General features: G+C 41.6%; 5 protein-coding genes and 1 long non-coding RNA gene across 10 annotated transcripts; 3 read left to right on the top strand and 3 right to left on the bottom strand.

Annotated features, from left to right (window-relative positions):
* Nucleotides 1–311: 311 nt before the first annotated feature.
* nop14 (NOP14 nucleolar protein homolog (yeast)) lies at nucleotides 312–7,869 on the top strand. The gene is made up of 19 exons (XM_076087214.1): nucleotides 312–477; nucleotides 613–798; nucleotides 1,418–1,552; nucleotides 1,733–1,874; nucleotides 2,056–2,207; nucleotides 2,426–2,557; nucleotides 2,681–2,803; nucleotides 2,910–3,041; nucleotides 3,129–3,441; nucleotides 3,633–3,763; nucleotides 3,863–3,948; nucleotides 4,072–4,207; nucleotides 4,486–4,587; nucleotides 4,958–5,111; nucleotides 5,220–5,379; nucleotides 6,612–6,759; nucleotides 6,858–6,976; nucleotides 7,114–7,269; nucleotides 7,368–7,869. The coding sequence occupies exons 2-19, from the start codon at nucleotides 613–615 to the stop codon at nucleotides 7,486–7,488; spliced, it is 2,628 nt and encodes an 875-aa protein (XP_075943329.1). The 5' UTR covers nucleotides 312–477; the 3' UTR covers nucleotides 7,489–7,869.
* Nucleotides 7,870–9,448: 1,579 nt separating this feature from the next.
* LOC142946118 (gamma-synuclein-like) lies at nucleotides 9,449–16,174 on the bottom strand. Its single transcript, XM_076087226.1, has 6 exons — nucleotides 16,012–16,174; nucleotides 15,497–15,650; nucleotides 15,308–15,337; nucleotides 13,553–13,683; nucleotides 10,163–10,234; nucleotides 9,449–9,590 (listed from the first exon to the last, which is right to left on the bottom strand). The coding sequence occupies exons 2-6, from the start codon at nucleotides 15,615–15,617 to the stop codon at nucleotides 9,570–9,572; spliced, it is 375 nt and encodes a 124-aa protein (XP_075943341.1). The 5' UTR covers nucleotides 15,618–15,650; nucleotides 16,012–16,174; the 3' UTR covers nucleotides 9,449–9,569.
* Nucleotides 16,175–71,397: 55,223 nt separating this feature from the next.
* klf4 (Kruppel like factor 4) lies at nucleotides 71,398–76,262 on the top strand. Of its 3 annotated transcripts, none has more exons than XR_012956204.1 (5): nucleotides 71,398–72,389; nucleotides 73,006–73,888; nucleotides 74,538–74,708; nucleotides 75,161–75,589; nucleotides 75,696–76,262. XR_012956204.1 is itself a non-coding variant. In XM_076100573.1 (5 exons), exons 1-5 carry the CDS (start codon nucleotides 72,128–72,130, stop codon nucleotides 75,334–75,336), a joined length of 1,347 nt encoding a protein of 448 aa, XP_075956688.1. In that variant the 5' UTR covers nucleotides 71,398–72,127; the 3' UTR covers nucleotides 75,337–76,262. The 3 variants fall into 3 exon arrangements, 2 of the variants coding, with proteins under 2 accessions (XP_075956688.1, XP_075956574.1); XM_076100573.1 differs by having other exon boundaries at nucleotides 71,398–72,132; nucleotides 72,278–72,389; nucleotides 75,161–76,262; XM_076100459.1 differs by having other exon boundaries at nucleotides 75,161–76,262.
* A 1,424-nt stretch (nucleotides 76,263–77,686) lies between these two features.
* On the bottom strand, nucleotides 77,687–82,332 carry rad23b (RAD23 homolog B, nucleotide excision repair protein). Of its 2 annotated transcripts, none has more exons than XM_076087204.1 (10): nucleotides 82,131–82,332; nucleotides 81,457–81,538; nucleotides 80,273–80,352; nucleotides 79,928–80,100; nucleotides 79,762–79,817; nucleotides 79,468–79,595; nucleotides 78,956–79,088; nucleotides 78,710–78,837; nucleotides 78,397–78,585; nucleotides 77,687–78,185 (listed from the first exon to the last, which is right to left on the bottom strand). In XM_076087204.1, the coding sequence occupies exons 1-10, from the start codon at nucleotides 82,194–82,196 to the stop codon at nucleotides 78,072–78,074; spliced, it is 1,149 nt and encodes a 382-aa protein (XP_075943319.1). In that variant the 5' UTR covers nucleotides 82,197–82,332; the 3' UTR covers nucleotides 77,687–78,071. The 2 variants fall into 2 exon arrangements, with proteins under 2 accessions (XP_075943319.1, XP_075943309.1); XM_076087194.1 differs by lacking the exon at nucleotides 82,131–82,332 and adding an exon at nucleotides 82,004–82,089.
* A 3,435-nt stretch (nucleotides 82,333–85,767) lies between these two features.
* Nucleotides 85,768–131,291, bottom strand: znf462 (zinc finger protein 462). 2 transcript variants are annotated; one of them, XM_076087164.1, is made up of 13 exons: nucleotides 131,049–131,291; nucleotides 110,198–110,448; nucleotides 104,755–109,967; nucleotides 103,962–104,096; nucleotides 101,205–101,629; nucleotides 99,648–99,766; nucleotides 97,341–97,538; nucleotides 94,372–94,612; nucleotides 94,028–94,167; nucleotides 93,510–93,733; nucleotides 91,093–91,420; nucleotides 90,241–90,382; nucleotides 85,768–89,830 (listed from the first exon to the last, which is right to left on the bottom strand). In XM_076087164.1, the coding sequence occupies exons 2-13, from the start codon at nucleotides 110,406–110,408 to the stop codon at nucleotides 89,611–89,613; spliced, it is 7,596 nt and encodes a 2,531-aa protein (XP_075943279.1). In that variant the 5' UTR covers nucleotides 110,409–110,448; nucleotides 131,049–131,291; the 3' UTR covers nucleotides 85,768–89,610. The 2 variants fall into 2 exon arrangements, with proteins under 2 accessions (XP_075943279.1, XP_075943289.1); XM_076087174.1 differs by lacking the exon at nucleotides 131,049–131,291 and adding an exon at nucleotides 123,168–124,861.
* LOC142946096 (uncharacterized) lies at nucleotides 124,579–126,994 on the top strand. Its single transcript, XR_012952995.1, has 2 exons — nucleotides 124,579–125,780; nucleotides 126,396–126,994. It is a non-coding gene; the product is annotated as an uncharacterized LOC142946096 (long non-coding RNA).
* Nucleotides 131,292–144,179: the final 12,888 nt, after the last annotated feature.

The following is a 144,179-nucleotide window of genomic DNA, read 5'->3' as shown; positions in this document are numbered from 1 at the left end:
GGACAAAATTACAACTAATAAGTCAGGAGATCAAGGCTATTGCACCTCTGGGGCCCATGAATATATCAAATTTCATAGAAGTTTATGCAGATTCTGTAATAATAAAATACAATTATTTTCACGTTATTAATGGGATAAGAATCAATCATTCTCATGTATTTGTGTTGGGATTGTTGTAAACTACTCTTTATTACACCATTTTTCTCTGTGTGACCCGTGCCCTTATTTTGAAGGATGAATTTATTCTCAACGCTAGGGGCGCTGTAGGATAATCTCATACCGGAAGTAGCTCCTGTCTTCTTCTTTGTTTTGAACTTTCACCTCAGACTTGTGCACGCTGGAAAACCAAGTGAAACAACGTGGATAGTACAAATAAAACAGAGTGGTATTTATTAAATTCAGAGTTGGCAAAGCCAACGCGCCCCATGTTTCCTTCCGCCTGGATTTAATACCTCGACTCCTCAGCGCGGCTAAAAGGTAAACTCTGCCTCTGTCTGATAATGTCGGTTTGTTTACTAACTGTGGACGGCTCACAGTAAAGCTAGCTAGCTATAAAGTCGCTCCGTCTGTAATGTCAGTGATGTTCGCTCAATCAGTCCGCTAACGTTACAGATGGGGAAGGTACCGAAGAAGAAGAGGAGCCTCGCCGACAAGGTCCGCAAAACCAAGACCTCCACCGAAATCAAAAACAATCCCTTTGAGGTGAAAATCAACCGGAAGAAATTTGACATTTTGGGGAGAAAAAGCAAGCATGATGTGGGTCTCCCTGGTGTGTCTCGATCCAAAGCCATTAATAAGGTAAGTTAGAGGAAATCTCATGTCAGTTACTTTCACACTTGATCTTTAATAACTTATCTATCTGCGAGCAAGATTTCAGTAACGCATGTTATGTAATCATACTATTAACTGACATACATAAAGCAAAGGGAAATATTGATTTGTATAAACACCATCTGCATGTTAACACTGACTTTTTCCAGTTCTTCAATCTTCATCTTCTGATGATGTAGCCCAAAAAATTCTACACGTAGCACCAATTTGATGTGGTATTCAATTAATGCCATGAAATCAACTTTATTTATATATGTATTCATTGCAGTTGGTAATTATACCAAATGTAATTGTACCCAATTAACTGTAGAACATTTTTTGTTCGATGAGTAATTCTGACCGTTAAGATTTTCTGAGTTCATGCAAACAGAGAGTACTACGAACAGAACTAAGAGCAAGTTCCAGTGAGGATAAAAGAAGTATCTGTACACGTAGCATTGGATTAAACATATTAAATATTACTTCTGATGTATGATTTTTATATGTATATGTGAGATTTTTGCTGCAGATTTGATAAATCGCTCGGTGCGACATTGACGTAACTCTTGTCGTCGTCACGTGCAACTCTTTATTTTTCGCTCCGTAGAGAAAAGAAACCCTCCTGAAGGAATACAAACAAAAGGGCAAGTCCAGCAAGTTCATCGACAGACGCTTTGGGGAGTATGACACCAACATGGCGCCAGAAGACAAAATCCTGCAGAGGTTCGCCATGGAGAGACAGGTCAGTGATGTTGTTGTGATGTGTACAGGACACAGCAGGCCCCATTTGTCCCTGCTTTGACTTACTTCTGTAGTTTCGGCCTTCTGAATGATTCATTTGTTACTTAAAAATGTCAAACAACAAATCTCACTACGTATTTTTTTTTTTTAACCCTCCGCCAAACTTTGCTTTATTACTCAGCGTGTCCACGATAAGAAGGATCTGTACAACTTGAACGAGGAGGAGGAGCTGACTCATTATGGCCAGTCGCTGGCTGAGATGGAGAAGTTCAACGACAATATGAACAGCGACGATGAATCGGAAGAGAAAGGTCTTTTATCAGGTGAGTGTTGCTGGTGTCCAAACACCATTTACATATTTTGGGATTTAAACATAAATCATAAAAAAGACTCTACTTTATCGTCAATGGCTTTTCATTCCCAGCCCACAGCTGGATTTGATAAGTCGTGTTATAGGTGACAGTCTGGTACATAATAGTGACACGATTTCTCTTTCTCGTCCAGCCGAGCTGACCGCCACCCACTTTGGAGGAGGAGGTCTCCTCAGAAAGAAAACCTCAGAGGAGCAGCAGCAGGAGGGGGAAGACAACCACCACAGAGCCAAGTCCAGACAGGAGCTCATTGAAGAGCTCATCCAGAAGTCCAAGCAGGAGAAGGTGAGCCGGTAACAGTTTGAGTTAATCCCACATTACAGCATCCTGTTGCTGTAGAATGTTCTCTACCACAGCGGAAAATAGTCCCCAACAAATACACCATTTACTCCCGTTAGAGTAACTTCAGCTTAATGCTGCTCGCTGACATTATTTAAAACATGAAAGTGAGCTTATTTGTGCTCCAGATGATTAACCTCTTTCATTTATTTTGACTTTTTCAGCGGGAACGACAGGTGAGGAAAGAGGAGTCTCAGGAGCTGACTGAGAAGCTGGATCTGGAGTGGAAGAGCATCCAGGCTCTGATGGTGAAAAAGACGCCCAAAGGTGAACGCGTCGAGGAGGAGAAGCCCAAGGTAGAGTCACAGCAGTCAGCGAAATGTTGTTCCTCCTCTATGTGCGTTCATTCATCGGTTTCGGAGCCTGATATTTATTTGTTCTCTCTCTCTCTCTCTCTCTGCTTCCTCTGTGTGCTGCAGCTGGAGCAGTACGACATGATGGTCAGAGAGCTGGTCTTCGAGATGAAGGCTCAGCCGTCGGAGAAGCTGAAAACCCCAGAGGAGCTCGCCCGCGAGGAGAGGGAGAAGCTGCAGAAACTAGAGGTATGCTTACCGTGCAACGGTACCACTTTCATCTCAAAACGCAAAACAACTTCTAGTCGTTAGCACATATTTTGATGCTCTCTTTGTGCTCTGGTTTTCTTCCTAGGCGGACCGCCTGAGGAGGATGATGGGAGATGAAGTCGGGGAGAGTTCAGGGAGTCAAATCCACATCTCTGCCGATGACCTCAATGATGGCTTTATCCTGGATAAGGAGGACAAGAAGACCCTGTCCTATCAGGTGAGAGACGACGCAATACAACCGCTTTTTGTCGATTTATGTGTTAATACAGAACGTGTTAAATTCACATTTCTTTTGTGAGTCCAGGATGGAAAATGGAACATTGAAGATAAGGATGGAGAGGATGATGAAGAGGGACAGAGTGGAGAGGATGGGGAGTCAGAGGAGGAGGAGGAGGAGGAGGAAGAAGAAGAAGAAGATGGAGATGATGATGATGAGGAGGAGGAAGAGGGGCAGGAGGGCAGCAGTGAGGATGAAGATGGTCACTCTGACCTGGAGTCCGAGCAAGAAAGCGAGGATGAGGAGACCAAAGAGGACAGCACCAAACCGAGTCTGAGCGAAGAGGAGATGAAGGCCCAGCAGGAAGCGGCTAAAGCAGAGCTCCCATACACATTTACTGGTAACTACACAGTACAGTAGTACTACACAGTAGTACTACACAGTACACGTGTACAAAAACTATGCTCAAAGAAGCCTGTCTTTTCTTTTGGAGTTGATCTTTGTGTGAGACGTTGCTTCGATGAGTATCGTCAGCATTCTCCCGTTTTAATAATGTGTTTTACTTCTATGATGCGTTTCTTCTTCTCTCAGCTCCGGAGAACTACAGCGACCTGACAGACTTGCTCCATGGCCACACCCCCGACAACCAGCGCCTCATCGTGGCCAGGACTCAGAAAAGCAACCACGCTAGTTTGGCTGTAGGCAATAAGCTCAAACTGCAGGTAAACTACAGAGCAGGCGATACGTTTGTCTCTGTAGCCAGTGTTTAGGCTGCGTTCGCGACCGTAAAGGACTTAACATGTTATCTCTGTTTGTCTCAGAAACTGTTTGGCTTCTTGTTGGAGTACATCGGAGAACTGGCCACCCGGAGTCCACCTGAACTCACCACCGTAGATAAGCTCATACCGTGAGTTCACAAAGTTTCTTTCTTTCTCTAGTTTTAACCGCTGATTTAAATATGTGGTCCTCAAAACAAAACGTATCTGATCATTCCTGCACTGTTTCTCTCTCTCTCTGTATCTCTGTGTAGAGAGTTGTACACTATGTGTCAGATGTTTCCAGAAGCAGCCTGTAAGGCCATGCAGAGCATCCTCGGAGACGCTGGTCATAGCACGGAGGAGGTGCTGGAGGTCAAAGGGCACATTGCTTTCCCAACGCTAGACATGGTATGGATTATTTGATAGCGTTAACAAGTCCTCTTTGTCAAGGGTGTAGGTTTGGAGGAAAATATACTGTTCTATAATATCTATTCATATATTTACTACAAATACTGATTTATCTTTGTTTAATTCTAGTGTCTTAAATCACTTTCTTTAAAACTGAAAAACATACGGAGATGGTAAAATGATTCTTGGGATCAAACGACAGTATTTGTTCCTCATTCTCTCCGCTGTCTGTGACAAACAGCTACAGTGTGTGTGTGTGTTTGTTCTTGTGTTTGTAGCTCATCTACCTGAAGGTGACAGCCCTGCTGTTTCCTACCTCAGATTTCAGACACCCAGTTTCAACTCCGGCGCTGCTTTACATCAGCCAGGCTCTCACCAAGGTACACAGTCTGTTTACTGTCTGTGTCGTTAGAGCCGTGTCTGTATTGTTCTCTGACTGTTCTTGTCTTCCTGCCTCTCTAATGGGATTTCACAGTTTCTCATTCTGTTTGAACCCATCCCTTCTCTTCTCATTAATCACCCTTTTTTTGTGCTTATTTCCATATATACTCCTCAAACATTTTCAATTGGAAGTTTTCCAGGTTATGCAGTTGTTTTATTTCCACTGCTGCAGCTGAAGCACTCGGTGTTTACACGGCCGTTATATGAAGTGAAAAATCAATGTGGCTGGACAAATGGATGCTTTGTTTTCAGCACTAACGCCATGAATCGCACCCGTGTTTCTGTTACCTGTGATTTGTACGTCCTTAGTGTCCAGTGAGATCATTACAGGACGTGACGTCGGGCTTAGCGCTGTGCTGTCTGGGAGTGGAGTACGTCACTTTTTCAAAGCGGTTCCTGCCCGAGCTCATCAACTTCCTGTCTGGAACGCTGCATCTGGCCGTGCAGGACAAGACCTCTCTAGGTAGCCGCGCGCTCATCTGAAACGACACATTTACACAATTCTAGCGTGCTTCTTTTTGTGTGTGCCAGCATTGGTGAGGTGCAACAAGACTTTGACGTTGTGTTGCAGGTTACACTGTGGTGCCGCCCTTTAGGCCATCAGGGAAGTGCAGTGATCTGCTGGTGTTGTCGGACTCCGAGTCCTGCAAGAGCTGGACAAAGAAGAGCCTTCCATTGTCTGCGACCCAACGCCTGGAACTCAGAAATGAGCTGGACAGAGATCACCACAGGTAGGAGGGGAAGACGTTTTTTTTAATTTAAAGGAATAGTTCAACATTTTGGAAATATGCTTATTTGCTTTCTTGCTGAGAGTTGGATGAGATGAATCGACTGTCTGTCCATTTAAATATGAAGCTAAAGCAAAGAGATCATTATCTAAGCTTAGCATAGCATGAGTGGGAATAGGAAAGCAGCTAGCCGGGCTTTGTTCAAAAGTGAAAAGAAATCCACATTTGAGCACTTTTAAAGCTCATTAATGAACATGTTCTACTCTTCAGTTATTATGCTGGATAAACTAGGTAAGGTAAAGTATATTTGTACAGAGTGAGGACTGTAGGTTTTGTTCCCCATCGCTTCCATTGGAGAAACATTGTGTGTCTTCTCAGCCTGTGTGGACAGGAGGAATAATGAACCTATCCAGGCTGATCAGAAAGCTTTGGATGACAAGAACACTCTCGTCATTTCTTTATTCAATTACTGTCCTTGGTTTGTGTGTTCACTGTCCCCAAAAATGATTTCTAAATGAAAGCCTCCCCAGACGTTGTTTTGTATAGACCGCTGACCCCCAGAGACATGGCATTCAGAAGCAACGCATCTCAGGATGCCTTAATTGGCCATTCAGAGTAGAGTATGAAACAACACCATGTAATAACACCATGTCATAACAGCAGGGAACACTGGTCTGGAGACAGTTAGATGCCCAGAGAGAGAGAGAGAGAGAGAGATGAAGTGTGTGCATGTTTGTGGGCTTCCACTGTTTGTTTTATTTTCTTTAAACAATTGCTTCACAACATTATATAAAAAATGCAGTGGAATAAATGTGTGATGAGGGTCGTTGTTAATGTACGAGTATGAAAGCTATGAAGAGCCATCACACGGTGTTTACCTGCACAGAATGTGCTGCTCGGAGCTGATGCATCCACTCTTGTGACTCTGATGAGTCGCCAGTGTGCTTTCACACAGCAGCTGCTGTGTGGGCACAAAGCAGAGCTTGTAAACAGGCTTCAGTGCACGGGCGGCGAGTATATACATTTTTATTTGTACTCAACTAAAACTGATACTCATAACGTGCCATAAACCGCTCTGACCCAAAACTCGAGCACAGTTATGTTGGAGATGGTTTAATTTGATTAAATGTATTGACTATTCGTCAAAGAAAGTGAAATATACCCGTGAGTGACAAAGAACAAACCCCAATCTTAATAAATCCCAAACTATAAAGGTGAGATCTGTCTCTCCGCAGGTTGATGTGTCTGTCTACTTGCCTGGACTTGGTGAAGCGATGCTGTCTGCTCTACAAAGACCTCACGTCCTTCGCGTGCGTCTTTCAGCCAATCGGAGCGCTGCTTTCCAAACACCTCTCAGCCCAAACGTTACCAGAGCTTTTACAGGTTGGTGCCAACGAGAGTTTTTATACGGCGAGGTCTCGCTTTTTGTCGCTAGAAGTATCGGATTCTCAGTTTCTCCCTAATTGTGATATTTGTTGCAGGAGCTCCGCGGTGAGATCCTGGAGAGCATCGGCAGTGCTCCCGTGACTCGCAGTCGGCTGGTTTTAGAGAGGAGGAAGCCGATTCCTCTGAAGCTGCTCACACCCAAGATTGTTGAAGTGTAAGATGTAATCCAATGAGTCCAAAACATCTGCTAAAATGAATTTCCTCATCTGGAAACGTGAGATGAAACATGCACATTTGCATGACCGCGGCATTTGTTTTAAAGACCTCATTTGCTTCTTTAATATTTGTCAGGTTGGACTACGGAAAGAAACGTGGCAGCACCAGAGAGGAGAGAGAGAAGGAGCGACTGAAGCACAAGTACAAGAAGGAGTTTAAGGGCGCTCTGAGGGAGATCAGGAAGGACACGCGCTTCCTGGCCAGAGAGAAGCTCAATGAGGTCATGGACAGGTACGGATAACGTAGAGTGTCCATGTGGAAGAGAAACAAGAATGTTTCTGTGAGAGAGAAAAAAAAGCCTTTAACTTGTTGCGCGTTCTGTGTTTCAGAGATTCGGAGAGAAAGAGGAAAGTGAGGGAGCTCTTCGGCAGCTTGGCCACTCAGGAGGGAGAGTGGAAGGCCCTGAAGAGGAGGAAGGAGAGGGGGAAGGAGAAGGGGAAGGGGAAGTGAACACAGAATCTCACTCTTCATCTTATTTCTTTCCGTCGTCTGTTTCCTGTCAAGTGGACGTCTCTCATCCACATGTGGATAACGGTCCTGTTCAAGGTTGACATCTGTGGAACTAGGAGCCGTTTTGTACTTAGATTCTTTTTTTAATTGCGTGATGGGACAAATTCAACTTCCTTGTCGCAGCATTTTATAGTGTTTGACAAATAGCTGTCAGAAACAAACACCCCAAGTTGTCACATATTATGATGTAGGCGTTTGATGCGAATATCGGATACTGTTGTTGGAAGTGTCAGTCAACACAGCAGTTAATACTCGGTTTGCCACCAGAATCCATCACTATAATGTGCTTACAGGCAGGAAATAAATGAGTGTCTTTATGTTCTCTGCTTTCCATCCTCGTTTTTTCCAGTCAAGCTCAGTAAAGTGCAGTTTTATTCCCATCATGATAAAAATGTAAAAAGTCAAATGCTATGGTAGAGAGGATTGGTACTGTTCTATTACATAAAGCTTATGGATCGTTCAGTGGGCGTTCAGATGCTCCCATCATTTCCCAGCTGCTTCTCTCTGTCTCTATTTAACTTATTTATGTGCGATCAGGTGCAATGCCATGTTAGTGTAGTTGTAATACAGATGAGTATATTTCTCAATGATCAAAAGTGGCGATGTGAGGGGCACCAAAACTATCAGAATCATGAAATAAAGCAGAAACAGACGCCACGTTGTCACAGTAGCCGTCTCTGCGTGGAGCCGCGATGAGCAGTAACGAGGAGCCATCGGCTACTTTTCGAGTCGGCGGGGATGCTCCAGGAAACGGCTGCTGACAGGTGTGGACTATAACGAGCGAGGACGCGGACAAGTGCACGCCTCTCTGCAGGGTTCATTAGTAAGACATGGAAGGGAAAAGTAGAGAATTGGATGACTCACTGTGTTCCTGGGAGTGCTGCTCTTTAGGGAAACTTGAGGGATTCACAAAGGCTGTGTTTAGATCTGGAGGAAGTGTGGCTCTAAACATGCTCTCAAGTGGTAAAAAAAAAAAAAAAAATGTTCTGTGGTTGTAGATGGATTTGTAGTGAGCAACATGTCAAGGTACACGTGGGACATCTGTCTCTGTGTTAAATGGAGCTGAACTGTCTCGGAGGGAAAGACGCTGGAGGAGTTGTTTGCCAGGACAGACCTTTGTAAGTGCATGTGTTCTCTTTCTCTGCTGCTTACAGCACACACCCAAGGCCAACATGTTCTATTGTAATAACACTGGTTGGTTCAGTGGCTGCATGCAGGATTATCACCGCCTTTAAACCAAATGCCAAGAGACATATTTCCCCCTGATGAAAATACCAGTATATCCAATCATGAACCCTTTGATGCAAAAAAAAAAATCTTGGCAGATATTGAAATCCCTAAAACAGCAGCCTGTTATTGGTGCACATGTCCTGTTGTCCCCCAGAATGAGAAAAACTACAGCAACAACACACCTTTTCTTACTTACTTTTATTCAACACAACTCCAAATAAATTCATTTTTGCAGCGGTTAAGCCGAGTAGTTATACATGCTCTTGATTTCCAAAAGTCCATTCAGTATGAGATATATTTGTCACAGCGGTGATAAATTAAAAAATACAATATGAATGCACAAATAGTTCAGCACTTTTTTTTAGCCCACCGCGAGATACAGTGACAGTACACAGACAAAAATAGAGAATATCATTACACTTCCATTTCACACAGATCACTGTAAATTCATCATTAATATAGAGACACTTAGGTGCTTGAAGTGGTGTATTTCAATGTTTGAGCAAATGACATAGCCACACAAGTGAAGACAACACACAGACGTTTACTCACTTCAATCACAACCGGTCACTTTAAGGACTGATGTGTTAAGGCACACACACACAACTCTCATTCTGTACATTTACCCACACACTGCTGTACAGACATACGCAACAACACACACACACACACACACACACGTTGGGCACAGACTCCATAAAGGACCAAAAAACGAGGCACAGCGGGACTTGGCAGAGCGACATGGAATGTTTCGGTCGTTGATCATTGGTCTCCGATTGTCAAGCTCTCAATCAGTTGTCGTCGGTGTCGTCCTGAGAGAGAAGAGGGACAAGAGGTGGGCGCTGAGTTTGCTGTCCTTGAATGAAGCATCAGCATACAGCGGGATGATTATAGAACCAGATGAGGTGATGCTACGACACCTATTAAGATGTGTTCTTTGTCCTTAACAAGTAAGAAATGTTCATTTGTTTTTCAGCTTTGGAAGATAATTAAACAGGTTTGGGAGACAATCCTGACTAAAATGTATGCAATTATTACACATTTAGGATGACTTTATATTCCAGTTTTAGGCTGATGAGAGAAGAAGAAATCTCCTCGGGTGTATTCAGATTATAGTGGTGTGAATTTAATCATACCACTGTTTTTTTATGGGAGGAAAAACACGCAGTAAAAGAGTAATTTTTGGCATTGCATCAAACACTTGATAAACACCAAAATGTCATAAACACAGCCAAAATAATTGAAAAATGAAAATGCCAAACATGTCCCTTGTGATGCACAAGGGTTAAACAGTCCGTCTTCTCTATCACATAAACGGTTCCTTCTTTAACTTTGAAATGCGGCTTCATATTATAAATATAGACTTTTGCTCGTGGAGTCTTACCTCTGTAGCCTCAGTCGGGTCCGTATCAACCGGTGACTCTGCCATGTCCTGTGCTGCTGAGGCGTCATCACTCTGAGAAAAGACAAAAAGGAATAGCTACTTACTTTTACTCTGAATATGATTTTTGCTATATGCATGATCTCGTGGGAGTTACTGTATGTTTAATGTAAAAACATGGGGACCAATTTGGGAAGCCTGTATATGCATTTTCACATTTTTTTGAGAAAACAATCAGCAGATGAATCTAAAATGAAAACAATAATTAGTTGCAGCCCCCAGACACAAACATCTGGATCATTTATGCAACATTATATAACACAAGTTTAAGAAGGTAAACACACAGAATTCATCCAGTTCCTGCTTTGTCCCTTCATACATTAAGAGGCGCTTGCACTCATTTCATAACGATCATTATGATTGGTGGTCATTTCCAGAGAGTGGGCTGCTGAGAACGAGACATGAAGGGGAGGTGAGGGTGTGTGTGTGACGTCTCTCCTGTCCAGCAGAAAGGACGCCCTCCACACCGTGTCGCTGAACTGACCTTCCTTAATGGGGAGCGGTCACAGTGCGCTGACGTGCGCATGCGTGTATATGTGTGGGACACGCTCACCGGCGGCCGACATAACCTTAAACCACTTACTGCACCTTCTACTCCTGCTGTTGCATTTAACGCCACCCATCGAGCCTCCACCTGGTCACCCAGCAGAGCTAGAGACATGTGTGCTCATGTACACACACACACACACACAGACAAAACGCACAGCTGGACTGCCAATAGACAACACCTCGGCCAAAAGTTAAAGATTTGTTCGCTTTTCAGGACAAATCAAACCTAAAATATCTTAGTAAACCACCTTCCAAATCAAAATCAAAGTAACACCTGGCCTCCATTCTGCATTGTTTCAACGGCGAAATTGCCTCCGGGGACGTGAAAATATGGCAGCCTCTTTTATTGCATGTCGCTGAAAAGATCTGAGCAATAAGTCGAGTTGTTGTTGGCCATTTTCTATTTCCTGTCGCGTCTCCTCCTCAGGTCCCCACCACTCCACATCTCATTGTCTCTTTCCTCTCCTTCTACCTCTCTGGCTTTTGCCGTCTCCTGATATGAGTCACCAGCAGCTGATGAATCGGAGAAACAACTAGATGAGGAGATTAATCAGACTCAGCATCCCACCTTCCTCTCTGTGTCTAAGTGTGTGCGTGTGTGTGTGTGTGTCAGACACACAGGAGACCATCTTAGATATGCTCTCTCAACCTGGCATCAATTTTTTAATCAAATCAATATTTAATGGCTAATGATGGCTAAACGAGCACAAGCTGCTGCCGTCTGCGTGTCAATCTCTCGCTGGGAATACCAGGATTTTATTTTCGTGTTTATTCCTCTCGGGTTGTCCACTATATCTCCATCAGTCATGCGCACTCTGTGTCTGTTTGTCCATCTGTTTGTCTGTGCTGCCTGCCAGTTTGGCTCGTCATCCTCGTAGTGAGGCTGATCTCATTCCAGGTGGAGCTCCATCAGTGTTTTATCCCTCAGGGTGAATATTAGCCATCTAGCCGCCTTAATATCGTAAACCCCTTTGTGGGAAAATACCACAAGCATCGTTTGATCGTGAAATCAAATGCAGCAAATGTCAGCAATGAAGGATGGCACCAGTAGTGGAAAAATTATTGGACTGCTTCATTAAAAGATCTGCTTGTAGAGGAGTCAGTTGTTGCCATTGGCAGGAAAATAAGATACCAAAGAAATCATCAAGTTATCTTTTTTGTCTTGTACTTTTCACGGATCGCAGCCAATTGAAGCACAGCTGAAGACGTGTGTGCTGTTATTTCTTGGTGTCTAAAGTGTGTTAATTAAGAGGCGGGAGATCGAGCATCACAACAAACATTTCAACAAAGTGTCCAAAGGCCCAGGGAAATGTTTGATTGGCTTATCATTTGCTGCTACTCACAACGATGTCACGAGAGACGCGGGTAATTACAGGCAAATTTAGTCGTCCTCTCAGAATTGCATCCGGTTCTCACACTTTATTAATCCAGATACAAACCACAGGGTCGTGTAACTGCGATGGTTTGCGACAAAGGAAGAACAGTGCAGGAAAACCAAAGCAGAGCATGAGCATGAAGGCCATCTGCTCCCTTTTGTTGCTCTGCCTGCGCTGATAGGAGATGGTGTAAAGTAAAAGTAGTGATTAAGGGATATTTACTCAAAGCTTTTGTTTACATTCAGTGTTTCTCACCAATACCCACAGCAGGTATCCTTGAGGTCTCACAAACCTTTTGAATTCTCATTAAAAAATGTGAACCTGTTTACAACCATGTTTACTTGCAGTCTTCTTTTTGGTGAATTGATTCCCTTTTTTTTTGCACTTAACCAGTTGTTGATCAGAGTATTGTCGTGAAATGACAGAGTGCGCATTGCGTCCTTGAAATGGTAGCTATAGCCCCGACTGTATCAAAAAAATCGACATGAACAGCTGTCAAAATCTTCGCTAGAGGGCAAGAAAGAAAAGGAGAAAGGAAAATCACGCTTTGTGTTTGACTCGTGTCGCAGCAGTAAATTATTTGCTGCAGTAAACTGCCCTTACCTCCTCCTCCTCCTCCTCCTCCTTTGGACAAACGATGGCCTGAATGACAAGACGAACAATGCTGGGAAGCTAACAATGTGTAACGGCTTTCATTTCAGAGAGGAAAGACAGGCAGTAGATATGAGAAGTGATGACAAATGACTCAAGGTAAGGAGGCCATTTTGAGTTATAGCTGGCAGCCACTGTGGAGAGATGTGCTGTGCTGCAAAGATGTGTTATTGTATATTTGTATGTCTGGACAAGTGTGAGCATACTGCGAGTGTGGTCAGACGAGCACAAGTTACACTGGAATTTTAATTTTCCTTTTTGTGTAAGGAAAATATAATTGTTTCCTTATTCTGTATATATTTTTAAATATAAATATAAGAATAAAAACTGGTTTTGGACATGTTTTTTGGGAACGGTTTAAATCCCGACACGGAGTAACAGAGTACAGAATCAGTAACGTATGACGAGCTCAGATCACTAAAGCAACAGCTAACAACTCCCGCCCTGTAGCTGGTTAGCTGCTTTTGTGGCTGTTGGAATTAAAGTGATATTATGAACTATATTAAGTGCCAGGCCACAAAAATATTCACCAATCACAAATCAAATCGGACCTCAAAATTCTCACCCGCACGCGAGTGCACTACTGTAGAGGGCGCTATTATCAACAGAAAAATTGATCAAACTTATTCATTTTGGTACACATTTTAACCCAAATAAATACATGTCAAGTCAAAACAAATACAAATGATAGCCTAGATATATACTGATTTCTTAAAAATGAAAAAAAAAAAAAAACGTTGAAAAGTGTCTTCCTTACTTGTTTGGCCGGATCCTTCTTGACCAATCCAGTGGCAACGACAATGTTGCCGGCTCCCTCCACCGTTTTGTGGGCCACGGCAGTCACCCCGGTGACCATGGCTCCACCCACCTGTGACACTCCAGACACGGCTGTAGGGATGAAAAGAAGAAGAAGAAAGGCATTGGAGAAGGGTGTATCTCTATAGAAACCCAACACCAGTCTGTGAGGATTAGCATGGAGAAAAATAAGCATCTCAAAATACATGGATCCACCGTGATTAAAGGGATTTGTAGATGTTAGTGAAAGATATTGACAGGAACGTTTATGCTTAACATCATATTGATTTAATACTAACACATTGCTTCGATGGGTGTGCTAAAGGAACAACCATAAAGTCAGGAAACATAAATATTTTTGGAAATGTGCACAACCAATCCAACGCTAATCCAACAATTAGGTTGGACAAAAAGCTTGAGCTCTTTCTTCTTTCAAATAGTCTCTTGTTATAAATAGTTCTATTGCTTGAATATAGGATATTGTAACATTAAGACACATTCGGATGAAAGATGTCGAACAACATGGGGGAGGCTACATTCTGCATTACTGCACCTGGAGTAACGCTTCTAGTTGGAACGCCCTACAAAGCGGTTTAAGACCGGATCACCACCTGTCGAGTCATTTGGTTAACTGAAAAAAAACCTTGGGAACAGCCTGAGGCACTTTCCTTTCACTTCACCGGGTTTCACCCCACCTTTCACTGTCTGAGCGCTGCATTGTTGTTTAATGTGTGGTTTTGCATATCGGTATCTGATCCTATATGTGTCCTTCTTGTAACTTTTATGTAAACATGAACTGTTTTGGAAAGGCGTGTTTTAAATATACATTTAATTCAGTGAGGCGTCATTCTTCAGTTAACGGTGAAAAAGTCAATCAGTACAGATATTCTCTTGATATATCCATTCAGAACAAAGCTGCTCGATCTGCATGTGCTAAATGTATTTACACCAGCGGTTCCCTACCTGGGGATCAGGGCCCTATAACAAAGGGTTGACAAGTTCAAATTCGAGGGGATGCGAGACTATTAGCAGTATAGGACTACAGAAAAAAACAACACTTATACAACCAGTGACATGGGGTCACAAGTATAGCTTTATTTTAGGGGGCAGCAAGCCAAAAAGGTTGGGAACCGAATGCTCTGTACTGGTGGAATTTACACATAATGATTAATCACAACTAAGCTGCACTTTGATATAAGGCATCATACAAGGACCTCCTAAAAACAGATTATGCAGATCATATGGTCTAATGTAGGCTGGTATCACTGAGAAAAAAAGAAATATCCTCCCTCACTTAGTGGCTAAGACACTTTGTATAACCACATTTCCAAAAACACTCACTTTACTCGCGGCTATGTTACAACAATACAGCCATCTCCCTGGATGCCTATAACAGGAAGTCTCCCCCGGCTCCTCTGCTTGTTATGCATGAGAAATGGCAGGGCCGGGCCCATTGGGGGGGGGGGGGGGGGGGGGGGGTTGTGTGGAGTAAGACGGTGAAATATGACACCTGCAGAGTTACAGAACATCTCTCTTACTGACCACCTGTGGATCCAGTGAGATTACTCTTTCTGCTTTTATGTCAAAGATCTATTGTGTAAAAAAAAAAAAAGCAGCTGCAGTTTACAAAATGTGTAAATTAATACACTATTTTTTTTCAGACCAACAAGAGAAATGGAACAGATGCATTAAAGCCTGAATTAATAAATGATGTTACCTGTTGTGACTCCATCCTTTGTCTTGGTACCTGAAAGGATGCAGGTGAAGCTCAATTAGTCAGAAAATATGAACAAAACAAAAAATAAAAAAATAAATGCACTTATTCATTCAGGCTCAGAGTGAGTGCTGTTGCGTAATAGTAATGATTGCAACATATTCACAAATCAAATTAATTCCCAGCACTCACCGACAAACATGACCCCATCTTTCGTCATCTCAGCTGCTCCACTCACTCCCTGCTTGGTTTTCTCCGCCACCAACACGACCCCATCCCTGGCTTTGGAGAAACCCTTCTTGAACACGTCCATGGCTGCTCGATCGGCTCCCAAATTAGCACGCAGCTGTGAGGACGTCAAATAAATAAATACAATTGAGACGGCACTCCCGGATCGAAGCGTGTGACACCAAGACACTAAAACGATGCCACCGCCCTACGGTTCTCTCTGACAGGCTTCGTGGAGCCGATACCACCGTCTGAAATGTTTGAGCAGTTGATACAAGCTGCTGAAAAATCACACCTGTAACTGATTACAGCCCAGCTGAGAAACCATGAATGGATTTACTATCCATTTCAATTTGAAAGAAACGGTTACATTGCAACGCGATTAGAACATAAAATAATGATTATTCTTGAATAAAGGATGTTTAAAAAAAAGAAATGTTGTAAGAGAACAATAAATAAAAGAGCTGCGGTTTACGCACCTGTTCGCTTCAACTTCCTTTAAACCGAATGTGGTGAGTCTTCCGGGATGACAGCGGAGATTCCCCCAAAGGGCAGTGAAACCGGTTTATTCTCTCCGAACTACAACTCTCAAACACGATCTCGTGTGTGCGTGTCTGTGTGTGTGTGTGTGTCTGTGTGGTTCCTAACAGACAGACGCCTCCTACGTGATGGAGAAAGAGCGATTAAACCCCGTGATGTTGATGCGAGAGAAGAGATGCTCACACACACACACACACACACACACACACACACACACACACACACACACACACACACACACACACACACTCACACAAAGATTACGTAGCTCTTTCTGTACGTGGGTTGCCCACAGCATGTAGGTGCAGCACGGCACTTAAAATCGTCAGCTGGCTGAATGCATCTGCGGCCAAACTACTAATTAGTGACAGTATAATTATGCAAAATAACACGACTGGGCTGATGATCACTGTTTCAAATGTGAGTAAGATGTTAACTGCAGCTGCGCAGCAAGTCCCCAAAGGAATCTTTTGCATTGTAGCCTAAATCAAAAGGTCATGTTGGAATTGACTTTAAGAAGGTTACACTCATTCAAGTCCATTTTTTTCAGTTTCTACTATATTTTGGATTTAAAAAACAACGACACACCTTTTAATATTCATATAGCCAAAAGGCACATTTTAATAAATGGTTTATGAGATGTAATTAATGGATCTGGACCATTTACCTTTATTAATGCCTTATTAGACAGTTATAACCGCAGATTTGCTGGCTTAATAGAAAGTGAAAAACCCAAGAAGTATTATTTATGGATTACAAATATTTATATCTTTATTATTATCAAAAAGGAAGGATAAATACAACCTGCCAAAGCCCAATTGTTCTTATTAATGACTTATAACCAAGTTATAAAGCTTAAGTAATCAAGGCTACAGTTATAAATGTTGATAAATCATTAATAAGGGTTTTTAATAACCAAGCTGGCAGTTTTAAGTTTTAATAAGTTGGTGATTAATGAATTTTGGTCCAGATTGTCTCTTTTTTAGTATAAAAGGAGTTTTCCCAGCAGCAGCTCTGTTAGTAAATTATTTATTAACCATTAAGTTACATGTATAAGCCCTTTATAAAGGGTGCCTTATGGCAAAGTGGTACCATATGGTAAACCTATGAACATTTGTTAATGGCTTAACAACATTTGAAACTACATTATCACCAAACAATTAAGGATACATGGAGAGCATTAGCAAATAATTGCCCAACTTTTAATAAAGCCATTAGTTACAACTGATACGCTATTATAAAGCTTACCTTATTAGAAAGTGGTACCCATGTAAACGGACACGTTGCTATACCTGTACTTATATAGTTTGTTTGATGGGATGATATGAGTCAGATAATCTTTGATTTTCTTGTGACCTTTTCTTCTGGTTCACCCATGTCTCATCATCACTAAGCCTGACTTCCTGTTCAATAGTTCCTGTATATTTGAGGTTATTTGGTTGTCACATGTGTGTTTCATAAATCTAACTATCTAGGCAAACATTTATGGAAATTCATCCACAGTGGTGGTGGAACAATGTTTTTGTAGTTTATTCGTAATGTGATACACTAATTGAAAGTGCTTTGCATAATGCATTAAAAACATACAAAAGTATTTTGGCAATGTGTCCTCATTTGCATTATATACACAGAAAATACGCAAATAAATAGCATGTAAAGACACAAATAAACCAGAAACGTCCATCACTTCTTCTTCAAAGTTTTTTTATGATTAATTTCCCACAGTATGGTTCATAAACTATGGTTAACGATTCAATTCAACTCAATTCAATGTGGCTTTATTTGCATTAAAACAATGTTGCTGAAGAGTCAAAATAAAAAAGCAGACATATATGGATATTAACATCTTGAATTATTTGCATCTGTTTAGGTGGGGCAAAAATATTTCCTGTAGCATTTCACTCTCCCGAGCCCATTGTTTGGGAACTTTTACCTTTACCGGCCAGATAGTGGGGCACAGGGAGAGAAAGAGCCTTCTATGAGTCTACCAGGGCACCGCTCCCCAGCATTTTGACACCAAAATATTTCACTGCAGCCATTGTTCTGAATGCTAAGTGGTTATGTGTCCAGGCGCTGCATTGTTGTGGCAAGCAATCATTTTCTGCGGAACGTATTGGTGTTGTATATGTAAAAGGCCGTGTGCTCAAAGTGGTGTGGCACAACAGAATATGGATTAAATGAAGTATGAAATAAATAAAAAATGGTGCCAACTGAGTGCTAAATGGCATTGAAACACATACATAGCCTACTGTCCGAGAGGCATTAATGAAAATTTACATATAATGAAGATAGGGTTATTTGAATCGTCCCCCTGATAGACTCTGGGCGATATGGTGAAAGCACTAAGAAATCAATTTTCCTCCTGAATGTTGCCCATTGAAACTCAGTGTTGGAGCTGGCATCTCCTTCTTGAGAAACCAGATGGCCGCAACACTTTCCCTACCGTTCTGTATCTCTCTAGTAGCCTATTCTCTCTCTACTCAGAGCCACAGTCCTTTCCACAGTCTGTTGCTATATGTTTTCTGCCTGTGAATCATCATCCACTATGAATATCCACAGCAAATGTCGTGGACATGTGGCCAGTAGGCCTAGTCGATGAAAATACAAATCTGACAAACAGGTAGGCTAAACCTAGACTGAGTGACATGGCTCATCTTTTGGATCCAAAACCGCAAAACCCCACCTGCTGGCAGCAGCATTTTGATTGTCCAATTCTGGATATTAATGCATGACATAAAACATTATCATTGTTGTTATCTATCATACAAAATTGTGTTTTAAAAGCACTTTGCTCAGAGCCCAGTATATGTGGTGGCCGCACGCGCAATTTTCAAGTACCGGCGAGTGTGTGAAAACAACAATGCGCATGCTCAAAGCCGTGGGCAACGAAAGCGGATGTCACAGATTTTTTATTTCCAGGTGAGGTTAATTAGACCACCTGTTGCCACACTGCCATTGGATTTACTGGTTGCCAAATTCTGATGCCGTCATTTGCCCGTAGTTGTCAGTAAGAAAAATACCAACTGCTGCCAATAATATCTTCGACAGCACAAATGGGACAATCTGCGTTTTCTGATAAAAACGTGACATTAAACACCTCTCGGTGCACACCAGCCGCAGTATATTGTTATAAACCAAACCGCTGGTAAAAAACAACAATTATAACTAACATGGAGTTCAATGTTTAACTGTTTAGTTTGTCAAGGAATATTCTTTATTGGCTTCCCGTGCGTTTTATTCGGAGGAAATGGTGCCCGGTCATGAACAGACTTTCAGTATCTCAAGCATCGGTTTGAGAGGATTAACGTTACCAAACATGAAAGCAGCAGGACGAGGCGGCGGAATACGGGAATTGCGCAGCAACAAATTGAGGAGATCAGGTATGTGCTCAGTCGGATTATCACCTGTGTTAAACTGTGGGAAATGCCAAACAGCGCACCTGTCCCAGGTAGTTGTTTCTCCTCAATGTTGCACCTAAAATGCCACTGGAGATATCAAAGTTATGGAATATTGTGAAAGTGTAGAAGGCCTAGCGTGCACAGATATTGACAATAATGTATTTTGTGTCTTTGAGCTACAACACTGCAATCAAATATACATTTCTAAGAAGACAACAGTAATAACAATGTCTGTCTTTGTACTTTTAACCCTGATCGTTATATGATCTTGAACACAGCGCAGTTGATGGTTTTATTCAGGCAAACTATGGAAATTTGTCAGCACCACGGTGTACTGCACATGCGCGGCGATGCCCTTGATAAGCAGGGCTATTTTAAGAATGCTAAACATTTATTGATTTGCTGTTTGTTGGTTGGTGTGTTGCAGTGCTCCTGATGTTTTAGCATTTAAGATAACAGAGTAAAGACACACAGACGATTACCTAGACTTAGATTGTGTGCCTAAATAATGAAGCCTGAGCCAAACAGCAACCTGAATCATTATCAGAGAGAAATGCTGTCAATGACTATAGACAGATGACTAAATTACATGGATCTTGCGTAACTAACAGTGTTTTGACATTTTAACTATTTCCCACCGCTGTCTAAGCAATGTGTCTGATTTGTATGAAAACACAACGCCTGTTAATGTGTTCCCACTGTGCTGTCAATCACATGCCAGAGAGCGGGGCCATTAGGGCCCCATGTCATTTATCACCAGCTACAGGGGACGAGCCGGCTCAGTGTGTGCTGGTGAGCCCCAGGACCAGCCGCCCACTGGCTCATTTACAGGAACCTGATGGATCATAATGTCAATGTAGCATCGGCCCTTCTTCAGATTAACGCATGCAGACATCCTGTAATCCTCCCAGTGGTCTGGATGAGTGGTCAGATCACATGTGCAGGACATTTTGTGCTGGCCTTTTCTGTATATTTGTGTTTTAATTATTGTGACCGGTGGCACTGGAGGAGAGGGCTCACTCTTTTGATTTGTTTTGTGTTGATATTGATTAAATCCTGTGAGGCAGCATGTAATTCAATCTCAAAATACTCATTATTTCAATATTATTTTGTTGAAATGGATTCTGTTGTCTGTCATTTAATTTGACCATAGTAAACAAAAGAACAGCGAGGGGACGGATGGAGACAAATGGACAGACAGATAGCATTTGGGAATAGCTTGAGTAAGGTCAAACGGCTTTAAAATGAGATATAGTATTGAAGCGATTGTTGTGGAATATATATTTAAAATGAGCATAACTCACACATGATACACACACACACACATTCGTGTACTGACGCTGACAGATTGTCTCTCATCGGTGGTGATTCCAAACCTTTTTTTGTCAGACCTTCACCAACACCACTATATTTCAGTCATTTAGTCATTACTTTAAGCTGTTTATTATCCATTGTACATTTTTCCTCTGTTTACTTGCTTTTCACACACTCGTAGCTGCATCAAGGTGTTCTTACTGACGAAATATGTGCCCATTTTTTTAAATACTATTTTTATTTTTATCAAATGTATAGAGCTGCTGCATCTTTCCACGTTTATACTCCCCGGCGAACAACCAATAACCTCTGGTTGGGAATCGTCAGATCTAAATGATTCAGCCAGACAGTCGGATCTTAACTTTGGGCTCACCTTATGCATATTTGCTGCCATGGACAGTGCATATTAACTCTCGGATATCATCCATAAATGATGGGTTTCTCTGAGACGAATGACTCAGTATCCATGACCCTGAATCTGTGACTCATTTATTTTTTCTGTAGAAAGAAAAAGAATAAATACTCTTACAGATCTGATAGATCTTCAACTGAACACGTTATGCCTTTTACAAGCCCTCCGTACATGTTATAATAAGTGGCATTTCTCACAGATGCTGTTATATTTTCACCATTTTTAGGTCGGACAGGGCAGGGATCCCGATAAAAGCAATATGATTCATCTCTCTGTCAGCCGGACTGCAGATCGTTCCGGTCGACTCATTTTCTCCAACATGCCATACCGCCATAAATCATTTTGATGATACAAACAGTTTGGTTGGTTACTGTGATCATTGAGCAGTGGTCAAAGTAGTAGATCAAAGCCTTTTCATATCCACTGGACAGCTGAGAGAGAGAGGTGTGTCGTGTAAATGCAGTTTCTTTCATCAGCGGTGTCGATCAATAAGGAGCAATCCATAGCAACATGCTGCTATAGTGATAGTCACAACAAGCCCACTTGAAAAATGAATTGAAAGTTTAAATGATTGAAAACCCTGCGTCAGTTTTATTCAAAAGAAACGAGGATCGTGAACTGCAGAAAGTGACTCATTTCTTTTTTTTGTTTTTGTTCTCTCTAAATGACCACCCTCAATGAATCACCATTGAGACTGTTAACATAACATGAGTCATAGAAATTGCACCTCAAATAATATATTTGGAGAAAATTCTGAATGTTTAGCTTCATAGAAGTTGCTTTAAAGAAGGCTTTGCCATCCTTTGTACGTCTGTAATACAGTTTGAAGATTTAGGTTTTGAAATCCTCTGTCACAATTAAACAGTGCTATCAGGGCATTGCCAGTGTGTGCATAAGGAGACACAGTCTGGTGCTGCACAGTAACCAGTGAGGCACAAATAGGCTTGTATGGATAAAGACAAATCAAAACCCACATATGACTGTGCAGCTCTGCCCAGCTGTCACCACTGTTTCACACAGTAATTGGTGTTTTTCTATGGTGTGTGTGGGGGGGGGGGGGGGGTTCGGTTTTGTGAGTGTGCATGTGCATGGAGATCTGAACCAGATTGGTGTTGATGCTAAAAAAAACACAGAACCTTGCAGTGAAACTTTGATTGTTTTTCAGATCTGGCCTCATTAAAGATGGACTGACTGGGATCTAAAGTTGCACAATCATCGAAGGTGAGGGACTATCTGAAAATGATACGTATAATAAAATAAAACCAAATAATAAACCTATTTTATTATTACGACATAATGCTGATGACGGCACCAAACTACCATCATAATTCATTTTATTGTTATTTATAGTACATGCAGGTGTTGAAATATGGTTCATTATGAGTTTATTACAAGAGCCGTAGTGCCACCTACTGCTGGGTGTTTGCTATAGCTGCCCGAACCCACTGACCTGGTTGAGGGGAAAACCAGAGATATTAAAAGCCATCGATCTCTCGGATACAGAACGACGTGACTCTGACTGCATCTGAATCCCTTTTAGAAGTCGCATTGCCAGATTCACGATGGGCTCGGAGAGGTAAAGGAGGCCTTCGGAGTGCACTTCAGACCGGTGCTCTGAAGACGATCAGAAATCTGTGAATTTGATGAACATGCTTGTCATTCCTGTATCACTCCGTGTTCTCTGGCTCCACGAGCAGCGGATGAATCAACACAAACATCTGGGTGATGAGATCTCAAGGAGGTTTAGGCTGCCATGAAGAAACTAAAATCAACAGCTGCTCAGAAAACACTTTTTTTTTTGTGGCTTCAAATATGGAGTTAAGACGTCCATCGTGCATTTTCTTAGCTCCTGCGACTCAAAAACAACCATCCTAATTCCAGCACTTGTATCTAAACGCACACCACTACATTGCATTGTCCTCTTCTAGGATACCTTTTGGTCCCGTCCATTCCAATAATGGCTCACGGACTCTCACTCTCACGGCGTTTGTTTTGGACATTGTCCACGCTTTGACTCATCAGACACGTTGCAGACCGTGGAGGAGAGATGACTTGTTTGTTAGTCACTCCTTAGCTACTCCTTGGGCGTTGATAGATCTGACAGTGGGTGCAGCAATATGTGGAAAAGGGGATCATCTGTATTGTGTCTGTGCCTATCCTCGATGTAGTCTCGCTCACTACGACGGGGATGAATGCTGATTTGTATTTGTCGCCCTCCGTTACATTTAAATATGGTTTAGCACCTTGTTTTGCATTATTTAATTCTACTGCCTCAAAGTGAATTTCACAGTTTTACACCCTGCCCTACATTCTTTAACACATTGAGAACATGGTCCATAGCTGATCCATACAACCGAATTGCACTGTGCTGTATTACAAAGTCTTGCAGTTGTTCCTTATCTGAATTAATGGTCTACTGTGTACAGATGATGAAGCCCACGTTGTAATTTTAGCTATATAGATCAAATTTCCTTGACTTGATATTTTAAATGAAGTCACTGGTTTCACTAGTGAAAATCTCATGCAGTTATTCTTTAAACCAGATGGTATCGCTTTACCAGCTTCATTGTCACAGTTCCCAGGAGAAGCTGGCGTTTACCACCTGGACGTTCTCAGCCTCACAGATTTAGTCAGCTCTGTATATCGTAGCTGTGTTTTTATGGCTTTGACCCAGTTTTCCTCTTGAGATCAAATGGAAATCTCTGTGTCTTACACAAGTTTGACATTTATTTCATGATGCATTGCTTTCCTTGTAACATTGCATTATAAACTACCTGCCTACACAGAGAAATGGTCGCTAGATGGCGCCAAAAGATACTAAAACAGCAGACGGTGTCACTCCACATATGCAGACTTTAAAGTGATCTTTTGAGATGACTGTTTGACATGCACTTCCATTTAATTCAATTAAACTGACATTATTTTACAGAGCACATCATGATGATAAATGAAAACAGCAGAATAATGTTACATTCTGTCTGCAACATTCCTTTATCTGTTGAGTTGCCATAAATTGTGAGGAAAACAAGTTTTGAATCCAGTTTAAATGAAGGAAAATATTCAAGATATGAGAGTGGCGTGATGGTGGAATAAAAGCATCATTTTTCTTTTAAGCGATCGTGTGCGAGATCAGTGAATTGTGCAGCAGTGGTATCATCCTGACACAACAGATTGTTGTCCACAGTCACCCAGAGATTGTTAGCAGTCTGGTCAGGTGCTACGGTCATTGATTCTGTTGTAGCTGGCAGGAAAATAAGTCCACGCCTCAACCTGAGCAATTGCACATATCGGCTAATTGATTGATTGATGTTAAGAAAGAACAGATTGTGTGACGTGATTCGGTAGAGAGAAAAGGGGGAAGGCAGCGGAGAAGAAGCTACATGATGAACACTGAAATCTCCAAAATCTAGTTGGGAGTGAAGATGGATTACAAATGGTGGAAATCTGCTTGTTCAAGACTTAGATTCCTAACCAGGCAATCGTTAGTGAGCGTCACTTGTACCATATAAAACAATATTTATAGCCCGATTAGAAAATGTTATCTTTTCTTACCTTTCACTAACACATGGGTTACTCCACAAACACTAAAAAGATCAAACACACAGGGCTGTTTTGTCTTGATTACTCTGCTGTACATTTGGGAAATTAAAATCCAGTTCGGTGATTATTTGCAATATGCTTGTTTTGCCTCCGAGGGCTTTACCCAAATTCTCAAAATGATAGCTCGTACGCAACAACACCACATTAAGTGAAAGCATCAGCAGTGTCATGCCCACTGAGAGGCTGGTTGGTAACATTAAAAACATCTCGGTGTCCAGGTAACTACCGGAGGAGAAGTGAGAGTCTGGTTGGGATTCACGATGGAGCTTCGCCACGTAATGTGTTTAGTCCTTCCTCGGTGAGAACTTTTCAAAGTACATCTGATAAGACCGCTTCAGGGCTCGGATCAGATGTGTGGCACATGCTGGTAGCAATTTAGTGCATCTGTGGAAATCCAAACACAAAACTAGAAGAACCTGCAAAACCTCTGGGTGACTCATCTGAAACCCACCTGGAAAAACAGCGACTGCTGAAGGTCAGATTGAAGTGATAACTTTAACTCACGGTCGAGATGAAAGCAATCTGATGTGTCCTATCGCCACGAACACCAAAAGCACTTTGTGACACCAGTTGTGTCGGCCGTCCATCACCTTGATCCAGACTGAAATATCTCAGCAACTGCTGGATGGACATTCCCAAACACCCGCGTTGAAAGCTGGCGCCGCCATCGGGAGGATATTTTGAGGATGATTTTTAGTAAATTGTCTCGACAACTATTGGGTGAATTGCAACGATATTTAGTACGCACATCTCCTCTTAAGGATGCATTGTAATTTCTTTTATGATCCCTTTTTTTCATCTTTGCACCATCATGAGACACTTTGGTAAAGAAATGAGGAATTACGCACAATATCTTCATACCGTAATTTGTCTTTGAAGGTTGTCTTTATCACTTAAATTAGATATCGTGTTTTTAAAAGAAGTTCATGAATAAACCCTTCAGCATGAGAAAAGCATTCTGTTCTGCACCACATTTTGTTTTAAACTTACTTAGATTGAGAGGAAAAGAACACAACTTTGCTCCAAATAAGCTTTTGTCATTTAGTGGAGATCTTTGTTTACCAGTCGCTCCAGTTCAAAAGGCTCCAGAGACAATTTGGATGTGATTAATAATCCATATACGTATTATCTGTCTGCATGGCGGATAAGAGGACGCGGCCGACTGCGGTGACTGTCGAATGTTTTTCCTTTTCTTCGTCCACAATGACGGGTTCAAAGGGAAGTCGGGGAGTTTCAGAGGGAACTGGGAGCAGCTTGATGGATGGTTGGATGTACAGTATATACAGCTGCGATCTCGTTTCTCCTGTTTGGTGGAGCACGGCATCGTGGATCGAGAGGACAACCTCGAAGACTTAATTAGTTAAGGATGTCTTCCTGACAAACATTTCCATTCAAAATGAGAGAAGACAAAGAAAAAAAGAGGATGGTAGAAGGAGAGATCAAGTTCAAGTGACGAGTCCTTGAAAATATTTAGAAATTTCTGAAATCCAAAGCATGTGAAGTTTCCATTAACTTTAGGTGTGTGTGTGTGTGTGTGTGTGTGTGTGTGTGTGTGTGTGTGTGTGTGTGTGTGTGTGTGTGTGTGTGTGTGTGTGTGTGTGTGTGTGTGTGTGTGTGTGTGTGTGTGTGTGTGTGTGTGTGTGTGTGTGTGTGTGTGTGTGTGTGTGTGTGTGTGTGTGTTGACCGATTGAATTACCCCCACCTGGAGTTATGTTTGGCTGCAAAGTGAGCGCTCACTCACAAATTGTAACATGACATTGCACTGATTTCTTCTTATGAAATCAACATGACACTCGGTTCCAGTTAGTTACTAAACCAAACGAAACCCTTTTAAGCATGTTTGGCCTACCACCACACATACAGAAACGCATGCACGCACGCATGGTGCTGTGGGACTGGGTCTGCGTAGCGCTAGAGGAAGGCCTACATGGTCCGGTGCCATGGATCTGCGGTTTCCAATACAAATCTCTCGCAGCGAAAGAGGCATTTTCACTTTGGCATGCTGCTACACAGCGTCAGTCACTGTTTCATAACAACATGCTTCACTTGTTTTCTCAACATTACCCAGCAACAGTGAGACCAGGACCTAAGGCGCGACCAATCGAACCCCCAATCTGCGTGATGTAAAACCATTAACAACCCTGCAGGAGCTGTCATTTAATTTAATTTATGATGTTAAGTGATCAACATCTCTGAGTTTTGAAAATAAATTGTAGCCAAAAACTCATTTTTTAGGTTAACACGATATATATATATATGCAGAACATCTGCCTCGGCCCCAGATGTATACATTTACGTCGAAAGATGAGGTGCTACAACTGCTGACACCCAATTCGTGTGTGTGTGTGTGTGTGTGTGTGTGTGTGTGTGTGTGTGTGTGTGTGTGTGTGTGTGTGTGTGTGTGTGTGTGTGTGTGTGTGTGTGTGTGTGTGTGTGTGTGTGTGTGTGTGTGTGTGTGTGTGTGTGTTGCTGTTGCTGTTGCTGTTGGAGGGGATCCAGGCATGCAGATGGCCCTGGTTTGTGTTTGCACTGAACGACTGCAAGCCTCTCGCCTCCCTTGTGACCATGACAAACCATGTGCGTACACACACACACTCTGGACCACGTACACTGACTTATTAAAGGGTCAGGTTAGTAAACTCTTGTGAGCTTTCTACAGTATTTCTGTGCTGCTTTGACGCAGTTATTTTACTGACCTGAGGTCATCTCTGGACGATTTAGGCGATGAGACACTAGTTTAAATCACTATTTCAGTTTCTATTCACAAACTACACGTTCAACTCAGATACCGTGTTGGAACACCGTTAATATCTACAATACAAAACCTCATGTAATCTTTTGTGACCGGTTGTGATGTCTCTCAGGTGTGTCCTGGCCCAGGTATACAAAGACTTTGTTCTATTTCTATCCCGAGCATTAGTGGAAGGCAGCGGGTAGAGGTTGGTACGGTGTACCTGCTCTCACCTGTACACACTCGCTGGCTGCCAGCCACTACTATAGCAGCAACAACAACAACAACACGCAAGGGAAGCCTTTTTGGACTTCCTGGGAGATCCTCTGGTATGCAGGCTCAACTCCGGGCCAATGTTTGTCGACTGAGGAATGTTGCCCGGGCAACCTGGAGGCCGTGAATAGGGAAACCCCTTGTATGCTGGCGTTGTCATTCAACCGTTGTCACGGTTCAAAGGCCTCTCAGGTACAGAAACACACAGACACACACCATGAGGGTTGGTGTATATACAGTATGCGTGTCACCATGGAGACACTGTTTGGGTGGAGAGTACTCTCCCCAGGGCATGAATGGTTGCATATCTGAGAGAAGAGAAAAAGGGCGTCCCTTGGCTTTGACTCAGAGCTGGTAGATTTACACTTTCAAAAACGGGAACTCCTAAGACGTAGATTCATGAATGAGCTGAAGACCATAGGCTTGTTTATGGGAGTGTTGGATTTTCAGAATGAGCAATGTGATGGCGACAGCTTTCTCTCTGTGTTGTGTTTGTTTGGTGCTTTGTTGATCTAATGATGACTTTAGATCTGGCCTGTTTTTAAAGATTTGTTGCATAATGCAGATAAATTATGTTCAGACTTTTATAGGCTTACAATAAATCCATGTCATAATAGGGTCATCTAGAATGATATCAAGTCATGGGATGTCATGTAGTCTTTGTATAAATCTTATTTATGATAAAACACATTGTTTTGCATGTTTCTGTATTTTATTCTACTGTCTACCCGTCTATACAAACATGCGTAGCAACGTTGATATCTAATCTTTATGGACGGTATGCTTTCAGTGAAATAACACATTTACCAGATATGAAAGGCCTATACACTGGGAGCTGTACATTGCGGACAGAAAGGCATGAGAAAACTCAAAAAGCCTCATGGCTGGTTATTAAAATATGCGAAATGTATTTATTCACACATGGCAGCTGACAAAACCTGCACAGATGGTGTTGATTGTGTCGCCGCTCTGGTGGCACTTCAGTCGGTCCTGATCACAAGTGTCCTCAGTTGGCCATGTTGGCTCCATGGATCACAAACTGGAAGGTTTTTCCTCGCATTAACAGCAATTCTGTTCAGCTGGTGGGAATTGTCAAACATATGCTTATTCATTTAGCTTGATCTTCTACATCTGAGACATTTCACGATGGGAATTTCCAAGACAAGAGTGAACCAAGGCCATATTTTTGATGTGAGGACAAAGGGGCCATAGTAGCATTGTTCCGCCTCAGATTAGCAGCCAAACAGCATATGCATACACATTTAATCCAACCCAAAACAATCTCCCTTTTTGCCCAGAGATCCCTTGTCGACATAGAGGCAGAATGAGGAGTGAGCTGATAAACTTTAAACGACTCCTCTAAGTTCTCTATTTTCTTTATAAAATAATAAATAATCTTTAATGCTTGTGTTTCACCCTGTAACATCATCTCACCTCCTCCTACGTGCCAAATGGAGCATTAGACAGCAATCGTACACCACTATGTGTTCATTAAAAAACGCTGTCCCTGCCAGGATTAATAATTTAATGCTCTGTTCTCAAATTGAATCAAATGTTGTATCAACTGGAGTCAGTTGGACTTGGTGAGTGAACTTGCGTCAGCCTGCAGTCATAGAAAAGAACGGGCGAGAAGTTTTTATATTCGTTGTTTGGCTACAGCTGCCGTGTTATGTTTCCATTGTCAAAACAAGCATTTTTCTATTATCGGTGCATCAAAAATGGATTCCTGTGTTTGCCGTCATGCTACAAAGTTATGCCAAGATGTCACTAGTCTTCATGGAGACCACACAAAGACTTGAGACAATAGAAACGCACAACAATTCAGTATCTCACATCATCAATAAAACAAAATATCGAGATTTGGAAGATAAGTGAAATGACTCTACATATGATAAGACAACCGTAGCTCCCAATGAAAACAAAACCAAATTGTCACATAAATGGCATGAAAAAGAAACTTGCATTGAAAAAGGCTCCTGAACACTAATAACTAAAGTAACATCTATGTGAGATTCAGGAGGGGCTCTATGGAGAACTTACTGCACCGACAGAGCGGTGGATTAACACAGCTGCAGGGGTGAGACGGGGTGAACTATGACTCATCTAGTTCTGAACATGAATTTTATGTTTTTTTTTCGTTGATGTGATCTTTGATTTGCATGCAGCAGTTATGATGGTTTATTAACTCTTTCTTGATTTAGTTTCCGATCTTATTTGTCAGACACACTCGCACACTGATCTTTTCCGTATTGTTTCCCTGAAGAGATGTGTAAACATTTACTTATGAATCATTAGTGATGACAGACCTAAGCTAAGCTAAACCGTTAATCAATACTACACCGTGTCTTTCTATGGACTCCGCAGGAAGGGACCCTGTTGGACAGCCAAATACATCAGGTGACCTTTCCTTTGATAAACAACATTTAAGGATGCAAAGCCACTTAATCAATTTGGATAATGTTAATGTATGCGTTGAAATATTGATTAGGGATGATCTACCTCCTATGAGGAGAAGCTCGTTAAAAAACATAATCCCCCGAGCATCCAGCCAGCAGAAAAAGATCAGACGGGTGTTTATGCTGAGGTTGACCTGCTGAATTAAAGATCAACAAAAAAAAATCAAATGTACCCTTAAATGAGCATCAATGATTTAGGCCCTAAATTCAAAAACATTTACTTGTTTAATATATTTATTCTTTGTTGTCTCTCAGAGGTGTGTATTTGACAACTGTGACTGGAAATGTTCGGCATTTTCTTCCATACTTTCCTTGTTTTGAACACAATGACTCATATCACCCAATGTATTAGTTATATTGCTTTTCTTCAGCTGACAAAAAAATAGACTATCAAGATTATTTTCTGGTTGGGGAAATGAGAAAATAACCGACAGAAGAGAGAAAGTAAAAACATAAAACCATTTTTTATGCCCTGATGATGTGTGCAGATAAAAACTCTGCAGCGTTTTAAGCACTAAGGAGGACCAGCTCCTCGACGGCAGCAGTAAACAGTATGCTCCCTGGATATTAATGTCATGAACATTGTTTCTCGTGTTTGCTTAGCCGAAGGGAAAAGCAGCACATCGTGATCTCGCCTGCCGTGCAAAATGAATAGCAAGGTGTGCTGTGAAAGATGTCCTTTTAAGTTGCAATTTATTGAGAGGGAATTCTATCCAAACGGGTTCCGCTGGTTCCTCAAAGCCCCAATCCGACAATGAAACCTGTCAATATGAGCGTAAATCCTTTTCTATAGCCACGTCCACGCCCTTGTATGCTGAGGTTGTTTCTATATAGACACATTAAATAACACGCACACAATTTCACATTCGTCTGTGTGTGTGTGTGTGTCTGCAGGAGGTGATTTATGTTCCATGATGATAGTGACGGAATCCTGTTGTGCAGCTGACAAACCTTTTTACGTTTTCGTGAAACATAAAATATGATGGCACTCGCCACATGAGGAGATCAATGTCACTCGCATGTCACATGGCGCCGGTGCTATGAGGCTGTTAGCTTAGGAGAAAGGCTGGATGCAGTTTGTTTGTTTGTTTACACAAACAGACATTTAAAAATGCAAGGAGTTCACAGGGAGTTACTCAATGTAACTCTTGGCGAACAACAGTTGGGTACAGTGACTTGCCGATTAAAAAATAGCGATCGCACAAAACTCTCCATAAAACCACTAAACTTTGAACAGGGCCATGCTAGCTGTTTCCCTCTGCTTTCAGGCGCTAAGCCAATCGCCTCCTGACCTTTTGCTTAGTAAAGTTTCTAAGTAGAAGAGAAAGTGTTTTTCCCCATTCTGTATAACTATTTCACATTTATCTTTAAAGAATAATAATGTTACAAAATGTACAAATAATAGATCAGATCTAATAGGTTTATGTGAAGGTGTGAATCGGAGCAGCAGTAGTAGTATATGGCTGGGCGCTATGGCCAAAATCTTCTATCACGATACAGGTAATTTCATACCTCGATAACAATATATATATAATCGCATGTTTTCTGGCAATTCAAGAAAAAGTCCAAATGAAATAACTATGGTTTTGTATACTCTCACTTTAATTAAATACTTGACAAATAACTATATGATGCATTGTAAGATGATAAATTATCATACGGAATTATCACCGAGTATCGAAAGAACCAGGTTTTTCTGTAAATTTATGTGATGATTCAACCAGTAGAGTTGCATGTTTTTTACCAAGCTGTGGAGGAGCTCAAACTCGTTGGTTCGTGTAACATGAAAAAGAAATGGCTGAGCGCTGAAACAATCGGGTGATGTGCCTTGAGGGTGATTTTCACAGGCTTAACAGAAGACGTTGCACAACTGCTTTCACAGGCTTCGTCGTGCTCCCCATGACGAGGTGATTGACTCTGATGTGTAAAATGAAGGACTGCCCCTTTTGGAGTTGACTGAGTTGAACTTGAGCTTCACGTGACCTAACTTTGCCTCAGTAATGACCCCATTCATGTTCTCCCTCTCGCTGTACTTATAGTGTTACAGGACTTTACTAGCATTATGGTGGCTGCTCGGCCGGCCTCAGGTCACAGATGGCTGACAATTACAACTTTCATTGTGTTTCCTACAGTTACAGTATCTCCCCCCCTGGCTTTGTCCTTTCTATCCCAACTTCCCAGCCGCCTTCTGCCCCCTTAATCAAAGCGAAGTAAGATTTAGAGAGGAGGTAAACACTCTGGTTTTATGATTGGGCCCCTTCTTACAGCGTGGCCTGTGTAATTGAAAAGCCCTCAGTGACTATTTTAAGACACTAGTGGGAACAGATTCCCATGTGTGTGCCACGGCTGGGAATAGGGCTCTCTCATTTTCTCTTGCGTTCACTGATTGCTAAACAAGTACAGTGTCTTTGGCTTGTTGTCTTCTACGATTACCATCATTGTACTGAGTATAAAGAAATATCTGCTGCAGAAATATCTGCTGCCTCACCAGGGCAGTGATCTGTCACTTGCGTGACAAAATAATAAGCGTTTTTGAGAGAGGGGAAAAAAGCTGTAATGTCACAACTAGCTGTGTGTTTTTAAACAGGTTTTTTACTCAGACCATCTGTTCTTCACACTGCTCTACAATCCCCGACCGCCAACATCCCGCAAACCAAAATTAACGTTGTTTCACTGTGACTAAAAAGTTTAAACAAACTGAAATATCAACAGTCAGCGTCTTCTCTCTTCCACTGAGTCGGCCACAATAGACTCTTTGTTCAGCTGAAATTATAAACTGTTATTTTGGACGTTGTGTGCATGTGTCAACTGCTGCCTTGTGCGTCATTATAATAAACGCTTAAGGTAGAACTTCTGTAAAGTCACAAACTAAGTTTATCACACTTAAACACTGATAAATAAGGAGAGCAAAGACTCCCTTTTAAAAAAAAAAAGGCTGTGGACATCCTTGAATAGAACTCATTACATTGCCAAATTACCTTTTCAACAAGGTGAAGTGAGGCTGTCTAACCGCATGTAATGGCAGATTTATGGTCAATGCGAGCTTCCTAACCTGAAGTGCCCTGAACTTGTTACATTGGATAATGAAGGTGAGGAAATTGCATTCTAGATGCACCATGAGTTGAGACATATATTTTCCCATGTCACTAAAAATAGAACTGACCTCACTTGTCTGCCTTAAATATTGTGAATTACACAGACAGGAAGCACCTGCTGGTAAATTCCTAAACCTTCCACAGATTTCTTTAATAATAAACAAAACAGTCATTCTAGTGGCTCTATGAGGCTGTAATTCAACACAGCGGTGCGTCGAGCTAAATGCTAATGTTAGCATGCTAATAGGCTCCCAATGAGAGCGCTAAAGTGCTGATGCTTAGCAGGTGTAATGTTTCAAATGTTCAACATTTTAGTTTCGCGGGTTGGCATGGTAAATGGCACTAAAGAAACAAAAAAGTGCAGCGAAGGCTGATGGGAATGTTTTTATAGGTATTTAGTCGGAGTCAGTACCCGATGATGGCACTATATGGAGAGTAAAGAGGCCACCAAAGTCATTACAATCCAAGCTAAAGAGAACATGAATTTCACGACAGTAGTTGTTGAGACATTTTACTTAAAACAAAAATCTCAACCTCATGGTAGCGCAAGAGGAAACGTTAGGGGATCACCGAAGTCAGTAGGATTTATCCTCTGGGCACTATTAATTTGTGTACAAAATGTGAAAATCCATCTGGTAGATGTTGAGATGTTTCTCAGGTCAAGTGAAACCTTTTGACCTGCTAGTGGCACTAAAGGAAAAGTCACAAATCAGTAGTATTCATCCTCAGAGGACCATGAAAATCTGTACCCGGTTTCATTGCATCCATTGAACAGTTCAGATGTTTCACTCAATGAAATGATAATGTGGCGGTAATAAATGTCAAATGTTAAACTCACACTTTTTCCCACACCACATTAGTAATATCAGTTTATATTCATAGTTTAAATGGAGTTGTAGTAGGTTAACAGAGAAACTAAAAACTCTATATCTTCACGACAAAATGCATAGTCACATGAAGTAGTAACTCCCTTTTTATATAAAGAAATATAGTCCAATAAAGTAATTTAAGACACATGAAGGCACGGGCCTCCAACTCCTACAAATAGGCCTATTACCACATGAAACACGTGCTCTGCTCGAATTCCATTTGCCCTTATAGCCTCACATGCCTTATGTCCCAGCTTTACTGGGCATACCTCTTCAGACAGAGGCTCTGTTTATCAGCGGATCACCATATACTGTGATGGTATTTTCTAATGTTTGATGACCAGGAAAAGCACAATTAAGAAGAAGAAACCCCTCCTAACAGCAACAAAACTAAAAGTGCACACATTTAAAAATTATTTAGTGAAAAGGTAGCTCGATAAATGTGCAGCAGGTTGAAGAATAGTTCTATTACCAAACGGTAATGTTATTATGAAGTACAAATAATGCACTCCAGCAGAGGATGAAAATAGATTAGAGTAGGTATATAAGTGAGGTTGCAATCAACCTTTGAAGATTCAATCAATACATGTTACTAATGCAACAGCAGTCAAATCAAACTGTGTAACATTAATGGACACAAACAGTACATGGCTTTTCCAGGAATCTGTCATTCAACACTGCTTTCACTGTGGTCCACTAATACTCTAATGCAGTGGAGGGCTGTGATTGCGCAGGTTTCATTTCACCCGAATTCCTGCGTGATGTAGCGTCAGGGCTCGGTCACACCAGCAAGAGTATTTTTTAACTTTGGAGAAAGCCAAGTTGGATATGTTCCCTTGTGTTCAATCTTCGTGCTAAGCTAAACGCTAACCGCCTCCCAGCTCCAGCCCTTTTTGTGCAGAAATTAGATATCTCTTCATCCAACTCTTGGCAAGAAGGCGAAGTGTGTTTCCCAAAATGTCAAAGTATTCCTTTAATAACCTGGTGTAGTCACAATGAAAGACACCTGGCACCGCTGCATTAATGACAGTCAGTCAGGGGTTCATAGTACTGTTTCTCATCAAAACTATCCAGTTGTTCAAATGAATAAAACAGCAGCCTTAATGTGCCAGTGAGAACCGTGCAAAGCAGCTCGGCAACGAGACACAGCAAGTGTGTTTCCAGATTTCAAAGTCGGCCACAATCATTACATTTGATTCCAGAAAAAGATCAAAGAGAGTAGAAGGGAACCCGCACATTGCAGGAAAAGCTCCTCACCAGAGGTCTACAAAAATAGATGCTTTTTTTTGTTTTGTTTTTTACATTTCAACCGTGCTCAAAACTCAGTGCACACTTCCATCAATGGGTACTCCACAGTGCACTGTATCGTATACAATGAAAAAGATTGAGTGCGAGAGACTTTGCCACATTTGTTACATGCAGTAACTGACAAACAAAGTTAGAGAATGACTTGTTTTATGGGTGTCCGCTGTGGCAACAACCAGCATCGCCACACTGTCTCTGCACAATAAAACACAGTGGCAGTAAGTTACTTGACAGAGATTCTGGTCTCATTCATTGTTCCAAACAGGGTAAACAATGGTTATGTAGCCTGCGGAGCAATTTAAATGTTACATGTACTCATTACTGTTACTCTGTTACTTTTGAATACATTCATCTCGCTAATTTTATCCAATCCTAGCAGACATTGAGTGAAGTCAAGGAACACCCTGGACAGGTGGCCAGACTATAGCAGGGCTGATATACAGAGAAAGACAACCATTCACGCTCGCATTCACACCTACGGGCCATTTAGAGGAATCGGTTAACTTAAGCTGCATGTCTTTGGACTGTGGGAGGAAGCCGGAGAACCCGGAGGGAACCCACGCTGACATGGGGAGAAAATGCAAACTCCACTCAGAAGGGCCATCCAGCCTGGGAAGCGAACTCCGGCCCCTCTTGCTGGGAGGCGACAGTATCCAACATATATATATTTCTTAATATCTAACTCTGTATAATGGGAATCCAATTTGTTGTCCCCCCTGCTTTCAGCCCGAATGCTAATATAAGCTAAAAGAAGAGAAGTTCAGACTAAAACTTGCACAGGATGGAAAAGGAATAATTTGGTTTTGTCCCATGTGTTCTAGTAAACAAAAGGGAAAATAAGAATAATTCCCAAAATGTTGAAGTATTTCTTCAAGCTGTGCTGAGCTGTGATGTCTGCAAAAGCAAAAACAAAATGGTGCCTTTTTAAAACAAATAGTGCAAGCAAGCACTTACTCTTTCACACAGGCAATCTGGAAGAATTACTGTTGAAGAGTACACCATGATCCCAAGCTCTACTGACTCTTCATTATAGTTCATTTAAATTAACAGCCACTTCAATAACAATAAAGCAACAGTAGGCAAGCTAATGAAACACTGAGCTGTTTCCAGCGTGCGAGTCTGACCCAGACTTCACTCACACCCACCAGCATACTTTCCCCTTATATCAGCAAACAAGAAAACGGCAAAGCTTTTTATTATTCATAAAACACGATGATATAAGCCGTCACTGGCATTGCAGACAACATTGTGGAGTTTTTTTTTTAAACTGTGCATTACGCTCTCATAAAATCCCCACTTTTTATTCAATACAGCATGTCTAGACTATATTTTTATTATCATTATTGCCAGTAGCTAATTAAGATTTTATTGTGCAACTCAATTGGGGTTTTGGTGTGCCTTTGTTTTTCTAAGTTTTTGTCATTCCTTGTGTCTCTGGGGGGAATGCCAGTCGACCAGCTAGTCAGCCACCCACTCGGATTCAGAGCCGATGGAGGAACCACAAGGAACCAGAGATCGTCTGCATGTCTGCTCGAGCGTCACACGGAAATAGAAAAAGAACTGTGCTGTGTATCGCACACACACAATGAAAGGAAACTATGCAGCCAAGATGTTCACCAGCGGATATCACAGGAGAGTGTGACATTAAAATGCGGGACTACGCTCTACATGGTAAACTTTATACCTACTAAACATCAGCATGTTAGTAATGCTGCAATTCTAGAAAGATGACATGGACATGACCAGGAAACGTTTGGCTCCTTTGTACTTCGTGCAGGTTTCTTTCTTTGTACCGACATTCTCAAAGCTCTCCATTTCCTCCACCCATGTCTGATGGTGTGATGGCACTTTGGCCTCGCACACACTCTCGACCCCTAATGGATGCGGCAAGCTTAAACCAAGCTTTAGGAGCTCATCACACCAAGACCAGTCACTACAGGCGTGGCCACTTTAAAAAAAATAACGCCTCAGCAAAGCGTCAGACAAAATATTATGGTAAATTTACCTACTCATGAATTTCAATAGAAAAAAAATTGAAATGCAGATGCATTTTTTTTTTTTTGTCCATCTTTTCGAATTTCTCTCAGAAATGTAATAATTGTTTCCAATGTGCTTGAAACCTTGAGCTCATTCACTTGAATGTAGGTCTGCATTATGACACCGCTGTGTGATTGACAGATAGCTCGGGTGAAAAGGCTGCAGGAGGGAGGAATCTCTGGAGAAAAGATGAGTGAGCGTCTCACAGATGCAAAGAAAGAGAGAGAGAAAACTGAAAGCAGCCCGAACGCTATATATAGAGCAGATGTGGTGCTGGTGATGCTACTTATAATAGAGGTAGTGGTTGGTGTCACGTTATGTTCTCTCTCTCTCTCTGGCAACTTTGGTCCTGGCCTACAGCTCTTTATTCACCCCCTTTAGACCTCACAGCGCAATTACCCCTGAGGACGTCACCAGCTCGCTCTCCACTCCACAGCTGTTGGTGAGAGATGGACAGGGGGGTGGGGGGGGACTGAAGATGTTACCTACCATGTGCCGCCTTGATATTCGAGGCTTCCATCGAGGCTGTTTGTGTCCTGATGACATGTAGGTAAACAACAGGTGTTACATATGGGATGCCCGCGGTGATAATCTAAGAAGGGATTAGCTAAAATGGCATACAGTAGATTGGGTGACACAACAACAAACTTGAAGCATTGTCCGTGATGGTGGCGATGCCTAGCTGGCCCTCTGGCACACACACTACTGTAGGCTGCTTGTGTGTACTTTTACATCTCTTGTCTGTTAGTTTATTTGTTTCTTTCCGCTGGGAGGTGAAGCCCTTACACCCGCTGTCTTCATGTTCCTGTCAGTGGATGCCAGGCAGTCCATTAAAGCTTTTTTTTTTTTTTTTTTTTTTTTAAGGCTGCAGTGAACTCCACATATCTCATGATCTCTATTGAGATAATTACACAAACATATTAATATCTTTTTCATTTTGCACAGGGCTTTGACGGTTTAACCTCTCGCCCAAGCAGATCCGTACATTTCAATTTACATAACACGCGCTCAGCCAGCTGACCCCTTAAAAAAAGAGGCATTCGCTGACCACAGGGTTACAATAATGCACTACTACTACTGATATAACAAATGAACACATGAAATGATATATTGAGTTCAGTTTGCATAGATATTTGCAGATACCTACATAGATCGGTAGCTTGTCTTTGCCCTTTGGAAGCTTCTGGCAAAACCCTATCGTTCTACCACAAGTACAACATGTACTGTTTAGAAACGGTGTCGTATATTATAATGAACTGTCTAAGTCAAAGACAATTGAATACTGTAACATGCACCAAAAACATAAGAAATGGATGTACCCACGAAATCCACATATATATTTCAAAAATGAATTTGCATCAAGTTGGTAAAGTTGGTAAAGTGCATCATTTATATTCTAAATTCTATGAATTACTATTCTGTTACTGTGCCATTCCACAAGATGATGAACTTGAAATTTCTGAATATGGACTTAATATTTTCTAAAAGTATTTACTAGGATGAGAGGTTAAACCCACAGAGACTTGATAGAGAGACATTGCTGATCTCCACGAGCACTTCCACTTGCAGAGTAGTCTTGGAAATGATCTCTGCTCTTCATTTTTGTCTCTTTCTCTCTTCTTTTACTCTCATATATCTGTCTGTCTCTTACACACACACACACACACACACACACACACACACACACGCACAGCCGTGCAGCTGCATGCCAAGCACTAATCTGATGGGCAAAGCTGTACCCAGATGGTTTGATTCATATTCCTGCTGTTAGTTGCTGATGTTAAACAGGTGCTGCCTGACCTTCATTCCACCGCCGCTCCACCATATTTCCTCTGCATAAAAATCCCACTTGCATTATGTCTCTTCCCAGCCCTGCTATTTTCACTGACGGTGGTGTTAACAGTGAAGTGCTGTAATTACTGGATGGCAAATTGACTTTTAGTGACACATTGACGCCTTTTTTTATTTTGCCAATGTTCTAATCAGAAGCCAATCACTGTTTTGTATAAACTCAGCCTGAAGCCACTGGCTCTCAGACAGCATTTTGGTGCCGGCAGTTATTATGGTCTGTTATTGAGAACTTCTTTCTACTGTAATAAAAAGCACTGTTCTGTGTGGACCATTGTGGCTGTTGATGTTAATCACAACTGTTGGCAATACTAAACTTAGCTGGATTGCTGAGCATAGGCGTATCGAGGCGTGTGCCCATTTTGCCTAATGATCCATGGTGTGATGATTGTCTGTGTTTTTCTCTAAGGGAAACCATTGATTAGGCAAATATTTTTACTGGAAACAAATCTGATAAAAATTTAAAGACCATGCATTTCACACTTGATTTCTCTGAATTTCCCCGACTGTTTTGCCTGAGTTCTGTATTTTTCTTCATGCAATACAAATGAAGATGTAGCCTTATCTAACCGATGGAGCTCTAAAAAAAAAAGCCGCCTCTTTTAATTACTGGGCTTGAGGTAAAGCCGGTACCCTCTATTTATTTGGCCAAACGTTACAATTCCGTTTGGGACGGATGAAACGCACTCCTGCCACCAGTCCCCTCTTTGGTGATGCTCTGCAAAGTGTTTAATTATCGCAGAAATTTATGTTCTGAGAAAGTGGATCATTCAGATTAAGTTTGTTTCCCAGGCCAGAAGAAAAAATCCCAACATGTAAAACCTCCCCCACTCAACATGTACGTGCATGCAAACTGGTTTGTAATAGACCCAATGTTTCCCTCGTGTGAGTACAGAAGATATTACGCAGCAATGAACTGCAAACTAACTTCATAAAGTGTTTTCGAAATGTTTTAAGTCGACAAAGGTTTTAAAAGACCTTCCTGTTTTAATTCAGAGACGGTCCTAACCAGCCACTTTGGTGCCAAAAAGCCGTAAATCCCACCTCAGGGGCATTAAACAGCCTTAGTTATCTTCCTCTCCGCTGAATGGAGAGATGAACAAAGAGAAGAGCGTAAGGTGGTAACCCAAGCTTTGTGCCTCTGTCGCTGGATAGCGTGCTGACTGTGAGAGGCCTAGATTGCGTCCTGTGTTTCCCGTGGCTCGGAGAAAAGAACTCCTTGGCGGTGTCCGATGTCACTGGAACCTAGTTGCTCTGGTTACCTGTGTATAGTGGAGGAAAGCTGAGGGAAAGAGTTTTTTAAATTTAAATAGTAGTAAAATAAAAATCTACATGACAAATAGTCTGCACTACATGGACAATTCATAGCAACCTGACAACAACCTGACCTGAGTTATGAAATCTATTTTGCAAGCAAATAGCGATGATATTAGGCATTCAAACTTAAAAAAAAAAAATACATCTTAATATTATTTTTTATTATGAGTTGCCTGCTATTTTGGAGCACTTGGCAATCCTCCTGCCAGTCATCCTATACTTGTCTCTGAAGAGGCCGGGATAAGGTGTCCAGAGAGGATGTTCTGGGATAAAGTGACACAAAGCAGCAGGTGTGGGAAGAAATGGCTCTGTCTATTCTGCCCAAACTCTGGCATTTCCCAAGGTAACCATCAATAGCTTAGATTTCCAACCGTCGACTTGACCTGCGTGTGCATTGACATTGTATGACAGACAGAGAGAGAAGAACATGGGGGTAGGTAAAGGTATGGGTACACCACAAACACTGGAAACAAGCGGAAACTGCTAGAGGGTAACACAAATTTGCTCACTGATACGTCATTTCACATGTCAAATCCATACAAAAACGGTAGTGTAAAAACAAAAAGGTGTGTTTTAATTAAGAGGGGTTATGCTAAGCTAGGCTAACCATCTCCTGGCTGTATCGGCTGCAACAAGCAGATATGGGTGCTCTTCTCTCAGCAAGAAAGCAACATAGTGTATTTAAACAAAATAAATATCAAACTAATCCTTGAAGATGTAACAAAAGGAGGAAATCGTATGTCATGGCAACCCTTTCTTGTCTTTACTCTTCCTTCGTTAGACGTATTCAGGTATGGCTGTAGTGAGACATAAGCATAACTCAGATAAAGCACAAACATGTTGAAGCCTGCATACTGTGGAAGTAGTCTGACAGTCGTTATTTGGCTCACATTTCCCTTGAGCTCTCTTTACAGTATATTAGCAGCTTGTGGTTTGAGGATGCATACATTCATGAGGCTTTGAAGAGCAGAAACATTCTTTTCTCTGATGTGTGTGCGTGAGGCTGTTTGGTTCAGCTTGTACCCCCTCCGGCCTGTAATTACTCCAAATCTGGTAGAATACTCTCTGCAAAACATCGGGTCGTGCGTTTGCTGTGCGAATCCCGCTCTCATTACTCACACCGCTAACGAACCATACCTTTGTATCTGCATAAGACGGAGAAGCTGAGTGGGACATGACTAGCCTAAAACTGACGGATGACTTGTCATACGCAAGTTTGAACGCAAACCTTTTCTAAGCCTCGACTTCAGCCCCACCGCAATACACACTGAAGACGCTGCAGAGAGAAAAAGCAAATATGCTTACTCAGTTTCCCTGGATTCCCTCTGAAGTGTTTCCCGCTGTTTGCTGCCAAAAGAACAGCATGATTTTGTCATTATTTCTTATCCCCTCCTTCGTTTTTATTCTTCCCCCCCCTAACTTTATGGCAGACCGAAACCCCGGTTGCTGTGATATGCTGCTTTGTTTATGTGTCATCCAATCTTGCTAAAGTAGACGCATCATCCCTTAATGCGTTCAGCGAACCTAATGGGAAAGCCTCGTAAATGTCCCAGAAGGTGCACTGACATCGAAGACAGAGTTTATAAGAGGGTAAAGTACGTACGGTACACGGAGAAGTAGAGTGAGGCGAGAGTTTGGATGCAAAATGTCTCAAACATCTGTTCCGCGATGATGCAATTGCATCAGTTTTGCAACTCGATGTAGCAGGAGCTTTACAGCCTCACAAAAATGGACCAAACCCTTCACTTGAGGTTTGCTCGTGGAGGTCAAGTTCGGACTTGTTGTCTGCAAACCTGAATAATAGGTCATACCTTTTTTTTATGTAAAAGCTCACATGAATCATCAACAGCAAATAAGCACGCTGCTTTTACACACCCTTTCCTACGCAGTGAGGAAAGCCATTCGGTTAGTGTCATTGGTATGAAGCTCGCTGCTATGCGTTTACGCGTTTACAAAACAAGTGTGACACGGACGTCACGTGGCGTGATGCCCAGTAATTCCAGATCCTCGCTCCTCCTGCCCTGATGCCAAAAGAAGACTCCCCACGCCTTGATCCTGCCTGAGTCAGCAGAGCGGGGATGGTGCCCTGCAGATTTAGTCAATGTTTGTGTGAGCAGGGCAGGGCAGAGAAGACATGGAAGGGGGGGGGGGGGAGATGGACGACACAGACATAATTTCATACACAAGAAACGCAAGACCTGAGCTATAGCTTAGGCAACTTTAATGACATATGAACGTGTGAAAGGGAGTCAAAAGGTATTTAAGGGGTAATTACGTCATCATAGGAAAGCATGGGGTTCTGTTTTATTGTACTGCAACACAAAAGAGGTGACCTACGCTGAACCCTTATTAAGAATTCACAATCTGCTTTGTTTTGTAATGCTAAACAGAACTATGAATTCATCTCTCAGGTAAATAAGTGGTATGAAATAATAACCCTATTTTCATAGTTTTGGCAGACGAAAGAGGTTTTTATGTGTCGTTGAAAACGCTTAGCAACATCACCCGCCACAGAAAGAGTCTTGGAGCTGAATTTGATTGATTACTCCTGTTTAAATATCACACACGAGTAGGAATTTGTCTGTCACATAACAAAAGACCTCGTCTCTGACATAAGTGCTTGGATCACTCTTCTCTTCTCTCCCATTGTGGAGTTTGGAAACATTGACACTGTCATCATTTTATTACATTATTTATTGCGCCCGTTGAGACATACATTACATGTCGCCTGTGTTTTAGAGGCCGAATTTGTTACTCGGCTCCCTTTTTAAACGGCTGCTCAGGCTCTCGCGAGCAACACGAGTCTGATGTATCAAAGCATCGTTTGGAGATATGAAATTTTATATCCGTCATATTTTGGAATGGAGAATGGAAAATGACTTCTCCGTGTGTGTTATTGGGTTCATGGCTAATTTATGGACATATTGGGTGCATAACACTTCGGCCGCTCTACGTGTTTATTGACGGATTTCTGGAAGCTGATGTGTGTTTACACAGTGAGACGGCATTCAAATCTGAAACGATCTGGAACATAAATAGCTGAAAAGATACTTTTACAAGCCGTAAGCCGGCTATAGAGTCAAATTCATAACTGCTATATTACAGTGTGAGATTGGCCCAAATACAATACTGAGAAGTAATGACATGAAAGCCTTGTTGTAAATCGAGCTCATGTGTCTGAAACGTCTCATTAAAATGTTTAAGTTATGTAAATTGTAAATATGCATTAAATTGAATTAAATACAATGGCCCAATCTTTGCCTGTTAGAAATGGTCATTAAAGAAAAAGGAATAGTTCAACTTTTGGGAATTATACTCACTTTCACTGAGTGTTAGATGAAGAAGCAACAACAAGGAGACGCTTAGCTTAGCATAAAGACTGGAGGCAGGAGGAAAGGCTAATCTGGCTTTGTCCAAAAGTAACAAAATTTGCCTGCCAATATATTTAAAGCTCACTAATTAACGCGCTACTTAATTATCTTATTTATTTACTACTAAAACACTTTGTGGTTTTTATGCAGATTTGTGGTTTTATGGGAGGCCGTGTATCATAGTATTTCTTGGCCAGTCATAGTGGCTTTGCAAACTCACAGCGGCAGCCAGACTCCAGAAAGTCACAGCACCCAACCAAGACATGCTAACTGCCTCCTGGCTGTAGCTCAGATCAGAGTTGTATCAATCTTCTCACCTATTCTTGGCATATAGCTGCTTACAACTGCTTCATAGTGTGTTATAAGCTATTTATTAAATGTTTGAATACTGCTTATAATGCTAAATAATAGGGCTTAAAGCGCTCCCAACAACAAAAACATTGAAACACACCATCTGAATGGCTATAAATCTTACGCTATGTAAATAACATGGCAGTTGAAATCAAAACATTTTGTAGGGCGTCATGAAGAGTGCCTGATTGTATTAATAAACACAATATCAGCATTCGTTTAAAAAGGTGGTTTTTTTCATATTGCAACATATGAACAGAATAGTTATTTTAATTATCTGCAAATGTTTGTGACTTACTGGAGTTCGGCCACATCCCTAACCTGATATGTCATTTCGCTACATATTTTTTGTTTTATATCATGTTCCTCCTCTGTAACGTATCCAACTGTCTGAGGTCAGAGCTGTTTGTTAGTCCGCAGAGAAAGAGAGGGAGATGATTGTGAACGAGAGGAAAGAGAGAAGCAGATGCTCCCTCAGGAGGAGGGTTGAGCTGCCCACCTCCTTTCTCCCCTCCGTCCCCCTCTTTTAATTCTAACAGCATATGGACACTAAAGAAAGACCACGGGACAGGACACACGCTGGATAGGACAAATAGAGAGAAAAGCAAAGGGGGGGGTAGGAAACACAGGCTGAAAAAGAAAAAGACAAGAATGTCAGTGGAGGCAGGGAGGAAGAAGAAAAAAGTGGTAAAAGCAGAGAGAAAGGTGTGAGCGGGACCGAATGTTTTAAATAAATGTGTTTTCTTATCTGAAATTAGAGCTGGATTAAGACCGAACGATGGAAAATAGCGAGCATAGTATTGCGCACGAGGCAGCACGCCTGCTGAGGCAGGGTGCGGTGAGGATATCCTTGACTTAGTTTGCACCTTTTTCTGGCACGAATCTAATCACCGTCGAACTGTAGGAAGTCTCTGAGGCTTATCGGTTTAATAAAACCATGTGCTCCGATGGGGTGATTGGACATTTACTTCACAAATGACAGTTTTTGCTTCACCGAGAGGTTTTAAAAGTGTTTGAATTTGTGGACAAACGTTCTCGAGGCGGCATCCTAAATCTATCCAGGTCAAATTGGCTGTGCTGCGAAACTGTTATTTCCTCCAGAAAACAGATTTATTACGACCGATGGCTTGTCAGAAGGTGATTCTTCCGACATTGAGGAATAGACTCCAATTCAGAGGAATTCCACAGATTTCCAGTCCACCTAACATGTGTTTGGCTCTGCACTGTATAACCAGTGTCTGTGCAAGTCGGCTCTCAAAAATGGACATGCAACTGCAACACCTGCTGCTGCAGCTGGAGACACTGTGCAGAGGTGCTGCGTGGATTCACAAACAATTATCGAATAACTTTGGAAATGCCTCTCAAGCCACATAAATAAATAAGTTATAACAAGAGAGTATACGAGATAGTATGTCAAAGGTTTACAGTCCTTGTGCAAGGCTATGCAAACACACTTTGAGCAGCAGGCATGAAATTGTTAATGATATTCTTCACTGAACAAGACGGAAAACACTTTTATCTCATATTCCTCTCGATCCTAAATATCTCACTGCTGCGCTTAATGAAATATCTACGCTCATAAAAGAATGGCAAAACAAAAGTCAACCGCTATGTTACGTTTGTGAGGTCATTCTCCGAGTGTCATACCGGGAATTGCCCCGATGGTCAACCTTAGTTTGCAAAACTCTGCAGGAAGTCTGGACTCATAAAATCCAACTTATGGTTTATTTAATTTTATCACAATAATCAATTAAGGTTTTATTATCTGGCAGGGGAATACAAAGGAACATATATTTCTTTTAGCACCAGGATGTAATGAAAAGCATATTACAGCATAAAAGAAACACAAGCTGTATGTTTTCATTGCTTCATGGCACCATGTAAAGAAATCTATTGCTTCCTCTTTATCTCGCCGTCCATCTCCTTTTTCTTTCACACAGCAAAACGTTTGTGTACACACACACACACACACACACAAACACACACACACACACACACACACACACACACACACATTCTTAATGTTTTGTGTCAAGTCTTGACAGCAGAGAAGCAATAATTGCAGTGTCAAAAGCAAATCGGAGTCCTCTCAATTATCTTCTTAGTAAATTAATTTTGCATATTTAGTCATGAATATTTAACGCTATTTTTTTTAAGTGAAAGGACTTTCTCAATCAATAACCTTTGCGGTTGCTCATTACACCCCAGATGTTGCCTCACGTGGTACTGATGAGCTCATCGGTTAAACGACAAATCCAGCAAATACGCAGTATCTGAGGCGATCGCCTCAGGTCAGTGCACGTATTATTTGTCAGATGAGACTTTTTAACCTCTGAACTTGGCACAAAATATCCCAAGAGGAGGACGCACTCATTTCACAAGAGGTATGGCTCTTCTGAGCTGCCTCAAGGTGACGCATCGAGCCAAGAATGTGCTGATTTCAGATGTGGCGAATGGCAATGATGATTGTCAAATTGTTACAGTGTTGTTATTGAAACCATGTTTCACTCAGCAGGAGAGGCTCAACCCATTTTATTTTATTTTTTTTCCAGAAGGCCAGTGAACCACAGCAAATGTAACGGCGAATAATTGGTAAATCTGAGGGCTGATTTAAAAAGCGTGTGATGAGTCGGATCAACATTTGGATCAGGCAACAGCGGGATATGATCATAGGATGACTCCTCTGATGATTGGCTGTTGCAATTTCAGCTTCTAATCAGCTTTTTGGATTGAGACACTGCCTTTTACACTGGAACCGATCTTTTCTTCAGTGTGGCAAGTGACGTTTTCTGGAATTCACTTTTTTTTTGTCAAAATGCTGGTGTTAATCTGACGCAACTCCTGAGAAATCCAATACAACGAAGACTCACTCGCAACAAATACTCCAAATCTTTAATTCTTTTAAAGCACATAAAGACAGGGTTGAGCAATGTAAACACAAAATATGCTCCACATTAAAACATTTAAACTGTGAAACCCAGCTGAGACTTTATATTGGCTTACAATTATATTTGTGCTGTCTGAAGTTTGGTATGCAACCAGGATTAATAGCGGGAGTTTGTCAAATTCCCGCGGTTAAAGTCCCCCAGAGAAAAATCATTGTTTGCAAATGCTAATTTATAAGTAAAAGACATTAGTGTGTAGTGTAACTGGTTAAGATGGAGCGGATTGCTCTGGAATTATTGCAGCTTATTAGGAATTAGTAATGTACCCCTCGAAAGGCAATAAATCATTTTCACAATCTTATTTTATAAAAGTCACAATGAATCTTTGTTGTATCAACATTGTTGCAGGGTTACAAAGGATTCCTCGGGGAGCGGTCTGACTGGCCACCATCAATCTTTCTGTGTCGAGGGGGAAAAATTGGAGGTGGTTAGCACATTATATCATTATAGTAATCATAACTTCACTTAGGCAGAGTGTTTGTGGGTAAACTCGGTGATCCTACAAAAGCGTTTTCAACAGCCATCCTACACATAATGTGAGATAATGCTGCTGACTACAATGTTCTGCTATTATCAATTCATCATAATTACTGTTATTTCTGACAGCACATCTACGGCAAACTGCTGCGGCTCAGTATTACCCAACAGAATACACAAGTAAATACAGATATAACAATGCTGACTTCCATAATATCTTGATTTATGCATGTTTATGTAGGTGAGTGTGTGTGTGTTTAACCGTGGCAGACTAATGAAATGGTTTGATCTCATCGTGAGCTGCTGCCATCAGCGCCTAGAACATGTTTACTCGAGCAATGAGCTGCTTTTCTTCCCTGGCCTGAATCCATCTGATCATCTTTAACGTAATACCATTCTGTGTTTGTGGCGCTTCATTTTCATGATGGATAGCGACTAAAGATTGTCCCAGAAAAGTGGAGGAAACTGCAATAACAAAGTAATATAACCATATTAGAGAGGTACTGACGTGTGTGTGGTTTTTGTTTAACACACATCATAAATTTCAGCAATAGTTATTGTCAACATAACAACAATGTGTTGTCATTCTTTATACAGCAGGCAAACAAGCACTTTTCTTGCAGCTTTTGAAACATGCTCTTTCTCTCTTGATTAAATAATAATAATAAATGGGCAAGACTAAGCATCCACAGTCATGCGACACTTCAAATCTGTAATTTTAAATGGCAAAATGCTAATGGCAGCATGCTAAAATGCTCCAATGACAATGCTAACATGTTGCAGTTCAGCAGGTAGCATCCTAGTTGAGGCGTATGGGATTGGCTTTGAGGGATATTTGGTAATAAAATAAATTCAGCTAGATGCAAAGTGAAGGGATCACCACATTTGTAACAATTCATCCTGAGGGGAACATCAGTTCCCCTCAGGATTGTCCAGTTGTCCAGACATTTCACTCAAAAACCAGAATGACAACCTGCTTGTGGCGCTAGATGGAAAGTCAGGGGATCACCAGAGCCAGAAGGCGTCATCATCAGTTTAATAGAAATCCATCCAATAGTTGATGAGATATTTTGGTCTGGACCTAAGGCGGGGCTGAACGAACATCCACAGAGCTACGCTGCGATTATGGTATTTTTGTGATAGAGCTGGATAAATATTTAAGTGAAATTACTTCTGTTTGTTTGGATTCAAGATGATTAATAATACATTTTTTCTCAGATGTATTGCATAACACATAGGAAAAAAAAATACAAGTTTTTTTCTTTTTTAAATATGTAGTCGTGTAATTGAAGACATACATTCAGTGAAATTGTCTGTTCGCTGTATCCTCACTGTACTAATGATGTGCACATGATCCAACAAAGTTTGATGAACTCTTAGATTCAGATTGCATGTTGGAGACATAAATCAAAAATCAGATATATTTTTATGCTGAAAAGGATTATGGTTTGGCACGGAAAAACAATTTGGTTCAGATTATGGTTGAAATTGAGAACCTAAAGTTAGGATATGGTTTTGATAATGGTTAAGTAAGAATTGTGCGTCCTAAAAAGTGAACCTCTGATGGAAACTCCTCGGTATGAAAGACATACAAAGAGTTTTATTTATCATGAAAAGTTGACTTATGCTATCTTTGATTGCAAAATTTAACCTTCAGTCCCAACTTCTCTTCTCCGTCTCTCTGCTCCAAACAGCGCTGACAGCTTCTATCTGGCTCCTAATTAGAGCCAGATAGAAGCTGCCCAGTTCTCCTCGATGGTTAACTGAGCGCTGATTTCAGAGATGTAGCGGAGGTGAAAGTTGAAGCCAATGATTCAGTTTGCCCGTTAGACTTTGAAAAAGTTAATAGGATAATACGGCTTTAACTCTTGTTTTCGACAGTGAGCTGTACTTTGTGTTGAGTTTAAAAAGTCAGCATGAATCTATACAGCTGCTCATTCATTTAGATTCATTGTTTTGAACAGAAACATAATAGAAATCCAATTAACGTTTTGCCTTTAGTGTAACTTACTGGGTTTACATTGTGGACCAAGACGAGACATTTCGACTTTTACAACGTGTTTCTTTTATCAGCTTCTTTACATTATGGTTTGTTTATTACGAGATTTTGCATCTAGAAAAGACAGATTTAGCTTGAAGCTTCTATGAGCCTGGTGACATCAAGAAGGACGAGATAAAAGGCAGACAGAGGGGAGGTTTCACACAACTTCAGCTGATAAGCCTTCGCACAGACGCAGGGTTGTATAAAAAGCTCATCAGACGTCTATTAGTGTCGTCTTTTGCCCACACGTGGTTTAGATTTTGGAGAGGTCAGGGGGGTCATACATCAGCCAATAATAAGTATCAGCATGAACTCTCACCTCAATCATCTTTCTCCTATTGCTCTAGACGAAGGGATTGAATTTTAGAAGTTTTTCTCGTTAAATTATCTTCCATTGAAGTTTCACATTTGCGCCATCATCCCCCAGTCTGTTTTCTTTACTCGACTAAACCCAAATACGTCCCTTTAACTATGATGCTCTCTCCTATCCTGTTTAACTTCATTAAAGTTTGATACAAAAAGCTGAGGAAGATAACAAAGACACAGAAGATTTTATTTTCAGTTCTATGCCGGCTTTTTTTGTGAGAATCAAGAGGTCAAATAATAGAGGCTCACCTAAAAAATATACATATGCACAGTATGTAGTACGGAAAAAGGACCGAGCAAACGTGACACCCTCGGGAGAGACGAGGAGGACCGACCCCCCCCCCAGACGTCTGTGTGTTCAGCAAATGTGATTAGGGGTCAATTAGGGGAGGAACATTTTGACACATGTCTTATATTTGGAGTGAGAAGAATGAGATATCAGCGGTGCAGAGGAAGGTGGAGATTGTATGCTTGATATTCAATACACTGCTGATGTTAGAGAGGCCAGATGGTACTGAGGTGCATTTAAGTCTGTGGTGAATCTTAGCCTCACATTCCTACTAAAATATGACTTTGAGTGAAATTTCTGACACTGGAATAAAATTGTGTTTAACACTTTTAAACTATTTTTTCCCCACTCCCTTGCTGTTCGGAGCAAAGTTATCTCAGCAATTATGTGTTTGAGCCATTGCAGGACCAGGCTATTAATTCTCTTTTGGGAATCGGTCCACAACGTAGCACATTCTGGTGAGAAAGTACACTTACAAGGCTGACATGACCTCACACTTCTACATGCGTACATAAAGTCAGTAATATGTGGAGGTTTCCTACGTCACTGCAGCTCTATGAAACCGCTAGAGCAGAGCTGGAAGTCTTGTTTTGGTAAACACTTCTCTAGAAACCACCCCGATCAGAATGTGGCTCGGCGGCTGCAGCCAGAATTAATATGCGGTTAATGACACGGTTTGGCAACCTGCCCTGCTCTATTGATCCAATGTGGATTCTTCCAGTCCACTTTATTACCCTAATGTAAAACATACACCACTCGTGATTTCTGCTGTCCAGCTCAGCTGAATACTGTATGTAAGTGGTATTTTCCCTTCGGCAGCCACATACTTCTCTCACAGAAACTGCATATTTAAGATCATCAAATTTGCATCAGATTTACATACTTTTTTTCCCTCTACACCCTTAAGTGGGTTAAAGGCCACTCCTGCAGTTATACAGTAAGATATGCAACATCTTCACAAGTAACAAGATTTTCAGATTTCTGTTATCTGCAAAGAGACTGCAGAGAGGCATTTAAAGCAAACCGTAAAAGGCAGTTTATGTCTTACATTATGTGCCTGGCTAAAGACTATTTTGCTTTCGTCAATGTAAACTATACGTGACAACATCTGGAGGTGATCTGTGCAGCATGATGTTTGCACTAATGCTTGACAGCCAGCAGGATGGAGAGAGTGTGTCCCTAAAAGCAGCATGGGCTACTCTGAATGAAGCAATTATTCCAGCTGTACGCTTAATTTACAGAGTGAAAAGAGTTGCATTGAGAGTTGGGACGCTGTCACAGGCTCATGCATCTGTCTCTGTCTCTCTGTCTGTCTCTCATTCTCTGTCTCTCTGTCCCTGGGATGGGCTCCAGGTGTGTTGTAACAGTGTGGTTGTTTCCATGGTGTACACTCATCGCACAGGCGCCAGAGTGCTGCGGTTCCTCACACAAGATTTTATGAGCAGTTGGCTTGGATGAGCCGGAGCCACTTCCAGTGACACAAAGTCAGAGTAACACAGTCTCAGTTAACTGTCATTAAGGCTTTTTTTAGGCTTTAGCTTGTCGGACTAGTGCCGGCTAATCAGGCTCGTCAGGCTAATCAGGCTCGTCAGGCTAATCAGGCTCATCATGTTCATCAGCCCAGCCGTGGGAAATAGCGAGTGAACTTTCTATTCTATTCTGGTCACTGAATGACAGTTACATGATTTGATCAAGTATTGCCTGTTTAACTGAGATGACGCTTATGCCTTTGTGCCTTAGAGCTCCACTGTTATTAAAATAAATTACTAAAGGCACACCAATGAGCCACACCGTTGCATGGGTCACATCCTCCTTCCTTACTATGTCCATGTTCCCAACAAATGCACTATTTACTCCTGTTTGAATGACATTTTATGAAAACCACAGTGCCCAGCTGCTATATTTCTGACCGGTCCTTAAAGATAAACAAATGGGCTCAGGGCTGAGTGCAGCAGACAGCACACATTGTTGGTTGGTTTTGGTCTTTTGAAGGGATTCGTTGACGATAATAAAAATATAGAATATCGCCAGCCTTCTCATTTGTCTTTTTTCTATGTTCCTCTATTTTGGCAATTGTTCCCCAGCTTTGTAATTGTAATAAAGCTCTGTTATCAATCGTATATAATCGAATATATCTAAAAACATAAATGCAATGATACTCAAATCCACCCCTCTATTTAGTCCTTGCATCTTATTTAACCTTTCCTCTCAAACTTATTTTCCTCCTATGCCATCACCTTTTTGCACCTGTCATCATATCTTTGCACCACTTTTCCTGTCTCATCTCACCATGTGACGCCCCACCTCACCCATTCCCTGTCCTGTCCCATCCCATCCTGTCCTGGCACGCCTCGCCTTTCCTCGTTCTCCCATCCGCTCCATGCCATCTTCTTCCTTTCCCCGGACGATTGCCTCTCTTCACATGTGTCTCCCTCCCTTCTCCCCTGAACACTGCCTCTCCGCTGCCTCACATTCCTCTCTCCTTTTTCTTCTTCAATAAGTGCTGTCACTGTAATATTTACCTTGCAGTTGAAATATTGACAAACACGATGTGAATCTGACCAGAAAGCCCTTTATAAACAGGACGAAGTAGCCAAAGAAAGCCAAGCTGCGTCTGGCCCAGATTGTTTGAATTAGAGGCATTGCGTCTTTTAGCCTCCCCTCTGCTCTCTCTGTATACACACACACACACACACACACACACACACACACACACACACACACACACACACACACACACACACTGACATGTGCAAAGGGCGAAGGAATTGTTACAATCCAGCTGCCTCCCATTCGAGGCTCATCCACCACTGCCAAGGGATGATGATGCTGATGATGAAGTTGCACTGGACAGAATGCCAGCATTGGTCCCATGATGACATCACAGGCTGATGTCATTAAGTCGGGTGTGGTGATTGGACAGGGAGCTGAGAGGGGTTGTGTGTGTGTGTGTGTGTGTGTGTGCACGCATGCACGTGTTAGGGCAGGGTGAAAATATGCGGTATCCTCCGGGGCTCTCTGTAGTCATTCAGAGTTTTGGACAGACGCTCACTATTGCGTTTGCACTGAAGGAGGAAAAGATTGAAGAGGAGGAACGAAAAAAAAGCAGAAGGGAAAAGGATAAAATTAGTGATGTGAAGATGGAAATGGAAAAAAAAACTTAAGAGATAGAAGATAAGACTGCAGCATACAGCCACGCAAGCAGCTCTGTGAGGATGTACTTTGACACAGCGCTGCTTTTAGCCAAATGCTAATGTCAGCATGCTTACATGCTCAATGTGACAATGCTAACATGCTCATAATAATAATAATAAAAAAGGTGCTATATGGAAAGTAAAGGATCACTAAAGTAACATTTCATGGTGATCAATAGTTTAGTAAAGACATTTCACTCAAAGCTACAAATGTCAACCTCGTGCATGTGAAAAAGAAAAAGATCAGGGGATAAATAAAGCCATTAGGTCTCATCCTCTGGGGACCATGAATGTTTGTACCAAATGTCATGGAAATCCATCCTATAGTGGTTGAGATATTTCAGTTGATTTCAGACCAACATTAGCCATGGCGTTAGCATGGCTGAACATGAAAATAAAAATAAATATAATGCGACAGAGATCCCTCTGTAACAATTAGCTAAGTTGAGAGTAATTATACGGCAAGAGAAGAATCTCTCTGAGGTATGCAGGTCACTGGAAACCTTTGTCAGTGCTTAGGCTGAAAGGGAATCCAGAGCACCACATACCTGTGATAGCACGTTTAATCTAATCGCCTGCAGCCTCCCACCACGGACACCGGAGGAGTGGGTTTTCCTTATATTTCCGGCTCCTTAGAGGTAAAACCAGTGTCATTTCTTGGACTTTGGTTGGCCTCCTTGTGGCAGTAAATTCCATCACAAACCTCCCACGCAGTCGAGATTTGCGATAAGAGCATATCAGCAGTTGTGGCTCTTCACAATTTGATGTTGTCACAACGAGAGGAAGAGACACACAGTTATACTGTCCTGACCGCATGTAAAGTAAAGTATATTATTATAGGAATGGATAGGATTTATGGAAGAAGTAACAGTAGACAACCAGGTAGAGAAACTTGTTATCTCAAAAGAGAGGAAAGGACAATGAGCCTTTCCCAGATAGCAGGTCGACGGTGAGTCATGTGTGGGTGAAAGTAGGCCAACCTGAGAATGAGACACGCAGGTATTCAGGTATGGGATGTAACCATGGAGTTTTGCCACAGACCACAACCTCACCCTCACCAGACATTTGTTAATGTCAGGATATGTGGATGCCTGTGTGCATGATCATTTACATGCGTACAAATTTCTATAAATAGCAGAAATCAGACATCCATGCATAATATTTTAAATAAGAATTGTTGATACCAATTAGTCCAGGAGACATTTATTTAGACAACACTTTACTACGGTTACCCTGTTTTCACTGGAAGAACTAAGCTAAAACTCGCTAGCTAGCGACCAAACTGTGCACTCATTTGCCTCGATTTTATTTTTACTTGTAAAAGGTTGAAGTAAAAGTATCCGGACTATGTTGTTTGGTAGAGAGCGCTGAGACAAAGGTTAACTCACAAACCACATGCACACATGCATACATACGAGGCTCCAAGGACAGAGGACGTCGTATGTTGTATAGATTGTAAGGCCCTATGAGGCAAATCTGTGATATTTGGCTAAAATAAGATAATCCTTTATTAGTCCCGCAGTGGGGAAATTCACAGCAGCAAAGTGCACACAAGATACAGAGTAAAAAACATACAAATAAAACTAAAAAGCTAAACAGGACGGTAATTCTCATAAAATTGTCTCTATATAATGGCATCAGGACCACAATCCCGATCGGGATGATGTTTGAAACGAATGGCTAGTATTCGTATAGGTTACTGTATGAAGTGTGAGTCAATGCTCGTGTGGTGGGAGGGGCTTATGACAGAGAGGGGAGAGCTGTAGGAGGAGGGTTATATTTTCAAAATCTTTTCTTTGTTTTTTTTTACCTTTTCCAGAAAACTGCCCACCCCAGCTTTAACACACACAGCTGCTGAGCTGAGAGTACCACGGCTGTGCGTTACATAATTTAGGGTTTGTTTTGCTGCCATGACGCAACTTCAAATATGGCCCAACAAACCCCGGGAGGTTAGTTTATAGACATGTAATTTACTTTTATAAGCCCAGCTTTAGTAGTTGGGAGTCAAAGATGAAGCAAGAAAAACAACCAATGTTTGCGTGGCCCGCTTGAGCAACGCTCCACTGAAGAATGACAAAAGATCATTTGAGAAAATACGGACGCATCTCTTCAGTGTGTGACTTTGCAGTTTCAAAGTGTTTATGAATTTATTCTCGATGAGATGTACAGTATCGGCCAACACGGAAACTGATACGTTACGGTAAGCATATAGATTTACTGATACAGTGCAGTTTGTAAGTATTCGAAGAGAGTGATATGGCTTTCATTGTTTTGGCTCTACTCCAGCATTTTGGATATGAAAGGAAGACTGTGAGGTTAAAGTGCAGAATTTCAGTGTTAAGCGTGTTTACGTCCATACTCTGGTGAACCTTTACATTATTATTCTATTAAGACTCCAAATACTTGGACTAACTGTAAATACACAAATCAACGTAATTGAACACCTATGGGAGATTACATTTTTGCATTTTTAAAGCAGACTTGTTTTTAGTTCAAATAAAGAGTTGAAGTACATCTCAAATAGATGCTTGAAGTCAATAAAGAGATGGATCCACGATAACAAATGCTATGCTAATTTACTAATAACATACTACGCACACACACACACGCTGCAGACTGTTTGACCGCTACACTGACAGGCGAGGTCGACAGGTGGTGAGGTTGGCAGTGGTTGATCCCTGGCCAGCAGGGTGTGGGTTCACTTCCTCTGCCAACACTGTGTCAAAACTGTGACACGAGGCTCCACGTCCTCTGGCGGGTGGAGAGATGCCGTGTTGCCGGGAGTGCCCCGTCATTACAGATGAATGAAGGAGGGAATAATAGACGTGGAGAGGGCATGGACGTCGTTTAAGGTGTGTTTGTCAGCATCAATGGGTGTACAGACGTAGACTGATATCTAGCATGTATCAAGGTACTTGTGCTTGTATCTGTGTGCACACTGCATGGGCGTGTGTACATTCCTTGACCTGGGCTAGGCCCTTGTTGTGTGTATCCCTCCAGCTGACGGGAGCTTCCTGTTGTAGTAATTTACTTTTTATAGCCAGACTGAGGCGCCCCTCGGCCCGGGGCAGACAAGCACTTAAAAATCACCTGCTAGTGTGAGGAAGAAGCTTGCTTAAAGACGGCAAAGGAAAGTGAAAGAGATCAGACAGGACTAAGTGCTTTAAGGTGCATTTTAGGAATGTTGAAGTGTCATAAAGCGTCAACTCTCGAAATGACAGCAGCCGCTCAAGATGTAGCTTTTGCTTCATGCAGTTTCTCTTGAACTACACGTATCTTGACTCCTGTATTGTTACTGGACAGAATAAGTAACAAGATTAGACCCGGCTCAGCTTTGTGTGTGTAGTAACTCCACCTATGTGGCATTCATAACACAGGCCTTGGTCACAGTTAAGAGGGAGAAAGGATAAAATACAGCAACGGCAGCGCTCTTATCCGACGCTCCCCTCCCTTCTCTTTTCCTTCCTGAGAAACCAGATCTGAGCTCTGGCCCGTCTCTCCACCCGGCCCCCCGAGAGGGAGGCTGTCTGTCCTCAGTGCTTCCTCTCCAGCCTCGGCAAAACGGGTGGCGCTGGGTCTGTTGCATAAGCGCAGGCTGAAGGCACGATGTTATGAGGTCATCGCCCTGTGACCGACATTATGCCTGCTTACTCCTCTCCAGCCGGGCTCAAGCTCCAGCCTGTTCCTCCCTTCCTGAGTGCATCCTGTGATGTAGTAAAAGTGGGTCTGTGAGTCTGAGGAAAAGTCATGCTCCTGCTACAGCGGGCGCACGTAGAGGGGTGGAAACGATGACATTTAGGCTGCTATTATGTCATAATCCAAATATACCATGAAGTTGACCTTTTGAATCTGTCTTAACGCAGATGAAAAATGATAAGCGTCGCAAAGTTAGCATTTATTGCAGAGCTATTGAATTGGTGTTGCATTAGACGCCTAACAAGTCTATGTATGTTAGCTGTAGTGTCAATACGTTTCCAACAAAGGGTTTGTTGGATCGTCTGACAGCATCTGACACACGTTGGGAGCTACCTCTGATTTTTGTATCTAATAAAACCAACAATTGGACAAGCACGCCCACTTCATGCAGTTTTAGGTGTGCAAAGATAAGAAAGATGGCAGGATCGGAAGTTCTCTCCATTAAGTTGTTATTTCTCACAGATTTCTCGGTCTGTCAGTCAGTCAACTACTTTGAGCCTAACTGACTTTTCCTCAAGTGTCACAAGGAGTGTGACATATTTGTTTGTTGGTGAAATAATTATATGGTGGATTGCATTGAAATTCAGCACAAATATCTGTTGCTAGAAGATGAGTCCTCATTACTTTGGTAACCTCTTGAGTTGTACTTTAGCACCATCAGCAGCAAAGCACCACAGAGCAGCCAGACTCTTGTTGTTACGTCCGTCACTTAGCACGTGGTGCAGCATAACCCACATTTGTGTTGTATTTTGCGTCAAGATAACAATAAACAGACAGAAAATACAGAGTTCCTGGAGAGAGAGGGAGATCTTAGACGCAGTTTGATGCAGCCAGGATGAGGCTGAGACGGCAGGCTTTTCGCCCCGCCTTGAAGTGTGGCCTTTTGGGACGGGTATAAACATTTTTTCCTTTTAGATGTGGTGGGACGACACGTCGCACAAACTAACTCATTTCAAGCACATTGAACCCAACGGTCTACCACAGAAAGCACAATTCTCCCGTACTATTTTGAATTGGGATTAAGTCTTACTTCAACAGGCCTAGAGGAGCAAATATTACACTGTGACACCTTTCCACAACTCACCCTTTATATTACAACTTCTCCACTTTTGGATTGGCGCCTGCAATCTCTGACGATACAAAACTGTGTCTTTTGTGCTTATCAATCAAAGCATCCGTGAACTCAAACAGGAAATGTTTTTTAAATAACCACGCTGCCTCTGTACCGTAACGCTCTGCTAGCCAATTAGCTGCCAATAATTATATGCGTGTGTGTATTTTAGAAATGGACCCTGGCTCTGAGCACAGTTATTCGTTTTGTTTAGACAGAGAGGGGGGGGACAAAGTCACAAAAGGTCTCTTTGAGAAGCTCCTCAGGTGCATTTTGTCACCGCGGCCTGTGGCTTTATCTGATGAACTGTGAGATGAAGCTAGCATTCTGTGGTCCACTTTATTTCCTATTGCAAAGAAACTGGTCACGACATGGAGTGGAGACCGAGTGGCGCACAGAAATGGCGATAAGCATCAAATTGGTCCCGTCAGCAACAAGAACTCTCTCTGTTTCTCACATTTTGTGGCTCGGGCCATGGTCCCCAGAAAAAGGGTGCCTTTTAAAATGGAGCTGAATAAGAGACATTATGGCAGTAGGGAACAGAGAGAAAAGCTATCGCAGCATTTAGGTAAGGAATGACAAGTGGTCAATCCATTTAACATCTATCTTAGTATACAGGTTTAATGTGTGAGTGGCGAGTTTTTATAACTTTCGCTTGGCTTGGCTCCTTTATTTGCCATATTTTCATGCTCATAAATGAGTTTTTATAGGGATCCTAAAAATGAAGAAACTCAGAATAAGAACTCAGTAATATGTGCGCAAACGGCTAAAATCACTTCAACACCCACGGTGAAATGAGAGAAGCCCCGCAGACTCTCTAGTACGGGTGGATAATGTGGAAAATGATTAAAGCAATGTAAGTCGCATATTGCATCTTTACCATATCATCAATTCTTGATATTTTCCATATTCACTGAAGATGCTCCATCGGCATTTTGTCATTGCTCAGTGCTGCTATTTTTATATCCTGTCACTGTTACTGAGCCAGTGTGTGTACAGTTTGAGATAAAAGGCTGCTCCTATCTGTGGGCAGAGGGTGTGTACACCAGATCAGCACGCAACTGAATATTTACTCTCTGGCCCAGTTCCCTGGCTTCTCTCTCACGATGGCGTCTGACCTGGTTTCTCCTGCCTCCGTGCTCGGTGAGTGTGTCGCCACACTTTGATCCGTCAAATACCTGTTGAGTTTCGCCTCAATTTTCTAGGTTGGTGATTGTCATATGGACAAACTGATACAGTGACAGCATTGATACTCTGTGGAGCCAAGTGTAATAGTATTGCTGGCAGTGTCCACTGTGACATTATACTTTAGCTAACACCCTCATTATGGCTTAATGGGGCCGTAAGAGTGACATAATACTACAGAGACCCTCAGCTCAATGGAAAACCCCCTTCGACAATGATCTGTCCTTGACCCACAGTCGTGTTACTACGTCTCCAACACCTGCTGCTGGTCATTCTGCTGCTTTGTACACGGCACACTTCCATCGTCCACCTTTTTCCACATCCCTCTTTTCTCTTCATTGCTTTTCTGCTGCCTCTTTACTCTTTCAATGCCTGTATTTCCCCCCTTTTTCTATACGTCTGTGATTTTTTTTTAACTTTAGTTTCCCTGTTGGAGAGAAAGAAACTAAACAGATGAACATTTCCATGGCAATGCACTATCTACATTCAGATCCAAGCCTGGCTGTGCCACAGTGAGTTGCTCTCTTGTTTTTATCGACAGTCATTTACACCAGCCTGGCAAAGGGAGCTAACAGTACAGCAACAGCGACGATGAGGATGATGAAGACAATAATCGTGGTAAGAGTAATGGAATACTACTCAGGTCTGTAGCGGCTGCTTACGCACGCATCTGAATGAGTAACAGGGAGGGGAGGGTCCTCCCTCTGCAACTTTGTGGTAAAGTATTAAAATAGTGAGTACAACAAAAAACTGGTTTGACAGACAGTTACGCAATCTGGATTCTTTGTTATGGAACGAAAAGCAAGTCATGGTGGATGTGTTGATGAGGGTTATGCGTGCGCATTACTTTATCTTTGAAGAACATAAGAGGAGAAAGGGGGAAATAAAGGAAGGAAAAAGTTAAATCAATGGTATTTCAAAGAGATGAAATCTTAATCTATTCCACCCGCCATAAAATGATGTCATGTGTACTTTGCATTAAAGGGGTGTGACCATATTATAACTTTGTACTCACCAAAGTAATCACTGAGATCTGGGAGCCCTGTTGAAATCGCCACAATGAAGTCGGATGAGGCAAGAAATTGTTGGAGGATCAGACAAGACAACACCTAAGCCAAACGATCTAACCACTACTCGCAGGTAAAACACAAGCGCGCGCACGTCAGCTATTGGCAATAATCCGTCATGGCACAAGAACACTTGAGAGCGCACATGCCTAACTAAGCAGCTGTGTCATAGGTATTGTAGGTCAGTTGAAGCAGGAAGTTGGCCTGTAAACTGAGTTGGATGTTTACAAATCCTAACTCGTATTCTTTTTTCCAAAAGAGTTCGGCTGACCTGGGGGTTCATTTAAACCCATTACGCTAAGCCATTGTGTTTCTTGCCCATACAACTTTTTTTAAGTCAAGCTAGCGGCGTGGCTAGTGGCAGTTTGTCGGACTAAAATATTGACTATTGACTATCAAATAACTATTTGTTGGATTACCATGACAGTCATGGCTCCTATAGGATTACTTTGAGGATCTTCTAGTGTGTCTTACATTTGTTAATTTGTCCAGTAGTTTGGTTTATGACCAAATACCTCCAAAACGAATTACATCCCTCAGCTGTACATTGTCTCGTGCTAACTAGAAAATGTTAGCAAGGCAGACATTATACTTGCTTAACATCAGCCTGTTAGCATTGTCATTATGAATATGTTAGCATAGCTACTGCTATTATCATTTAGCCTGAGAACAGCCTCACAGAGATGATATAGCCTCACTTGATGAGTACAATCTTACCAATAGGAGTCGGCCAAAGCTACGAAAAGAAGACAAATAGATGATAAGAAACTTGTTGTCATAAACTGTATGTGTCTTTTTACTCTTTGAATAACCACACATATCTGCAAAACATCTTCCTAAAGACATTTTTTATTAATTAGTTTGTTCAAAATCCTCTGGGGTGTCCTGAATCCTCTCAAACCCAGATGGGAAACAGAGGTGAGCTGCTCTAAAAATAGCTTAACGTCGTCCCTGTGGTGGTTCCCAGCTCTGTGACACAGGAGGGAAACTAACACACTAAACTCTAATTTTCTAAGGTATACAATACACTGCTCCTCTATTCATACGTCTCTTTCAGACACACGCATGCAGAATGTGGAAATGAGGATACTCATAGCTCCTGGGTATGTGTGAGCAGGGACACACACTGTTGATTGTTCTTCTCTTCACTGTGGAGTCATGCACTTGTTTGCTCTGCGCAGGAAGGCTCTTTACTTATTTAACAAGAAAACACTACAAGGCCTAGCTGAATGAGCCCATTATTGTGAACTTGGCTGTGCTTTAAATAGCTTAATGACTTCTTCTTGCTGTATGTGAATGTGGTGACATTGGTGCCGAAGCCTCCAAGACAAACAAAAAGTTGTATTTTCCCCTCAGCATTCAGAGTGGAGGTGTGCATTAGTGTGTGCACGCATATGCTTACATGGTGTTTGCATACCCACGTCTCACTGGCTTTTTGTGATGTTCCATAGTACGTCGACATTTCAGCACAGTATCCCGAGTCACATTTTCCTTGGTATGGATGTAGCTAGCTCACGTCTGCCACGTATGTGAGCAGGCACACATACTGTAGCTTGGCATTGTGGGGCAGTGGAATAAGTCCAACCACACCTCTCACACCGTCAACAAGCTGGAGAACATCCACTCTGTAAGGTCTGTAAACCACTATGTGACACTATGTCACATAGTTAGAAACATGGCCACTCCCTGAGTCACACGGTTCTCTTAAAAAACGTCTTGTGGCTTGAGGTATCGTTGGAAAAAGCTCACAGAAACATTTATGTTGAAACAAAGTGAGAGACAGATAACTAGCTTGAAACGTATCAAACCTGTCAACTGATGAAAGCATTCATTTGAAAACAATTGCATAAGAAGCGATTCCTCCAACAGAACTGGCATCTCCTCAAGTTCCGATTTGGCGTGTTCACACAGGAAAAATGGCAACTACGCAGCAAGTTATGCTTTCAAAACTGCAGCTCGCAAACCAGCAAAATATGTCAAAATATTTCTCATTCACCATCTCACCATGGACCATCAACTGCCATTTGTCAACAATGGCGTCTGATTGCCTGTCTTTTCGTGCAAATTTTGGGGCACCAGATCCTCATTTAGTTCTTGGATTTAAGAAGATCCACAAAAAAAAAGTGTCACAGTTGAATGAGTGCCTCTGCATGATCTGATACAATTACAGCTCATAATCTCCTCCAACAGCAACACTTAACGGACATATACCACAAGTCGCAATGAGTAAATTGGCCTTTGCATGCAAATACAAAAGCAGAGAAGGAAATAAAACTGACTTAAGTCAAAGCAAAACAATTTGTGGTTTAGTAATTTAATTTGTAAATCCCTCAAAGAGTGAACTTGATTGGAGTTAATGTTGTTCAATATTTGTTAATGTTTAAAAGCTGTCTCTACCGTTATCATCCACATACAACTGTCTTCCTGTGGCAGTATCTGGAAAATAAATGAGACAGCTGATGTGACCAGGATCGAGTTGCATCACTTCCAGTGGTCTGATTGATGCTTTTTTTGAATGTTTCCAATACACTGAAGAAGAATTTAAATTGTTTATACGTCTCTTCTAGGCCATCTTTACACAATTTTTTACACAACAACTGTTTCCCACCAAAGAATATAATAAATAAAATGTGTGGGCAAGCACACTATTCAGTGTTTAAGCAGACTTACATAGATTTCCACTGGCCAAGCTTTAACGATTACCATGCTTTTGTCATGCTTATGGGCATTTATGTGAAAGGTTTTGCGAGGAGAATCCTAATTTAATTTAAATTTAAAGAACTTCTCAGGCTTGGGGGGGCAGAGAAAAAAATATTTGATTACAGTACCATATCCTACAAGCTGCGTCATGAATGTCATTAACATTTGGTGAAATCACTTTAATGCCTTCAAAGTGCAACTATTGATCGCAGTTGGTATGAAATCAGAAAGTCTCTGATGTCTTTTCAAAAATGCCTGCATATGAAAAGTGCTGTGCTGATGTGGCACGATTCCCATTTTGGTTAGAAAGAAATCCATGTGAACCTACTAATTTAGTTCACTTCCAACGGCCGTTTCCTTTTCGGTTATTAAATCCATGTGTCTAGTGAACAGTCTGTGTAGTAGCTCACACACTCTCTGTGCGAGTGTGCGCACATGTGTGTGTCATGTTAATGCTCTGTGTTGGAGTTTTACTTTGGGCTCAAAAGGATAGCTCGACATATTTGCTGGTACCACTGTACGCTAAATATGCAGCTTAGCTTAGCATAAAGACTGCTAGCCTGGCTCTGTCCAAAGATAATAAACCTGCCATCCAGCACCTCTAAAGTGCACTAATTAGATGTTCTATTTCCATAAAATAGTCTGCCACGTAGAAGGCTGTTTTCACACTCTGGTTTTTAATTAACAAGATCTAACTTGTTAATTTAGACGTGCTGGTAGCTGTAGGTGGATTGTGCTGCCCTAGAGTGCCAGGCTAGCTGTTTGCCATCTTTAGCAGCTAAGCTAACTGGCTCTAGCTACATCTTTAGCATACAATGAGGGTGGTATCAATCTTCTCCTCTAACATGAAAGCAATAAGCATATTTCACAAAATGCTGAACTATTCCCTCAAGGGGAGTCATTAGTATATCCAAAAAAAGAAAATTCTATATAATATCCATGGAGTTCAACATGCAAAGATAATGCTTTCACCACTTACTTTCCACTGCCAGCTTTAAGTATCTTTATGATAAATGGCATGGTATCAGATTTGTGCAATGAATATAAATCTGACCAAATAGGTCAGTTTTATGACATTTCATAGTAGTAAGTATTTCACTTAGCCAAAATAGCTTTAAGTGTAAGAGAGAGAGGGAGACAGTGAGTGAGAACGGGTGGAGAGAGGGGGGGTTGTTAGTTCATGAGCTGGTGGCCCATCTGGTTTGAGTTACTGAAACCCCCCCCCCCCCCCTCCTCAATTAGACTCAGCATGATGTCAATAAAACGTCAGACTGGAGAAGCTATCACCTAAATTGGGCCTGTCAAGTATTGTTCTTTCCTCAGCGTTCCAGCGGGGACGATCAGTCTTGAATGATTTGTAGTTTGATTAAGGTTACCACAATGTGCCATTTCTGATTCGATATGGACACTTGGCTTAAAAATGTTGCCATAAAAGTTGTTTGCCTATTACTGGGGATATATATATATATTGGGAGAAAATGCAGAAACGGAAATCTAATGGTATTGAGTAAGAAAAGTTAGTTTCAGCTTTGAACTGTTCTGACAATAATTTTCCATGTCTCTCCTCTTAGTCCTTCACAACATTCCGCTTTTATTTAACTATTCAAAAGTTTTGCCATCTAACCCCCAGATTTATGCCTGAATATCAAAGTTTATACCACAGGGAGGTTTGGAGAAACAGTGGTGAAACATTATGTTTCTCCTCTCTTATTGCAAAGCGAGTTTATTAGGAGTTCCCTGGTGCTCGCGGCGGGAGTTTCCCAACAAGACCGTCTCCGCTGTCCTACTAACCATGGATTATCCTGCAGCGCCTATAGGTGCTGATAGCCAGAATAATTAGCGTCATTTTAGATTTGCATCGATTGCGGGCATGTTTCCACAGAGAGTCAATCCAGGACCTGGAAAAACGGCGATCCGTGGAAAAGGTCACACATTCCCAACCGCTCCCAGTGGGAAAACAGGCGAGTCCACACCTTCTCAGGAACGCAGAGGCCTACTACCCTCAAATCTGACAACAATTACCACATGAAATTTGGCATATTTTAGTGACTCTTTTCTGCAGACCTCCACTCGACGGTGCTCAGCCAGTCTGGAGATCATGTGTAGGCCATTTGGTATTTGTAACTGTAAAAGCTATCCATTTTAAATATTTTGGCTTCAACTAAATCCGTTAGAGAGCTCAAAATTCACATTACAGATGCTTAAAATTCCAAATGCAATGTTACGCATGCTCAAAGCTCCGTAAATCACAAACTCTGTCACTGAAGCGAGCCTCTATCAACAATACATCTCGAATTCCAATGTGTCTCACGAACACAAGATTAAATCAAGTGTTGAGAAAGTGTGACAGCCAAGGTTTAGCAGCAGCACATTGAGAGCATAGACGACCCTCTAGCTGCTTCTGAATCGATGCCAGAGCGCTCTTGATGGTTGAAGAATGCTGGTGATTGCATTAATTGCTGTGCAGCAGCAGTCTGATACTCATACAGAGAAATAAAGAGGAAAACGTTCATACTCGTATGTTTCTATTGGAACCTCTCTAACATTGTAAAGATGTGGTCTTGGGTTACTGACAGCCTGTACACTCAGCTTTTATGGTACAAGCGTGACTGAAACGGTTTGTGTTAAATTAGATTGTTCTGTAGCTCATGTTCCAAAGATACAGGGGGGGGGGGGACAAAGTACTGGGAACATTTTAAGATAAATCACTTTATTGCTAACATGGCTAAAGATGTAAATCATATTAAGTCGCTGATTAGCTGAAATGTATGGAAATGTACTATAAAAGTCAGAAACATACTGTTTCCCAGTCGGTCAACTTCATCTTGTGAATGCGATGCTTGTTTTCTGTTGTAGTTCGTCTGTGTTTACCACATGTTATCATGATTTCTGAGATTTTTTTTTTTTGCACCTGCACTTTTAGGCACAGACGATTTTGCCTTCTTGGAGCACAGTTAATTGTCTCCTATTGCGTCGAAACTTTGAAAAGTCGTATCAAAGAGCTGATTGCCGGATCTCATTTATAGCCGACAGATGCTGCCGACTGATATTCAACCTTAGATGAACCGCTTTTGAAGCAGCATTTGTAAATAGTACCGCAGGAATTAAGTAATTTTCTATGTTTACATTATGTTGACTAGTACCCTGTGGATAGATAGTACACACAGTATCTCTTTCATTGAGGACACTGCCTTGTTTATGCAGACTGCTCAAGTCACTTTAAAAAAAGTATAAAGCACAAAAAATCTGATTGAAGGGTTTAGTAATTTAATGCTTAGCTTATGCATCGAAATAAATACAAGATTACCAGAATTCCCAACAAGGTTGAAGTTGTCAAAATATGTTTGTTATTAGCAAGAGTTTTACAAAAGCGTTATCTTCTAGTTTGACATCCCACGGATTCAGACATTTCCTTTGGGAATTTGCCTTGATTTGCACTTTATTTCATCATAAGGCTCAAAGATCTGAACCGGAATGTGAATCCTTCTGTTTCAATCATAGTTTACCTGAACTTTTACTTTGTGAGGATCCTAGCAATGCGCCACCATTTGAGGGTTTCAACATCCAAAATACTGCACACAAACATCCAAATTCTTCCTGTTTTGGTCAATATAGCACAGATGGGTTAACGTAACCCAGTACCCACCCATGGGTACAAAACTAAACAAGGGGGTTAGTCTTATTTTTTATGTCACGGGATTTTCCTGTAAAACTGCCACAAATGTATTCTGAGTTGTAAAAAAATAATCATTAACAAATAGTGACATTGAAGTTTTAATGAAACTTAAGTGATTTTATGTGAGTTAGACAAACGTCCAATGGTCTTATGTATATTTAATGTGTCCACTGTAGACGTGAAGCAATCAGTCAAACATTACAGTCTGTGACGTGAGGCTGGTACTGATTTAGCTGGTCGTGAGGTTGGTGCAGAATGAGACGTGAAGTTCTCCGTATGTCAACAAGGTGAGCTCATGGGAAGTCCCTGATTCTCCCATGTCAGACAGACAGAGAAACACATTTTCTCCAGCTCTGGCAGCTCAGTCACAGGCCTTTTTCTTTTTAGAGGCTTCTAATCCTGGCAGGTCCCTGTTCTGACGTCACAGGGCCCTCCTCCCACCGCTCTTGTCTGCCGATGTGCCGTACCCACACACTCATTTCCTCCTGAGCTCACGAACGCCAATCTCTGCTCTGGTCCTCTTGGCTTCTGACGTCTGAGCGTCAGATCAGAACAGACTGCCTCATCTGGCTAGCTGAGGGGGACAGGCTTTATAGAAAGGCGGTGCTAAGTGAACATGTGGGCCGGTGTGGGTATGAGGCAGCCAACCAAGAGCCCTCAACTCCCCTCGTTCGCTCTTCCCCACTTCCCCTGTCTCTGGGAGCTGCAGCATGTGACCAGGAAGTGTGGCTCCCCTCCGTTTCCCCTTCTGACAGAAAGGAAATATTGTAACAGAGGGGGGCGGCGCTGTGCTCTGTTACGTAGCTGGTTAAAAATAACTTGCATATTTAAGGCTGCGGAGGAATCCCAGGGCAGGCAAAGGCTGGACAGCCTGCCGCCCGGCAGGAGCTCTCCCTTCCCTCTCAGTCGGTTGCTCCCTCTCTCCGCTTCCTCTTCTTAGTCCAATATTAAGCCCTGAAACATGAGCACGACCACCGTCCCATACCTCAACCACATTTTTCAACGCCTGTGGAAGCCCACCACTGAATTCTATGATGTGATGAAAGCTCAGTGTTGGTCTGTTGCATCCCAGCCTGACCGCAGCCCTGTCCAGCTATAGAGGCTTGGCTGGGATCGTCCAAACAAACAACCCTCACTGACTCAGACCTCATCCATATGCATACCATCACACAGCAGAACTGTCAACCAGCCGCGTCTGTCAGCATATGGAGCCCTTTAGAAAACAAATACAGAACTGTTTTGTCATGAGCAAATTTCTTTTCACTGTGATGATTTATATACAAAGCTCCGTTTGCTGGTGGATGTCTGGACCGCAGTAACAGGTGTGGTGAACTCTTGAGGCCTAAAAACTGTGTAAAACTGAACACCGGGCCTGAATCCATCAGGTGTTTTTAGATCACAGAGCGTTTGGGATTATTGTGAATGAAAATATTACAAATAAAGATGCAGACATGAAATAAAACAAATCAGAAATCTTAGCATGTAGTAGTTTGTAGAGCTGAAACTATGACTCAGTCAATAGACACAAAATTAACTATTTTGATAATACATTTTTTTCCAAGTATTTACTGCTTCCAGTTTTTAAATGTGACAGTTTATTGATTTTGCTGTTTGGTATCAGTTTTAATTGCTTATCTTTTTGGCTTTGGGCTGTTTGTCAGACAAAACAAGCACTTTGAAGATGCCTGTCACTATGGGCTTTGAGGAATCTTGAGAGACATTGTTGCAATATTTTCTGTAGCCTAAACTATAAATCTTTAAAAAAAAACAATATCGCAGTGGAAATTTGTATCAGAATTTAAGGAATATCTGATCAACAGCATGGTGTTCATTATGAATTTGGAATGCCTGAATATTGATGTATGAGCTTTGAACAGATGTTGGTATCAAATATAAAGGCAAAAGGAGATGTTAGATAGTGGACATTAGGTGAAATGACACGTTTTATTGAAAATAATAACAGTAGTGAAGTCTTCAAACTGCTTCTGAGAGGAGGAATTATGTATGCACTAAAACAGAGGGAAATCCTATCACAATTAGGCCTGTAGTCGGTGCCTTGTTGCTGAGCTGCTCGATGGTTCTTTAGCTTTACACTGACACAAAGTTCCTACATATACAATAGCGTTCCAGTTAATGTGAGGTGGAGTGGAGGGAAACTGCAGCACAGCGAATAAAAAAAAAAAAAGCTCGACTCAGCTTTCAAGAATTAAGAAAAGAATGAAAGCTATTTTTTAATTACCGAACAGCATCTGGAAGAGAGCACTGAAAAACCTCAATATCTGGAGTTATGATCCACTGGTACTCATATTCAATTGGGTGCTTTCCAGGAGGGGGAACTTCACTGAGGGACACCAGTGGAAAACTATGTCAGTCACATACACAACAAGAGAGGGGGGGGGGGGAAGCCAAAATACTTAAAGAGCTGTGCAGTTGCTTACTACTTTACATAACATCAATATTCACACCTGTGTGACTGGATCATCAACTGTGTCTGATCTCAATTTTGAATAGTAGCTTAACCACAGATTGTCAGCTGCACAACTACTGTTTAGAAAACATTTAACGTCTCAGCAGTAGAAACTCCCACTACCCCCAAGAACGACACATGCGCTCACTTTTTAAAAAAGAAAGTGAATTATTCTGACGGTGCTTCTTCGAGTAGGTGTCATGGCATCCACATGTGATCCTCGCTAATAAGCAGAGAAACATTATCGGGACACTTGTTGAATTAATGATAGGAAAATGTGAGCTCCTGAAGTATCGAGTTAGAACTCAAAAGTTAAGCTGGTTTATACAACTACACAATTACCTCAATCGCTCCACATCCGATTCTTGCGGTTATGCCGTCAATGGCGTTGACATAATGTCAATATCTGGAACTGTGTAACACTTGAAATGATTCACCGTGGGCTGGGTATTGCAGCTTCCATATTCTCAGCACTGCTTTCAGTCAATACTGTAAATGTTGCATTAACATATCCCACACAAGGGTTTGGGTTGAGTTACCAAATTACCATGACTTCATTGTGTCAGAAAAAAACACACACAGCGGTGTCATCTTCTCTTCTTTTTATTTTTGTATCCTCTACTCCTCATCTCTCTGACATTATTGCGACGCGAAGCACCTCAGTTGTCAAAGTCAAGCTTTTGTTTTGAAGATCATTTTCAAAAACCATTGTCTCCCACCATAAAGAATATGGCTATAATGACACGGCTGCCATTGTGTTCCTGCCTGCTGTCGGAAGCAGGCCTCCAAGAACGAGACATGCAGTTCAAACATCGCAGGGTTAAAGGCACACAATTGAAGAGGCACGTTGAAGACGACACACGTATTACTGTTTGATATATTAAGAGTATCGACACTTATTCTAACCAAACAATTTATAATGAGCTGCCCAACAGGATACGCTTTCTATTTACAAAGTTCCATTGTTGTCTTTATTTTTTTCCCAGCAGTTTTTGTTTGCCAACCAAAGAAACGTGCATTCATGCAATTTAAACAGTGAATGAAGAGACCAACCAACGGTGACGGTAATTGTGTCCTGTTAAAATGTCGAAATTAAGTTTGTTGACATGCCTGACGGACAAGATCCTGATGCAGCAGGATCAGTGGCAAGCGCTTTGTTTGCTCTTGCACTGAACTCGTGAGTCAATGTGTCCAATTATGTTGGAGAGAGAGAGATTTGTGTTAGCTCGCTGAGCTCTGAGCAAACACTGCCTGAACCCAATTCAAACTGAACACTGAACACTTCTCAGCATTTCCATTTTCCCAGGTAAGGTAAGTTTTATACGATACTACTATACTGTAGTGTTGCATTAAGTCTTTTTCATAGGACTTTTTTTTTGTTATTGAGCAAGAGCTGCAAGGGTGGCCAATAAATATTGTTTAGGGCTTGATTAGGTTTGCTTTCTATAACATTTTTGCCTCAAACACCTGTGTCAAGAAACAAAACTAAAATGTAAACACACAGCAGCCAAGGTATGGATTATGATGCAGATTAGACCCACAGTTTGTCTACATCTATAGATGTATAATGTAGAAATATAGGCTTCTTGTGCTGCCTGCTAAATTCATCTTATCCCTAATTGTAAAAGTAAAAAAATATTGTAAGAATATAATTATAGAAATGTATTAAAAGATTAGTATCATGCTTTATAAGTGCATGCATGCCTTGGGTTGACTCCTACTGCAATCCAGTAATGTAATGTAAATACAACACTTTGTATAATTGCCTGTAAACTGTGGGGAAATAATTGCATTCACCTATTATCACTTGCAGACAAACAAGTGGAGCAAAGAAATGACCAGCAAAGTGTTATATTAGTATTCATTTTATTTTTTTAAGGAGCTAACTAGCCAGGTGCTTTTCATCCAGGTGATGGCCACGCCTGCACGTGAGGTGACCCTCTGTAGCGTCTCAAAGATGCGCTTCTCACCCACGTTTCTCAGGGATAACAGCAGCAATGATAGGTACCGTTGCTATGAATACAAACAAACCTCTCTCTCCCTCTTTCTCTCTCTCTCTCTTTCGCTTCCCCGCTCGCACCAGCCTCCCCCCACGTGCTCCCTCCCTCGCACCAAATGTTTTTCCGAGGTTGTTGCTGCGCAACGAGGGCGTGTCCAGCAGTTCCGAGTGCCTTAAGGATACCTCTCGCGGTTTTCTCAGTTCAGGCTGCCGGTACTCGCATGGCAACAGGCGAGAGGGGTTCCCCCGTACGTCGCCGCTCTGTCTTGCCGAAATAAAATAAAATAAAAAAATAAAAATTCAAACCTTCTGGCTGCTTCCACCCGGCGCGCCCAACAAGCGGCAGCATGTACCGGGATGTAGTATAGCGCGCGACGCGGAGCAGAAACTTTCAATCCGGGGACATTGAACCCAGCGCAGTAACGCACCCGAAGAGCGGCCGAAAGGAACTCCAGATTCTCATTGATGAGGTGTGGATCTTTTGACGAACTTTCCCACAGCAACATTTTGACTGATGCACACATCTGCTCTGTGGACTATAACAGACCGCAGTCGCTGTCCCCGGGATCACCACACGCAGGGATTTACCACCTTTTTTTTCTGTTTTAATTTCAGGCAACCTGCAAATGACGTCGAGATGGCTTTAGGTGGCACGCTTCTGCCGTCCATATCCACGTTCGCCAGCGGACCCTCTGTCAAGAGTAAATCCATTGGAAATGCCAATTTAGTGAGTAGCCCGTGGTGTCTTATTAACCGTTTTTGCATAATGCCAAATAGCCATATGGGCATCAGAAAATATGTAACCTGTGTAGTTGTTTTGTGTTATTATGGGCACAGTCGGGGCTTGACACTGTGTGCTCTTGCTGGGGCGTGCACCAGTTTACATTGACTACTCCAGCCAGTTTTTAGCGAGAATGGAGAGTGCGAAAGCGCACATGGGACACACCTCACCAGAAAACACCCCGAAGCGCACTATGATTATTAGTATTTTTATTCAGAAGGGGTTGTTCAAAAGTGTTTCTTACCCGGCCCACCACTAGTGGTTTCCAGTGCAATTTCTTTGCCAGTGAGAATAATCTGTATTCTAGGAAGTGCTTTGTGTCAAGGACACTTGCCGCACCAGACTGAGCTGTCAAAATAGTCACTCTCCATTACAGAGGCAACTCCTTTCCTCCTTCAAGCATTGACTTATATTTGTATCCGATGTCATTATGTATTCAAAGCAAGCACTCGTGTTTAGTTTAAGGACGGTGTGGCAAGTGTGATTTTTCTAAACAGTAACGTGACACAGACAAGCAGCCCATATGAGGACAGTCATTAATGCCTCTGTAACTTTCCTTTAGAGATGGAAGGAGGAGTTGTCCCTTCTTAAGAAATCCAGTGTGCCAACCGGAAGTAGGGGCACTGATCCAGACCAGCCCTCTGCCACCAGCACAACAAGCCCCAGCATGTTCAAGAAAGAGACAGAGCCGGACCTGGACTTGGACTACGACTTCATTCTTTCTAACTCAATTCTGCAGCAGCAGCAGCAGCAGCAGCAACAGCAGCAGCAACAGGAGGCGGAGGCCATGGCATGCAGCTCTGCCCAGACCTTGTCTCCTTCCCCCAGCTCCTTCTCCTCATCTTTCCCTCCCCCCTCCCCTCAGGGAACTGCCAATGAGCTCCTCTATACCATTCCAGATATCAGTGACGTCTCGCCCTCTGGAGGCTTTGTGGCAGAGCTCATGAGAGCGGAGTTGGACCCGGCATACCTCCACCCCACCAGCCTCCAAGGCAAGTTTGTAGTAAAGACAACGATGGACATGGGCGAGTACAGCCAAGGCGTGAACGTAAGCAAGATCTGCGTTACTGCCGTGTCGGAGCCGACTCCGTCACGTTCCTCGCCGGCCTTTATATGCCCCAGGATAAAGCAGGAGAACCTCGGTACCTGCAACATCTCGCAGCCCATAGACCTACACCTGGCTGGGGTGAACTCCCAGGGCAGAGGGAGCCAGCAACAGCGCCCATGCCAGCTAGAGCTACATGGCTTCCCTGGCGGAGGGAGATCCTTGACAGGCGGCAGATTATCCTCATCCTCCTCCCTCTCCCCAGACCATCCTCTGAGCCGGGAGCACCAGGTTCTGGGACACCCCCACTCTCAGATCCCTCTAACTCCCCAGGGTTACCACCATGGCTCCCCACAGGGCTACAGCTCCTACCCTCAGACACCCTCCCTGCAGTACCAAGGTTAGAGCACATCTCTTTTTCTCACAATTCCGCCCTACTTTATATTATTTCTTGAAGTTAAATGTGGGGGAAAAAAGAAGCTTAACATGGAACAGAGGAGACAACAGGAATATCAAGTCTGAAGAGTATATTTAAATGCGCTCATACGACCTTAAGGGATTTAATTACACCCCAAAACCAGCCGATCAAAAGGAGTGAAACCTACATCCAATGGCCTTGGGCAAAAAAACCTTCTTTTCATCATAAAGTTCTTTAAACCAACTGAAAAAAGATACAAGACATTACCAGATGTTTAACTAAAGTTATGTTGTTGTTTTCATCCATTAGTAGTCATTATCCATTGTTGTGAACTTTTGCGTTAACTTTTTACACGATAATACTTTTAAGTTATTTGAAAAGTTTTTATGAAGAAGCCTGATGTTTTCTTAAAGTTGATGACAGAAAAAAGTATTAAATTCTGCAACTCCTGCTGTGTCGATGCATCGGAAGTGACTAAGTTGCTCTCTTTACAATATGATCTGCTATGCAAACCAAGTTATGGGACCTGTGACCTTAATGCACTGTTATGTCTGATACATGTGTACACTGAAAATGTTCTCCCTACATGTGGCAACATGAAGATGACCATAATCCTTTGACCCCCCCACAGATCCCCATATGATCTCAAGTGGGGACTGCTTGCCGGAGGAACCAAAGCCTAAACGTGGTCGGCGCTCCTGGCCGAGGAAGAGAGTCGCCTCGCACACGTGTGACTATGCTGGCTGTGGGAAAACGTACACAAAGAGTTCCCACCTCAAAGCACATCACCGCACGCACACAGGTATGTTACTGTGTTTCAGATGTTCTTTACAGTCGTTTAGTCAGCCATTTATATGGTGCCACGTGCAGGTATCTTTCGATACTCTCACGAAGAAGCATATATTGTCTTTTTATTTAATGTTTAACAGTTTAGCACTTTCTTTTTATTACTGTTTTTATTGTTAAGAGCTAATTACAGGTCCTATCCAAAACAAGCAAGTCACAGTGAATTACAGTCCTGATGGGGGTTAGATGAGTGGGGGATGGTGAAGGGGACTTGCTAGACAGGTGCGGTGACACAGGTTTAGACTGATCCCTGTTCAAATACAAACCCCAGGCAGATTAGCTTGGTGTTCATGCACTAGCTGTTGGACAGGACGGACCTCTTTTCTCCGCAAGGTGGGGAAGGTTGGGCCAGTTTAACCTCGGGGCCGGCGCTAACTGCTCCATGTATGTATTGTGTTTCCATCAAAGGGGAGAAGCCTTACCACTGCGACTGGGACGGCTGCGGTTGGAAGTTTGCCCGCTCGGACGAGCTCACACGCCACTACAGGAAGCACACAGGCCACCGGCCATTTCAGTGTGTGAAATGTGACCGGGCCTTCTCAAGGTCAGACCACCTTGCTCTCCACATGAAGAGACACTTATGAGACTTTGTGATGGATGAAGGATCTAGAAAAAGAAAGAAAAACAACAGATGTTAGCAAGAACCCGGAACAAACTTGTGACCTACACTTTTTTTAAAACCATAATTTGCCTTCAAGCCGTTGTCAAGCAACAAGACAAGCTGTGGTGTTCGCGGCAACAACAGCATTACTCCCTCAAGAGCCTCGAATTTCTCTCAAGACTGATCCCGTCTTCGCACATTGAGCAGGCGACTTGAAAAAGACCTCAGTCAGGGTGGTAAGCTTTTTATGAAAGGGACCAAACTGGAATTTGTCTTATTTAACTGACAAAACTTGGAGGACCAGGTGCCAACAACTTTTAACTGGAAATGTGTTTCTGTCAGGGAAACCAGGAGCAACAGACAAACATCTCCAGAGGCCTTAGACCAGCAACATGCCAATATAGGCTCTGTTATCAACGACACTGTTTAGAATACTGTATTAATAAATACATCTATATTTATATACACATTTCACCTGCAATGCCATTAGTTTCAGGTACAATGTTAATTTATACAGAACGGTGCTCAGTGACTCTGAAGGTTTTTTTTTATCAAAGAAAAGGTACCAAAGATTAAGGACAATATACAAAAGGGTGAAGAATATGAAAAAGTGCCATATGGTTGTTTGTGCGTTTCTTGGAAACCCCTCTTCCACAATCTGACTTAAATCAGGTGAACACTTCACTTTATACACGGTGATGGCAATCTTCAATGCACTGCAGTCGCAAAGTGCAATAATTTATATGAGACATTCATATTTTTGTATTGAATGAGTAACTCTGAACAAATATTTTTTTGTTTATCGCCAAAATATGTAATATAATCATGAATTTTGTACATTTGTAAATAAAAATGCTTTGTTATTGTTTTGTATTTTACACTATAATAAAATGAAATGTATTTGAAAGAAGAAAACTATAATGGCCTTTATACTATATCCATATCTACATCATTATCTCATTGAAAACATCACAGATTTCCCCGCTAGTGTAATGGAGAAGCACATTTAAATGTTGCCGTTAAAAGCATTTTTTATTTATTTTAAAAAGCACTCCTACAATGTCCTGTTTCCATGGGGTTCTCTTTCAACCTGTCAGTGGGAAGAATGGGGAGGACAACCCAGTTACTGGCTGACATTCAAAGGTGACACCAGAAGCTGAAGCTCTCGGGTGCACGATATGAATAAAAGCGATAAAGATCCTACAGTGAGATAGTGTCTTCATATGTCTCTGCTACATGTATCCAGCTACATGCATTTTTTCACAAAACAAAAGTTACAAACATGAAATCGGGAGTGACTTACACATCATTGAAAGGAACCCCGTATAAAGGTGATGCTAGCGCTGTAATAATTGCATATGTTTTAATGTATGTTAAAAGAAAAGGGATTTTGTTCCACAAAATTCTTTACTGTAACTATAGTGATGTTACAAAACAGAGGACATGTTTGCCGTTTATATATTATACGGTTAATCATTTTGTAGGAAAAGGATGGCACTTATAATTGATAAGTAATGTCAGTGCTTGATCTACAAGTTATTTATTCATTTAAAAAAAACATTTGTGTCCATATAATTCTACTGTACAGTATGGCAACACAACACTCCACAAAACATGTTTACATTCATAAATAGTACAAACAAGCGACTAAAACAATATGTATTTCAACTGTTATTTCAAAAGTTGCCTTGTAAAATATGTGCAACTATTGCATTACTTGAACTGCCTGTTAAACAGTTTATATGTTGCTACATTAACGTCCTACCCAGTAAACGGCATGTCTCTGATATTCACTTATTTTGTGGTAGACAGGTCACACACATCTTGTGTAGACAGTGTTTCACTTTTGTAAATATGTTGGCCTATGTTGCCCCCTATAGGTCAATTCCACTCGGGGCTCTTGTCATTCAGCTTCTATTCCTAAATCGAGCATTATGGGGCTTTTCAGTAACAAGCCTGAGGTAGAGGACACTGATAAAGTTCACATGAAAATGAATTATTCTCTGTAGTCTTTAGTAGTAACCTGACACTTTATAAAGTAAATTACATGTGTGTATTAGACTACATGCAAGGCAAACTTGCCAATAAGTTAGAACCAGGATCAAATCATAATGTAATACCTGTAAACATTACCCCCAAAAGTTATTTGTGACCTTCAAAGTCAACATGGCAGAATAGGCAGTTTATTTATATTTATGTAAAAATGTCAAGTAATTGCAACTAAACCTTACCACGTGTTAAAATGCCTTCAAATATGATGCATTGCAGTTGAGACTTCTTTACCCAGCACCATGCAGATGAGGGATGTTGATGGAAAAAGAACCAGTGCCATACACGTTGTGCACAACTTTATTTCTTTCAAATCTCTATTACTTGTCAACTTAAAAAAAAACAGAATAAGAGTGCATGAATACTGTCGGATATATCCTGAACAAACCTCACTGATAATGTGACGTACTGCAAACCATACTAACTAAAGTATTCAAGTAAATCAATAGCACACAGGTGATTTCTGATGCAAAGTTCTAGTACTTTAATTGTTCCTCCATTTCGAACTGATCACAAACAGCTGATAATGATCCAGTGTTATTAAGAAAGGTAAATGTCAAAGTGGTGAATAAATCATTTTTGTGTGTGTTTTTGGAAATGTAAAAGGCTTGTTGTACACATATTTAGCAATCAAAAAGTAGAGGAAGAAAAAAAAGTCGAGATGAAAATTTAATCATCGTCAAAGTTCTGTTGTAAAAGGAAGTTGGCGGCCAAGTTCTCGTTCTTCTCACATGCGAAGTAGGCTTGTATAACGAGTCCCTCCGGAAATCCTAAAGCTTTTAGCTGCAATTAGAGAGAAAACAGTTGCAAATTAGCCAAACAATACTTTAATAAGCAAATAATATTTTCTGCTTCATGTTCAACAGTCTCAACACCGTGAAAGATAAAAATCGTCGTCAGAGTTGTGTATCGTATTCCAGCACATCTGGTAAAGCAGTACTGAACTTCCCGCTGAGAGGAAAGCGGTTGGTGACAGTGTGGCGCTCCCCCTCACCCTCTCAATGGCCTCTTTCTCCTGTGGCGTGACCTGGATGTAGCTCATGTGACTCCCGCCGGGTGTGTCCCCCGCTATCCCTCCGGCTCCCCCTGCTCCCCCACCTCCACTTCCTCCGCCTGCCGGCACTGCCTCTGGATTGGGTTCATTCAGCATCTGGATGAACTGCTCCTGGTGGCTGCTAATCTCCTACAGTGGTAAATGAACATTTTAGTCAAACTGAGATAATATCTTTTCAAACCTACATAGAACTACAAGTGAATGCCTAAACTATTAACTCATTCAATCAGAACTGTATCGAGGGCCCCCCCACCTGCAGCAGCTCCGGGTTCTCCCTGCCGATCTCCTGCAGCAGGGCAGGAAGCAGGGCGGCATTCTGCTGGATCAGCTGTCGCATCACGTGGAACTGCGGCTGATTTCTTAGGAAACTGAGGGGGTTGCCTGAAAGGATAAAACGATAGTCAGAAAGTTTAAGGACCAAAAAAGAAATGATGATACCAGTATCAAATGTTTGCTCATTGAGGCTGCTGAAATAGGCCGACTTCTACGGGCCGCTTACCTCCCGCAGCACTCGGGGAAGAGCCAGTGTTGGCGGGAAGGCTGATGCCACCTATGGGTGCAGCTTGAACACTCACTGGAGGCACCACCGCCTCTGGGCCCGTTGCACGGCCCGGATCTCTGCCTGGAATACCCTGAAAGAAAAGTAACAGATATAATAAACATGGTGTATGGGTCCCACAATTTGATTGAGACTCAGGATTACTTGTAGTTCACTTCAGTTTAAAGTTTGTGGGTTACATAATGCCATGCACACATTTTTGGATTAGGCAACTCAGAAGTTTTTGAGAAGTGGTTATGGGTGGAAGATTTGTATAACCATGTCATGCATGTCACTGGCGGGTAAACTAAAACCAACATAACACTTTCCAAAGGCAATGTAAATTTACAAGATCCTGAGCAGGGATACTAAGCTCTATGATTGCCCCCAAAACACAGAGGTAAAATCTATTACGTTCCAATCCAGCAATTTGCTCTACAACACATTTGGCCTCAGACTTAAGACTTTCTTACCGTGAGCAGATACTCCACGGCTCTGTCGGGGTTGTTGAAGCTCGCTCTCAGAGCTGCTACCACCTGCTCCCTCTCGTAGCCCATGAGCATCATCTCGGTCACCATGGCGTCGTATGATGGGCCCGTCACTACAGGAACACACACACCGAGACAGATCAGTGGTGGGACTAAAGAGCTTTACAGTCTGTCAACAGCATCTTGTGGATATCCACAAGCAATAAGGTGGACGAAAGTTCCTGTATCAGATTCATAATTACATTTCTGTCGGATCTACAGATTCAGAGGCAGCCTTACCTAGATTTGAAACCGCCTCATCGATCAGGTTCGTGTTCGTTGAAGCCTCCGAGCTTCTGTAAGAGAAAACAGACCTTGGGTGAGGCGTGATGTGCACGTCGCTTCTCAACAGAAGACTCGGTGAAACCAGACAGAAAGTTAAAGACAAACATCTACCCATCTTTACCTGACAGGGGTGGAAGCTGGCTCAGCAGGGGAAGACTGCGTCTCCTCTGGTTTGTCGTCTGTGGAGGCTCGCTCGGATGTGTTGTCAGAGCTGGACGATGAGGCCGGAGGGGCTGCAGTGCTGGGAGCTGAAGTGGCAGGTGAAGGCTGCGGGGCGGCCGAGGCTGCTTTAGCCTGCGAGGGAATTTTTAAAAACGTGTTACTTTTCTGATGTCACTTGATAGCGACAACGGGTCATTGTACATAAGCAGTTGGCGGTGGAGAGAGGTCACAAAACCGACTCATATTTATAACATTCATGGGCATGCTGTACTATATTTATCGAAACAATTTCTAATTCACAAACCTTTGTCACCATGACCACCACAAAGTTCTTCTCATTGATTTTGTATTCTTTGAGAGCCGTGTCATCGCTGAGGACTTTACCTGTGACGAAACAGAAAAATTAGTCACCTGGCGTGAACTCTTGAACAACACGCAGAGACAGAACAATAGATGGTATCGCATTTCATCGCTGAATAGAAGGTTGTTGAGCGGTTTATCGCCCGCTTTTATCACCACGTCTGGTTCTTTGTTATGTGTGAGAAGCCACTTTAAGTAGATCACACACAGCCCCACTGTATAAAATGCTACACAGAACCAGCAACATGTATTCAGCGTCCCTCGGCATTTGTCATGTTTGAGTGCTTTACGAAAAAAAGGACAGGGGCATAATTTAGTCTGACAAAAATCCTAATTAGTACCCGGGTTCCCCCAAGATTGACCTCCTCTTGTTTTCAAAGTCAGACGACTGCAATGAAAGTAAGCTTGTCATGAAACACTGAAACCAAGCTGCAGCCTTTGTAGTTATCTGGATAACTTTTTAATTTGTCTGACGTGTTCTTTGGCAGTTTGTACAATATTACTGAGGGCCTAAAATAACGGACACAATTAATCAAATTAAACCTCAATGCAAAAGTGTGGACATGTGCATAACAATGCAGCAGCTATGATACAAACGGATGCTTACTTGTAATTACATAAGTTCTCAAGTTGACAAAATATGGTTGAGAGGGAAGCAAAAAAAGTTGGGCAACTTCTGCCATTTAGAGGCTAAATCCTTTGTTTACATCATTTTGTAGAACGTGCAGAACAAACAGCGTTTTAACATTTAATGCTGGATTATGAAGAGAATCTTTCAAATATGGTTTAAGAGTCACTCTCCCATCTCCATGTATAGTGTACACTTTTATATTATATGTGAGAGTAAACTATTTAAGGAAAACTCAATGTAGGCCCACTAGCTTCAAGAACACTTTGAATTAAAGCTACTAGCTTTCATGATAAGTTTAGGCTTCCACTGACACTGACAGTGAAAACGTTGGATAAACCAGGTGCTTCCTGATCTGAATGAGTCTTGTGTGGTTTGCCAGGAGACCTTCCCATCACTGTGAGCTTCACTAATTAATTGCTGAACAGTGTGATGACTTGCAGCACACAATAAATAAACACAATATCACGAAATGTGAGGATTTAAAAACGGCAACATACCAGCATATATCAGTTTCAGTCCAGCAACTGAAAAATTGTCCTTTCCTTTCTCCTCTTCAATCTTCTCCTTTAATGTCTTCACCTGTGGAACAAAATGACACATTTGTGATCCATGTGTAATACTTTAATATAAAATTAGTCAGGTTTCAACGCCACCATTTTCACTCAGCCCAAACTATAGCACGAGTTAGAAAATAAAGTTCAAAGTGTGCTTCATAAAACTGGAGTTGAACAGACATACTGCTGGTGAGCTACCAGAGAAACTGTTTTAAATACATAATTCATATTACAGACTGAAAGCATAACGTCTTATTTCTAAAAACTAAGTTAACGAAACTAGAAAACTAACGTTAATTACGTTAATTACAGTGCACCCCCCCGACCCCCTCCCTTAATCTGTCCATAAGTGGGCTACGGCTAAATGCTGACAATACAAACTACTTTTTCTGACCAGTAACGTCAGTCAATAAATAACGCTAATCTGTCTCAAGCCCAGTGTCAAACACAAGACATATTAACCGGAACACTTGGTCCTTCTAAAATGTACCCGTTGTGTTAACGCTGACCCATCTATCGATCGATTTGAAATGGTCGAAAACAAAAGTCCTCCGTTCCAGGACATACCCAACTCCCACTCCACCCCCTCTTCACAAATGCATGGTTTCAACTCTCACCGTCTCCTCTTCGTCGATGTCGATTTTGAACGTCTGCTGTTGTAAGGTTTTCAAAGTTATCTGCATTTTGTCGTCGGGGTTTGTCGTTTTATTATACCCGGGAGTAGTTTAAACGTTGTAGATCCAAAGCAAGAATCTGGTCTGTTTTTGTTGGCTCATTACAAACTGTCAGCCGCCATGACTTTTCGCTTTTCTTCTTCTATGTAGGATATCTAAGCTACAGCGCTCCTACTGGACGGTTCTGAAACTGCAGCTGAAATCACCAATTTTACAGGTGTGCTTTATTTCGTATTAGTAGTTTAGTTAGTAGTAATCTTAATATATCCTTTATTCAAATAAGTCGCTATACCTCAATTTAAGACAACTCCGTGGCAAGGAAATGTCCTGCATTCAACATTGTACTTATGTCAAATTATTATCAGCAAAATGTACTTAAAGTATCAAAAGTAAAAGTAGGCTTCTCTCAGAGCGTTTTACTATTATAATGTTATTTTTATTGGATTAGTAATAGTGATTTATTAACATATAAGCAACACTTTATATACTGTTGGATAGTTAAATATTAATATAGGGCATAAGTGTTTAAATATATACACTCTGCAGTATAGTTTCTCCAGTGCACTTCCACTTAAAAAAAAGAATAAAGATAAATACCTGCAACACTACAAATACGTAAGTATTAATATTATTATTATTCATAAACAATATTATGAGTTTACTTCTTAAAAAATATTTTATTGTAAGTTATTTTCACGAAACAGTGCATGGCAAGAGAGGGTAAATTATAAAAACAGTAGAAAAGCATACAGTAATAGAGAACAATGTTATTTTACCCTACTTGTAGTATAAGAAGCAGACAAGCAACAACTCAATCCCTCAAGCAAATGCATTGCTAACTGGCTAACTGTCAGAAGAATCCTTGACAAATTTCACATTTTACGTTAACTTTAAATTAAATTAACGCATGATGAAAAAATCTTTTGCATTTTGCCTTTTGATGTATACGTGCTTTTTCATCATGTTCCTCTCAGAACTGACATTGGTGGAATAAACATGCTTCCCTTACTGAACTTGAGTTAGTATTTCAGGCTGTTATCACAATCCCAGGTCATTCAAGCAAGGAGACATTTCTTTCAATATCATCCATCCAGCACTCAGTATTCAAAGGCTTGATTGACTTCTGCCTCACATGCTGCACAGCAGAGAGGACTGATAATATGCTGGAGCTCAATGGGGTCTCTTCCCGTGGCCACTTTTCTCCTTTTTCTCATATCACTCCACCTCACTTTCTATCACTGTATGTGTGAATCTGTCAATCTCTCACTCCTGTCAACTGTCCCTCCCCGTTCTTCTAGCTCTCTTACACTTCTTCTATCCTGACTTTCTTTTCTATCACTCCACTCGCCCCCTCCCCCTTCTCTCTTGTCATCCAGTTATTACGACAGGAGCTGTGCCCTTGCCTGCCTTGGCTCAAGCGTACGCTCATCATGCATTCCTTACGTTGCTCCACTCAGCAGCAGCAGCAGCAGCAGCAGCAGCAGCAGCGTCCTCCTTTCCCCTCTCCCCACTGTGGCTGTGCCTCTTGCTCCTGTCTCCAGGGGTCGTCAGTCTGCCATCGGGCCCCCTCTGAAGTGGTTGAGCCACAGAGATTACACTCTAATCCCTGGTGACTTGGAGATATTTTTAAGAGATGATGTTAGACATGTGAAATAAAGACTCGGTCCCTTCGAAAACAGGCGGGAGAGGAAATTCACAGGACGTGTGAAATTGAGAATTTCAAAAGAAAGATACAGATAGACTCTTCCAAGTGCTGTTTTCTTTAGAGAGATACAGGGAGATGTTGAGGTAATGAAAAGACCAATCGGTGAAATATAAAGTGGAAGCATAGCCTGCTGATCTCAATGACTCGTGGTATTTAGGGCACGAGAGCTGCAGCATTTCATCCATGTGTCAGCCACACAAATAAGTACACAACACACACACACAACTGGTATTTGCAGCGCGTGCGGTTTTGGTCAGCAGAGCTCTAGCTGGGTGTGGAGTAGAGCAAAGACACACAGAGAGAGAGAGAGAGAGAGAGACAGCCAGAAGGGTGGAAGGGTGTAACACAGAGTGAAGGCCACTGAGATGCCTTCTCAGCCCGAAGCTATTTCCTGTCGACGAGCTGCTGAGAGTATTATTGGATGTTTCAAGGGCTCTGTTGAAATGTTACAGAGGAAATCATATGTCACTGAAAATATGAATTATGTTGCACAAAAGCTAGATAACCAAGACATTTGGCACATGCTTAACTTTGGTCAATCATGTAGTTGCTCACACATTTAAATTACTCCACCTCCAGAGTTTTTCCACTGAGTATCCCCAACAACACAAAGGCTCAAGTGTTGTTGGTGTCCATCCGACTTTCCTTTACCGTATTAAAAAAGATTGATATGAACAAACATAGGACACATAAGACAGAGGAAGCAGGCATTATTACATAAAACAAGTCAAAGAGTCTATGAGGCTGTATACTTTAGCAGAGTGATTCTTTGAGCTGAATGCTGACGTCAACATGGTAATATGCTCAGTGTCACCAATAACATGTTGTTTACAGGTGTGTTAGCATGCTAACATTTGCCAATTAGCTGAAAACACAAAGTGTAGCTCAAGCCGTCATCAGGTATTTGGTTATACATCAAAGTCTATTTGACCTGACGATGGCCCTAGATAAAAAAATCAGGGGATCACCAAAGTTATTACAATTCATCCTCACGGGAACATGATCCAATAGTTTTTAAGACATTTTGCTTAAAATTGCAATTGTGACCGTCATGGTGGCACTACAGGAAAGGTCATGCGATCACCAAAGTCATTAGTATTCATCCTCTGGGCACCATGAATGCCTAACAAACTTCATGGCAATCCAACCAATAGTCGTTCAGATATTTCCGTCTGTACCGAGGTCGTAGACCGACCCAGTGCCCTCCCCAGAGCCCGCATGGCTGAAAATCTATTTTTGCATTGACCTGCTCATGACTTTCTCTGTCAGGTGAATGTAGTACTACAATGTTTTCCTCTGAAGTAGAAGTACACAGTACAGTTGAGTTGCACGTTTTTAAAGTGTCGAGTGTGAAGTTGTTTGTATGCGAGCAGCAACACAACAGGCCAAGCATTCGGCCCGTTCTCAACAGGCATGTTTTGCAAGGTCACGTCACTGGTTTGATTAAACTTGGTAATGTTAGTTTCTTCAGAAAAATAAGGCATTAAGGATGATTTGATTATAAAAACGTCACTTCGCCCTTGACAGTGAAGCACTTCACTTACTTAATTCTTAATTTGCTATTCAGGAAGCTTGCTTATCAGTGAGTTTTAACAGTTTGACATCTGCGCTGATATGCATAATTCACTGATGTAGAGGGCAGCGGAAGTTATATATCACACACGAGGAAGTGTTATTATGCATGATATCAAGTGAATCAAGTTTGCAAAAAAATGTAAAAGAGTTATTTTACAAAGTAAAAGTGCAGCAGGTTCCCACAATTCTATGTTTAACCCATAACATCTGAGTGCTACTGTTAAGCAGGGAAAAGTCACACTTCAGAGCCCTGATTTAATCTATATTATGAGTCTGTGCAAAGAAGAGAGCAACAAAATGAACCGTTATCTGATAACTTTATTATCAAGTTAAAAAAAGACAATGAATTACAATATTTACAGAATATCCAGAGATAAATGGAATAAAATTGTAAACAATCATTCTAGGCAACATCACAACCCACCATCAGGTAATCAGATTTAAATGGGAAGAAAGGCAAGAAGGAGAGAGTCTAGTGTCAAACTATGGAGAAAACAGTCTGAAAAGAGAAGTTCATCGGAAACAAACTAAACATATATACAAGTATCCAGTGTGTTGTCAGCAGGGGCTAAACTTTGGGTAAACTGGGAATATTACAGTCTAGAGACTGCACACAGTGTGGGATCCATCGTCATTTTCTATTAAAATGATCACAGAACAACAAACAATTTTGGGTTGACAGCTTCATTACCCAGATTGTCCCAATTTATCATCTGGTTTACACTGGGCTTTCAAGCTGGGCAACAAGCTGCCTGAACAAAGCTTATTTCTACAACAACAGGTTTCATACAGTTTTACTTTCAAAAAAGCTACACGCTGGTCCTGAAAAACGGAAAAAAAGGGCTTTGAGGTTCAGCACCAACTCAACAGTTTTTTTTTTTTTTTTTTAAAGGTATTACAAGGACTGAGGAGCATAGTGGGGCTGCTACATTCCCACCTCTTGATGTCTGGGTAGACTACATGTAAGGGCAGGACTATTTGGAGCAAGTGAGCTGATGTCCTTACTGGTCATGGATAGAAGATACTGGAGTGTCAGATGTTGGACTGGACATGAGTCAGCTAGATCTCAGAGGGATCAATAGGTCGACTGGCCAATCCCAGAAAAGGACCAAGCAGTTTAGGTAAACGCCCCTAACAGAACAATTTTTTTTCTTGTCTTTTAAAAAAGCCCAGGCCATTAGATAATCGAGAACTGCATACTTTTCCTTCATGTGTTTAAATATTGTACAACCACACTGCTCTTCCTATCTGCTCATTCCCATTACAGTACAGAAAAGGAGATATTTTTCATTGTAACCAGACATTGTACAACAGCGTAATAATGTTGGATTGGGGATTCAAAAAGCCCCTAAGGGTTAGCTATCGCCTTTAGATTTCTTTTTTTTTCTTCTTTAAAAAAAAAAAATGAAAACACCTAAAGGAAAAAGGGTTAAAGTATCCTTTCTGAAACACCACGGTTCAAACACTTAACAAGTAGTTTTGTTTTCTATACATGGCTGCAAACGTGGTTCGCCTGGGTTACAAACCCAAATTTCCCATTTCCATCACTGGTTCAATGCTCAGGATAGACACAGCAGCAAACACAGCAGTCTTGGTAAATATTTTGGTACCAAGAACACAATTACATTAATCGTGCCCTTTTTAAAATGTTATATTAAAGTTATCAGCCATATCATTTCAGATTGTTTCATGTTGCTTATTGGTCTTATTGGAATTGGGCTTACATTTGACTTAATTGCTATTTATTATCTTATAAGGCTTTAGGGTATTCAAGCAGCAACGTTCAACAAATACAATCTCTGCCTTTTGTCAGTATCAACAATAACATGACAACTTTATCTAAAAAGAAGCACACATATCCAGGCTGTGACAGTTGTGCCAATACAGAATTTAAAGGAGTTTAAGTTGGGGGATTTTACACCTTTTTAAAAAGTCAAAATAGAGTACCAGTGGCAAATAAACTCGATTTATGTGGAAACCAACGATTTTAAGGTTTTCTGTGCTGGTTACACTTGTCTTTTCAGTGCATATCATTACTACAAAACTGGACCACAGACTGTAGAAAAGCATATCTGTGGTGTCTGTGGCATTAGCCATACGTTTCTGAAGGGATGTCTTAAAGCCAGGATTTGAGTCTTATGCTTAATGCCAGCCTGTCAGTCATTTGTAGCCTAAAAATCTGAATTTGGGTGATATGGAAGGGGGCCTGGATGGAGTTGAGGTAATCACCAGGGCTGACTGTGAAAGACAGAGACATCTGTCAATCAAGCAAACATGGCTCCAAACATAGCCGGTTTAGCATGGAATTTCATTTGTGGTGCTCACAACATTGAAAAACAACACACACTAAGCACACTTTTCCATGAACAGCTTCCCCTTTCACTCTGGATAATATAGTACAACACTCAGATCACACTATCAACAGTTTTCATAGGGACTTTTTGTTTGGTAGAAAGTAGTTCCAACAAAATCTACTCAATTGTTCTTAAATGCTGTGAGTAAAACAAATTCAATTCCACCTATTTCCCTTGAATCAGAAAAAAAATCTCAGAGACGGATATCTCAAGACTTTGTTTAAAAAAAGCAAAGCTATCTGCATAGCTAATTACCACCTGGGGTTGATGAGAATATATATATATTTGTTTTGTAATCAGGTCAAACCAACACTTCAGGCCTCAACATTGTCTTTGCTGCTGTTTTTGCACTACCTGGTTCCATGCTACAACACATTTCATTGTACTGATACTCTGTGAAATTACAATAAAATAAAATCGAATTTATTCTAATCTGATTTTATTTTAACAATGACTGTCAGAATTGCCACTGACGCACAAATTAATAGAAGTGAAATTAGCTGTTGGGGCCATAAAGTCTTGTGGAAAAGAACTCACAGAGAGATTGGGGGTGATTGCCTCGGTACTTCAAACGACCTCACTTCTTTTTAAAAAATCAATTAAAGCCATTAAGTGGCCATTAGAGGAACTGGATTCGTAAGGCACTTCAACACTCAGCCGTGGTGGTCAGCCTCGTCGAAACTTTGCATTTAATTGTCATTTTGATGCCCATACAGACCTGGATCCTGGCACATCACATTTTAAATTTTTTCACTGAAAAGACAAGTGTGATCTCTGTCTATTGATAATGACGACACATATTACGCCACTGTTATAACAACCTGTAGTTATGTTCCAGGCTAACTCTTGCGATGCTCAGTTTAACGGATACCTATATCATGGGGATGCAGTCATGACACATTAAACATATCTCTGCTGTTCTATTGATCTTCTGAATGCACAGGTTGATGTTGTTTAACCTGGACTACAAACAACATATCGTACAGGGGAAGGGAGATTTTAACTAATCCCATTATTCCATCACGTGAAATTACTGGACAATGAAACGGTACAGTCAAAATGCGAAGGGTGCCACAGGCTGAAGGCTTATACGTAGTATAATATTAAGGGACCTAAAATATAGCAATTTGCTACAAACATTGGGGAAAATTGTCAGTATTTCTACGAATGAAGAAAACAGGATTTGTGTTTTTTTTTTTTTTTACTAAAATAGATAAGGTGCGATTCTTTCTCGAGGAATACTTCTACACACTTAACACAAGGCTAAGATGAAAAAAGTCTCAAATTTCGACAAGAAACAAGAAACGGTAGCTCTACAGTGGGCCACGGTTTTAAATGCTTTCATATCGCGTTTGTTCCATTTGGGTACATTTACAGCGCCCCTGTTTTGGGGCAGCGTAAAAGGTGCTTCAAATTAAAAAATTCAAAATTTAGTTAATCATTTTGGACATCATTCTCTATAAATAGCTCAGTTTCATCAAGGTGGGATCTGTCACTGTAGATTTGACCAGAATGTCAGCAATAAAGAGTTCTGTTCACTATTGGTTACCAATATATTAAGATCTGTCCTAGGGGACTGCCCATTTAACGAGCTCAGCCGTTTTATGCAGCACAATCTAATACTTAAATATGTAACACCTAAAATCTAGTAATGCGCCAACTCATAAGAAGTCACTTTTTTTTTCAGTTTCAATCTTTTTGTTTCCTTTTTTTTTACGATTCAACTCAGTGCTGATCCTACCCATGGTGATCAGTCTCTAGCACATTATCCCAACAGGCCACAATCACTTCAACCAAACTGTTGATCCTTTTTGGTGTCGAGCATTGTTTTGCCTTCCACATACTGGCTCGGACTTCCCAGCGAGAGATCAGCGGGGTTCCCTTCCTCGTTGCCGTTGCTGGTCAGGTCCAATCCCGTGTCCATCAAGACAGAGGAGCCAGTGGAAGATGAAGCTGAGGCCTCTAATGCGGAGGTGGTGCTGGTGTCCATGTTATTGTTATTAACCACCCTAATGATGAGGGAGAGATCAAAAATAAGCGCCTTTTACATGTGAAAAAATACGATTTTTAAATATGCAGATATATACCAATAAGACAAGACCACAGCCATGCCATGCATATATGGCATTGATTTAACATTTTCATTGGTGGTAGCACAGGTGCGCCTCTGACAGGTCTGTGTGTGTATCGTTATACAAAATACATACAAAAAAAAATGATATATGCCATTAATTCCAACCATCCAGAAGACCAGTGCGCCATCAACAATTCAAAATGTTATTATTTTACTTTGTTACCATCGTCTGTAGTGGTTATTCACATAAAACACACAATCTAAATGATTAGAAAATACAATATTGTGTTTTTATTTGAATAATTGAAGATTGAGATTGAGAAATAGTTTAAAAAAAATACTAACATGCCGTGCCGAAGGACGTGCCGCTCCCACTCGAGGCTGTCGGTGAAGCAGCGGCCACAGAACTCACAGGGAAGCCGCTTCTCTGCGCTGCTGGGCGCAGAGCTGCTGCTGCTGCAGCTGCTGCTGGGAGATGCAAGGACCTCTGGGAAATAGAGTTCAAACGATTGGTCAGTCTCAGAATAGGAGCACAAGTGTTCATATTTGCTTCAATATTTGAAACCAGTTGAAATATTAGTTGCTGTAGTTTGTTTATTATCAGGTGATCAGTATTTCATACGTAGATATACATCACAAAGTGACAGCTCCTCTGTAGAACAGGGATGATCAGCATATCTTTTAGTGTGAAATCTACTTTTCCTTCAGTCAACCGATACCAGATTTGACTAAGGCTGTGGCTATTTTGGAAGAAGACTGCTCATGAGAAAAAGGCGAGCTAAAACACATTTATAAAAGCAGTGTATAGTCTGGGACTTCCAGTATTCTGGCAGTGTGATTGCTTTCTTACTTATTGGCCCATTCACTTGGCTTAAAATGAGACACAGGAGATTTTTCACCCAGATCACAATATTATGTATAATTACTGAGAACACGACAGAAAACGGCTTTTCAGCAGATACTCATTCATAGTGTAATCCCAGGAGGTTTTGTAAAGAAATGTGCTGCAGCGGTTAAATAGTCGTTCTGGTCTGTGCTGGCTGGGTGTGAGGTATATATTTGCTCTTTCAGCAAACATTAGTGGTTGTATTTGACAGTCAGAATTATATTGTCCCTTGAATATGGACCTTGTTAGAGTAAAGATGAATATGAGTAGATATCATTTAACTTAACAAAGTTTATTTCATCTGCATTTACCTTGTAGGCCGGGCTTCTCCTCCTCCAGCCCCCTGACTTCCTCTTCATCTTCTTCTTCCTCCTCCTCCTCTTCCTCTTTGAAGTGGTCCTCTATCTCTTCATCATCTATCTCTCTCTGTTCCTCCACTATGTTCTGCATAATCTCCATTCTTTCGTCGTCGTCGTCGTCGTCGTCGTCGTCGTCCTCCTGTGCAGCTATTTTTCCATCTCCAACCATCTCCATTATTTCTCTTTCTTCTTCTTCCTCCTCTGCGCTGCTCCCTTGTTCTTTTACCATCTCCAGCTGGTCCAGGTTGACGCGGCCCATCAGCTCGAAGTTCCGGATGACCTGATCAGAAACAGGAGGTCTAATCAGTTTGGTGAGGAGTGCTCTGACAAGTATTTATCTCAAAGAACTCCCTTTTTTTACGAGTTCTTTTTTCTTCAACAAGTGAAAGGGCGGACACAATAAATTACATTTATGTGTGTTTAGGTCTTCATTTTTCCTTTTTTTTAACAAAGTGAATTTCAACTAAAAAGTGAATACATTAAAACTTAACTTCGCTCAGACCAGACGTGTATTTGTTTACTGTGCAATGCAGCATAAGAGCAAAACAATTAACAAAGAAGATGAAATATTTTGGTGACAAAACCATCTCATTTCATTGCATAAAGCATCCTGTTGCAAATGATGTCACTCTTTCTGAGCAATTCCCTCCTCCCACACTCCCTGAGGACTGCAGCATCCTTCCCAGCAGAGGCAATGTCTGCTCTTTCACTCCTCTTACCATGAATAGGCTCTCTGTCTCACCCAGAAGGAGCCCTGCTCTCTTATTGTTCCTTTTAAACTGCATTTCATCAATTGACAATAAAGTTCTTCCCGGATTGAAGGAAATATTTACATAACCTTGAAAAAAAAAAAAAAAAAAAAGATTCTGCGTTAGCCTTCACTGCTTTCTGGACTGTTTTTGACCTTCAGCAACACATGAAAGAACCAAAAACTCCTGCACACTGCCAATCACTTGGACTGACTTTGTTTATGATTTTCTGGTCCACATACCTTCATTACAATTATAATAAATTCATATAGACAACAGCATTGGTTCCATATATGTAAACCTAACCAGGGAAGGAGGGTGCCAGCAGTATTGTTTACGTACCGGTGCTGTTTGTCTATTTTAATTTTATATGATGAAGGTCTGAGGATGGTAAATAAAGTGAGCACAAGTGATTGACAGTGCGGGTGATCCGTTCATTTTTGGGTTCTAATCCAACGTATCTGTCTGATGTGCAGTAACTTTGTAGTAACTGTGACCTTGATCTAGAGTACATAACATCTCAAGTAGCACCAATTATTTTTCAAAGGATGAACTGAATGAGAAAGGTATAATAGTAATAATAATATGCACGTAAAAAGATACTGCGGTTCTTCTCTTCTCAGTCCCTAGTGTAAACTAAACTAAAGCAAATTTCTTGATTTTGCAACCTCTTGACATGTGTTCTCTTTATTGTCTTTAAATGTACCATGTTAATTAGGCTATCCATCCATTAGTCCTATTTCAGATAACACAAGGGATGGACCTTATCCCAGCATGCTTTGGGTGAAATTAAGGATTTATTCATGTTAAGAAGTGAAAAACGATAGACGTGTGCCCTTTTAGTTTAACGTACTCTAAACTTGTAAAATACCATCTGCCTTCTCACATCATCTCATAAATTACCCCCATTAGGACGGACTGAGAGACAAAACCTTTTCCCTTCTGGATGTGGTAAGAATATTCTTATGTTAATATTCACTTTTAAGAATTCTAAAGCTTTGACACACTTTCACACTCCTGATTGACTTTACGGCCCACTGCTATTGGAATCTTATAATAACTTCTCTTATAATAAAGTTTTATTATACATGTTCAAGAAATGACATCACAATGAATGAAAGCTGCGATGGAATCATTGACAATGTTTTTTCTTGCCTAAATTCAAAGTGGGCTGATATGGATTTTAGTTTGAAACTGCTGCAGGGATTAGCTTACTGTATTTACATTAGTGGTTGAACAGGTTCATGCTACCTGCTGCACGCCATCACTTCAAAATGTGAAAACAAGTCATTTAGTCTCTTTTTGCATGATATCCTAACACTGTGGGAATATAGACAGTTGATTGGCACAGGCCTTACACCTTCCCATAAAACCAGCAAAGGCCATATTGAATGAATTGCACAGCTTGTGTTGAGTGTATCAGCTGTAAATATACCATGTTACAGCCATTAAGCAGACTGATTATAAAAACATGTTCTTATGAGTAAACCACATTCGATAAGACTCTCTGGAGATAAGCCAGAAAGTCTCTAAATATATTGTAGAATTCAGTTAGGTAAGGTATATGAATTTAAATGTAGCTACTCAAAGCATGTGTATCGTATATGGACACCCACTGACCTTGTGCTCAAGGCGTAGATGCTCCTCTAGCTGGCTCCGTTGACTGCTGTCGTAATAACAGAGCTGGCACTGGTAGGGTTTGATCTCGGCGTGCTTCTGCAGGTGCAGCTGCAGGTTCTGGTCACTGGAGCACGTGAAGGTGCATTTGTGGCAACGGAACACGAGGCCCTGCAGGTGGCGCGACAGCTTGGAGCGACTGACCTCCAGTGGAGCCACACGCTCCTCTGGTGGAGGAAGAGTGAAAGAGCAAACTGCTTTAATTATTCAGTAAACAAATAGCTCCACAATGTTTCTGCTGGTTGCCTGGGAACCTTGCGGTGGAGACAAGATCCCAACAACTTACTGCACTCGGCCAAAAGAATACTAGCAATACCATTTCCTGTCTTTAAACTCAATCTCTTCATCTAACTCTCAGCAAGAAAGCAAAATACTGCAGCTAATGAGTCCCCAAAATGTTGAACTACTCCTTTAAAAGTAAAGTTTTCCATGTCCCCAGTTCCACTTTGCATGATGTGTACCTCGGTGCAGGACAATGTGGTCAATCATATTGCTCTTGTGTTTGGTGTGGTAGAGGCAGAGAGGGCAGCGCAGGTCTTTAGGGAGGTTGTCAGGTGCATTGTTGTTGTGACCGGCCTCCACATGCATGGTGAAGGTATTCCTGAGATGGATTCAGAGACAGAGAGAAGGATCATTTAACTATTGAGGGAAATGTATCCATATGTTACCGTTATTTTACATTAATAAACGTACATAGTTAATACATTTTGCATAAAGTCTGCAGCATCTAAACTCACATAAACAGCCTATAGTATACAACATATCAGTCATGTTCCTATCTTTCTCTGCTGAAGTCTTTACTTACTTGTAGCAGGTGAAAAAGGAACAGTCTTTGCACTTGAAGAGCTTCTTGCCACCGTGTCGGTCCCTGTAGTGCCGACGCAGGCTCTGCATGTATCCAGAGCTGAACTCACAAAACTCACAAGTCAGGACGCTGTCTGGCCGATTGTCAGCCACTGTTGAGCCAGAAGACATCTGACTGCGGGATGCCAGCTGGTAATGACTAAGCTGCTGACGAACATCAGCTGGCTCCAGGTACGATGGATCTTAAGAGAGGGACAGAGAAATGAGAGAAACTTGTTGTCTGGAACAAACAATTTGGAATCAAGTGAAAATGGAACAGCTTCTAAAATACAATGCATTGCTTTAGATTAAACCAGTGGTTTCCAACCGTTTTTGGCTTGTGGCCTCTAATAAACAAACAGCATCTACTTGGGGCTCCTTGCCATGTTCTAAGATGTTTATAAATTGTTAGCAGTTCCACCAAAGAGACATTTCCCTCTAAACGTATCACATGGTTTCATTTAAATGGCTGTTCGAGGCCCACTAAGGTAAAACTCTAGAGATTAGAGAAAAGTCCCAGAAGTTAATGCAGATTTATGAAGCTGAACTTTCTACTTTTGTAACCCATTAATCAACTCAGGACCCCTCAAATTTATCTTTTCATCCTTTGGATCCAACCCGTAGGTTGGGAAGCGCTGGACTGAACTACCCAACTGTACATAAAGGAGAAAAACCAGCTCCACTTCCACCAGCTACAACAATAAAATAGTCATTTAAAATTGATGCAGTATTAACAATCTAATGTCACATTTAATTATACATCAGTCACAGGGGCACAGTACTTCTGATTTTTTTTCATTTTCAATGCAGGCAGTTTAACTTCCTAATGAAGTACAATACTGTTGTATTGTACTTTGACTAAAGTTTACGATCTGTGTACTTCTTCCACCTCGTGTCTGGAGATATTTCTGATGAAGAAATGTTTTCGCCTTGCACAAACATGTGTACAGGCTACCAGTAAATTTGTACGTTCTTCTTTTCATGATTATATTTTAAGACCTAGCCAGGAAGTATCACTGGAATGAAAATAATATTTTAGGATTTGGGCACTAGTTTTTCAATCCACGAGAGTCCCTGTGCATCTAAGACTCGTGTTATTCCAATGCACATTTTTGCACAGCAGGATGGAGTTTAACCTACTTTAAGTATCTTCTCTTTCATCTGCCTCATCTGTTCTATTAATGAGAGCGGTCTGATGATTTCTTTAAAAAAGAAAATGCACATTTTCTGTCCGTACACATACATATTTAATGAAAGACTATCAGTAGACAGCGGTTGATTTTTTGCTCTCTTAAGGAGATATGACTCTCACGACTCAAATGTCCCCTCCCCCTCACAGATACAGATGTATTGCTATGACTGTCATCATTTGTCCCCTACCTCTTTCCCTCCTCATTCCCTTTCTCAAGAGTCTATAATATCAGTGAGCAAGCTCATCTTCTCGCCCTACTTTGAGCCTCCAACACATCAATAAATAAACCACAGTGACACTAATAGAATATCTATCCATGTGAAAAATGCCTCATTCAGCACTCAGAGTATATGAGAGAGCATGGAAGAGAAAAAAAAGAATTGGAAAAAAAAACAACTTTTACTTTATAAAATGCTTGAGATCCAGTTTCTCACTTTTGCAGAGGAGACAAAGGAATTCACACAAATCAAACAATGCCACAGTTGATTCATGTTTTTAATATCCTCTCTGCATTGTGGAGATGTAAGGAGATGAGATAGCAGATGGAGAGAGAATTCTGTCATAAGGTGGTGATGTGTCTTGTTGAAAGGATTAAGGGCCAGAGCTGTCTATTACGTCGCATACATGAGAGGAGCAATACGTTGGAGGAGACAGGGGAGGAGAAGAGCAGCTTAAATAAATTTAAAGGCTGACCTTAAAGCACCATAAAAAAGTAAGGATGGGGTTGGAGATCAAAGAACCTGGGTCATACATTCATGGTTTTAGCGCCAATCAAATCTTAATCCTTTCAAAACAAACCCTCTATTCCACTTCAAATATCGGAATTGAAGACATTTGACTGAAGGTAGCCTGTTTGGCACGGTAGAGAGACATTCAATATGTCAGCTCTGCTCTTTCTCAATGTTTCACTTGTCTTGGTAGGGCACAGCTGACAGTGGTGGTTGGTGCATTGAGGAATGCTGCCCTGCTTCAGCTCCAGGGAAGATTCCACAGCTCCAGCAGCAAGGTGACAGCTGCTGCCAAGAACAGTCTGCAAGCTGTGCAATGCACGGCCACTAAAGCACCTAAAAACATGGCATCACATCAAGGAGATGGGTTCTGCACCAACCTACGGTGAAGGTGCCTCTTTGATAGAACATATTCCGTAAAAGAAAGGTGTCAGAATCAACATTAAAGGTGGCTTAGGCAGTAAAACTCGTCAATTCTGACATTATTTATTCAACCCGTGCACACAATACTTTCCCAAAGGCTATGCCACTTAATTATTGACCCTAACTGCTGTTTTTCCATATTCATAGGAAATGTAATGAGTTACAATTAATAGTATGAAAAACCCACCTGGGCTGTAAACATGTACTGTATGTGCTAGATCTGAAATGATTAGTCAATTAATCGACAGTAAAATGAATCAGCATCTACTGTATTGTCGTTTTTTAAACATTTGCTGGTTTCAACTTGTCAAATGTGAGGATATATATATAATGATGATGGCAAATTAAACAAGGTATTTAAATACTTTTTCTGGGCTGTGGGAAACCATAACTATTTTGGGATATTTTCTAATAGTAGATAAGATGATTTAAGCACCACACAGAGTCTTGGCTCCAAAGTAGAGAAACTCTCTTCTGTATTACAATGAATTCTGCTTTGATGCTCAATTGAGATTTTCCAGATCTGGCCTGACAAGCCCATCATATGATCATACATCTACTAAAATGACATAATGCAGGATCTCATACCATCCAGGGCCAAGGGATTCAGCTCTGCATTACTGGCCAGCCGCGAGGGCCTGAGGGCGCCATGAGCAGCCTGGGTCGCAGCCCGGAGTTTGGGGAGGGTCAGGGCCTCTCCGTGGTCTCTCAGAGAGTGCTCCTTCAGCTGGCTGATGGTCATAGAGGAGAAGGGGCAAGACAAGCACTTGTATGTGTACTGCTCACCTGGAGGGGAATCAAGAAACACAAGTCAACAACATGGCTGCTAAAGGAAATGTACTGTACAAAGGCAGTATTAGTTGAGAATCTGAAAAGACCTGTAAATGGTTTCAAGATCCTTAATAAAAACGAAAAAAACATAGTGACAATAAACACATCCTCCACCACAAACAAAGCTATTCCCCTCTAAGCCAATCTGTAACATATATGTCACTTTTAGGACTCCTCTTGGACCAATAAGCGTAATTTCGCTGGAAAAAAATATCGAGCTGCAATGTTTATTAGAAATGTCTCAAGGTATCGCACATAAACATGATCTACATTCTACTACACTGTCAAACAACTATTATTCTAGTTGACTAAGCCTTGCATGTAAACATGGATATACTCTAGTCTCACACTGCCACAGGGAGGCGAGTCTGAATGTTATTGAGGCACTTTTCCATAATTGGCAAGCTTTGTGCAGGTTGATGAGCCATCCATAAAGAACAGTATTTCATATAATGCCAACAGCTAATCTCACTCACAAATTACAGTCATATATACTAAACACTTTCTGTGATTTATGCCGTTACAATATATGACTGTACTGATGCCGCGCTGGCTACTGTGTGCGTTTCTGGCAGCTTTGGTAGAGTTTTGAATGTACCCATGGGGGATTTATAGCATCTTTCTTCCTGTAGCTGTTGAATATATTTGCTTAACAACCTAATGCAAGCAGCATCCTGAGGAGAGTAACATAATCTTACCAGAAGTGGTTTAATAAGAAAAACTACTTCCTGATAGAACTATTTCTGTTAAAAACATGTTTGGAATAAAATAGCTCTGGAATGTTCAATGCATTCTCACCCCAATCCGTCAAATAACGCAGCTTGGTCAGTGCTTCCAAATTTCAAACTATGACGCTCCACGTACCGCTCTAACATTAGTTTTGGATTTGTCAGGAATATATACGTCAATATACGCTTGTTGCATGCATAGTGTCTTTTCAAAATAAACCCACATTTTCACAGGAAGTGAGGCTCAAGCAACAAAACCACTTAGTTAGGTTTAAGAATAGAACGTCACTAAATAAAAACTTTCATCACAACCGAGTGACGAAGGACTCGCGTGACTAACGAGTGACACGACTACCAACTCATGTGACAAAATGTCAAATTTCACTTTTAGTTTTGCACGGGACATGAACAGCGGTCCCCTGGAAGAAAGTTCTGTGTTTGTTTGAACCCTCCCCCCCCAACCAAAAAGTTAGTGGCAAGCCCAGTGCGTCACATTCACGCACAAGGGTGCCCACATGCGTCGGTGTCAGACACGGAGGAGCACTGACCAAGCCGCGGTATTTGACGCACGGGGAGTGAGAACGAGTTGTACTGTGGGTGTATCAATACAAAGTATCTTAAGCTTTTTGGACTGAAAGCAAGGACACAAATGAGAGGAACTGAGCCACAAAATATTAAAAAAAATCAACGACATCACCAAACTCTACTTTTCAAATGTAATCGCAACTCAAAATTGGTTTGTGCCAATTATCCACAGCAGCTGTCAGGCTAACTGTTTTTCCTTTTTGTTGTTCTTTCCAATCAGACAGTTAGGAGCACTCTAAAGCTTTTTGATAATTGGCCTTTCTAGTTGGCCACTTTTGAGATAGTTTCTTTTGCTCATGTATTGATTTCTGAAGTGGAGCTTTTTTTTTTACATTTGCTTGAATGTCTATGACTTTGCTGTCTGGCTCCCTCAATAACAACAAAAACCCTGATCACAGGCAAAGAACCGCATCTAACTGAAGACACCTGTCAGCATTCACATGCTGAGGGTTTCATCTCCATATTCCCAAATAAACAATATTAACAATAAATTCATCTGGGCTATTTGTGCTAAAAATCCAAATATGATTCTTTTGTATGTGCTTAATTAGGTGTATCTAATGTACTCGGTGAAGCTGCTCCTCCAGCTAGTCCATTGGTTACACTGTGCAGGATGAGCTAAATCATGCACAGCATCTTTATGTGGAAGATGATAAACAGGAGGCTGCTATTCTGACCCGGGAATACCTTGTTAGTCATGGATACAGCTGTAAAATGGGATTTGATGTGTGTGTGTTTTATTGGTTTTTACCTGTGTGTGCCTTATGCAGGTGGCTCTTCAAGCGACTCACGTAGGCAGATTTAAAGGGGCAGAGTTTGCACTTGAAGGGCTTGTGGTGCCCGTGGTGAGACTGCACATGTCTGTCCAGACTGTCGATGAGACAAAATATACAACACCAAAAAAAAACAGAGGAGAGGATATGAGATAAGAGGATAAAAGATGAAAAAATTGATGGAACGAGGACAAAAGGATAGCAGATCAGGAGAGAAAGTGACAAGAATAGAGTACAGGAAAGAAAGCGAGAGAGCTCTACTCAACAGCATCCACTTTGATGATTTCAACTGCGTTGTTTTTTCTTCTTCAGCAGCATCTAAAGTGCTCAATTCTGTTTACCTCACAAACAACAGCCACACATTTCCAATGACTACAGAACAAGGAGCCGTGGGGTGGACTCATCTTCCCACAATCCCTTGGTGGGAGCGCCTGTGGGGACAACGGCTGTGTTTTTAATGCCAGCCTCCTAGGTGGCATGGGAATTTGGCTTCTTTCTGGGTCAGGGCACATACAGTACAGAGGGATTACACCTGGGAGCTCAGAGGAGATGAGGCCTCTCTCTTCCCCTCTCGCTCTGTGATGGATAAAACAAATCACACTACCAAAATGTCTGTCTCGCTGTAATGTTTGTCTTACTCTCCAAGGAGGCAGGACATCTTAGAAAAGATTGAGGATTCAAAGAGATCGTGAAGGGTAAACTGAATAAGGTGTAAAATAGTGCTCTGTACAAAATGAGTTTAACATCCAGTTGATTTGTAGAACAGCTGGTAAGGTATAGAAGGGATGGAGTTTAAAATGTCCTCCTACTGGGGCTATAGTGTTCTATTGATGCAGTTATAGTATATGTTCCATAATGACCTAACAATATAGTTGTTTGTGGCGGAGTCCGCCATTCCTGCACTGGATTTAAATTGCCTTCACATGCATGAGGGATTCAGAAGAAATGATGCATGCATGTAATCTAGCGACATGTTTGCCATATCCATATCGCAACCGTGTTAAATGACTGCTAATCCAAGATGCCCTTAGTTTCATTTTCCTCCTGTGCATTTCATTCAGTACCATGTGCATAAGTAAATATGATGCAGCAGTAAAGTTAATCTCTTTTCAACGTGTTTCTTATGCAGCCACACTGAGCTGCAGACTGCAGAGAGTGTTTTCCGACTACCAGCAGCCCTCGTCCCATGTCATGTTGCTTTTTCATACGTCACCGGACTAATTTGCTTAATCTTTGCAAGTCTTACAACCGCAATGGGAACACAGACAACAACCTTTTTTGTTCCTTGAAAAGTAGTCCCCGTACTATTGAAAGAACTTCTTGTTACCAAATCAGCAAGGACTAAAATCTTGAACTAAGCTTACTGAAAAGAACAAATGAAAGGAACTGGACAGTCAGAATAGATCAATGTTCAACAGAGGATAAATAGATCAACACATCACACAAATTACATACTAGAAATATGTGTCGAATTTACTCTGGGGACTCCACTGTAGAAACAGTGAAGACTCTTAGACTCTGCTCCTCTTACTTACTTGTGTCTGAAGGGTGAGACGAACTGGCAGTACTGGCAGCTGTATTTGTCTTCTCGGCTGAACAGCGCCATGGCTGAGTGGCTCCTCTCATGGGACCTCAGTCCCTGCATGGACATGAAGACTCTGTCGCACTGGACACACGGGTGACCCCCCGCTGCTAATCGCTGCTTCAGTTCGCCCTCTGACACCACGGCCCTCGCTGCAGCCACAAGGGCCGCTCCCCTTCCTTCAATAACAGTAGTTTCTGGTTCCAGTGTCTCTGCGGCAACAGCACCACCAGCTGAAGCTGTGGAGACCATGGGTGGACCCATCATTGTCTCCGCGGGTCTCTCGAGGCCGTCGGTTTCAGCTGCTTCATCCCCCTCGAGGTCGCCATTAGTCAGGGTCTCTGAAGGCAGGGTCAGGGGGACTTCGCTGACTTCCTGCTGCAAAACAAAGAGGAGAAGTCTCAGATGTTCAGTAGCTGTTCATTTAGTCTGTCACAGTCTTTTTGTTATGCAGATGCGCAACCCTGCAATATAAGGAGAAAGATGAAGGGTAACAATTTTATTTGGATAGTCCAATGTTGATACTCAATCAGCTACCAGATGACAAAAAATGGCTGTTCAATGAAGTATCACTTAAAGTCTGGTGCCTCTAAGTGTTTTTCCTAAATCAGGCAAATCATGTTAACAGCACATAAGCAACAGTTAAGCATCTGTCTAACACCTCTGGTTCTGCTCTGCGCTGTATCAGCGCAATCATTTTCAGTTAGTTACAGCTCTCTCAGTCATCCTCTGTATTGTCAATTGGATCCATTTGTGCTGAAGATCAACATGTGGGTATATCATTGACCTGGAAGGCTTTCTATTTAAATCATTTTCCTGAAACAGCCAAACATCTGTCCAAAATACTTTAAGCTGCAGTCAGAGCCTGCTAATGAAAGTGTTTCTGGTCCAAGAACGAATGACTGAAAAAACATGACTGTCAAGTCCAGCGTAGGCAAGCCTTAATAGAAACCTTGGGCCAACTCCAACCCTGACCTGACACTCTGTAGTCTGCCGGTATTTACTGACACACCACTTAGTTGATATTGAGTTGATTGCACCATCTAAATGGAATGTGACATGAAAATTTGAGTCCTACCCCTCGAATCGGTCCAGGAGCTTTATTACACATCATTCCCAACTCTCCTACCTTCTTTTTTAAAATATATATCTCAACCATATAACTCTAAGAAATAAATGCAATTCAATTCTTCTTAACAAAGTGAATCACACTATATATAGTCCTATGATTCATTCATAATGATTCATTGTTACTAGTTGCTGTTGATGCCTGGAAAGAAATGGGAGGATAAAAAACTAGTCAAACACCTAAAACAAAAGACCTTGCACATTCGCACGTCAACCAACTGCAAAACAAAACTCCTTCATCTGTTTCCTCTTCCGTCGTCTACTGGAGTGCTGGCTGGTTTCTGTAGTCATCACAAGCAGACAGAAAATCACCATGACTTTTTTATTGCCTCGAGGAAGCTCGTTCTTTCTGTGGAAGGACCTGACCCTGCACTTTATGCAGCCATAAATAAGATGTGGCATCCACAGACCCAACCTTGCCATCCAGTCTGCCCTGACTGCACTGTCAGCCTGTTTTTTTTTTTTTCCATCCACCTCTATTAGAACCATTGCAGTTCTAGAGTTGAAACTGTATTCAAGATACTATAAAAAGCAACGTTTATTTTTACCTTCTGCAATGTGTAAAACATACAATAAATTCCATCTGCTAGAGGTGTTATAGGCCATGAATGCTTGCAGTTAATTAACCCATAACCCTGGCATGTGCCATTAGCTTCAAAGGCTAACATTTGAGCCTATATAGTGAACATACCTAAAAGTCAACGTGGCAACAGAAATACCCAATTTTTTTGTAGACCTCAGTTGCCGAAGTATGCAGTACATCTTAAATACATAAAAGACAGACCGAGTGTCTGACGGACGAACCAGGTCTCCGTTTGGGTGAGGCGTTGGATCCTTAGGCCTGTTCCCCTCACTGGCAGGCTCAGTGGAATACTAATGTATGAATGGTTACCCGCCGCTGCCCTACAAGTTATGGCGCACCACTCTGTACCCCCAACCTCCACCCCCTTCCGCTGCAATGGGGCAGCTTTGCTTGTTTTCTCTGGAGGAAGCTGACAGACTGTCTACCCAGAAGCCACTATCAGTTATAAACAAAAACAGAATCCAAGTCCAGTAAAACAGATCGCTGCAGAGGAAAATGAGTATTGTAAGTAAAATATTACATTGATGTAAGTAAATAAAGCATACTATACATTTGCGTGATCTGTGAAGTAGTAGCTGCATGATTAATTGCCATTTTGGGAAATACGTTTATTCACTTTCTTGCAGAGATACCGAGATTGATACTACTTTAAAATGTGTACACCAAATATGAAACTACAGCTGTATGCTAAGCTAAGCTACCCAGCTGCTGGCTGTTGCTTTATATTGATGTAACGGATATGAAGAATCTTCTCATCCAACTCTCGGCAAGAAAGTATTCCTTTGATGCATTTCACAAACCAACATATGCCATTTTTAATTTTGCCATAGATAAATATAAAATAGAAATGTGTATTTATTGTTTACATTAACCTCTTATTTTATAAAAATATGTTTAACATAGACATGTGTGCAGTTGACATGGAAACATTTCAGAGTTAATGTAACAAATCCCCAGTTAAATAAGACACTATAACAGCATAAAAGAAACTCTATTTACCTTGACATGTCCCTCTTTGACCTCTCCGTACTGGACGTGCTTCCTCAGGTGGTTGCAGATGGCACGGAGGGTGGGGTGCATCTCTATGCAGAAGTTACACCTGAATCCTATGGGAGCGTTATTTACAGGGTTTTCCTGTTAACAGAAATAGAAAAAAAGATAAAAAGAACATTTTTTATTCAGTTTTCATTTTCTTTTGACATATTTTAAAAGGATTTTTATTATATTATATTTATATATTATTTAACCTTTTAAGAAGAATAACAGTCTATAATCTAAACCAACTGATCTATTTTGCCACAGTCAGAAGATACTGCTATTTCTTCTCTGTGAGCTTTACCCTTTCTCCATGAAGTTAGAGACAATCACTCTTCTTAAATAAACATTAAGGATGAATGGTATTTTTCATCATGAAACTAACTAATCACACTTATGATCACTGCTATATATTCCCGATGACATACGTAATTGTTTATTTTAATTCTGTTTGGAAAAATATGACTACTTTGAGTACAATTGCAATCGTTTTGGGCTTATAAAGTCTTGTTAAGATAAATTAACAATACTCTTAGTGAGACTTTATGTCTCTTTAGAGCTGTTTTCCAAAACAATGGGAGCCCATTACTCAAAGGACTCAAAGAACAGCTGTACCATGACAGCTGTAGTATCTTAAAGCATCAGAAGAGTTATAGTAGAGTTATTGTATCCTGTCAGATATTAATGGTAAAAAGGAAAATTAAATAATGCCCGTCTTATTCTTTCATATTCTTTCAAGACTCGTATCTCTGCTCACCTTCTCAGGTTTGGTCTCTGGAAGTTCTGCGGCTTTCTGTTTGCTGAGCAGCTGCCTCCTCCTCTCCTGCCTCATGGCCCTCTTCTGAAACTCCTCATTGTGGTTCAACAGATGTTTCGCCAGAATTGGGAGAGCCAGGAACTTCAGCTCACAGTGAGTACACTTGTACAACTCGGAGTCCTCCTCCTCAGGTCCGGGCGCTACCACGAAGTCTCTCTTCAAGTCATTGCTGTGGTGATCGTTGTAGTGCATAGAGAGCAGCTCGCCTGTGCTGAAGGACAACTGGAAGCATTTTAGACACTTAAATGGCAGCCATTCGACCTTTCTGTCCGGCTCGGGTTCAAGCTGAACCTCCAACACTTCCTTGTCATCCTCTGCCATTGTACTGACAGCAATCTTTTCAGGTTCTTTGGCATAGACGACGGTAAAGTAGCGACCAAGCTTGCTACCGTGCTGCTTCTTGGGGAAGACACCTGGGTGGCGTTTGATGTAGTGTGACACAATGCTCTTCCTGCTGAAGGCCTGGAAGGCGCAAAGAGAACACCTTCGTCTCTCCACAGCCAAACGCAAGTCTTCGCTCATTTCTGAATTTTCCCCTTCTGGCGGCGGGGGTGCTATCACTTTGGCAGGCGTTTCGGTCATAGTCTTGGAAGCAGCCAGACAATGGGTGTAATAGGCATCAATATCATGCCGCTTCTGGTAGTGCGCTGCCAGACCTTTGCGTATAGGGTTTGTGTATGCACACAGAGCACATTTGAAGACATTGTTTTTACCCTCTGGCTGAGCACGGACGTTGTTGTGCTTGATACGGTAGTGACGAGCGATGCCTTTCCTGGTGGAGCAGAAGTATTTGCAGAGCTGACAATTGAATATAGCATGTTTCTCAGTCTTATTGATAGGTAACTGGGAGAGGGCAAGGTCCAATTCACTGACCTCCATGACTTTTGCTGAGCTTGATATATTACCAGCACTGCATTCAGCTACTGGCTCTGATTCTTTACCGGTGGAGAAATATGTCAGAGAGGGAGCGAACATTTCAGAGGCCGACTGATTGTGATATTTCTCGTAATGGATTTTGAGTTTCTCCAGTGTCCCATGCGTGTAGGGGCAGATTTTGCATCTGTATGCGCCGTAGCCTTGCCTTTGAGTTTTGCACTTGTCATCTCCTTCATTTGGGTCAGGGATTTGCTCGATGTCATCTGCAAAGTCTTCTGCAGTGACTTTCACTAATGGGTGTCTCTTCTGATAGTGAGTTAGGACACCGTGGATTCGGGAGTTTACATACGGACAGTGACGACATTTATACACAGAACTGGGGTTGATGTCTGCCTCCTGTGCAAAATCTGCAGCTTTTACTTTCATACCCGGGTGCTTCTTTCCATAGTGGGTGAGGAGGCCATGGAGACTGTTGTACTCTGACAGACATACAGTGCACTGATAGGGATTGTTTGAGATGGAAAGACGTGGGTGGGTAGGATGGGGATTGCTTTCTTGAGGTATGGTGACCATGACCTGTGCTCCATCATCTTCAACAGATTGGCAATTGAAAGACACATGTTCTTTGGCAACCGCCTGGTGTATATTTTCAGGTGGGCCATTTCCTTTGATAATATCCAAAAGCACAGATTCATCCCCTTTAATGGCCCATGGGTGCACTACCTGATAGTGACTAGTGATGTCCCATATTGTACAGGCCTCAAAGGCACAGTCTCTGCATTTGTAATGTTTAGTTTCCATATTGCCCCCTTGTTGAGTAGTCTCCGGTCCAGCCCATAGCTTGCTGGCCATGTATGTGTAATCAACATTGTGTTCAGGGTGACGTCTTTGGTAATGGAGCAGCAGGCCTTGGGGTTCAGAGTGGGAGTAAATACACCACTCACAGTGGTAGCCAGCCTCCAGAATGCCATCTTGGTAAGCCCAGTGTAAAATGGTCATGGCTGTGGCTTTCACAGTGGGGTGCTCTTTCTTCAGATGCTTCTTTAGGGCATAGACGTAGGGGGATATGTATGAACAGTGTCTGCACTTCAGTGAGCGCAAAGGTGTAGTGTTTTCAGGGTCTGGAGGAGCTGGGATCAAGGCAGAAGAGACACTGCTCGACTGAACCATCTGTGCACGCTCGCGCTGACTCCGGACAACTGCAGTGTGACGACGTACAAGGTCAGCGTTGGCCTTGGTTTCCTTGTGCTTCTTCTGGTAATGAATAAGCACTCCTTTTACAGTGCGATTGCCATAATCACAGTGCTGACAAAAAAACAGCTCATCCTCTCCTTTATCGCCACCTCCAGGTTTAGGGCTCGTGTTGTTAGATCCATCGTGACCGTTATTTTGAAACTGCTTCAAAAACTGTTTGGGAGCCGCAATTTGCAATTCATCCATTAATTTCATCAAACCGGGAGTGGGAGCGCCATGTTTGATATATTTTGCCGTCACTTTTACTTCCGGGTGTCTCTTTTGATAATGGACTAACACACCAACAACAGATCTGTTGCTGTACACGCAATGTTTACAGTAGTACATTTCTTCATCTGATCCATACAGTGCTGCGCTTGGTTGTTTTGGAGGCGTAGCCATGTTGAGATTATACGAAGAGTTTGCAACAGGCTGCGATTGATCCACCGAGATGACCTTCATGGTTTTCTGTATACGGAAATAAGACGCCTTTTGCTCTGGATGTTTCTTCTGATAGTGGACCAACACAGAGTGCATGTTGGGGCTAGCAAAAGAACACACATCGCAATCATACACAACAACATTGCTACCCATAGGTTCTTTGAGAGGGTCTGCCTCAGCACTGGCTTCAGGGGTCTTGGAGACCGTTTTCGGCACTGGGCTGGAGGAGGACCTTGGGGTTGACGTGGCTGAGTTCAAATTCTTGGGGCCAGAGTTTAATATTTCCCTCAGGGTTTGCGATTCACCCGTTTTGTGGGACTGCTCCACTACATAGCTGGAGAAGATCATTGCATTGTTGATTTTCACTGTTGGGTGCATTCTTTGGTAGTGGGGCATTAGGCTCCTGACATTGGGGCTTGTGTATGAACAAAAGCGGCACATGTACACCAGATCTGGTTGGTTGAAGTTGAGCACATTGCTTGCTTCAGGGTGGTGATCCATGTAGTGTTGATGCAAATCATTGTAATTTGTGTATTCAATGTAACACTCTAAGCAGCGGAAGACCGCACTCTGGTCCTCGGAGTCCAGGATGTACTTAAAGCTGAACTTGATGTAAGGGTGCATCCTCTGGTAATGGGTGCTGACGCTACGAGCTGATTTGTTGTGGTAATCACAGTGTTTGCAGTAGAATCGTGTAGTTCCTGGATCCTCTGAATAATCAGCATTCTCTTGGATAGCACCGTCACTGGGGTCAGCAGAGATGTTTTCGCTATCATCTGAGAGAGTCATTGATATAGGAATGTTTCTAGGTTTTGACTTAGGGTTGCTTTTTCTTTTCCCTATTCGGCCTTCCTTGTTAGAGATCATTGAATCACTTGCATGAAGCTGTTGTGTGTTATAAGTGAAGACAGGGTTTTTATTGTCATGGTTTCTACCCTCTTTATCAGCACTGGTGTGATTTTCTCCTGCATCTACATCATCCATGTCATCTAGGTTTATGATCATGTCCTGTTGGCTTTGGCTTATCTTACTTTGAAGGTTACTGGCAATTTCATCAATTCTAGTTCTCTTCTTAACCGAGGACAAATCCAAAGGCAAGTCATTAATGGACTTCCTGGCTCTTTTCCCTGTTACTAAGGGCTTTTTGGTGGCAAGTCCTAAAATCGAGGTCTGGGTTTTTTGTAGAAAGATTGGAGAAGCGTCCGCTTCAGAGTCCGGCTGGTCAGTCTGCTGGCTTTCAAAGACAGTGGGATCTAGGTCATCACAGTAGGAATGCTTATGCTGCTGGTGAACCCTCAGACCTTTCAGAGTGGTGGTAGAGAAGCTGCAAAGTGTGCAGCGATGAGGGTTTTGCTGGTCGTTCGGTGTGCTGGTTATCTTTTTTCCATTGACTTTGGAACTTACATTAACTGGCTCTGCAGCATTGTCATTGTGAGAGTCTAGACTATCACTTGTTAGGTCCATGGTGTCTAAATCTGAAGATATGTGGCTCTGTTTGTGCGTGCCTAGTTTAAGAGGGCTGGTGCAAATAAACGGGCATTCATCACATTTATACACTGTAGTTTTACCAGAAAGGTGAATGTTTTCAATGTGCCGGGAGATGCTTCGCCTGTGCATGGTGAGGAAGGAGCAGAAAGGGCACTGAAAACGGTTCATGTACTTTCTAAATGGTATTCCTTTAGTCTCCAGTAATTTATTGTCCTCATCAGTTAAAAGCTGCTTTGCATCTGCTGACAGGGTCCCAGTATAGCTGGGATCATCTATATCGCCCAAGTCTTCTTCATCATCATTCTCTAAGCTGCTCTTAGAGTCTTCTTCATTGAGTAAGTTGGCATCCGCCTCTACGACACTTTTGGAGACGTCAGATGACGCAAACCTCTTGGACAAAATGGAGGAACCTGTGCTGTTGGGTGTTACTGCATACTGAAAGGACGTCATGTCTGGGACTGACTCCTCGGACGTGTTTTCTACTGTTTTTCCTTCTGGCTCTTCCTTTCCTTGAACCTCAGTGAAACCCATCTTTGATCTATTCTGGCTTCGGGAAGAGGAGGGAGAATCTGGTTTGGGTGAGCTTGCATTTGCCTCTCCTTCCAGCTCCTCAATGCAGGAAACTATCTTGACCTTGTCACTGTGTTCCTTCACTACGTGATTAGTCCAGCTGTCCTTCTGGTCAGTCTGATAGTCACACCATTCACAGGCAAATGTTCCCTTCATGAGTCCACCGGCTGAGTCCGATTCCTCTCCGGTCTCATCGTATTCTGAAGGATCTCCAGCGCTCTCTGCGGGAACCTTACTGTGATACATTAGTTGGTGTTTCAATATTCTTGCTTTGCGTGGAGACTTGTACGTGCAATACTGACAGGAATACACTTTTGAATTGTCACTGTGCATAATAATGGTGTAGCTGGGCTGCTCGGCGCTCTGCGAGGAGATACTTGCATCAGAATCTTCCTCCTCAGCATCATGCACTTTTTTGGTGTGGTTTCTTAAGAATGACTTCGATCTGAAGTAACGGACACAGAACTTGCACTGGTAAAACGGCAGGAGGCTTTCAGCTGTCTGCTTTTGTGGTGTTTGCTTGGAATTGTCAGTAGTATTGGGGCCTAAAATAGATGAGAAAGTAGGTGAGATGTCTGATGGAAAGTAAATGAGTAACATTTTGTTATTATTTTAACATTCTGTTGTTTCAGTCAGTAAAACCAGCATCAACTCATACATGTTATGCTCCTCAATAAAACATAAAATCATCCTACTATGAAGAGTTATATGAAACAAACAGAAATAATCCTCCACAAATTAAACTGTAACATCCGATTTGATGTGGTGGACATACTTATTCCAGCTTTAGGAGTTGAATAATCCCGGTCATCCGTGTCATCGTATTCCTCCGCTTCCTCCTCATCTTCGTCCTCATCTTTCAGAGAGTCAGACTCATCTGCATCTGCAGGCTGCAGGAAAACCGTGTGCACTTCCTGAATGTGGGTCTTCAAGTCATCATATGACTCGGCACGGAAGTCACAGCCGTCACACTGCAATACCTCCATCACTGAAAAAAGGGAGCACTCCCTGGAAAATCAGGGAAACCTGCAAAGAAAAATAAAGAGAAAAACTCATGAGGACATGCAGTATTTCCCAATGAGTACACAGCAGAATACATGTCTAATTAAGGGAGTGGGATTGAAAATAAAAGTAATTTATGTTAAAATATTCATAGGAGCCATTTACAGTGCACGTAAAGGGGTATTTACTTTGCTATGGAGACTCATATGTACAGAGCTATTACAAAGCAGGAATAATACTTTTCCGTAATGCTTCAATATTTCGGGTAGCGAACATATCCTTCCATAAAAATGAGCTTGGTGATGATCTAAGATGATTACCAATGGCAATTCCTGCTGTGAGCAAATAATAATCAAGTGCAGGATGTAAGATGCACGTTTTCCACATAACAAGTAAGACAATGGCAGGCAAAACATACAACGCTTTTAAATGATCATGTGTTCAAAATACAGCCTTCTGATCTGCTAGATTCATAGAAGCTCTTTAAGTTGTATTTCTAAGAATTTGTGACAAAGTGAAGCACGTTATCGGAACTTTTCCACTGGAGGGACACATGTTTTTTCACTGTCTGTAATTTCAATTAGGATAATAAAAAAATAAAAAATAATAATAATATGCGGGAGTGGTGAGATGGTAAGATAAAAGCTGAAATTCTAATAAACCATTATGATCCTTCAAGTCTACATGAAATATGCCACTGAAGTACTGCAAAAACTAATAGTCTCAAAAATGTAATAAAGAAGACACATTTGTTCATTTATGCAAAACAGCAAAACATTCTGTTGTGTTTTATAAAGACAAAACCACACGGATACAGAGTCACAAATTCATATAAAAATGAAATCATTTTCAATCTCTTAAACGACTGAAGCTGTCCACAAAAGGTGATAGAAAGCCTCACAAAACATGACAAAGAGGAGAAATCAGCAGATGCTGATGTTACTCGGAATACTAAGAAGGTCCCATTTTTGAGCATAGCATCATTCTAAGAACAATAGAGGGACTGAGGAGGGATTATGGGCTGATTTGTCCCATTTTTATTACCTTGGGATAAGCAACAGCTGGAGAGCAGCTCCACAGCTCAGTATTTAGAGCAGACTATTCCATCAGATTGTATCAACTGCTCTGAAATAAGATTGAATGAATCAACGGAGAGATGAAGGCTTTATGTCTTTGGGCTTCTCTGCCGTTCGGACTTGGACAGAAAAATGGAAATTGATGATGTGGCCATCATTTCACAGCTGTTTCATCAATGCTTTCTATTGTAATATTGTCACGCAAACCATATAATATCACAAATAGCATTTGTAGCTCACACAGGTTCTGAGATAAGTAGTTAAAGGGTACACTTTACCATTTTTTACTATGTTACTAATTTCGGTGAACACATTATGTTTGCCTAACACAGTAGGTGCGTACCATGGTGCAGGCCATTACTTTGGAGGGGGAAAAAAAAAATCAATATTTTATTTCTCAAACACCACATGAGTTAAATGTAAATCTAACCTAAGGAACTTAAGCGTCCATTTATTAAATTTTCTTTCAGATGAATTGAATCAACCCCTCACTGTTGTGAGTTCTACAAAGCTGATATTTATAACAAGGCTCCCATTCATATCCAAACGGCTTATGGCCCATGCACGAAGATGCAACTAACATGGGGGATCTGTAATGGTATGGGTATGGCTATGTAGTGGGAAACATTGGGTCTGTTGATTGCTCTCCATAGATACATTATGGCCTGACAGTATGAGGTAATTTTACATGGCCAAGTACACCCTGTGGTACAAATAAATGTTTCCACATGTCAAAATGATTATATCCCCAAACCACTAAATGCATTCAAAAGTGCTTCTATGAACACTTTGGACACCTTCCAGGTATGAACATATTTGAACCTAAGATTCTGAATGCAGAATGGCCATTCTCTTCATTACTCTCTTATATTGGCAGGTGTTTTCTTTTTTTGTCCACTCCTGCATCTCAATGCCAGCTCGAGAAAAAAAACATTGTATACACTGCAATTGAGAACAGAAGCTGCAGTATATAACGACTTTTTATGTGTTTCTCCTTTGTGTACTGACAAAGTAATAAACCTATTGTTTTTTTTGAGATACTCTTTCTCTATGTGTTGCCTTTAGCTTGACGATATAGAGTGATGGCAGAACATCACACATTATGGTCCATAGTATTGAAAACACATTTTCTTGAAAGCTGAGAGCCACTTCTTTGAGTGCTTTTATATTTACAACACATATTCCTATTTCAGCAGAAGCATCAGTTCTCCTTATATTCTTGTTGAAATGCCAGAAGATGATCCATCAATGGCTGATAAAATAATATATCAATATCATTCTACAGCATGATCATAATCAACATTTTCTGCTTTCATTAAGTTACATTCATACAACAGCAGCATTATCAAGCTGCTATAGAGTGAGAGTGGCATAAATACAGCACCGCTGTGTGTTTTTCATGAGGGCATTGAGTTTTATAGAGAACACATTTATTTTATTCAGCCTGATGTTGCATTTATACATTTAGTAAAATTCAGTTTAATAGATGTAATGATTACATTGTATTATATTATCTCAAATGGAGTAAGCAGGCCAATAAATGTAAAAGTAAATGGTTGTGATCTAAGAGGAAATATGATACACCATAAAGGCCATTTGTTTTTCATTGGCCCTATAGATTTTTCAGTTTGTCTGCAAAAGAGATTTTTTTTTTTAAGTTAATGTGACGCAAATACAGACACTGCCTTTCCAAATTTAAGGTAGAGCTGAGCTGAATTTACACGTGAAGTCTTTCTACAGGTTTTGGAGAGCACTACTGCATATATATATATATACATATATATACATATACATATATATATATATATATATACATATATACAGGTGATGTAGGTGCCGTGTTTTGATAAGAAAGAGGAATGCGTGAAATAAAAAAGGTGATATCTATGCTGCATCGATTTTGGACTTTATTTTTTAAACTGACAAAGCTAAATCAGTGCAGTTCTCTTTTATTGTCTTCAGTTCTGGCATATAGTAGGCACAAGAGCGGAGAAATTTAAATATTTGTCCTTGTAGTGCCCGAACTCAATAATGTCTTGTAGCTCAGTATTTGAGGTTTATTACTTGAGAGTACTGCTGCTCTATTCGTCATAAAATTCCAAAGTTATGGAAGATTTGTTGACACGTAATATCAACATGTTCTCATCCCAACTTGGCACATACTGGTACTTGGTTAGATCCCTTGGTGTCCCTTTTGAACGCACTCGGTAGCCCAACACGTCAAACTATGATATACGGTCACATTAAACACAAGGTTTACATCGTGAAATCCCACAAAAACACTTTCTTAGGTTCGGGCAAAAACCCACTAAGTTAACTTCAGGAAAAACATCATGGTTGGGCTTCAAATGAGCACGTAAACTGATTAAAACGTGCACGTTACAAAAGTACAGAAAACACGTCATCACCAAAATAACTCAACAACTCCTTGGGACACAAATACAGGTCACCTGGTTGAAAGTCCTGTGTTAGTTGGACCAATCCCCCCCGCCCGCCCCCCCTTTAAGCCATTAGTTTAATTAGTTGTTTTAAAAGGTTTAAGTGAACAATAAAACATTTAACAGTTCCAGTGCCATTTCTTTTAATTAGAATAACCAATCAAACAATATTGTTTTAATACCAAAATCAAATTCTGTCTACGGCAAATTTCAAGTGAGATCCAGCCGGAGACAGTTGGGAATCCCGCCCTGCTTCCCACACCCAACTGGCCAGCCAGTGCAGAGCTCCATGTGAGCCGGCCAAGCTGCCAGTATGTCCCTGAGCAACCAGGGGATCCATTGTTGTCCAGGGTCAGGTTACAGCCTCACCACGGGGCCCCACCCTGCTCTCTTGGCAGTTCACTGCTGTTTTGAACAAAGTTGCCTCCTAATGCCAGGTTCCTTGACATGGATATCAAGAGAATCCTTTCGGAGAGAAGGGGAGAAGGAATGCCCGGGGAGGAGAAGAAAAAAAAAAAGCCTACAACACAACCGCCATCTGCCTTAGAGTTGGCTGTGTCTTTTCAGCCGGTCAGTCCCAGCGCCACACCAAGTTAATGGGTGAGATTGTGTAACTGCTTTCATCTAGTCAGCTGGGGCTCTAACAGGCAGCGACTGAGCTGCTCAGATCCTCCTCTGAGCCGAGCTTCAAGGGCAGCCATTTTAGGAGCTGGCTATATGCGCTTAGGTGTTCAGCCAGCACACAACATGGACCCACAGATCTGATCCTCTTCCTCAAAGGCAGCGGCCGCCTGACACTAGAGAGCCGCTGACAGAAATCTATCTGCCAGATGTACAGTAGCGTGCCCAAGCCCTCTGCCCACGCAGCTCAGCAGAAAACATCTCACACTCTTGCCGGGCTAACTTTGCCCGGTCCTTTCATTTCTCAGAGACATTATCTCTCACATGAAGGGATTTCCAGAGAACTGAATCACCCGTTCCAAAGAACAGGTCAGAGCAAGCGACATCCACTACGTGGAGAGAAACTGCCGACTATGTTCCACAAGGGGGTCTAAAAATGTGAGGTATGTCTGAACTTCTTTATCTCAGAGCTCTGAAACCCTGGGGACAAGGGAGCAGAGAGAGAGTGAGCAGAAGGAGAGAGCAGGTCTGAAAGGGGGGGGGGGGGATGGTGGGAGGAGACGGGAGGCAGCGCGAGAGCATGACGGAGCCACCTGGAATACCTTTGGTGGAAAGCAACCGAGGACAAAGCCTGGGCTCCACAGATTCCAAAGTCTACTGACATTTGTTAATCACCAACCGGTCTCTCTGCATCGGCGAGCTCTGCCAGCAGTCACACCCTCTACTCAGACCGGCTGACAGCAGCTGCTCTGTCTGAAAGAGGGCCTTTGAATACACCAGCATTAAGCTGATTAGGACTACAGAGGTTTTTTGTCCTTAACTGTTGGTTAGCACTACCATCTCCTGTCGTCAGGGAGAGAAAATATCAGCATCCTGGCTCCAGATAATTCATCTGGCATACAAGACGGGATGTGCATCTTGTCAACCTGCACACCCTCAATAATTAATAACCCATTGATTGAAAATGCCAGCCTGCTTTTTAAAGGGACGATACAGTGGCAATAGCAGCAGGTAGCCAGAGCCATGGCAAATTGATTTTTTTGCTGAGAGGAGATGACACCATCAGAGAAAAATCAATACATTTTTAGTTTAAAGAAAGAAGGACAAATGTGAATGTATAATGCTTCAAATTCTGATCTCTTTAGTCTTCCTCGGTCTTATTCTGAGGAGACCGCAGAGAAAGATCTCACGGTGTCTAGCAGAAGAGCAGAAAACGTTACGTCACCAGAGAGAATCTGGCCTCTTGCACCAACAGGAGATAGGGAGCTGGAGATCAAGATGACTACTCCCATCCTCTGACGTCATCAAGGAGCACACAACACACCGGATCTGATAATGTGCTCAACAGTTGCTGATACACATACAACACACTGCATAATATTATACAAACACCACAAACTAGGGCCTCAAAGAAAATGATCAAAGAGTTGAGAGAGCAGCTCTCCAACGTGAGTTTTAACAAAGGTAGCAAGGTGTTGTTGTGCTTCATTGGTGTTTGCACAGGTGTTTCATCTGTCCACCAGCTTTTTATAGGCAAATGAGAAGCTATATGACACAAAATCAACGTGATCAGATATTAAAAGCATCACAAATGTGTTGTAAAGCAGCAAACTAAACAATCTTTCAAACTCCAGGCGAACCTCAATCTGAATATTTTGGCTCACGTGATGATCTTATTGATGATATTCATTAAGAATGCTTCATGGACTAAAACAGCGATGAAGCTCATCACTTAGAAAACCACACCAAACTGTAACCATCTCTGTTCAACCTCACTACAACTGTAAACTTTAGAGGGTAATATCCAATGTCTAACATATATGTTTACATATATATATTTATGTTTATGTCAATGTCTAAAAGATGGCCTTCAAATTCATGTTTTCGTTGTAGATAGCAGTAGGGGTGGGACAAAATATCAATACTCGAATATATTGCAATACTTAATCTTGCCAAATACGATATTTCTATTAAAACATGCAGGCGCTCCAAATGGCCGTTTCCGACAGTGGAAAATAAACTAGTTAACGTCTTTGGCACGGGGGTCGAGTGGCTGCTCCATGACCAGAACCTCGTGGGTCGAAGAGAGCCCAACTCTAGGTCCCATAAATAACACATTACCACCATTTTCTCAGGGTGACAGTCCTTTCGGGCTTTCAACTGGACAAATACGGCCTGACGCTTGATTTATCACAGTGACCGTCAGACCGTGAGAGCCACTCATGGTGCTCTCAATAAAAATTCATTCAAACGCTAAACTAGCGCGTATAAACTGACATGGCCTGCCATTTGTTTTATCACGGAACTGTTGTACTTTCTGGCAGTTTCTGGCAGTTTTACATTAGAATGATGGCACACGTGGACATCAACAAGTTGCAGTCAGTATGTGTGTGTGTGTGTGTGTGTGTGTGTGCGTGTGTGTGTGTTTGAAGAGGCACTAAGATAAGCGTCTATACACTGTTATACATTGTTTCATCTCACAATACACAATGCAGTAAATAAATACATAATTCCTGCTTTTTGCCTTTTTAGGGGTATTTTGTCTTCTTCAGTTACACAGATATTTTGATATATCGTAGATAATTGTCTTGTAATGTGTCAAGTATCGCAGAATTGCTGTATAGCGATACCATTGTTATCGTGAGATACATATCGCCGATAGTGTTGCATAGTGAGTTGCTCTCTGATTCCCACCCCTAAATAACAGTACGCCTCACTTGTGAGTGAGAGTTGTTAACATGAATTCAGCTTTTGCAGCTCTTTGCTGTGAGTATTTTATCACATATTTGTATAGCAGGAGGAAGAGACATGAAGTTTGACGCACACCATCCCTGTGGCAAAACAAACGGGTTCATAACCGGCAGCTTCTGCAAGCTGGAACACTGTCTCTCTTCGTGAATAAGTAATATTCAGACTTTATAACAACCTGATCCTGATTCCTGCCATGAAATATGCCAACTTGTGACAGGATGCTGCAATAATATAATTGACTCAATGGTATAATACATCTGGTCAAAAAAAGAGAATATGAGAATGAGCAGTTAAATGCATAATATATATGTTTTATAATATATATATATATAACATAATAGAGAGCACATGCACCTGCACTTGCGATCAATCTGTTGATGATTTTGTAATTAAATATACTATCAATTCCACACATTTGAGAGGGTCGGACCATAACGACTTAAACGACTTATCTGAATATGAAATTAGTTACCGATTCATTTTAAATAGTAGTTGTAGGATAGTAGAACATAAAGAATTAGTTTAAGAGGAAGTTTTTATTTGTACCTCCTTATTGTACGTATCAATTTTTTTATCAACTTTGTTTTAAGGGTTAATTCTACTTTATGCGAGAGACAAGGCAGACATACTTTGACTGTTGCACACAAAGAAATACATCAGAAGTAATGTATTAGAACAACGAGGCAATTCCATAGACTGTAAAGGTTAAGTCCCACTGCATAATTTAGAAATGTGCAAAAAAAGTGGGCAAGGGGCTGAGCGATGAAAGGTCAGTTATTCTCTTTCTTAAACAACTCACTCCCTTCTTGAAGGAAGCAGACGTGACTAGAGAGGGTAGTGCTTTATGGGACGATGATATTTTGGTCAAACTTGCTCCTAATGCATCAAATACTACTACTAAAAGCCCTCTTGGCTGTTTTTCAACAACACCTGTCTTTATCCCAGTATGACAGCCTTTCAGTAGCTTTGTATCTGAAGGCTCGAATCATCGTTCTGAAATCCGACATCTGCTGATGCAAGTATGGGCCAAGTCTAGCAGCAGCTAGACATATTTATTTTGGCACCAAACCATTAATCTTTCCTTTTACCAGATACAACTTTGAGACCAGAAGAAGTGAGGTAAGGCTTTGGTTTCAAAGTTTTACTTATTCAGCCGACACCTGGTGACTGCATCATTGGGTGTGAGATTTAGAGTGAAGATTAGAGCCTGTTGTTGAGATCACTTATAACTGCGCTGGCTTACATTTTACAATGTTACAATGTTTTATTATTACAGCGTTTGGTAGTCTAACATTTGTCACTTGGCACACAAATGTATATGAATGGATGCTTATTGATTGGAGTGCAGCAGTTTTATGATCGTGAAACATATTCAAATAGAAGTGACAGTTGAGGATATACTGTTTTATGAAGTTTTCTGTGTACCGTTAGTCGAGCAAACAGGCAATTTGAAGACATCATAGAAAATGGTGTTGGACATCTTTCCCTGTTTTGTGACATTTTACATTCCAACATGGGAGTGCTAAATCTGTTCAAAGAGGACAGTGTGTTGGGCTAGACTTGACATGGTTCCAACTATATCAACTCCTAAAAACAGATTGAAAACAGGCTTACAAAGATGGAACGCCAAAACAGGTTCAGACCCACTGACTGCCACTACCATCCCGGCTGCAATGAGCTGCAAATACAGCCACAGAGACACTGAGGGTCAGGACAACTGAGTCACTCCTTCCACGTCTGTAAAAACAATCTTAACACGCCGTTTCTATTTGAGCTGTAGCGAACTCATTTCACCTTAGTATCCCTTTTAACCACAACAAAATCAGTTCTACTTCACATTCAATTTTATTACAGCTCTGTATATCATTTATTTTTAAAGAAACTATTATTCAAATTAAATTCAAAGCATAAAATGACACACTATTATAATTTCCCAGAACCCAAAGTGGGGTCTTTAAATTTGTTGTTTGGTGTTATGGAGCCATAACACATGTATGATATAATTTTAGGCCCATTCCTGCTGTCTTATTTATGGTGAACAGACATAGGGCCTCTACGGGCACTGAAACCACCGCCAAAGGGTAACCAGGAAGCATAATTAACGTTTGGACTGACCCACTGTCTGCTACCATGCAGCCATATGTGGTTATACTTTCTGTTAGCCAAGCATGAACAGCATTCATTGGAGAAAGCAAATACACACGTGCTTGCACACAGTTAACCAACACCATCATCACCTCAAATACGCACAAAGGTCTGAATTCCAGTGTCAACTTGTCTTGGTTTCTTCATAGCTTTGCCTCACCTGAAGGTCTCAAAACACACATTGAATATGTCACTGAGCATTTATCCATTAAAAAGGACCCCACGAGAATTTCTTTATACCTGCTTTGGAAGTTACTTTGGCGTCAGATTAGGTTTGGTGCCCTCAAATGCGAGCCAGGTTTGTAGTGATTCTTTGGCCTGCGTGCGGCTCACACTCTCCTTGGCTCACAGTGGGCTTTTATCTGTCGGCACTGTAGCAGATAACAACACTGGTTCAAAAGAGAAAAGCTGGTCCAACCTGAATGACCTTCATATTCCAATACTGTGCTGCTGCCTAATCCCCACACAGCAGAATTACATATTGACAGATACAACAACAACACTGCACAGACCATTGCTTCAGTAAGCATGTGAAGGTAGAGACATTGTAGGTAAGCGCTGTGCTTTTGCTCGTCGTTTTTTGGGGTTTTACAGTTTTTCATGAAAAGCAGATCGATTTAAACCGATTCTCATACTGTTGTTATGTCCCCCTGCACTCAGAAGTGTTCCTGCTACAAGAAGACGCCAAAGTTTACAGTAAACTAAGTCTTCATGTTAAAAGGATAGATCAGACAATGAATAGTGGGGGAGGTATCAGTAATACCAACGACACTCCCATCAACCTCAAGTGTAGTTTGTGTTTAGTGCTAAATAGCAAAATACGACACCTGCCAGGTATCAGCATATTAGCATTTAGCTTGATTTTATACACAAAAATAGATACATTTGACCCTTTTAAACGTGTGAATAAACATGTGATTTATATATATCTATATCTTTCTAGATATAGATATAGATACATATATATATAGCTGGACAGTGACCTCCCCCCTCTCTGCCTCTGAGCAGAGCCGAGAGCTTCCTTAAATTATCTGATCACATTCTGCTGCTTATTTGAGAAAGTCTGAATACACAGAGATGAGACATCGATCCAACCTGGCGGATCAATGGACCGGGCCCTTTCAGAGGAGATGTGAGCAATCGATAATGTTCGGTATAAATGTTTTGTCATAACATTCATCAGACATCTGCTGGAATGGAATGATAGGGAGGGGAATGGCATGAAATACAACGGAGAAAAAGCAGAATAGAGCTGGAAATACAACAGTATCGCCATCACGCACGCTAACTGCTGGCATACATTTTAACTCACAATGTTTCGATTTTAATTATTTAAAGCTTAAACTACGAAACTCAAAATAAAAACTTTAGGGTTCCTTCCTGCTCTGATAAAAGTTTCATTTAGATTCTGTTTTAGTTTTTATTCTCTGAGGTCAATATGCGGAATACAAATGGCAGATTGAGGGACGACATTACGCTAAATCACCAGCTATGCAGTAAATACTGAGACCATATCATGCTAACAATGAATCAACCAAGCGTGGATGGGCCTGAAGTCACTGAGAGTGGCCCAAATCATCAACATTGTCATAAACTATTTTCAGCCACCTGACGAGAAACATCGATGTTAATCTGACAACAAATCTGTTTCAGGAAGCGTACGGCATCAAAACAAGTAGGTCAGCCATTCACCAGCTAACACTGTCTTAACCAGGAACATTCTTCTAGCACTGCTTCATCTTATATCCATCTGAATAGTTGATGTGAAGCAAAAATCTGCAATAAAGCTCTTACGAATTAAAAGGGGAATTCATAAGAAATAAAACGCACTCTTGATCAGTTCAACACATTCAGGGGTTTTGCCACAACAGCCTTATTTGGTCTGGTCTGACCAGTAGCTTATGGTGGCTAATATTCGTTAGCAAACTTTAGATAGATATTGCTCTGTAACTAATTTAATTGAGTCTCTACTTTTGCTACAGTGAAACTACAATTTAGCATTAACCCTCATCCTGTAACTGCTGCGTGTTGCCGCTGTTTAGCAAAAGATTGCTTTAAATGGAGAAAAAGGTCCGCCCATGATTTAGGACTGCCCCTTTTGACTGCAGTGTTTTTTTTTGGAGACAGGAAGTGGTCGTATTCTGAGTAAAATAGAAGATATAGCGAGATATGCCCTAGGGCAGGGCTACCTTGTGAATGACAGGTCGCTACCACGGAGTTGTCCAGTCTGTCTGTGTTTTAGTCTTAAATTTAACCCCTTCGCAGTGTGTTTTTAGTTCTTAACAGTTAATTGTAACATTTGCCTAAATATGCCCCCACCATGCGTTACAGTAGGCATTGTCTAATCTCTACTCAATGTGCAATTGCTCTATATTTAGGAATAAAGATCAAAACATTCTACTTTGGTTTCGTCAGATCACAAGTTCTATTTCCTGTCACGGGAACGGGCCACATATTGCAACATTAATATGTAGTTTTTGGTGAGAAGTAGTCCTACCACTCAGCTCAGAAGTGTAAAGAACACATGACACTCTTGCTTAGTGTATGTTGTGGATAAACTCTGCTATTCAGTCCTTCTGTTATTTTTAGCTTGCTTTTGGCCTCTTGGTGGTTTTTCTCTTGGTAGAGCTTCCTCTTTACTTGACCATCCATCATAGCAAGAGGACCTGATCTAGATTAGGTCCTAGTGGTGCCATCATTTCTTTAAGTCTTCTAGTTTGTCTTCACTATGTTACAGTACAAACATCAAAGGGTCTTTGATCTGATTTTATGTCTGAATCTCAGAAATTGCTCCTTGCAGTCCATGCTCGTCTCTGTACACTTTGACATTCACTGAAAGTAGATAATAATTTATCTAATTAGAATCACTTCACTTTAACAAAAGTAGCCCACTGCTTGATTTTCATTGCAACTAACAGAGTCTTTCATAATAACAACCCTGAGTTTACGAGGTATGTGCTTATGCACAAAGGAACTACAAACAGTAGCCTTTTGTGTTTAACTTTCTTTTACTGGTTACTTTAACGAAATGAATGAGAAAAAATAGTCTGGATTTTTTTGGTGAACATTCAAGGAACCAGCTCAGTAATCCCCGATTGTCTCGGAGGACTGGTAAATACAGGTGCATAGCCTTTCACACGCTGCTACACCAGCAAGCTTTGCTGATCTGTCTGCAGCCTGACCTTCACTGGTGTCACATCCAGAGGAGTTAAAAGAAACACCTCACCGCTGCAGGCCCAGGCGACCCTTAAAGAGTCGGTGTTAAGGAAAAGATTATGTAGGCTTCCCACCATCCTATCAAGCTGACTGAATGCAGGTCTAATGGAACAAAATGAAGGGGAAGCAGAACGGAATTCTTTTTCTATTCAAGGATTCAAGGATAATCTCTTGTCATTATGCAACACAGGGTTGCACAACGAAATGCAGGTGTAGTCCATTTGCTACACAAGAAAAACAAAACAAAAGCGCTAGTAAAAACATTCTCTGGTCAATATGGCTGACATCTTAAAATTTGACACCAGTGAAACATTGTCCATCAACTCTGACTATGTTTGAGCACCAAGCATCATTGACGCAAACGCAGAGTCCACCTCCTCTCGTCCAACCGGAGTCCTGCGCTCTGTCCTGCGGTCCGCTCGTCAAGTGCAGCTCGATCCGGGATGCCACGACGGAGACGCAACTCTGTAAAAATGTTGGAACAACCGTCACCTACCTCCCGTCGCTGGGTTAGCCTGAAGTCTTATTTCATCCATTGTAGTGAAACCTTGGTGTTTGGTCCGGCTGTCTCAAGGTCGGCTCCACTTTATCCAGTCCCTACGCTTCCCTCTCCAATGTCGATGAGCGTTTCTCTGTCTTATGCCAAATGCGCTCCAGTAATAAAGACTAAATGACAACAAATTAGAACAAAAATGTAGCAACGTTCTGATTCAATATCAAAGTGATATAAACATGTACCACATCAGTGGTAAAGGACAAGCAGAGAAGAGGATTGGATTTAGAGGATTTAGATCTTGGAACTTCAAAGTACTCTCTGCTGACTGAGGCCTTCAAGCAACACCTCACATCAAAAAGAGAGACAGAAAGAGAGAGAAATGCCATCACTATCGCTGCAAGTTGCAATACTATGCTAATCCCAGGAAGAGACGATAGTTTTCTATTTTATGTCTGCGTCGTCCATACTGCAAGGTCAGTCCGTCCCTCTCTGGCAGATGGTTACCTGACATCACCCATCCAGTCAGACGGCCTTTAATACTTAATATCGCTGCACTCATTTTCCTCTTCAAATTCTGTCTCTGCAAAACAAGACATTACCTTTCTCAATCAAAGCAATCCGATTTGCTAATTTGCAACATAGTAACAACTAAAGCTGCTCCCCAAAAAACAGAAGAAGAAAGAAGCTGGACATCATGGTACAAGTAACCTTGCTCCAAGGGTAGCCTTTGTGTTTAGCAAAGGGCTGAGACTGTTCCATCTGAAAAAGGGACGACTGCAACACAGAGCACTCAGTAGCAGCATTTGCCCTTTTTTGCAGAGAAGATAATGACCAAGCAGATTAAGAGGAGACGAGCATTAATGCCCATCTTCCGTGTGGCTCCTGTCTTCAGGTTGTCATGTTAAAAATTTTCCATAAAAGAAAAAGAAACACTACTCCATTCAAAATGTACCCGCTTACCGTCTGTTACATCTTCTGCATTTACCTTTACTCATGAGCCTTCAGGGATATTTATGTGACCTTCAAGCCTGAAATGTTCACAAAGCAACAAAAACAGAGGGCTGGTAAATCCCTCAGCTAAAGTCTGCTCGGTGTGAAGGTTAGATAATGAATACCCTCACATAGTCGCTCTCTTCATTCCTGTTACCAAACCAAAAAATGCATCTTTTCATCTAAGCTAATCTTGCTTTTCTAGCCACTGCACGTTTGTTCAATGCAAAAGCACCAAATATTTAAAAAATGCAGTTAAAAGCAGAAGTCAGAACCCAGGAAATCAAGTAGTATAGTGAGGATAATAGGTGGAAGCAACCAGACGTGCATGGTCCGAGTTATCTGGAAGCTCAACCTTCTTTTAGTACAGTCACCTCTCTTGGCTTGCTCTCTCACTCTCTCACTCTCTCTCTCTCGGTGATGACAGAATTATCTTCTGCATCAAAGCTGAGGCTGGGCCAAGGCTCCACACAGAGGACTCCATTTCACGCAGCCTGCCCCACTGTGGCCAAGGAGACACTGCCAATCACGCTGGAGTATCAGTGGCATGGCCGTCCACCATTTTGTGCTCCTCAAGGTCTTTGACTTGACTGTCCTGCTCAGCTGAGTGGAGCTGCTGCCTCTGCTCGCTCTGCTATCTCGTTACACAGATGGTAGTGTTTAGCTTTAAGAGCACAGACCTGAGCGAGCAGCTTCCCCTCCTGTCTGTTCCTCTGCTGACTGTCATGGCAGTCAGCAAAAGCAGAAGTGAGATGTGTGTGTTTTTTTTTTGTTTGCTGAAAAAGACGACGACCTAGAGTGAGGCTCCGCTGTTCTTCACAAGCTGAAGACAACGTCCTAGAGAGATCTGAGGACTGTGCATCTAAATACGGAGCTAACATTTCAGGAGATATGTGTAAGCTTCTGTAGATAACATCAAACCCAGGTGACCCAACAGGTTCTACAGCAAACATGTTTTAGTGCTTCTATTAGAGAGGTACAAATATGTTTTTCTAGACTGAAAAGCATAAAAGATAAAACTTGGGGCAACCCCTTAGCAACATGATTAAATATTCCATCCAAAAATGATTAAGTGCACAATTTAATTAATAGCCTTAGGCGTGATTATTTTTACAGTTTTATATTGGGAGGAATAGGTAGATATATTTGGTTTTCTCAAGAGGTTTCTTCCCTCGAGCTTGAAAAGAAAAATTCTCAGAAAACGAACTCCATCAAGTACTGTACACAAGTAGGCTACAGCGAGAAAAAAACAAGCAAAAACTAATTTATCTGCTGCTTCACACACAATACATACTAAACCATAAATGTTCTCAGTCACAGCTATGGGGCTGAAAGCATGCTTTATTCAGATGTCCTCAAACTGAAACGCACAAGTTCATGGGCTAAATAAACAACCGCCGAGGAGCCGGGCAAGTGAAGGATGTCCAAGGACCGATCTTGGAGAGAAACCAGGAAGTGTTTTTCCACAAAGACAATCACTCCAGGAAACCTTACATTCCACACAGCCTTGTAGTCCGTCTGTCCTCGGAAACCATTTCCTGACATGAATCAATCTGCTGCTATCTCGAAGACTTCTGTATCATCTCAGAGAACATATACGGATAACTGGGAAGACAGACAAAGGTCAGCTCTTAAACCAAACTCCAACCCAGTAAATTGTATTATTTGTATGCTGCGACTATGTCTTCTGTCTCACAATGAGGAAAACCATCTTCCACCGAATGCTCTTGCCTCATTGTTTTCTTTTAATCTATAAATATGCATGCAGTGTCCAATTCCACCAATTCACCAAAATAAGAAAGAAGGCTGTGAGATGCACTGAAGGGTTTCTTGTAAGTGGTGCTCAGTGGACAACTGCCAGAAAACACTGCAATGCTGACTTCCTTATAAGCCTGACATGGCAGTTACTACAGTTACAGGGAGTGGGTGAGGTTACAAGCTAGTCAGGATGGAGTACTTCAGAGTGACCAAAAGAGGACACAGGAAACAATTTTTTAAAAAGGCAGAAAAGTCAAATTCAGTCTGGTTTGCTCACAGGAACGTTGGAGGAACTATTTTAAAGCTACTGGTACATTTATCTAAGAAGGGAAGAGGTGAGGTTCCTCTCCAGGTTCGCCAAACTGACCTCTTGAGGCAGCTCAACAAGTTTGAGAAGGGAAAGATGAGAGACCCATCAATATTAACTTACCACTGAGACCTCCTTTCCAAGCTCCTAAATATTTAATCGTCCTTGGACAGCTCTGTTGCTTCGTAGGCCGAGCCAGTGTGGATCCCTTCTACAAGACCACTCCTGTTCCTGCTCAATGAAGGCCTTGTCCGGTGGCACCACACTGCCCAAGGAACGGGCGTCTCCAAAGAATTCAGGATTTTTTTCCCACCACAGGCAGATCGAGGCTGACAGAGTTGGTTCACTGTGTCTTTTAAGAGAAGGGCATGAATCCTGAATTCAGGCTGGAAACCTGAGTGTGCCGCTTCGACGGCTTAATTTATCTCACCAGACGAACTCTCTCATCACCTCGGCCACTTTATACCTGAAGTCTTCATTTTCTGTCAAAACTAGCCCCCTATATAAGACAAAACTGTGAGCTGTGCTGAGCTACAAGCATGTATTTCCAGGAGGGGGAAGGTGATGTTGAACTGTTGATGTTCTGATGGAAAGCAGAGAGGAGGAACCAGTTCTGCAGCAGTGTAACGTGGCAACTGACAACGGCTACTGGAATGACACCACCAGCAAGCCACTTCCTTGTTCCATTTAAACCCCGACACCATGTTGCTTTTTGGTTTTTCAAATAGGCCTATACCTAGTTACACAGCATTAAATAATTCAGAGGATCCTGGCGGGTTTTGTACTGTAACAATGTTGTGCTTTCACATCTAAAGCAAATCTCGAAATCATGAACGAAATATGTTTATGGAGTGTAGAAGGTCGGTCAAATGCAAGCAGAAAGTGGTGAGGTTTTAGCTGTGCTGTAATGACTATATAGTGTTTTGGATGTGGGGCCTGTGTGTTTCAGCACACTTTACAAGTGTAGCAGCAGGGCCCGGCTGCATCTCATGAGCCATGCATCATGTCAAGAAAGCACTCACTGGAGCATTTCAATTTGCTTTTGTGCGTCTCCCTGGCCTTCTTCACTGCCCCAGGTAGAGAAGAATGGAGGAGTGCATCGCCCAATGTGAGTGAGTGAGTGGGGGAGAGGGAGGGGTGTGTGTGTGTGTGTATGTATGCAACAGACACAGAAAGAGTATCTGAGTGAGTGATGAGCTTCACAACCACTTCCTTCCAGCGTTCAAACCATCACAGAAGTCTTGTTTAATCCTCTGTCCTCTCTGTCGAGCTTTTTAAGCGTAATCCTGAAATACCTTGCAAAAATCCGGTTATGTCAATTTTTCTCTAAAAGTATCTATAGTTCAGTTCTGCCTTGTCACCTTGAAGCTGAACTGCAGTAAAAAATGTCACTGAAATATGTTATGTGGAGGTAAAAGTAAACCACTTTGATTTGGATTTGCCTTTGCAGTACTTCAGATATGATACAAATATTCAGTCAGTCACCAATTTGGACCATGAAACTGCAATTGAAACGGTCAATTTAATAACCCGATGCTCTGTAAATATATTATGAATAGAGTATGTTTAATTACAGCAGCTTTAGAAATATAAAGATGATGGAAGAGGTGATGCATTTTGCCTAAAGTTCAAGAAATCAACCAAGTATTTCTACTCTGGAAAACCAAGCCCTATGTTGGCTTTATGCCAGTTAGATTAAACTGATCAAACACTCCCTTGTTTATCAACTGAAATACTTGAGATATTCATTTCCAATTTAGTAGGACTGCAACTTATGATTATTTTCTTGGATAATCCTTTTGCCAATTTTCCACATCCCAAGGTCACATTTTCAAATGTCTTGTTTCGCCTGAAAAACAGGTCAAAAAATCCAAACATATTCATTTACCAACATAACATTATGACAAAGCAATGGTTCACAATTATAATATTTTAAAATAATGTAAAACAGAGAGAAGCAGCAAATCCTTAATGGAATAATCGACTAATCATTTAGGCTGTACACTTCAGAGACAGGCCATCTATAGGACGGGGGTTCAAGATCTGATCATAAATGCAGGAGCCACCTTAGGGCTCTATGCTTTTAGTCTTTTTTAATACTTTAGTGGTGTGTATTACCAGAAAAATGTGTAATTGATCTAATTACAACAAAGTAATTGCCACAAAGAGAACCTGGGGACTTCAGGGGGCCTCTGAGTGTCTGGGGCCCCTGTGTAGTTCCCTACTATGCCCTGTTAGTAATCCAGCCTTGGCTTACTGTACAACACTACACTATACAACTAGAAATGCCTTCTCTGCTACAGCAAAAGCAAACAGCCCTGCATGACCCACACGACCTTAGCTGGTGAGTTGAACTGAAAACCTGAGCACACAGATTAGCTTAGCAGCAGCAGCAGCAGCCACCAATATCAGCTTTGCAATTGAGAAAGGGTCAAGAATGTGTTGAAGGCTTGTGAAAGTTACTACGGGAACTCTAAATGCACAGAGGACAGCGTACCGTGTCAGTATCCCCGAGACAATCTGTGTGGAAAGAAACATCACGACCGCATCCAGAGTTTAATCACTCGGCTCATTTACAGAAACATCCACCGTCCACCAGACTGTATCCATTGCACCCGTCTGTGTGACAAAAGTGTCGACCGCAGCAGGTCCTGCCCGCCCGTCCTCTATCGGCTCCTCCTTGAGAACCTGTTTGCCCTGCCACGCCAGGGAGAAGGAGCATCGCCACCATTTTGATTGCTCTTCTCAGCCCCAGCATTGTCGCAGCACACTGTGTCAAGCTCACAGTCTCCTTGTCAGCAAGATTTCACACAGTGACCGGGGGAACTGCAGAGCGTAGCACAACCACACACACGCGCACACACACACAGTAACTGCCACAGGAACACACTACATCTTGCAAACACACCTCCTTCACTCTCCTGACAGGCTGGTCAACAGACACCTTTAGGACATAATGTGTGAAAAGTCACCTCAGGCTGTACAGTGGACATAGGCTGCGTTAAAAACATAGGGCATGTTACCGTATTGAAATATCAAAATGTATTTGTCCGCAAATAGCTTTTAAAGTATCTCAATATACCTGAAGCAAGCAAGCAAACAAATAGGTACAAGCTCACAATAACATCCCAACAAACAGCAGAGTCCTCCAGCTCCTGTGTGAATAATTAGTCTACAAATCATGAGTAAGACTATAAACACTTAACTTGTGTAGATAACAGCCGCTGAACTCTAATTACCCCAAAAACTCATCCAAAAAACAGAAACGAGAATCATCTTGAGAACTTCCTTTAAGAAACTATCTGCAGCGATTACTTCACTCTCTCACACACAGAGAAGACAGAGAGAGAGGGTCGAGACTACTTTGTTGAACATTAACTACCTGCATGGCCAAAACACTGCATTATTCAGCATTTAAATTCCCATCCCATCCACGTGTCCCTCATCCATCACAATCACACACACGTAGTCCAAAAGTGCCATCTGCAGATCCTACAACAGCAACAAACCCAAAAGAAATCCCACATATTTACAGTTCACATTGTGTTAAATCATGCAAAAATTTAGAAAAAGCAGCAAGTTCCTGAAGTTAACCTTGAGAGCTCCACTAAAGGATCTAACCTCACTTATCAGAGTTCTTCTGCTTTCTGTAGCAGACTCAACTTCCGAGCAGAAAAAAGCAGAAAAAGAAGCAGAAGAAGAGGAAGGAGAAGAAGGAGGAGGAGGAGGAGGAGGAGGAGAGGCTGTGGCCATGTCATTTATGAACACAACCTTTGTTCTGGCGTGAGGGATCCTGCCTGTCTGACTCCAGGGCTCTCCTTGGAGACTCATCTGCTTTCCTCCATTTTATGGTTGAAGCCCCACTAGCATGACATACCTGACTTGAGACCAGTGACAGCAAATAGGCATCCAAACAGTGCAGGGGACAAGCGGGTAACAGTGTAGCAATGAGAGCAAAAACAAAACATCAGAATCAAAATATATAAAGCCACCATTTCAACCACCATCAAGCTCCAACCCTGTGGAGACCCGACTCAAAATCGCCACCAGATAAGGTTTCTCTTTTCTTTTTTTCTAAATTGAGAGGAGCAGGGGAGGGGGGGGGGGGGGGGAGAGCACATATAGCTTCCTCACACTGGACATGGCTTTCATAGTGTGTGTGAGAGTGTGTGTGTGTGTGTGTGCGTGCGTGTGTGTGACTGGACCAGCGGCTATGCCAGCTCCTCTGTGTCGCTAATGGAGGCTGGTTGGGGAGAGGAGAGCAATCCGTGCAATGGCTTCTCCGTGAAGCTAACGCGCAACAACACGCACGGCCGGAGAGGGGGACGCACAGCCGGGGCCAATAATTCCCCTGACCAGACATGTCAGAATAACAAAACACTCCGCTCCGGCGCTGCTGAAACACGCAGGCGACCCTCTCTTTACACCGCCGCGTCCATTTCCTTGTGTCACTTTGACAACAAACCGAAAGGCGACATGGCGAGGAAGCGGTGTAGGTTGGCTAGGATATTTAACTGGGAAGCGAGAAGACCCACTTGACTTTGGCTACATGGGTGCCAGCCGGAGCGCCCACCCGACTAAAATCTCGCCCCGGCTTCCTCACCCAAGTCGGCTGGACCTGGACTAAAAGGAGAAAAGGTGGTGGTGGTGGTGGTGGTGGAGGAGGAAGGGGGGGGGGGGGGAGATCAGCTCTTTCCAGGTCATTCACGAGGCGCTCTCCAAATTATATCCCATGATCTACCATACCGACGTTCTCGCAGAACCTGAAAGCCCAGCCGAAATCTTGGCGAAACTGGAAATATAGTGCAAGAGGGGAAAAAACTCACTGGTACAATCTTCTCCTCAAGCGATCCTCCCAAAAGTTGTCCTCGTATTTCATGCGTGCGCCCGGTCGGTCTAATGGATGATCGCCATCTTTCCTGCTTCTCCTTTGCTGCAGCTGCAGATGACCTGAGATCCGTCTGTCTCTGAATAATGAGCAACCACACAGACAAGGAAGACAATCTGCAAAGCAGGCTACACAAAGAAGTTTGGGAGACTAGCAAGCACCAGAGGGTGCACAAGAGTTTACGATGAGACGAGGGAGCATCAGCAGGATGGACAACGTCTATGTCTGAGAAGCTCATCCTTCATCTAGACTGAAGTCAGATAGCGCGCAAAGCCTTATCAGCGGCTCAGACCACCACCAGATACATGCGGGCTCTGACCATTTTTATATAGGCTTTCCATACTGTGTCTGCCACGTCATGGGGTTATCTGCAGTTCACTTTGGTGGTGGTGATGCTGCTTCACACTTCGACCAGACAGACAGACAGACAGACAGATAGATAGATAGATAGATAGATAGATAGATAGAGACAGACAGACAGACAGATAGATATATTTGATATTACAGTGTTGATACACATCCCAATTTTATAAAATGTATATTATCAAACTACATTCATAATGAAATAAATAAATATGAACTCCCATTCAACACTGCCTCCATCCAATTATCATTGTCACACTCCCCCGAAGGTTTATCGTCTTTATTCAAATAAAATCAAAACAATACATTTGATATGTGTGTTCATTTATTCTGTCCCTCATTCAGAAAATAAAAATAAAAATGGCTGATTTGTTGCAGTGTGTTGTCATTACACTGTTACTGTAAAGTAGACTTGATGCTGCTGCTGCTACTGCTGCAGGCTGCTGCTCTGTCCACCAGCTGCTAACAAAGAGGGAGCCCAAGACAAAAGGTGCAGGGTCCTGCTTCAGATGTATGTCAGTGTGAGGATGGGTGGGTGGGTGGGTGGGAGGGGGTTGAGCGGCCCGGAAGGGGCACACATGGGAGGGTGGGCAGTGAGGAGAAGAGTCTACCTTGCATGATTGAGCAGCTATAATGTCATCTGAGAACGTTGATGTGACTTGATGGCTTTTGTTGAAAAGAATGTAACATGTGTTAGTTCTGCTTATTACCATAAATGATGCACTTGGATGTGTTTTTATTATTTACAATGTGAGGTTTCTTGTCACACTGTCTGACATTTTTGATATAATGGCAGCTTTATCAGTTAGTTTGTCACTATAACTTATCTTCCTGCATTTCTTAAGACTCAAGATTTGAATGCATTGCATGGTGTTAAGCTCACTTTTATCCATAACAGACCTTAGTTGATGTAATTCTTGCAGCTAAAGGAACTTTTTAAGTTCATAATAAAGCATAATTGCATTGAAAGTTACATTGGGTCTATGATGTATTTATTTTTCTTACAGAATCATTGGAATAGATAATAAAACATACATAACATTATATTGATCTAAATGCCAGTATGTTTATTTCTTGATACCTGTCCATAGTGATTACTGTGATGTGTATGATGTACACTGCTGTGTGAGGGAGATGCATCGTGTTTTTCTTTTGTTTTTTTGCAGACAGTTGATGGCAATAACAACATCTGCCCTCATTATAAGAAAAGCATGTGAACTCTTCAGGACAGTTTTCTTTTTCAATCAAAGGAAGGAAACTTGTTTGAATCCCAGAAACCTTTTTTTTTTACACAATAATCTTGCCTGTGCCACCTGAAAAACCTCAGTCACAAATCTTGTGAGCGGGCTCACTAGTGATTGTACGCTGATTTACAGGCGGAGCCACAGAGAGGAATTAAACTTGTGTAAGATACAGACGTAGTTAATCATGTTTGACAAGTGTTGGTGTTGCCTCTTGCGAGATTCGGTTATGAATTATGGATTGTGGAATACATTTTTTGTGGAATTGAATAGAAGCTTCAGATAAGAAACGATATTCAGTCAGTCTTCGTATCACTTTGTATCCTATCCTGGTCACCAGTGCTAACACAAGGGCTAGATTCTCAACAATGCTGTTAAACAATGTGATACAAACAGTGTCTAAAATATGTGACACCTTGGGATCTGAGAATATAAAATATTGAATGTGCTGTTAAGCATAAGGTGACAGATGGAAACAGGAATGAGCCTTTTTTTTAAAAATGCAGGTCCATAGTGCCAGTTCTCCTGTTGCAGTGACGTACATAGCCCCATGTATTTCCAAAACACTGTGGCAAATGATCACATGGCCCAGAAATGACTTCCTCCTCCTTCAGGGTTACCTCTCATGACCTTTTCTTCATTCAGGCTTTTTATACTCAGAACATGTTCAAGAAAATTACCCCCCCCCCCCCCCAAAAAAAACCTGTAGTATTTATGCCCGTTACATTTTCGATGTCTCAACAGAACTTTGAAGGAATGTCTCCGGAGGAACGACAATACACACACCCATGCAGACACACACACACGCACACACACTGTGTTGACAGTGCGTCCTGTGGGTGCCAGGTAGCTGCCGGGGTTTATCATGCTGCTCGGACATATGGTTGCTGCGGCAAATCTGATTAAAATGGGATGGCCAGGAGTCCAGCGTACAGCAGAGGACAGACTGCACCAGGACATCCCCACTGGTCCGGCCTCCCCCGCACACCGTGCCAGGCCACCATCCAGCTTGGCTAAAAACAGACCAGTCGTCAGGGATTCAGATGGTCTTAGCGGTGGGAGAGCAGGGGGGAGTGGGGGTGCGATACAGATTTAGAAGGTGGCCGGTGACTTTTTGGATGCATTGATATCCATGTAGCACCATTCCACGGTGAAAGTGTTATCCCTAATTGAAAACAAGCATCTTCAGTTAATTATTTATCTAGGTTTTTGCAAATATAAACTACAAACTAGTCGCAATCGTGAGGCGAATTGGATCCTCTCATATTCTCCTGGAACACAAACGCACCTCCTTGAAAAGTTCCCAAGACTGGAATTTAGACACAGCAGAGTCCTGTGTGGGTCAGCGGACATTACGAAAGGTCCACTGTGTGCCAGTGGAGAGGGGACAGAGGAGATATAATGATTGTTGCCCTGATAGTGTGAGTTTTCATGGACATCTATCTTCAACTACAAGTCTGATGGTGCTGCACGTTATCTGTTTCTCCCCCATAAAACACAGACAAGCCTACATACACACATAAAAATGAATTGTGTAGGCCAGTTCAATTCTAATGTTGTTTTTGTATTATCAGGTAAGACAGACAGCAGCATGAAGGGATTCCTCCAGTAGTAAGACAGACATGTCTTCTTAATTGAAATGGATTTTTTTTTTAAAGAGATTATGATGAAAGAAATGGCAATACATATTATTGTTTCTTTCATCAGTATCTACACCATCTCGTCCAGAATTGCATTTTCTCCATTAAATTACACCGCAGCGGCTGTGTGAGAGATCACTTGAATTACAAAACAGAAGTATAACAATGTACATAAAAATGGAAATGAAAACAGCTTCTTCCTGCGAGCACTTTCAGACAGAGATGTTACATCCAGCAAATTGTCATGGCATGTGCCTAAATGGAGAAATGGTCATGAATTATTAATGCTTCAATTACTATTTCATTTAGATAAGCCCTTTAACTCGTCCGAAATGCTTCATAAATGTCTACGTTGTCTTGGCTTGCTCAGGTCTGCACTGTAAAACACTCTTGGATCTGGCCCATTGTATGTGAAACTTGCATGTTGTCCATGTGCTCACATGGCATTCCTTTGTGCGTTCAACTGACTTTCAGCAGTTTAAAGATGCAAATACTGTTGACTTTGAGGTCCTAAGTTGCACAAAGGTTTGTGGGCCTACGTGTTTGTTTTTAGTTTCCCCTGTAGGCAAGTGTTTCCCTGTCGTCTCCTCAATGCATGCTGGGTCCAGCTCCCCACGACTCTGAATAGGAATATGCAAATATGGACGATGAAAAGAATGACAATCTCTAAAATCTCGACAAAAAGTAATATGGAAAGTGTCAAACAAGAAAACCCTATTCAGTCTTTCAGGTGGTTCTGAGCCTGTGTTTGGGTGGATTTTTGTATTTTATGTCGCTTGAAGTGAAATTTTCCTCCAAATCAAAAGAGAACAGGCAGTACAATCATTACGGTGCACTTACAGTACATATCAAAATAGCACAGTGAACAATACCTATACCTGCTGTGTAATCTGAATGCAATTTTCAGCAGTCTAAACTTGAAATGCTCTTTTGAATGAGAGCACTTTATGCATCAATGGAACACAACAATTTGTGATGGCAGACAAAACAAGGGACTGAGAGTGAGCATTTTGTTTTTACTTCCAAGATTTAAAAATGCTGCCATTTCACTTAAATTATGAAGACTCAAAATGTTCCTAATCATCATATTTATAGAGCATCTTTAGTTATTAAGAGCAAATTGCTATATATGGTTTTATCAGACGACAACTATAACACTTTATGACATTACAATTCTTTTCACGGACCTTCAACAAATAAACAATTGACAAATATGCATTTTCACTTACTCCAATCGGCATCTAACAAATGCAATTTGTTGACATACACATTAAGGTAGATAAAAGTATTTTTACCATTTGAATCTTTAATGCAGTTTGTATATGCAGTAAGTGTGTTTCATTTTGTATCTTATTTAAAATTAGTTATGGCATTCTATCCCTGTTTATATATTCATTAAATGTCTATTTTTCTTTATTGTTAAGCACTTTGAGCTGCATTTCTTGTGTGAAAGGTGCTAAACAAATACATTTTGTTATTATTATTATGATATTAACCAACTTAGCTTCAGGCTGCTGTTCAGTGATTTGCAAATGCAGTTCACAGCTCATTTAGCTGTCCTTTTCTAATCTATAGATGGTGTTGCTGGGTGTATCACCTCTCTAAAGGGCTGAGGGATTGCACTGCCACTCCTGCTTATGTCTCGTCTCCCTCATGGCTGTCTGGCTGTGACTGCTTCTCTGTTGCTGATGGTACTGATGGTGTGTAGGAGTAATATGCACACTTGGAGTGTATGCAGACAAATGGGTACGTCTGGATGTTTTTTGTTTTTCTCAGATCATCAACAAGTCAACACCTGATATTTCAAATTTCGGATCAAATAAAAGACAGTTATTATAGATAATGGTATAATGGGATATCTCAGTACTGGTTCTGCATACTCTTCCACATTGTGCTGGAATACGCTAACATTCGTGACTAAAAGACTACAGCCATGCTAGCAGCCCTGTGAGGCTAGACTAAATAAGAGCTAAATGCTAACGCCATCATAGCAACATGCCCAAACTGATGTTTTGCTAATATCAGGTATAATGTTTAACATGTTCATAATATTAGTGTGCTAACATTGTCTAATTAGCATGAAATATAAATTCCATACCACAAATGTCACCCTCATGGTGACCTCATGATTTGCTAGGATACGTTATCTGGGAACCATCAATAAATATCTCAACAAAATTGTGTGCCAATCCAGCTTTTAGATGTTGAGATATTTCATTGGATGAGTAAAACTTTGGCCTGTGGGTGCTGCTAGATGAAAAAAGTCAAGGGATCACCAAACTCATTAAGATTCATAAAAGACATTCATGGTTCCCAGAGGATGAACATTTCACGGCATAGTGGTCGTTGAGATATTTCAATCTGGACCAAAGTGATAGCAGTTATAGTCTTTTGTTGGATCTGTATTCAGATTTGTGTAGTTGAAGATATACAGTATGTGGGCGACTGTGGCTAAGTGGAGAGCAGGGGCATCCTTCAATCAGAGGATCGGCGGTTCAATCCCCGGCTCTGCTAGTCGCATGTCGATGTGTCCTCGAGCAAGACACTTAACCCCAAAAATTGCTCCCGTAGCTGTGCCTACGGTGTAGAAATGTGATATAGAATCTGAATTGTAAGTCGCTTTGGATAAAAGCGTCTGCTAAAAGACTGTAATGTAATGCAACATGTAAAGACACTGTTCTCTGCAGGTTTCATTCAGAGTAAAGTGCTTTGCCATAGGTTTTTGCACAATAGAAATACCATTGTGTGTGTTTCTGTGTGTGTGCTGGCGGATAATTTCTCATTGTGGGGAATTTTATTGCTTTCAAGTCCTCATTCCTTGACCTCAGTGAAGTGATTGCCTCTGATAATGCCATTAACCACTGCCCTGCAATTCTCTGGGGCGCACTCAAGAGACTGAGAATAGAAAATACTTTTATTTCTGATGGTGGTGTGGATGTTTCAAACCCCTGTTTTATCAAAGAGCAAACGTTGACCTCATTTTATTTTCTTCAAACTTACTGAATGGTACATCGATCACTCCTTACCCACTAAGCCATTCATGTGTATGCCAGTGGCTGAGGTAGAGGAAGATAGTCAAATGAATAGGTGACAAATCACACTCTTTTCTATGTTTATTGTTGTGAACCCTCACACAATAGTGTATCGTACATGATAATGATCTGAGCCTTTTGTGTTTGGTGTACCAGAAAGAAGAGTTGATGTCAAGATACAAGATTTCTCAAACTGCAGTTTATTATTTGATATTGTGATATTTCTTTACTTTTGTTATAGAATAGAGATTCTGAGGTTGTTTAGTTTGTGTGCAACCATTTATTTATATTTTTCTTCACATTTTTAGCAGACTAAAATACAAATGTTTTTGGATGGATTGCCATAAAATTCGGCAGAGACATTCATGTTCCCCTCAGGATTAATTGTAATAACTCTGGTGATCCCCTGACCTATCATCTCCCATCAGCCGCAGCTACACTTTGTATTTCGTTCTTATTAGCTATGCATGCTAACAAGCAAAGTTAAGATAGTTAACATGGTAAACATTATTCCTGCTTAGCATCAACACGCTAGCATTGTCATAGTGAGCGTGTTAGCATTTAGCTCAACGTACAGCCCTACAGACTCTTGGTTTTGTTAAATCTAGTTTTATGTCGAGCACTTTGAGCTGCTTCTCATGAATAAAAGGTTTTATGTTAAGCTTCTTTGAATTTGTATTTCATAGTTTCTACTGAACTCTATGTCTCTCCTTCCATCCTTTTATCCACGTTTCTGTCTGCAGGCGGTGTCCAAGGTTGCCCAGTCTTTATCCCCATCTATGTAACAATAAATTTGCTCTGCCACAGGAACTAAAAAGTCCCCAGGTGAGAGCTGTGCAAGGAGGCCCTCCTATCAGGGAACAGCCAAGCATACAGTGGACAGTGGCATCTCTAGGATTAAAAACTGCTGCATCCACTGTTCCCCTGGCCCATTGACGGATGGATAAAGCCTTGGACTTCACCTTATTGAAAGAAGGAGAGAGCGCCTGGGGAGCCATGAAATCCATAGACCCTTCTTTAAATGGGTTTGTAAGAGGCTTCCGCCTAGCAAACCACGGCTGAAAGGGCCCATTAAATAAAGCCCAGCTCCTCAGCAAGGAGCTGGGGCAGATTCATCAGAGAGGAGAAGGCAAAGATAATGATAGCTCATGGCCAGATGTGAGACGTTGGCCCCACTTGCATGTCATGTGGGACCATGTCAATGACAGCAACGACAGCAGACAAACAAACAGTCTTTTCTCTCTTTCTTCTGCCATCTCTGGTTTGTGTCTTGAAAATCCAACTACATGTGGACAGACACATAAACACGTAATGTAAAGACAAGTTTGGGAAAGAAAGTACGAGTTTATTCGCCCCCAGGGTGGGCCTTTTTCTTACTTACGCAGTCTCGCAATCTTTTTAAAAAAGCACTACATGATATTCCATCACAGATCTTAGGCCATTTAGTGTGCCGCATGTGCGTGCTGCAGAGCACCAGCTACATCAAATGCTCTGTCACTTTTATATGTCTAGCTGTGGATTAAGAATCAGGGTGGGGACACGAGCCCACCTTCTTTCTCCCTTGGTTGTTTTGCGAGACCTTCACAGGGAGAGAAGGTGAACTGCAGCTTGGGCAGATTTGAATATCAATGTGGTCAGATAGGATGGGAAGGTGCTGGAAGGAGGCAGGAGGGAAGGCTGAGGAGGGCCTCTGGCAGGACAGTGGGTGAGATGGAGAGAGAGGGAGAGATTTGTCATTTGCTCTCTGTTCCACCTGCTCCCCTGTCATGCATCCTGCCGGGGGGGGGGTAAAATACACCCTGATGTCTGAGGGAGACAGAGGGAAAAGGATGAGCGAGGTGGCGGGGTGGAGGGGTGGATGAAAGCAAATAAAGGAGGGGAGGAGATGGACAGGATTGAAAAAGGAGACAAAGGAAGGCGACATAGAAAAAGAGACACAGTTATTTGAAAAAAAAGGAAGAAAATGTATGCATGCCATTGCGTATTTGAGGTGCCAAGTCCTGAAATGCAGGAGCTAACTACAGGGGATGGCAGGTATGCAAATAGGAGGATGTACCAGTGTGTGCCTCCAGATTACTTTTCCTGCATTTGCTATTCATATATTTGCAAGGTGACTCACTTCAGACAAAGCGGGTGATCAAGAGCTCTTTCCTTTTCTCCTCTTGCTTTCCTCCTTCTCTTTGCCTCCACATCTGAATAAGAGCAGAGGAGAGCATTGCAGGCAAGGCGTGATGGATCCACAGCCTCAGCAGAAGTCATAAGCCTTGCAAATGCCGCAGCCCACAATTGCATGCCCACAGATTTGATATGTATTCCGTCAGCAAACCCCATTTAATTCATTTTGCTGTCAGCCCCCTTTTACAGCATCTTGACTAATACAGGGAGAGTTTAGAGTGCAGGAGAGAGACAAACATGCATACTAGCTAACAATCACACCTGAATCACAGAGAAACATTTTGGGAATTTACATCTTTTAAAGGGCTGAATTTTACCAAAAGCATCTACATCTCCTCTGACTGATTGCACAGAGTTACATTTTTGACTAAAATGCTTTCGGCAACTGAAGCCCAGGTTGCTAATGGATGTGCTTGACTTTGGACCATACTTGAAAATGTTGACCTGCGTCCTGCTGTTCGCTTAATGAACATCTAGTGAAGCAGAGCTCAGCCGCTCTGCATACAAATGTTTAAAAAATAACATTTATATTAGAAATGCTAGTCTTTTTAATACTTGGTTTTCTGCTTATAGTTTAAGGGTTCTGCGCTGTGTCTTTTCTGTTTCTAGATCTGTGCTTTTCCTTGACATTATCCCACTATTTGAAGTATCTCATCAATGGGACCACTTTGTTCCTTCCACATTGGTTCAGCTTCTCATATTCCTTCTTCTTGATGCTGCTACCACTTGGGACCACTACATGTATTTCCAGTGCTGTTTTTTCTTCCTTGTCCATTACTGCGCTGACCGGTTGTGTGGCCACTACTCATTAATATCACTGGACCTGGAAGTCCCTCAGGATCCAAGCTATGCTATTTGCAACCCTCTGTGATGTCTCTCACATGCAACCTTTACAAGTGAAACTACAGCACAATCATCAGAGGAGTCACATTAGCCTGTTGTGTTATGTGCTAGCCTTTAAAGCAGGGATATAAGTAATAAATCACGTTTTTTCTTGTACCTGTAACATGTTTTTTTGTGTAGGCCTGTACTTTTATAGGCTTATAAATGTTTGCGTTCACGGGGGCTGAGGATCGCACTTCAAGCACAGACAAATTAAGGACCACATATAGGGTGCTGCTATGATGAGGTGTGGTTACAATTAGCGTTATCGTATCTTGGCGTAGTAAAATAAAAAATTTAAAAGTTCATTCCATCTTAAATAATTACTTATTAAAACACCGCTCGTGACACACCCACAATGTTCGTGACCTGGACGTTAAGGGCGAGCTAACATGCTCTTGTGTCCTCCACTGGGGAACTTCTACCGTCAGTAAGATGTGTGAGGACTTTCTGCTGTTTTTGAAGACTGTCAATGCCAGATGTTCAAAACCTTCTGAATTTGAGGAGCGCGGTTGAACCAGAGAGGGCGAGTGGACTGGTTATACTGGGACATAGGCGCCGAATGGACTGGTTATATCAATGCTTTGAGAATGCACGTGTTCAGACAGGTGTGTACACAACACTGCTGAACTCTTCAGACCAGAACATCTACGAACTAAATTTTACAGACTACACGGCCTCTCTGTTGGTTTGAACAGAGGGGTTAATTGTTGCTGATTTTATTCCACTTGTGGATAAGTTGCCATTTAATGAAATCTATTTTGAAGCCTAAATATGTTCTTTCATTTAACATTAGTATCATATCAGCGTAACCCCCCCTTTTAAAATGTAATGCATAGGTCATTTTAACTGGCCAAGTAGCAGTGCTTTTACTTGAGTAGACTACTCTTTCCACTTCTGCTTAAAAGGTCCAACTTTGTCTTCTGACATGAGTGATATTTAGTGAAGTAGATTGTGCGTTCCATTACTTATACTACAATACTATCTAGTATGCCAGAAAACTGATTTAGTATGCCCCAATACGTCCCATCTCAAATGCAGTATGCCAAACATTGCAGGATGTTTTACTGCATCTGGTCACATCTATGTATGCAAGCCGCCGTGCTTGGTTTTTTGGACAAGTCTTTGGTTGTAAAACCCTGAATTCATAACATTATTCCATCACATTATAATGGAAACATTCTACATAAACAGGGTATCTCTGATGCACCCACATAGCTACACAAGGTGCCACACTTCATCTCTCCACCAAGGCTGCCATGCAATCATGTAAAATAAATGAAAAGCATGCAGAGGGGGAACCACAACAAACAAACGGTGCTTTTCTGACATCCCACAAAGGGAATTTGGAAAACCATCCACTAGGTTTCAGAAATCAATCTTTGAAAAGTGTTTTTTTTTATTATATCTTGTTTTTATTTCTACTTTTGGCAAGAAAACTGCAAGTCATGTTTTGAAATGGCAATGTCTGATCAAGCCCCAATATTTGTGAAATTCATTTTATGATGGATTTTTCCTTAAGTTCAAACCTCAGGAATCAAATCCAAGACTCCAGGCAACATAGTGACCCATATTTCTTCAGTATTAGTGACCTACATTTCTTTGACTTCGTTGTTTCACTTCACCCAGCTCTGGATCAGGCTTTTTTTTCCTTCCCGATCTTCCGATATGTTTTAACATCAAACACTCCTGTAATAAAATACATGTGTGTGTTTGTGAAATTATAAAAAGCAGAAGCATTTTTCCATCTTAAGGCTGTAGCTTCTCAGAAAGACTTTGTTTTTAGCCAGGCAAAAGAAGGGATGATATTTCTTGAGAGTGCTTTTGTTTATTAGATACAGAATTACTTTTCTCAACGGTTGGGAAGTAAGGATTTCTTGCTCATAATATCATTTGTTGTCAATAGACCATGTTTTTGGCAAACTTCCTCGATAACCAAAGAAGAAGAAAAATGGTTCTATATAATTAGTAAACATTGCCGTGTATAACAATAAACTATGTTAATTGAGGCATCCAGAATTTGTGACACATTCATTTTTCTCAGCCTGAATGAATATTTGAATAATGCAATTTGCTCTCTATTACTTCAGGATAATTAAAGAGCTCCCCACAAAAATGAGGACACTTTGTCATGTTGTCTTTTTCCTTGATTCCATGAACCCAGTTCTATTAAGGTCACAGTTGTCAATGAAAAGATCTGCACGAGGCAGGTATGAAATATTAAAGCCGGAGCGTAACTCCAGGAGGCACAGAAGAAGTTGTCGTCGTTTAATTTCGCTTCTTTGTTGAGATTTCTTCCTGAGACAGTTGGCGGCATCAGCAGATTCTCGCCACTGGCACGGAATTCATGGGACAAGTGTCCATGTCAGCACTTTCTTCCCCCTCAGCTGGTGTATAAAAGGACATCACACTTGTCAGCTGCAGTAAGCCGAAATTATCAGGACAAATAAAATGGTCTGTCTGTGAGCGGGGTTGCTTCGGCTGAACAATATGATAACTTGTATAAGGGTTCTCACGTGGGCTGACAGATCGTGTAGCTCCCCTGTGTGTGTGAGCAAGGGTGTGGATGTCAGTTTGTGCACGTTGGCGTGTATTTGTGTGTGTGTGTGTGTGTGTGTGTGTGTGTGTGTGTGTGTTCTTTGCAGGAATGCATTTGCTTGTTACCCCTTAAAGTTGAACTGAGTTCAAAAGTCTCCTCACTTTTTGTGAACTATAGTGATAACTGTAGCTATTGTGTATATTTTTACACAATTTTTACTGTACTTTTTTCCCAAGAGGATACAACTGTCTTTGGACATATTCGTGGTAACAAATACCTCTGGAGCATATTACACCTAGTTTACAGATGTTGATAAAAGATGTTTTAGTTAATAGTGTTTTCTGTTGATTGTGACGTCAACCGTCTGCCCCTTTACAACGTTTTGGGACGAACCATTGTGCTGTTCAGTGTTTGTATGTTTGTTACACATTATATAATGGAAGGAGTGTCTAGCTAGCATGTTTAACCACGTACACAAATGAAGAAAAAACACCAAGGACCTTTTAATTTTAGTTTGACCTAAACATAAGGTGATGGCACTCTTCATGCACATATGTCATGCTGCCATTGACACACTGATTCTCAGTGCTACTTTGTAAGTGAGTGTGAAGTGAGTCAGGTTAGGCATTAGTAGCTGGTAGGTGTGGATTAAGGTTCCTGCTCATTAGACAGAGGTAGCAGAGCTATAATCCACATCCTCCCTCACAGCATATATACACACACATAATCCCATATGCAGTACACACAGAAACAAACGCCCAGCTCACCTCATTAAAGAAAAGTTTACGTTCATTCATTTTGCATGACCGAATGGCAGGAGCCTCTCAGCCTTTCAGGTTTTGCACACAGAGCTGGTGATGTAACTGGGTGGTAATGACAACAGGATTGCAGCAGGTGTGTATAGGTTGAGATTTTATCTGAGAAAACTGTGGCCGGAACCTGAATCAGGATTATGGCTGCAGTCTTTTTCTGTGGCTTCTGAATCAGTGAGAGGGAGCTGAAGCAGGGGTCTGCGAAAAGTCTAATCCTACCCAGTCCTGTCAAAATCCTCACAGGGCATCATTATGAAGTTATCGATCTGACGCCCGGCCATGCTGAATGTCGCAGGAGTAAAAATGGAGATAATTTTCTTGGTATCTATCAGGGTTGTGGGGTTGCAAAAAATACATAGTTTTTTATGTGGATGTCCGTTTCAGA

Source organism: Anarhichas minor, unplaced genomic scaffold, assembly GCF_050575085.1.
Source record: "Anarhichas minor isolate MPS153535 unplaced genomic scaffold, ASM5057508v1 ptg000002l, whole genome shotgun sequence".
Classification (NCBI taxonomy): Eukaryota; Metazoa; Chordata; class Actinopteri; order Perciformes; family Anarhichadidae; genus Anarhichas; species Anarhichas minor.
Note: the sequence above shows the minus strand (reverse complement) of the source record. Positions and strands in the feature narration are given on the sequence as shown.

Coding starts and splice junctions, on each gene's coding strand:
- nop14 (XM_076087214.1), top strand. CDS start 613: ATGGGGAAGGTACCGAAGAAGAAGAGGAGCCTCGCCGACAAGGTCCGC. Junction 799..1,417: donor GATCCAAAGCCATTAATAAG/GTAAGTTAGAGG, acceptor TTCGCTCCGTAG/AGAAAAGAAACCCTCCTGAA. Junction 3,042..3,128: donor AGAAGACCCTGTCCTATCAG/GTGAGAGACGAC, acceptor TTGTGAGTCCAG/GATGGAAAATGGAACATTGA.
- rad23b (XM_076087194.1), bottom strand. CDS start 82,078: ATGTCCTGGAACGGAGGACTTTTGTTTTCGACCATTTCAAATCGATCG. Junction 81,539..82,003: donor GGTCAGCGTTAACACAACGG/GTACATTTTAGA, acceptor TTTGTTCCACAG/GTGAAGACATTAAAGGAGAA. Junction 80,101..80,272: donor TGGTGGTCATGGTGACAAAG/GTTTGTGAATTA, acceptor ATTCCCTCGCAG/GCTAAAGCAGCCTCGGCCGC.
- znf462 (XM_076087164.1), bottom strand. CDS start 110,408: ATGGAGGTATTGCAGTGTGACGGCTGTGACTTCCGTGCCGAGTCATAT. Junction 109,968..110,197: donor AACTCCTAAAGCTGGAATAA/GTATGTCCACCA, acceptor CATCTATTTTAG/GCCCCAATACTACTGACAAT. Junction 94,168..94,371: donor TCCTTTTTCACCTGCTACAA/GTAAGTAAAGAC, acceptor AATCCATCTCAG/GAATACCTTCACCATGCATG.
- klf4 (XM_076100459.1), top strand. CDS start 72,177: ATGCACACATCTGCTCTGTGGACTATAACAGACCGCAGTCGCTGTCCC. Junction 72,390..73,005: donor CCATTGGAAATGCCAATTTA/GTGAGTAGCCCG, acceptor ACTTTCCTTTAG/AGATGGAAGGAGGAGTTGTC. Junction 73,889..74,537: donor ACCCTCCCTGCAGTACCAAG/GTTAGAGCACAT, acceptor ACCCCCCCACAG/ATCCCCATATGATCTCAAGT.
- LOC142946118 (XM_076087226.1), bottom strand. CDS start 15,617: ATGGACGTGTTCAAGAAGGGTTTCTCCAAAGCCAGGGATGGGGTCGTG. Junction 13,684..15,307: donor AAAGGATGGAGTCACAACAG/GTAACATCATTT, acceptor TCATCCCTACAG/CCGTGTCTGGAGTGTCACAG. Junction 10,235..13,552: donor AGAAGGATCCGGCCAAACAA/GTAAGGAAGACA, acceptor GTCTTTTCTCAG/AGTGATGACGCCTCAGCAGC.